Here is a 119,438-nt window from a genome sequence, read left to right as displayed (position 1 = left end):
AGAAAACAATTGTTATGGTCCCAAATTTCTAGTGACTGGGAAGCCAAAGCGATTTCCTCCTGCATACAATTTATTTGTACATGCTCACTCTCACCAAGCATATCACACCATCAGAGAACACGGCTAAGGGCAGGTTACGTCTGTCAGGGTAATCCTCGCTTCTTGCCTTGTTTTGCACGAAGGTAAATAACAGCCAGGAGCAAGATGGGGGACAACGAAATAAGGGCAGAGCAGAGGGAGGGAGATAGCTCACAGTGAGGCAGGCAGCAGCAGTTCTAGCCATCAATAGTTTATTGTTCCAGTCAACACCTGCAGAGATGTTACTGTCCACTTCCTGACCCTAGTAGGGGGGTCCCACCACGCTTGGACATGGCCCAGAGAAGCAGGTCTCCTTATTCCTCCCTAAGATAGTAAGAAAGCCCCTCACCCCACAAGACAGAGCTCCTGCTCACTAACGTAGTGCTGGCGCATGTGCTGTGGGATCCCTGCTCCCATCCTGCATTGGGAAAGGCTGGGATGAACCAGGGCAAGGGTGCAGTGGAGGTTACACGGGCTACAGCGACTAAGCGCATAACTACTGACCTGACCCACCACCCGGGGCTTCGTCTGCACCTCCCAGACAGGAGCCTCCCTAAAGCTTAGCCGGGGCCTGCTGGGAAGGAGGAGCTGGCAAAGAGTGGGGATGGAGCTGCTAAGGACACGACACAGCGGGGAAATAAAGCAGAGAGGAGCGAGGGACAGGAGAGGAAAATGATAAAGTGCCTGAACTAAACAACCGAATGGGACACGAGGACGGAGCAGCACAGGTCCCTGAGGATAGGAGGAAAAAGAAAGGGACATATCACCAGGGCTTGGGGCATTGTGGAATGAAACTAGAGTTGAGGCAGGGAAGCAAGTGGGAAGGACTCTCCTAGCCCTGTTCACATCCACTAACCCAAATGTAAAATTATTTACAAGCTTAAAACCAATCCCAGGTACTGTACCAGGCCCAGGACAGCAGGCAGGCAGGCAGGCAGGCGGAGGGCGGACTGGCTCCATCTGATAGCCAGCTTCCCCACATATTGCTCCTCCCCAGGGCAGTAGGGAAAGGAGGAAACAGTGACATCCCTAGCCAAGAAGCCCTACTGTGCCTGCAACTCCTTCCCCTGGGGTTCATGGCTCTGCCGTGGCCTGAGCCTCTTGGGCTGACTGTACCAGAGACGGGGTATTGGGCCCTAGGGGTGGAGCATCAGCGGGCTCTGGGAATGTCTCTGGCCCCAACCCCAGCTCTGCATTCAGCTGCTCCAGCTCCCCCTGATCCAGCAATTCGAAGTCCTCAGTGGTGAGTGCCTCTTCTTCCTCGGGGGCAGGCAGGGGCTGGGGTGAGTCCTGGGGAAGAGGCGGGAGTACTGAGGGGGAAGGGGCAGGGTCATTTTCAGCAAGGCAAAGTAGGGGTGACAGGGCGCTAGGTGGAGTGATGAGATCACCACTCACTGCCTCTGGGCTCAGTGTCTCCACTGGTCCTCCAGGGGAGAGCATCACTCCATCTGTGGGAGACCCTGCTCCATTGAAGTGCGTGTTCACAAAATGAAGGGGGGATGAGAGCCGAAGCAAGGTTTCCTTGGATGCCACATCTTCTTCCTCCTCCAAGTCCAAGTCTTGCCTTGAGAGGGCCTGAGGGGAGCCCAGCAGGTCTTCGGGAGGGGCCAGGTCTGTCTCCTCTCCCTCCCCCAGCTCCCGACTCAGGGCCTCCTCTGGCTCACTTGGCAGGCTCTGCTGGTCCAAATCTGGGCAGAAAACAAAGGGCCAGGAATGGGCCTGCTGTGCTGAGTAGCTGCAACAGGCCATGGAAGGCTGGGCCAGGCCTTAGGCATTAAGATCTTTCAGGAGTTTGGAGTAGAACTAGAGGATCAGCTCCCCACAGAAAACACTTATGGGGGCAACTGCCAGAGAGCACAGCCAGCATCCCACGACAGGGAACAGGAAGCTTGGAGGGAACAAAGGACTTCCCATACCCTCCGACACATCAGTTAGTTGTGGAGTCGTCGCCCGGGATACAGAGAAGCCACCACTTTCCAAAATAGAAGCCTCTTCATCTGACAGCTCTGAGTCTGTAATGGCCAAAGCCAGTGCTGTTTTCTTCACATCCACCTGCAGGAGAACCAGGATGAATGCCACACAGGCAAGGGGGTAAGAGAGACCATTTTCCAGGAGCATCCCTGCCCCACTACCAACCCCCACCCCCTGGAGAGGTGGCTGCTCTAAAACAGAGCAATTCTCCCCCAGCCCACCTCCCTTGGACCTCACCACTGGGGAGAAGCCAGCCAGTTCTGCCTCGCTCTCACTCTCTGTCTCCGCCAGCGGCTCATCACCTCCGGGTGGTGCATTCTTCCCCTGCCGCTCTAGAGAACCAAGAACAGCTGGGCAGTGACCAAGCAGGAACAATGGTGGGGGACAAACACTGCCAAAGGTATGGAAAGTACCTAAATCCTAGGGCATTTCACAACCTACAAGCCAAGGTCCTCCCCCATTCCCCCCCTTCTGGGTCATGGGATCCCCTTACTCCTCTTGTCGTGTTTGTGATGCAGGGCATCAGCTTCCGCCTTCATGCTGTAGTCGAGCTGCATGAGCAGGGGCTCCAGACGAGTGTACATCCTCTGGATCAGTTCATGATAAACCACCAGGGGCCACAGCAGGATACTCAGCACTGGGGGTTAGAGTGTCCACTCAGAGATCCCTAAGCCTATTTCCCAAGGGCTCATTCAACTGATGCTTGAACAGAAAAGGCTGAAGGAAGACAAAGTCCCTTCCTGAGGTTGTTCCAACTTCTTCCCACATCCACTGCCCTCCCCAGATGACTATTCCACTGTTACTAATACTACAGCATCCCCTGGAGGTCTCTGTAAATGGGTAACTGGGCAGACAGTGTACCATCTGCCCCTGGGTCAGTCCATGGAAAGAAAACAAAGACAGGCCTTTGGAAAGGGGAGAGGTCAGACCCTACTCACAGACAATGTAGGAAATCATAATCCCCGGAACATAGTGTCCCAGCACAGCCAGCACAGCACAGCCAGAGCAGACGCGAGCACAGAACTGCAGAGGAGAGCACAGGATCTAAGAACTGTAGGCTGAGGTATGCGCTCCACTAATCTGGGTAGGAGGCGTATGCTTTCTAGGAATGCGGTGATCCAGTTTAGCCAAGAGGATGCCCAGGACCACCAACTAGGGAGTTTGCAATAAACATTGCCAAACACCTATAGTTCAAATTGGTCTCTCTCGGCAAGAAACAGTGTCAGAACGGCAGAAGCTTATTCCGCCTCCTGTACCAGACTACTAGCTGTAAATCTTGCCTCAAGAAGGCACCAGGCCTTATCCTTCAGTCTCCAGCTGGGGAGTTCGAGTCACTCCTCCCCATCCCCCACCTCTATTTCTCCACAGCGTAGAGAACGGTTGTGTGATGTGGGGGAGGTTACCTGAGCTGGATTCTGCCTCTTGTACTGCAGCAGCTCCTGCAGGTGAATCTGGAAGGTGAGCCAGCTCTCAGCCAGGTATCTGCACAACTCGGGCACACTCAGCAGGTGCGGCCGGGCGCCTGACCCCGCACCCTCACTGGGGAGACATGACACGACCCCTGGAGGCCTCAGACACCAGCTTCCTAGGCACTCAAATACCTCTGAGAATGCCAATGAGCTCTTTAGTCTAAGGAAGTGGACAACCCCACCTCCCAGAGGGGGGCCGTCCAGGTCCTGGGGAACAAAGCCCAGAGCTCCCAACCCTTTGCCCTGAAAGGAGCAGGCACACAAACACCTACGCAAGAACCCGGGACCAAGCTTGTTACCGGTGCATTCACTATGCTGGGGTCTGTGCCTGCAGAAGCTGCAGTACTGCTACGCACTGTGGCGGTGAGACACTGGCACCAAAGCAAGACAGGGATTGGGCATTTGTCTTCAGGGGTGGCCTGCACTCACCTGTCAGAGTGTGGCTCCTCTGGGGATGATGCTTTAGAGAGAGAAAGGAAACAAGTTATTGAGGTGTAGAGCTCTGGGAAACACTCCCCAAGCCAGAAACAGCTGCCCTTCCTCTGCAGCCCCAGAGTGCTTTTTTGAAATGCCATTTGCGGGAAGTATTACATTGTTATCGTCGTTTGTATGTCTGTCTCCTTCTTTAGACTTTACCTTCTTCCACAATGGGAACGACATCTTATTCACGTTTACACCCCAATCAACTCACACACAGCCTGGCACCTAGTTACTCCAACATGTCAATTAAGTGAATATGTGGACAACAAAAAACACAGGAAGAGCTAATGCTCCTTTAGTTCCTATCATATGTGAAGCCCTACCACAGGCACATAAAGTGTATTCACTCCTTTATTCTCCACCTCATGAAATAAGTTTTACAGTCCCTGTTTTATAGTTGAGGAAAACAGGCAAACGCAAATCGGAGATCCAGTGACTTTTCCAAGGTCACATACAGGGTAAATGGGAGAGCAGGCAATGGAACCCAGGCCATCTGGCTGCAGAGTCCGCAGTCTTAACTACTACACACAATAACATTAATCTTGAAAAAGGGGAAATTATATTTCCCATCTGGGGAAGCAGTCGTGCTTTGAGAGGCAGGTGGCCTGCTGTACGCTCCCCTCACCATTCAACCCAGCCAGGTGAGTGAGGCACAAAACAAGTGCTCAACGGGGCTTGCTGAATGAATTAAGTATAACACTCACCTGAGATGTCAGGGAGGAAGCGAGGCTGCCAGAGATCCAACAGAAAATAGGCCAAAAGTGAGATGCTGAGTAGGAAGAAGGGCCGTAGGGAGGAGGAAGACAGCAACCTTAGGGAGAGACAGGCACCTCAGCGGTGAGTGGGTGAGAGAGGCTCCCACATCCATCGCAAAGGCGGAAAAGCGCCCACTGATGGGGGAATGGGAACCTCCAGGCTTAACTCGACACCCGAAGACAGAGGAATGGGGCAACCCAGGCGGACGACGACCTTTAAAAACCAGCTGATGGGTCAGTCCCCCAGGACAAGCATCTTCCCCAGAAAGAGGAATGGTACTCCGGACTCTCCCGCCCCCGCTCTACCGCGCAGCCCGGCCCCGCCCCCCTCCTCCGCGGCCCTTACCAGAAGAGGCCGTTGAGCGCGGCCGCCGTGACCAGGCTGTGCAGCGGCTTCTCCCACACCAGCAGCCGCTGCACTGCCGCCAGCACCGCCTCCCAGCCGCGGAGCCGCAGCCACAGAGCCGTGGCCAGGCGTCCCACCGCCTCGGCCGTGGCAGCCTCCTCCTCCGCCTCGCCGGTGGCCTCACCCATGCCTAGGCTCAGGCCCAGGCCGAGGCTCAGGCCCAGCCCCGAGCCCCCACCTGCGCCGGTGTTACCAGCGCCACCGCCACCGCCACTCGCCATAGCCCCGCCGCAGCCGCCGCCCGAGCCCGCGAGGAGCCAGGGCTGCGCGGCCGCCGCCGGGGGCGCGTCAGGCGGAAGGGGGCGCACGCAGCGGAGAGGGCCGCTGAGGCCGCGGACGGGCGTCACGTGATGGTGGAGCGACGATTCTGTCACGTGACACTTCCTAACCGCCGAGATGGGGCGGCCGGAGCCTGCGCGCAGGTGGTTGCCGGTGACCCTGTTCCTACGCAGATTCGTGTTTTGGCTGCGCCGAGCGGCGTCTGCCACTTTCGGACGGAAGGACGGAAATCTCCGCGTTTACCCACCGCAGCCAATTTTCTTCTCCCTGTGTAGTCAGGGCGGCTAGGGAGGCTGGTCTTGGCCCGGTATTTCTGATGTGATGCGGCCAATAGGGTCAGGGAGTGGGCTTCAGATGCCCAGTATACCCCGAGAGACCTGCTTCTGCCCTGGTAGGGCGGCGACCGTCCCTTTACGCAACCCTCAACGGTACTAGTCCTCCCAGTTCCCTCTCCTCAGCGAATAAACAAACAGCAGCGCGTGACTCGACAGACTCAAAACCAGCTTCAGCTATTCAGGGAAGTAGTTTCCTTCCCATCTTTCTGTAAACTCTCCCGCCTTTACGCATGGAAAACTCCTTCCAATACCTTGCTTAAGCAAGAGATTGGGGTCTGGGGGTGAGTTTAAAAATAAAACCCTGTTTAGGTGCTGTTTACTCTTTGGGGGGCATGTTAACACCATCTCTTGAGGCTTAGAACGTAACAAGCGTTTTGTGTTTCCTTGAGATCATTTAATCTCTGCAATAACCCTACGACATACGTGTTTAATTAGGTCTAAAATTCCAAGCTGTACAATAGGAAGACATACAGCCCAAAGTGCCCTTGCCTTTTGTACACAATTCACTACTGTTAAATTTTTGTGTACTCTTACTGACGCCTTTTACTGTATATTATTCTGCGTGTGCGTATTATCTCCTCTTTAAAAAAACAATTGCAAGCAACTCCCTGTCCCGAGTCTTTGTTTTATTTACATCGGTATGAAAAGGTCGGTCAGCCGGGCTCGTTCATCCTCCGTGCGCCATGGTCCCCTAAGAATTGTTCCGATTTCTCAGACGGGGGCACAATGGTGCTCAGCGATACTAGGAAAAATAGCCCGGCTCCTTCCCGGCGGTCGGGGCCGGCGGCTCGGGCCAGCGGGCGGCAGGAAGTGTCGGGCGCTGACTGGCCAGCAGCGCCCCCGCGGCCTCTAAACGCAGGGCAGACGCGCGGCGCGGCAAAGGCACAGCACGCGCCTCGAAGCCGGGTCTCCTCTCTACTGGGTGAGGTGGGCGCCCTGGCCCTTGAGCTTCACGCCCCGAGTCCGGAGCCCAGATACCGGGACTGGGAGCCCGGAGCCCCGCCCGGAGCGGAACAGGAAGAGGCTCCCGCCTGCCCGGCCCCGCCTGCCTCTTCTGGCCAGTGGCGGGGGGTGCTGCACCGGCGAGGGTGGGGGCCCGCTTGAGGGAGGCCGGCGGGCAGGTGGACAGGCGTTCAGGGGCGGTTCCGCGGCCCCCTTACAATTCGTTCCCTTTCCTTCCACCTTCGCAGGGCGGCGGCTGGCGGCGCGATGGACCTGGCCGGGCTCCTGCTGGACGAAGAAGGCACATTCTCCCTTACCGGCTTCCAGGACTTCACGGTGAGCGTGCGGCCCGCCCCCTCCCCTGCCTCCCCGCTCTTGGAGCCGGGACTCCGGGCGCTCCCGTCGGGGCCCGAGCGGGGCCGCGAGCTCGCCTGATGGCTCGGCCGGGGAACCAGGCGGTAGTCGCTCTAACCGTGCCTACTCGAGGCCCTGGCTGCTTGGGCCCCGGGGGTGAGCCTCGGGGTACAGGACTATGGAGTGGGTGGCCAGCCGGCGCCCTTCTCAGAGAACTTCTCCTCCAGAGCCCTCAGCGAGGAGGATTCCACCCCCTGTGGACAGACTGCTGTTGGCAAACAGTCCGGGGAATGCGGGGCTGGGTGGGGCATGGGCCCCGCTAGCGGTGAGGCAGGCCTTTCGCCCCGCACCCCCCTTCCAGCCGGGAGCCACGATGTCCATCATACCCTTCCCTGCCCTTCGCACTCCACCACCCTCCTGCCCTGTTCAGTTCCTCCCAGGACACCAGAAGCTGAGTGCCCGCATCCGAAGGAGACTCTATTATGGCTGGGACTGGGAAGCTGATTGTAGCCTGGAGGAGCTCTCCAGCCCTGTGGCAGGTTAGACAGTGTTGTGCAAATGGGCTAACGAGAAGCCTGAAAATGGGGTTGTCAGTGGTCACCAAAATGACTCTAGGTGTACCCTGGGAACTGCACTGTCTCTTCATAGCTAGTGCATTTGATTGGTGTAAGCACTAGGTTTGTATTTCACTATTTTTAAAGCCTAGATGAGGAGGAAACATGGCTGTTTTACAAGTCTATATTATTCTTGATTTCTATACCAGAAACTTTAAATTTTCCGAGGATACATGTCATATATTTCCAAAGCAACGCATGTGTACCTTTTCAAATGAATTAGAGTAAAGAACAAATCTAGAAAATTTCAGGTGACAGGGAAATAAGCCTTCTTGCTGGAAGGAGCTGAAATTCAAACCTGGAATGGGCTTTTCGTCTCCGTGTGGGAGAATTCGATGTCTATTTTGTTATTATGGTTCTGCCCCCAAGGCCTCAGATAATACAGTTTTGGGTCTTCTGCTGATAACAGTGGGGACAACCTTGGAGGAGTTGTTTGCTCACTCTGTTTTCCTTCTGCCCCCTGCAGACATTGCTGTGGAACTGCTCCAGAAGGCAGCCCCCAGTCCTATTCGCAGGCTCCAGAAGAAATATGTAGCCCATGTGTCCCGGTGAGTCCGCAATTGAGAGAGACAGAGTGAGAGTGTTTCGGCCCTAGAGAGGGAAACGGTTATCTCTAAGGAGAAGTTGTAAAGATATAAGGATGAGCATCATAAGAGTTACAAGAGCTGAAAGACCCTTGGGTTTAATTACTAATCCTTTTTGCCACCCAGGGAGGCATGCATTTCCCCGTGTGCTATGATGCTAGCTCTGGTGTACATTGAGCGGCTCCGGCATCGAAACCCAGACTACCTACAGCATGTGTCATCATCTGACTTGTTCCTGATCTCCATGGTAAGATGCTCTCTTCCCTTCATCTCTCTGGTGAGCCGGGAGCCTGGTGTGAGCTCTGCTGACACCACCTCTGGTTCCTCTGCAGATGGTGGCCAGTAAGTACCTCTATGATGAAGGGGAGGAGGAGGAAGTCTTCAGTGATGAATGGGGAGCTGCTGGGGGTGTGGCTGTACCCACTCTCAATGCCCTGGAGAGGGGCTTCCTGAGTGCCATGGTGAGTATCTATTCTCTCTCGCTCTGTTTTCCTGGCCCATCTTTATATTCCTTTCACCCTTTGTCTTTTATCTCCCAGCTTTCTGCCGTCTCTTCATTTCTCTTTTTGCTTGTCCTCCCTGTGCCTTCCCTTGTTACTGTCTTCCCTTCTAGCTCTTCTGGAATAAGCACACCCTTTGGAGGTTCCTGGCATGGTGAAGCCAGAAATGGAGCATCCCTCATCACCAATCCTCCAGGCACCACAGGGGACACTCTGAGTCAGAGCTTATCTTACTGGGCTCTGATTATTTGCTTCCAGACTTTGTCTGTCCTTAGGTTCTGGGCTCCCTATGAGTATGGACCATCCTCAAGAATAGTTTTTCCCCTTGCTTTTAATGGAGGCTGCAATATGAAACCAGATATGTGGAGACTAAATAAGTTAATACGTAAAAGCTTTTGGAACAGGACTTCCCTGGTGGTGCAGTGGTTAAGAATCCACCTGCCAATGCAGGGGACATGGGTTTGACCCCTGATCCAGGAAGATCTCACGTGCAGCAGAGCAACTAAGCCCGTGTGCCACACCTACTGAGCCTGTGCTCTAGAGCCCATGAGCCACAACTACTGAGCCCGTGTGCCACAGCTACTGAAGCCCACGTGCCACAACTACTGAAGCCCGCGTGCCCAGAGCTCATGCTCCGCAACAAAGAGAAGCCACCGCAATGAGAAGCCCACACATTGCAACGAAGAGTAGCCCCTGCTCGCCGCAACTAGAGAAAGCCTGCGTGCAGCAACGAAGACCCAATGTAGCCAAAAATAAATAAATAAATAAATAAATTTAAAATAAATAAATAAAAGCTTTTGGAACAGTATCTGGCACACAGTAAGAGCCAAGTGTTACCCGTAGCAGTGGTTGTACTTGCTTCTCTGGGTCTGGTTATTAGTTGACTGTGGCTCACATCCAAGTCTGGTTCGACGCTCTTCTCTTCCTACCCACAGGATTGGCGTCTCTACACTGACCCTCGGGAGATCTTTGAGGTACTGAGCTGGCTGGAGAGCTGGTAGGTTCTAGGAGTTGGGAAGAGGTTGAGGGATTTGGGGGGAGACTTCTGCCATAGGAGCTAAACAGAGATGAGGGTGTGGGTAACGGGGGGAGAGAGAAGACGGGAAAAAGAATCGCCCAAGGTAGTGGTTCCCAAAGCTGTCTGCGGTCCTCTTTGTAATAACCCTTGGGAGGGTGGGAGAAGCTTATTTAAAATACACATCTTGGTTTCATTCTCAGTTTCTGGATCAACGGGTAGTCTAGGAATCTGTACATTTAAGAAGTTCCCTAGTGTTTCCTGGTTGGGTCCCCAGGGGAAAGAGGGTGCCAGTGGGCCAGCTGCAGGAGGGTTGCAGACTCTCTCTGTCTTCTCTCCTCTTTCTGCAGCGTGGCTGAGCAGCAGGGGCGCCGGCGAGGCTGGTACACCTATACAGACCTGTGTGTGCTGCTGGAGCAGCCTGCCTGGCAACTGGCCCTGGGCTCGCTCTGCCAGCGGCTGGCAAAGGTGAGGAGGGGTCAGGAAGGATAGGGAGCTTGAGCCGACTGTGGTGTAGGGTGGGCTGACGTAAAGCAAATACGGAAAGGCTCAGGAGATTAGGTTTGGGAGCAGATGGTGATAGAGAGCTCTCACTTGAGTACAGGTGTCCAGAAATAAGGAGTGGGTGTGTTAAAGACAGTTAGCAGCGGGTTTGGGGGAAGGGGATTTGGGCACTGACCTTTCTTAATCCCTCTCCTGCAGTTGTCCTGCCTGTTAGCTATGGCGTATGTGAGCAGCGTGGCCCTGGCTGTGGCATCGATGGCCGTAATACACCAGTCCTTGGGGCTGTCCTGCAGCCCCCCACCTGGCCCCCCAGACCTTGGACTGGCCTCCAGGTGCCTTTTGGAACCTTGCATACCTGCTTCAGTGCCACGGTGCCTGCCGTCTCCTGCTAACGTCTCCAGCTGCCTGGAAGTCGACGTAGGGCTGCGTGCACTCTGGGGCCGTCTTCTGGCCTCACTGACTCCGCCACCGTTGCCTCCCCCAGCTCCTCCTGCACCTCCCACTCTTGTCCATAACTGCCCCCTTTGCCAAAAGCTCCAGAAAGAGTCCCCAACCTGCCATACCTGCCACCACGCCAACCATACCGTCCCCACTGGGCCCCCCAGCCCCCGGTACCACTCCCATGGCCTGGCTCCCCAGTGGCCTTGGAGCCCGATGCCCCCGCTGCTCCCACAGCCCCAGCAGTGTTCCCTCTTCGGCATCATGGAACTGGCCCGCCTTAAGTCGTTCATTTTTCCAGGCTAGGTAGGGTTCTGAGGAGTGCATTAGGAGGATTTGGGAATCCCTGAGAACCTGGAGGAGCAAAGCTTGATCTGGGTTCTTGGCTGGTCCCCTGTCCTCTTGAGTGATGGAGCTTAAGGGCGTTGTGGGGCAGAAGGACTGAAGGTCACTTGCTCTTCCGTCCCTCAGTGGCTGGCTGCTTGGCCAGGGCAGTGGTGGTGCCGGGAGAAGCTTCAGCTCAGCGACCAGGGGCGTGTCACAGGTGGACGGGGGAGGAGCCTCTGTCCCTCCATTTCCCCTGAGCTTTTATAGACTTTTGCTTTTGAGTTTCCTAGGATGGGGTGAGGGAGGGAGGAAACATTGGCCATGGTCTGTGTGATGTCCCTGATGCAGGAGAGGCAGGGACTGACAGGGCCACCCACGGTGGGAGCTGCTGTGGGCAGGCGGGGTGAGGGGGGAACCCTCTCCACACACGTCCCTGGGACTTTAGTCTAGAAGAGCCAGGGACTGCTGGGACCTGCAACCTGGCCCTTTCGTCTTCCGCCCTTCTCTTCTTAGTCTCCTGCTCCTGGGCTTCCCTCTCTTCTGGTTCCTCTTCCCGGGTGTTCTCTTCATAGGCCTCTCTGGCCACTGCTTTGTATCTGGGTTTTTCACGCTTTTTGTAGAACCAAGATTTCAATAAACAGTTTCAGTCGCGTGGCTTGGACTCATCTTCTGCAGCAGCTCTCGAAGAACTCTCCTCCCCGTATCTACCTTCTCAGCCTCCCTACTCCCTGATCCCATCATCTTGCAACTCATTCTCTCTCGGCCCCATTCCAGAACTTCCCTGTTGTTTGATGATCATGGGCTCCCATATCAAGCTTCTCCCTCATCCCTGCTCCCAGCACCCTGGGGCCCCAAGCACTGCTCGACTTGGATGCAGTGGGGCCCAGAAGGTGACTGTGCCCCTCCTGGGGGTAGTAGCCCTGTCTGTCACAAGTTCTGAGTGAGCACCGTCTTTGTGGATCCCTAAGCACATCTCGTGGAGAGAGGCCAAGCCAAGTATCCAGCGGAGCCCCATGAGCTTGAGGGCAAGCCCAAGGACACCTTATCTCTCTGCTGACATCCTTTCTGGTCTGACACGTGGTCGTCGTCAGTGTTATTAAAGAGAAGAACAAGGCTGGGTTATCACTGGAAGAAGGAAAACCGAGTAGCCCGCTGGACTAAGGTTATCTGGGACCATGGAAGAAGATCCTCAGCAGGGGTGGTGCCGCTACCTAGGGTGCATCTTGGAAATTTATGGGGCTTTTTGTTTGTTTTTTGGCCACACCGTGTGGCATGTGGGGTCTCAGTTCCCCGACTAGAGATGGAGCCCATGACCCCTGCAGCAGAAACATGGAGTCTTAACCATTGGACCACCGGGGAAGTCCCAATGGGACATATATTGATTGACATAAATTTGAAGGGAAGGGACTCGCTGGCATTTAGTCGCCCTGTACAGAACGCTACACGTCCTGAAATGCTCAGGGACCCCGCCACCTCTTATTATGAAGAATTCCTGAGACAACTTTTGAACCACTGGATGTATGTCACGTATGTGAAAAGCCTGTTTATCTCAGCCCTGAATTATGCAGTGTTTTGCGTGTAAATGCAGAATAGATTTTGCACATTTGGAAAAAGACTCAGTTTGCTAGGAATGCACCTCTGTGTAAATTAAAACTATGCTTTGTTCATCACTTTACCAAGAACTTGTTCACTGTTTGGGAACATCAGGTCACTAATGGCAGCAGTGCCTGTGGTACATGTGTCATCAGGAAAGCACCGATATCAGTTGGCATTGCAGCTGTCACATCCATGTTGATTCCACATATGGGGGTGGGCACTGGACTACTTCATTGTCTTCTGGTTTAGTTGGGCCCAAGCTTTCACACACTGAAAGGGTAAATTATTTCTCCTTTATATTACTGTGAGGACATTATACGGAGTTGTGGTCACTGTTGTACGTGATGTAGGGATGTTTCCTTTTGACGTAGTCCAGGGGGCTGGACCCTAATAGGGTTGAGAACTGCAGTGTAATTGTGATGGTTCCAAATGGCAGTGGTGAGGAGGGAATACAATCTAAAATCTCCCCAGCCTATTTTAGAGGCTCCCTCCCCACCACTCCTATCCTGGGACAGGGGCTCTAGATGGAGATTCTTGGGGGGAGGGGTCCAGAACTTGGCTCCCCAGTTAATGGGTGATGGAATTTGTGCAAGAGCTGGGCAAAGGTGAAAGGGCTGTGTCCTGCCCCAAATCCCTCATCCCTTCGCTCTGCTTCATTGACACTCCCGCCCCCTGCTCGCTCCAGGCAGCTAACTTCACACAAACTCTGACCTCTTACTCTCCCTCCTTAACTCCAGGGCAGGCAAGACAAGACGAAAGGCAGGGCAGCGTGAGCCGATCACCCCCCAACGCCGTACAACTCCGATCCGTGAGCTCCCAGGGTACCATGGCTTCCCAGCCGCAGCCGTCTGCTGTCCAAAATCCCCCCTCTCACTCTTGGGCCTCTCTGTGTGGGTCTCCTCCCTGGGGCCTCAGCTGTCTTCTGGCTCTGCAGGTAGGCTCAGAGGTGCAGGAGTTGGTGCTGGCTGAAGCGGGTGTTTGGAGGGAGGAGGTGTGGCATGAGAAACCCTCTGGAAGTAGGTATTTCTGCCTATTTCTGAAGACCGTTCCTCTGCCTGTAGCATATCTTGGTCCTGGCTTCTCTCCTCTGTGCCTCCCACCTGCTCCTGCTTCAAAGTCTCCCTGCAGGAGGACTCTCTTCCTCCCCTGCCCAGCTCCTGGCCTCCAGCCTCTTTTCATGTGGCGTGTCTACAGCCCTGCAAACTTGGATGGGCAGCAGGTGAGGGGAACTCCCTGGAGAGAAGGGGACAGGGTCCCAGCGCGTAGGAGAGGCTCGGGGAGGCTTTCAGCTGCCTCATGTTTCCAGACCTGCCGGGGCTGCTGTTCCTACAGGCTGCCTCTTATCCAGGCTCCATCCTTAGAGTTTCTTATCCCTGGTCTGGTGCTGACCAGTCAGAAGCTACCTCTGACCACCCGGACACCTGGAAACTGTGAGCACAGAGCAAGGGCACAGGGTGACGGTGAGGTTGGGTGCTCACCTGAGCACACAGTTGTAAGTGGGTGCAGGATTGAGATGGGGCAATGATGGGAGGGTTAGGCACCATGGGGTGCTGGAACTGTGTCAGGCACCAGCCAGAACTGTAGAGCAATGGGTCTCCAACCTGTTTACCTCTCTCCTCACCATGTCCCCAACTTCTCCCAGCCTCCCTTGTGCTGCGCTTGTGTGGGGGACCTGGCTGCCATGGCCTGGAGCTCTGGAACGCTTCTCTCCGAGAAGTGAGTACGTGGGGATGCGGAGGAGGAGAGCTAAGAGTGGTGCCCGACTTGGGAGGCTCTTGTTTCCATTTTTCAGGGACTGAGATGCTCTATGGCAAAGAGTTGGGTGGGGGGAACCCCTCCTGGAATTTTTTTTTTTTTCCACACCACGCTGCTTGCGGGATCTCAGTTCCCCAACCAGGGATTGAACCTGGGCCACGGCCGTGAAAGCCCAGAATCCTAACCACTAGGCCACCAGGGAACTCCCTAGAATTAGTTAAGATGTCCAGGCTGAAGTCATCTCAATTGAGCAGAATGTTTTCTCTTTGTCCACTTCTCCTCTCCACCAGGTGTCCGGGGCCGTGGTGGCCTCCGGGCTGCTGCAGGTCATGCTGGGGCTGTTCGGGGGTCCTGGCCACTTGTTCCCCCACTGTGGGCCCCTGGTTCTGGCCCCCAGTCTAGTTGTGGCAGGGCTCTCGGCCCACAGGGAGGTAGCCCTGTTCTGCTCTGCTCACTGGGGCCTGGCATCGCTGTACGTAAGTCCTGAGAGGCGTGGTGCCCGGTGGGGTGTGTGGGCGCGGGGGAGGGCAGAGGTGCTGGCTCCACCAGGTTCAGTTGCCATCTCAAAAGGGACAACACTCTGTGGATCTGGAATCCAGGACTTTTGCTGGATTCATTTGTTCACCTGACTTTCACCTTGTCTCCCACTGACCCCCAAGGTGCCCCCCTTCCCCCTCCATGGGGGGCTTTCTTCTCTGGGACCCCCTTTTACGGTGCTATGCCCCTCCTACCTCCACTGTCCCGCCTCAGGATGCCTGCTTCCTCTTGCTCCTAAAGCTTCTTCCCTCTCTTAGGCTTATCCTGCTCATGGTGGTCTGTTCTCAGCACCTGGGCTCCCGCCTGTTACCGCCTCACCCCTGGAGGGGAGCTTCAACCTCTTCAACCCACACTCACATCCCTGTCTTCAGGCTCCTCTCGGTATGTGGAGGTCTGGGCAGGGGCAGTTGAGGTTAGAAGGGCGGGCACGGAATGCTCACTCGGCCCCCTGCCGTTTGGTTTCTGTCTACCCCTCCAAGGCTAGCTTGGGAAGTTCCGGGGGAGGGGTTCTTTTCCGCCTCAGTCTTGTCCCTTAGGTGCTGATCCCAGTAGCTTGTGTATGGACCATCTCTGCCCTGCTGGGTCTCAGCACCACCCCCCGGGAGCTGTCTGCCGAGGCACCGTGGTTTTGGCTGCCTCACCCAGGTAGGTTTTCTCCTAGTCCTCCATCTTCTTACTCAAATAAAGGTGTCTCTTTCTTTGGACTCTGGGTTAATGAAATTAGCTGTACGGATTCTCAAAACACACAAGGGAGAGAAATTGCCAGTGTGAGGGGCGATGCCAGCTGCTCACCGCAGGTGTCTCTCTTACTGTTTAGAGCCGTCTGTAAGCCCCACCGCTGCGTGTTGATACTCCTTACCCAATTTACACATTTATGTTACTTACTCCCACAGACATGTGAGTTGGTGACCTGTGCACCAAGATTGCTTTTGAGGCATTGTATATGAAATATATTTGCTCGCTCATCAATTTTATAATGGTCTGTTGAGTGCTTATTATGTGCTAGGCACGTGATAGGGGACATGGTGATAAACACGACAGACAAAGTACCTGCACTCATGAAGCTAATCTGTTGGGGAATACAGATACTAATTAAATAGTCACCCAAGTAAATGTAAAATTGCATGTGGTAAATTAAAAAGGGCAGGTACCTTGTGTGATGAAAGTTCATAATGGGAAATCTGACTTTATTGGAGAGTTCAGGAAAGGCACTCTTTTTTTTATTTTTATTTTTTTGGCACTCTTTTTAAAAATGTTTTTATTTTATTTATTTATTTTTTAATTTTTTGGCTGCGCTGTGTGGCTTGTGGGATCTTAGTTCCCCGACCAGGGATTGAACCTGGGCCCTCGCAGTGAGCGCATGGAACCCTAACCACTGGACCACCAGAGAATTCCCAGGAAAGGCATTCTTGAGGAAGTGAGCACCGAGCTGAGATGTGAGAGATGAGTAGGAGCTTATTGGGTAAAGGCAAGAGTGAAGAGCATTCCAGGTGGAGAGAACAGCATATGCAAAGGCCCTCTAGTGGCCAGCAAAACAACAAGTACAAGGGCCTGTAACAAGGCCAGTGAATCTGGAGTGAAAGAAGTGAGGCAGAGTGCGGTGGGAGATGAGGCTAGAGAGAGAGGTAAGGGTCAGACCAAAGAGGACCTTGTAGACCACAGTAAAGGGATGGGTCTTTACCCTGAGTTTGATGGTTTTGTCCCAAGACATTATCTTCAGAGACCATGGGGCCTTTAGGGTTCTTGCGTCATAGGCTGTCAGAGGCAGGGGGATGCTTCAGATGTGAGTCTGGCCCCAAAGCAGCTCTTTCTCCCTCCCCAGCTGAGTGGGACTGGCCCTTGCTGACACCCAGGGCTCTGGCTGCAGGCATCTCTATGGCCTTGGCAGCTTCCACCAGCTCCCTGGGCTGCTACGCCCTGTGCGGCCAGCTGCTGCATTTGCCTTCTCCACCTCCGCATGCCTGTAGCCGAGGGCTGAGCCTGGAGGGTCTGGGCAGTGTGCTGGCTGGGCTGTTGGGGAGCCCCATGGGCACTGCATCCAGCTTCCCCAACGTGGGCACCGTGAGTCTTCTCCAGGTACGTGGACGGGGGTGGGAGGAGGGGAGCCGGAGGTGCAGGAGAGGGAAGCAGACTGATTGCCAGCTGTGCCCAGCCCTCTGCCAGGCACTTCACAGCAGTGATCTCATTTAGAGAGGTACCTAGAAGTGGTAAGGGCTAGGCGTGTGAGGAAGACACTCAATCACTACTGAACTCCTTCTGTGCCTCAGGCACTGTACCAGGCCTGAGGTTCTAGAGAGAAGCAAGTCAGATGAAGTCCCTGCTCTCTTGGGGACTTCAAGAGAGAAGAGAGGTGGACAGTTTAAGAAAACAAAAAAGATAATTTCCAAGAGTGGTAAGTGCTATTTAGAAAACAAAGTGGGGGTGGGATAGTGGTTGAGTAAGGGAAGCCCCTTTAGGTAGAGCGCTGGGGGATGCTTCCTGGGAGAGCGACATTTGAGTTGGGATCCAGACGATGAGAAGGTGTTGGCCAGCTGAAAACCTTGAACGGTCGAGGAGGTGGCTGTGTTTTCCAGTGTATCTTTGTCATCCAGGCTGGATCTCGGCGAGTGGCCCACTTGGTGGGGCTGCTCTGCGTGGTGCTTGGGCTCTCCCCGAGGCTAGTCCAGCTCCTCACCACCATCCCGCTGCCTGTGCTTGGTGAGTGGATGTATCAGCAGGACTGGTGTTGAACCAGTACCCCCCAGCAGGGCCCAACTGGTTGCTGGTGGTCAGCACCCTTTCTTTCTGAATAGCCTCCCTAATATATGGAAGTGTGTGTCAGCTGTCCTATTTTCTCAGCCATATCTTGGCCTCCTGACTGGCCTTCTCTGCTCCTGGGCCTTTTGGTGGTCTTTGCCCATTACAACCTGCCCTGGCCTGCAATACTCTCTGCTGTGCCAGCCCTCTCCCAACATCTTCAATTACTTCTGTATGAGACAGGTGGGGTGCTGGGGGTGACCCAGGCCGTGGTTCTGTCTACTGGATTCTCCAGCTTTCACTTGGCTGACATTGACTCTGGGCGGAATGTCTTCATTGTTGGCTTCTCCATCTTCATGGCCCTGTTGCTGCCAAGATGGTTTCGGGAAGCTCCAGTCCTACTGAACACAGGTGGGAAGAGGGGGCATGGAAAGAGAACTTGCTTTGCAGTGGGAAAGCAAGGGCTCAAGGCTTGAGTTTCTCTGGACTCCAGGCCCCCACACCCAGGGAAGGGCTTTGGTATAATCCATCCATTTGTTTAGCAAATATTTATTGAACACTGTGCTAGCCCCTTGGGATACAAAGGTGACTGTAGATGTGACAGTCTAGTAAAAGAGATGAGATGTGTAGAAACATAACTAGAAAGGTTCATATAAAGAGCTATGGTGCTTGGCGGTGAGAGAGATGGCTTCTGTTGGAGATGATCTGGGTAACTTTTATGGAGAAAGTAACATTGAGCTGGTCTTGAAGGATGGTAAGTTTTAAAAACATATTTGGTGAGAAGGTCATTGCTGGTGGAGGAACCACCATAAACAAAGACATAGAAGTAGGAAGTCATAGGGTATGTCCTGGGAGTGGCAAATAACTTACCTCAGCCTAGCAAATAGCAGTGGTTCTTAACTGAGGATGGTTTTGTCCCACAGAGAACATCTGTCAATGTCTGGAGACATTTTTGGTTGTTATAAGCAGGGGAGAGGTGATTGTTAGTGGCACTTAGTGGGTAGAAGGATGCTGCTAAACATCCTGCAATGTACAGGACAGCCCCCCTCAAACAGAAAAGTATCTAGTCCAAAATGTTAGTAGTACTGAGGTTGAGGAATCCAGGCTAGAGCACAGAAGGTAAGAAATGGGAAATAAGGTTGGGGCTTTTAATACCAAACTTTCAGGAGACAGGGAGCCTGGAACTATTGAAGCATATCTGGAGGGCACATGTATGCTCAGAAGATAGGGTGTTGAGCAGGGACCCTGTGGGAAGGGCCTGGGTGTGGGAAATAGAGAGCAGAGGGACAAAGGAGGGGGGGCATGGAACAATTCAGAAAGATCTGTCCTTAGTCCAAGACTTAGGCTTAGGGTGGAAGTATTAGGCGCCTTGGCTTTGCATAGGATCAGAGTTTCCCCTCCTGCCTGGCCCCAACCCCCTGTAGGCTGGAGCCCCTTGGATGTGTTACTACGCTCACTGCTCACAGAGCCCATCTTCCTGGCGGGACTCTTGGGCTTCCTCCTAGAGAACACCGTTCCTGGTAAGTTGAGTCCAGGCCCCAGCAGACTGGGGAATGGCCAGGAAGTCATCACTCCCTGGGTTGGGCAATGGCCTGAACACCCCCCCCCTTCTCTTTTTTTGAATTAAAAAAAATTATTTTTTAAAATTTATTTTATTTTTGGCTCTGTTGGGTCTTTGTTGCTGTGCGCAGGCTTTCTCTAGTTGCAGAGAGCGCTGGCTTCTTATTGTGGTGGCTTCTCTTGTTGTGGAGCACAGGCTTTAGGGGTGCGGGCTTCAATAGTTGTGGCTCGTGGGCTCTAGAGCACAGGCTCAGTAGTTGCAGCACACAAGCTTAGTTGCTCCATGGTATGTGGGATCTTCCCGGACCAGGGCTTGAACCTGTTTCCCCTGCATTGGCAGGCGGACTTTTAACCACTGTGCCACCAGGGAAGCCCTGACCACCCTCTCTTTTGCAGGCACACAGCTTGAGCGAGGCCTAGCTCAAGGGCTGCCATCTTCTTTCACTGCCCAAGAGGTTCGGATGCCTCAGAAGTCCAGGGAGAAGCCTGCTCAAGAGTATGAGCTTCCTTTCTCCATCCAAAACCTGTGTCCCTGCATTCCCCAGCCCTTCCGTTGCCTCTGCCCACTGCCTGAAGACCCTGGGAATGAAGAAGGAGGGCCCTCTGAGCCAGGAGAGACAGCCGACTTGCTGCCTGGCTTTGGGGAGCAGTGCCCTGGATCTAGCAGAGAAGAACTTAGGTCCCAGTAATTACCAGGACTCCAGCTTCCACCTTGATTACTTTAGCCCTATCTCTCAGCTTGCTGGAGAGCCAGATCCCAGGCTCTACTTTCTCCCAGGGAGAGGATGTATGTGTGTGTCTCACACGGGCCCACCTAAAGGTCTCATTTCCCAACAGGTGTGTTTGCCTTTCCTTCTCTTAACTAGGCCCAACTGTTCCAGAGCAGGGTCACAGTTTAGTGGGCCATGATTGAATGATATTTTGCCTGTGAACTATCTATACTCAAACCCCAGCATTCACTAACTGATATTTATTGTGCCTCCTATGTGCAAGGTCCTGGAAATACAGATATGGATAAGACAGGGTCCCTGCCCACTCAAACACTTATGGTTTAAAAAGACATGTAATTACCAACTAAAATCCAAAGCAGAAAGCAGTCCGCAATAAAGTTCGAAACAATGCTATGGGAGCAAAGAGGAATAATGAATTCTGACTGGGGATAGTAGGAAAAGCTTTACATAGAAGCAGCACTGAGGCTGGCCTTAACAAGAGGATTTTTCGTTGTGGAACAGGGATGGGGAGAATTTTTTAGGCTCAAGTATTCAGCTCGAGCAAAACAGTAAGTTGTACAAGGTGCAAAATGAGTTGAAGGATTTCAAGCTTCTCTGTGGTGATGGAGCATAAATTGGGGGTGCATGGAGGGAGAAATGAGACAGGAGAGGTAAAGATGAGGTCAGACCATGGGACTTATGCCTGGGAGACTCATCTCTTAAACAACTCGAGTGCTGGTGGAGACCCAAAAGAGATACCTAGTTAAGTTCAATCCCCTCGTTTTATTTAAAAACAACAAAAAAAGAGGTTGGACACGTAGGGAAGGGAAATGACTTTGGGTTTATCAACAAATACAAATCCGGGGTCCCCTCTCCTGCACTTCGTCTGGCATTCTTTCTACTCTGCCAGCGCGACCCCGAGGGGCGCCACTACCCCTCCACCTTTCTACCAGGGGGTCCTCCAGCCTCTCTTCTCGCTTTCCCGGCCACGGTGCCCCTCCACCTCCGACGGCTCCAGTTTATCAGCTCCGTGGGCCCAGATGTCCCGCCCACATCAGGCTTGGGCTCCGCCCCAGTGTCCCAAGACCCCGCCTCCCCGTGGTTGGGGGAAATGCCCCTACTCTAGGCCTTTCGGTTTGCGCGGGCGGGCCAGCTTGCCGCGGGGAGAGTGAGAGATCTCAAAGCCGCTCACGGTAGGTGGGGTCGAGCTCTAATCGGGGCCGGGGCCGGGCGGCGAGAGATTGCTCGGACTCTAAGGGCTGGCCCTGGCAGCGCACTTCCTCCCCGAATTTTCCTCCCAGGAGGGACCCGCGCGCGGCCAGAGTTCTGGGACAGGCCTCCGGGGGTAGGCGTGGGCGGGGCCGGGGGGTCGCGCGTGCGCAGCTTGCCTCCCGGCCGCGAGGCGGGGTTTGCGCGGGTACTCCTATGCGGGCAGCTGGGCGTCACCGAGTAGCCAGTTTTCGGCTTTGTTGCCCTTTGAGGGGTCCCGAGCCGCGCCTCATGCAGCCGGTGCTGTAAAAATAGAAACGTGGACGGTGAAGGCCTTTCTAGTGAGGGCGAATGGAAACTGGACGCCAGGCGGGCCTCCTGGTGTGGGGCTGTGGTAAAGGGACCGAGGGGCGGGGCGTGGCCCAGCCCGGACGGTCGCCGGGGTTTTGCTGCCCTCTGCAGGATGGCGGAGGAACTGCGCCGAGGGAGCGGCTCACGGCCAAGGGGCGGGACTGGGACCCGCTTTAGGCCACCCCACTCCTCTGTTGGCCCTCGGCGTTTCCCCTCCCTCATTCAAAATAATAAACGGGTGACTCTGGTTAACGTGAGGGTTAAAGGCATCCTTGAAGGAAACGAGAAAGGTGAGATATACAGGCCTCAAAACAGGACACGCGTGGTGGGAGCAGCTAACCCAGGTCTGTTGCTGAATTTCTCAGACCTTTTTAGGGGGCTTGTTGATCCCAGATCCCACATTTTAAACTCCTCCCCCGCTCGCAAAACAAAACATACTGTGTGAGGGTCCTGAGCTTCCAGGCTTTCCGAAGTGACAGGCTCGGATAGTCAACCCAATTTTGGTGACTCTTAGAGCGCACGCTGGGGAGTGCCTGTAAGGGAGAGAAGGGCTTGGCGACTTGCTGTTTGTGACCGACTTGCTGTTTCTGACCTTGGGCAATGTGGAACTCTGGTCCCGTGAGGACTAGCTTAATCATTCCAAGATCTTCTCTTCCCAGTAGGAACAGCAGGTGGGAATGTGACTGAAATACCATCCTCTGAACACAAGGTTTTAAGGCTGCGGCAGATAAAAATCACAATATATATAGTTCTGTTTCACCTGTCTGTACAAATTATGTTACAAGGCCGGGCTTCAAAAACTAGGTTATGGTTGGAAGAATAATGGCTTAGATTGAGATGAAAATGACTGGAAGAACAGCACCCTGTTAACCACGTTAATGAAATCCAAGGATTTTCATTGTTTTCTTTGTATTCTAAGATCTGCGGCCCCCCCAACTTCACTTTGTGTTTATAAAATGAAATTACATCACTATTTTTTTTTTTGGCTGCGCCGCAGCCGCACGCAGGATCTCTGACCAGGGATTGAACCCGTGCCCCCTGCAGTGGAGACATGGAGTCTTAACCGCCAGGGAGGGGGAGGTCCACCCTTTTTTTTTTTTTTTTTTTTACCCTCAGGAAAAATGATCAAACTGCCTGTAAAGTAGCCATAGTTACTGAACATCTACTAGATTAAGGCTACAAATTTAGTTGCTGAAGTAGAAAGGTTGGTTTCCAGGATGTGCAGCAGGGCATGATATCATTGATGGCAGTGCCTTGGATGTGGATGATGAGTGAAGGGGAGTTAATTCATGGTCTCTACCTCTGTGATGTGCTGTGCCTTGTATTGACTTCTTAGTCATTCAGGGTCTTCTTGAACACAGAGTTATTAGCTCTTTATTTGTGTCTCATTGATCCCTTTGAGAATTTGACCATAGCTGTAGCTGTGGACCTCTTCCCTCCAAATGGGTATATGCAGGTATGCACAAATTTTGCATATAATTCCAGAGGGTTTACATGCATAGACTCTAGATTAAGAATCCCTGTCTTAGAGAATATATATATTTAGGGAAAAAATATATTTAGGGGGCATATAAATGTATATATATATATATATATATATATATATATATAAATATATATATACATATACATACATGTATTCATTTAGGAAATATATATATGTTTAGGGAATACATATATATGTGTATGTATGTATGTATATGTATATATATATATATATATATATACATATACCCACACACACATATTTAAAATTCTGAGAGCTTCCAGAGTTTTTTGTTTTAGATTTTATTTATTTATTTATTTTTATTTATGGCTGGGTTGGGCCTTCGTTGCTGCGCGGGCTTTCTCTAGTTACGGCGAGCAGGGGCTACTCTTCCCTGCAGTGCACGGGCTTCTCATTGTGGTGGCTTCTCTTGTTGCAGAGCACGGGCTCTAGGCTCAAGGGCTTCAGTAGTTGTGGCTCGCGGGCTCTAGAGCTCAGGATCCATAGTTGTGGCACACAACTATGTGGCTTAGTTGCTCCGCAGCATATGGGATCTTCATGGACCAGGGCTCGAACCTGTGTCCCCTGCATTGGCAGGTGGATTCTTAACCACTGCGCCACCAGGGAAGCCCAGAGTTTTGTTTTTAGATAATAATCAAATAATTTGAATTTCCTGCGCATGACACTTATGACTCATGATGTTTTATAAAACAAGAACTATTTCTTCTCTTCTAGAAGTTCTGGGAAAGGATAGCATTGACTTATTTATTAGGAATATGATAAAGATGCAACAAGAATGGTTTAGGTTTCCATATTGTTATATTATTAGAAAGCAGAAATACTAGTACCATTATGCTGAGGCTTAACCACTATAGAAAAAGGTGATATTTTATGTTTTCTAGGAATTTAATATGGGAAAAAAACCCCTCAAAATTCTGAATAGATTTTTAGTGGCAAGAGGTGGTAAGGTTGGTGCTCAGCTGGTTATGTACTGGGAGGGTGAAGGAGAGGGGGTAGAATGTAAATCAATGCCTTCTGTTTTCCTAGGGAGGATTTTCACAAGATGTATTTGATAGAGAACTCTCTGAGTGGTGTCCCCCCAGGCGTACAGCACCCTGGGGGCACTTTGCTAAATTAAGACTCTCCTGCAGATGGAGGAACTGGAGCAAGGCCTGCTGATGCAGCCGTGGGCATGGCTACAGCTTGCTGAGAATTCCCTCTTGACCAAGGCTTATATCACCAAGCAGGGCTATGCCTTGCTGGTTTCAGATCTTCAACAGGTGTGGCATGAACAGGTGGACACTAGTGTGGTCAGCCAGCGAGCCAAGGTAAGTGTGAAGAGAAGTACTGCTGTGGGTGGCAGTGGACATAACTTCTTTCCTAGTGAAGGTCAGGGGGCATTAACATCACCCAGCTTATTGGCCTGTAGGTAGCCAAGGAAGGTCAAATTAGGTTGCTACAATTCCCATTATGTTCTGCACTTCTACCTCTAGCCCTAGGATCTTTCCATATGGGCGTGTGTGTGTGTGTGTGTGTTTCTGTAGTGCATGCAGTGGAAGGCAGAATTGTGAAGTAGGCCAGTTGATCTCTCTTCTTTTTGTTTTCTTCTTTCCTGTTCTGATGTTTTTATTTTCCCTTCCCTTCCTCTTCTGCCCACTGTCTTCATGTTAACCAGAGCATTCCTTTGCTGTTACTTACCAGGGAGTCAGTTTCCTTTTAGCCCTCTCACCCTGTACAACGCTTGCTCTCTTTTTAGGAGCTGAACAAGCGCCTGACTGCTCCTCCTGCAGCTTTTCTTTGTCATTTGGATGATCTGCTTCGCCCATTGTTGAAGGACACTGCTTGCCCTGGCAAAGCTACATTCTCCTGTGATCATGTGGCAGAGGCGCTGATACTCCAGGTGCGGAGTGAGCTCTCTGGTCTCCCATTCTATTGGAATTTCCACTGCATCCTAGCTAGCCCTTCGCTGGTAAGTGCAATTCAAATATGGGGTAAGGAAAAGGATGCCAGCTGCTTCCCCTTCTCAGAGCTTTTCAAATGAAGCTTTAGGTGGTTTATTTATTTATTTATTTTGGTAAACCCCATTTGAAATTCATCTCCAATTAGAAAACTTTCCTTGACTAGAAAGAAGGCAAAAAGTTTTCTTGACTGGTACATTCTTTCCTTACAAAAGGAGCATAGTTTGGGCCTACATGCTTTACCGGGTATCTTTATTCGTTACTTGATTTATTCAGCATTTATTAAGCATCTACTATGGGCTAATTGTTGGGTGTCCAGATCTAAAACAATATAGCCTATTTCTGGAGTTCATAATCTAATGAGAAGGCAGACAGACAGGAAACAGGTTAAATTATGGTATATACTTTGATTGAGGTAAGCCCAGGATGATTGAGGATCTGAAAAACCTTTTTGGTTAGTTTTTTTTTTTTTTTTTTTTTTTTTTTGCTGTACGCAGGCCTCTCACTGTTGTGGCCTCTCCCTTTGCGGAGCACAGACTCCAGACGCGCAGGCTCGGCGGCCATGGCTCACGGGCCCAGCCGCTCTGTGCCATGTGGGATCTTCCCGGACCGGGGCACGAACCCGTGTTCCCTGCAGCAGCAGGCGGATTCTCAACCACCGCGCCACCAGGGAAGCCCTGAAAAACCTTTTTGAAGAGATAGTTTCTGAGCTGAGTTTTGAAGATGAGTAGGAAATAACTGGGAGAGAATAAAGAGATCATTTTAGGCATGAATGCCTTCTGAGAGGTGTGGAGTTGTATAAGTGTGGGGCAAGTGAGGGAACTTCATGACTACAGGGGGCCGTGAGAAATGAGGTAGACAGTGGCCAGATCTTGAAGGATTCTAATGAGTTTGCATTTTACCCCAAAGGCAACAAGGGATTCACTGAAAAACTTTAAGCAGGGGTTTAACACGTTCCAATTTGTAATTTATCAAGATCACTCTGGTAGTAGGGTAGGCTATATATACCAGTGTTGAGTACCTTTCGGAACATTATTTTGTCATTTAATCCTCACAACTGTCCTGTTCTGCAAGATAAGTATTATTGCCATTTTTCAGAGTAGCAAGCTGAGATTGAAGGTAATTTGTCCAAAGTCATCCAGTTTATAAATGAATGAGCTGGAATTTGACTCCCAGGTAGGTCTGATTCAAGAGCCCCTTTTCAGGGACTCAGAAGATAATGTCCTCTGCTCACTTGTAGCTTTCTAGTCCCCAAGAGCTTTTATTAGCAATTAGTTAGTTGAGAGTGAAGAACTAGTTTGCAGGAATTGCTTCTGCTTGTCCTTCTACCCTTTTATATAAACAGAGCTTGTTTTAGCATTAGAGGACAGGGTCTTCTATGGGGGTCCTAAGGTTGTAGGTTTATCAGCAGAGGGATCTGAAGACAAGTGGGCATCATTTCCTGCCTCCCTTCTTTAGTTTCACAGAGGTAGTGTGATGCTTTGGCAACAGTAGGGTGATGGAACGAACAAAGTGCTTTTCAACAAACTGTTCCCTGTTCTCGATCTAGTATTTTTTTAAAAATTAATTAATTAATTAATTTTTTTGCAGTATGGGGGCCTCTCACTGCTGTGGCCTCTCCCGTTGCGGAGCACAGGCTCAGGACGCGCAGGCTCAGCGGCCATGGCTCACGGGCCCAGCCGCTCCGCGGCATGTGGGATCCTCCCGGACCGAGGCACGAGCCGTGTCCCCTGCATCGGCAGACGGACTCTCAACCACTGCGCCACCAGGGAAGCCCCTGATCTAGTATTTTTGACCCAAGCTAGTCTTGAGTGTTTGGAGAACTACTGCTCATTAACCTCTGAACTTTTAAGGCCCATAAACAGTGCTTAGCAAATAATAATCACTCAATTTTGTTGATTTTAATTGAACTTCTTGTGAAAATTTCCACCATGCTTTAGGTAGAATTTATCTATCTTGTTCAAAACCCCTGTAACTTTTTCTAAGTAACACCAGGAGGCACTGTTCCCTCAGTAATGCTTGTTATGGCACCAAAACATTTGGGCAGCCTTGGGGAAGCCCTAGCAATAGCTACTCTCATTTTATATCACACAGCCCTGGAAATTCAGAAGAGTGAGATTGGGGAGGCAGTTCTTGTTGGAAGCTGATGGGCTCTAATAGTTTCTTCTTTCAAAAGAATACAGTAAAGGACACTTGTATAACAGTATTATAATTGAAAGTAATGGGTGAAGAAAACCTAGCTATTCTAGGCAAATTCCTCTAATTGGAGAGCTGAAATTTACAAAGAGGCAACAGGGACTTCCCTGGTGGTGCGGCGGTTAAGAATCCGCCTGCCAATGCAGGGGACACAGGTTCAAGCCCTGGTCCGGGAAGATCCCACATGCCGTGGAACAACTAAGCCCGTGTGCCACAACTGGCCCGTGCTCTAGGGCCCATGAGCCACAACTGCTGAGCCCGTGTGCCACAACTAGTGAAGCCCGCATGCCTAGAGCCCATGCTCCACAACAAGAGAAGCCACCACAATGAGAAGCCCGTGGACTGCAATGAAGAGTAGCCCCTGCTCGCCATGGCTAGAGAAAGCCCGCACACAGCAATGAAGACCCAATGCAGCCAAAAAAATAAATAAATTAAATAAATTATAAATAAATGAAAAGAGGCAACAGTGTTTAGAGTGGAATGAATCTTGGTTGGCCATGGGGAGAACAATTTATTAATAATTATGCCTCAAGGTATATTATTAAAAGAAGAAGAATGCCATCCCAGGGAAATCCCTGTACCTGAGGAAGCTTTATAGGGAAAAAGTTAGAGCCAGTGGACACTGGTGAGGATGTAGGCGGATACTATTTCAGGCTTGTGTGTGTGTCTGTGAGGTCACACAGTCATAATTTTTGTTTGTTACTCATTCTTGTCATAGTTTTTATTTAATTCTTTTTGAATGAGTAACTCATGCAAAAGGCAAACACTTCAAATAGCATTTAAGGGTATGTAGGGAAGAAATAGGTCTTCTTTCTACTCCCTTTCCAGTCCCTCATTTTCCTTCTCTGAAGCCACTACTGCTGTCAGCTTCTTGTGAATTCTCAAGGAAAGCCACATATATATGTGTGTATATGTATGTATATATACATATATATCAGTATATATATATATGTATATATGAGTATACTCATATAGTCAAATACACATCTAGGTATATGTGTTTTCACAAATGGCAGCATTCTGTTCACAGTGTTCAGTACCTTGCTTTTTTCACTTAGTTTTAGCACGTAGAAATCATTCACAGCAATACATTTAGAAGACCTGCCTTAATATTTTTTAATGACAACATAGCATTTTGATGAATGAGTTTATCAACGTGTATTTAATTGCTCTGTTACTAGTAGACACTTAAATTGTTTCCATTCTTTTGTTTTTATATGTAGTGAATATCCTGTATTTACTTTTTCTATGTGTAAATGTGTGAGTAAGTTCCTAGAAGTGGAATAACTGAATCAAGGAGTATTTGCATCTTTGATCCCGCTAACGTAATGTTGTATTGTCTTCCAGAGAGACTGTGCAGCTTAACTCCTCCAAGTCATATTGGAGAGTAGGAGAGTACCTGTTTCCCCACACTCCATACCACCTTCACATTAATCATGTAATACTTTTTATGTCTCTGCAGGATATTATGGAATATACAAAGCTTTCTAACACTGAGCCCATTTCCACTTCTGGCCAACTTCTCTTCGTCACCCCCTCCTCCTTCCCACTGTCTATTCTTCCTAGTAGCTAATGTAATTCTTTTTTGTTGTTGTTTTTCTTATCTTTTTTTTCTAATGTAATTCTTCATATTCCATATTTTGAGATTCAATTTTGTCACCTCTTTGGCCAGATTATGATTCCCAGGAGTCACATCTGAAGGTTTTTTTGGTGGTAGAAGGAGCACCCGCAGACCTGAATTTGTAACTCAGCTCCATCACTTTGACTACTTGTATTACTTTGGATAAGTTACTGAATTTTTATGAGACTCAGTTTCTTCATCTGTAAAATGGCGCTACCAATCCTGACCTTACCACAGAGATGTGAGGATTAAATAAGAGAACATATGTAATATTACTTAACCTTAGCATTATAGTGGGCCTGTGAGAGCAAATAGTCCAACTCCATAGTTTGTCTTTTTAAAAAAAAGAGAAGGGGCTTCCCTGGGGGCTCAGTGGTTAAAAATCTGCCTGCCAATGCAGGGGACATGCGATGGAGCCCTGGTCTGGGAAGATCCCACAGGCTGCAGAGCAGCTAAGCCCGTGCGCCACAACTACCGAGCCTGCGCTCTAGAGCCCGCGAGCCACAACTACTGAAGCCCCCGTGCCTAGAGCCCGTGCTCCACAACAAGAGAAGCCATTGCAATGAGAAGCCCACGCACCGCAACAGAGTAGCCCCTGCTCGCCTCAACTAGAAAAAGCCCACGTGCAGCAACGAAGACCCAATGCAGCCAAAAATAAATAAATAAATTTATTTTAAAAATAAATAAATAAATTTATTTTTAAAATAAATAAATAAAATAAAAATAAAAAAGACAAGGACCATGAGAGCACTTGGGGTTAAGCCATTTTCACATCTAGGTGCTATGAGAGCCAGGGCTAGAATCTTGGTCTCCGAATTCCCAGTCTATTATTCTTTTCATTATATCCAAACATGATACGTTTCATCTTGGGATTGATAACTGCCCTCCTGCTCTTTTGCCTGTGACTTATGAACATTTCTATGGGAAATCTGAAGATGCTGGGGAAAATTATAAATAGCTTTTCCTCTGGAGAAGATTGGCAACTCCTGTTCTATATCCACCACACTTCCTGACTTCCTTAACTGTTGTGATCTCTTTGAGGGCAGAAGCCTCACAGGGTCAGAGCATGTATTCAGCACCCAGTAGGTATTTGTTGAATTGATTTATTGAACTGCATCTTTTCATATGTTGCTGTCAGTAAATGAAGGGGAGGGAGTGTCCCAGCCTCCTAAAGCACTTCAAGATTTTTCTTTGTAGTGTCTGTGGATTTGCTTTGAAATTTGTTGCTTCAGCCACAATGTTTTATTCTAATTAATTGATCTAAGTTAGGGTTCAACTAACTTTGAAATGAGTTATACCCCAATGAGTCAGAGTGGTATAATTCAATCCTATGAAATTATTTGAGAAGTTGAAATATTTAAGGATAAAAAGCTTTTAAAAAATGCTCTATAGGGCTTCCCTGGTGGCGCAGTGGTTGAGAGTCCGCCTGCCGATGCAGGGGATACGGGTTCGTGCCCCGGTCCGGGAAGATCCCACATGCCGCGGAGCAGCTGGGCCCGTGAGCCATGGCCGCTGAGCCTGCGCGTCTGGAGCCTGTGCTCTGCAACGGGAGAGGCCACAACAGTGAGAGGCCCGCGTACCACAAAAATAAATAAATAAATAAAAAATGCTCTATAGACATTGAAGTCCTATCAGTAATTTCAATAATTACCACATTTAATTAGACATGGCATTGATTAAAAACTGTTTCTCATCATGTTTCATGCTGTTATATTTACCACTGCTCAAAGGAATTGCTGTGAAAGTAGCCCCCAGAGGAAGGTTGGTTATTAACTCTAGGAATTTCTGTTGTTTGAATGCTGCCAGCAAATGGATGGTGATGCTGCTTGGTTAGCAGTGGCAATTATTTTCAATTCAACTCACCAAACATTGGCTTGCTTTCATACAAGTATTCACCTATTTTTCCTCCTTATCTCCCTTGAGAAGGACCAAACTTAAAACAATTCCTAGGAAAGAGAGTTGAGTCTAGAGCAGATACATTTTCCAAAAGCAGAGCTTCTGTCACATTCTGAACAGTACCTCCTGGAGGTTTAAGTTTATACTAAGGACTGAGCTGGGAGACAGTTCTAGGTTGGGATGTGCTATGTGACAGAAAGAAGTGACGGGTGTCTATAGCTGCACCTGATTGCCGGCCTTCCACTCTGCACTGTTACCCTGCGTTTCTTGCGTCCTGGTGCTGGTGCAAAAGCTGCTGCCACTAAACCCTAACCTCCCACAACCCTAACACACCCAGTGTCTTCTCCTCTACTCTGTCTTTAGAGAAAAAGAATCATTTCCTGTTAGCTTGAGCCACAATACACCTGAAGTCTTTAGTAATAAGTTTTACTAGAACATTAGTGGAAATGAAAACATACAAGTCTGAAGAGTCCAGACTTCTGATCCTGATCCAGATGAGTCTGGCTTGCACATCTCATGGGCCACTTTAGTACCTTTTCCTCACTTCAAGCCTCTGTGGGATTTCTTGTCTAAAAGCTATCCTTTTTAGGTCTAGGGTACGGGTTGGCATACTATGGCCAACAGGCCAAACCTGGCTTGCTGCTTATTTTTGTAAAGTTATACTGGAACCCAGCCACCCTCATTTATTACATGTTGTCTCTGACTGCTTTCTTGCTACAACAGCAGAGTTGAATATTGTGATAGGGACTATATGGGCCACAGGGCTGAAAATGTTGACTCTCTGGCCCTTACAGAAAAAGTTTGCTGACCTCTGATCTAGGGCGTTTCTTCTCACTGCCTCCTTTAGTTCATCTCCTTGGGGGAAGGGAAAGGAAAGTTCATAATACCCCCCAGCCACAAATTATCGATTTTAGCTAATTTTTTTTTTTTTTTTTTTTGCGGTACGTGGGGCTCTCACTGTTGTGGCCTCTCCCGTTGCAGAGCGCAGGCCCCGGACGCGCAGGATCAGCGGCCATGGCTCACGGGCCCAGCTGCTCCGCGGCATGTGGGATCTTCCCGGACCGGGGCACGAACCCGGGTCCCCTGCATCGGCAGGCGGACTCTCAACTACTGCGCCACCAGGGAAGCCCTTAGCTAATTTTTTTTTTTTTGACGGCTAATGGACACCTTGTACAGGTGAATGGAATGGTTATTCTATGTAGCTATGCATTATCATATGAGAGCATCACTGTAGCTGCACTGCAGTGTAGCCATGCTTACATCCTTCTTCCTTCTGGTTAAGAGCAAGCTGTGTGGAGGGGTGGTTTATTCCTTCCTAGGCTGGTCTCTTGGTGACTGGCTTGTTTCTATTACAACAATGACCTTAGACTTTGCTGCATTTGTGGGAACAGATGGAAACTCTGGCCTCATTCTGGGCTATCATCAGCCCTGAAATGGTTCATAATTGGTTTCTGGGTCTGATTTGACTTTCACAGTTCTCTACTTTCTATTGATATTTGTCTTCTATTACACTCCAGCTAGCATACTCTGTTTTAGTTGCACCTACTTTCTTGGAGGTTACTTGGATCTTCTGCTTTCATCTCTCAGTTTTTGCTGAGAGTTGAGTCCACACTTACCTCTTATCACCTGTATCACATCCTTCTCTTTAAATCACAGCTCTAGGTTATCTATTCATACATGTTCTCCTTTATTCTTCCCATCCTTTTATCTGTGCCACAAAGAAAATCCTTGAACGTCCTTCATATACTTATTTAACTATTATATTTGTGTTTACATTCATGTAAATGGGTTGCTTGACCTTGAACATACAAGTTCCTGTGAAAACATTTGTTTTTCAGTATTTTTTCCTGGTACCTTACACACTGTTAGGGAGTACTTTATGTTTATCTGTTGGCTAATTGGTATCTCTTCCATGGAAGGTCTCCCAACATTTGATTCGTCCTCTGATGGGCATGAGTCTGGCACTGCAGTGCCAGGTGAGGGACCTAACAACATTGCTTCGTATGAAAGATCTAGAGATCCAGGACTACCAGGAGAGCGGGGCTACACTGAGCCGAGGTGAGAGGATATTCTTTGAGGAGTTGGGTCGGGAGTGGTACAGACAGTCGAAGAGCCTTAGCAAAGGGGGAGACTCATTTGCATTAGGGAGGTGCTTTCAAGAGGGTGGGTGCTGGGTGCTGACCAGGACTGGAGACCAGATGACACTTCTTTTGCTTCAAGTACCTGGCTGGGGCCCAAGTATCCAACAGAAGCTGTAACTGAGTCCAGACATGCCCTAGGCAATGGCAGGGAAAGACTCTGGAAAGGGCCAACAGCTCTATAAAATTGCATGAGGGAAAAATGACTTGGGACTTTAGGAAGCTGCATAGCTTCAACTTCAGAATAAAAATTCAACTCACCTGTCTTTGTGGTGAGAAAACCTTCTAGAGCACATGCTGCCACTGAACCTGTCATTTATTGCTAATCAGCCTTTCCTCCTGTTTGTCCTCTTCTCCCACTGGACTAGGTGTCTCTGGGTGTTGCATCTTTATCCTCTTTCCCAAGAAGTCCTGGGCTCTGTTCCCTTTCCCACTCACAGGTAGGAAACTCATTCTAAGCCTCATGTTTCTTTTCTGCCTCCCTTCTTGTTACAGATCGGTTGAAGACAGAGCCATTTGAAGAGAATTCCTTCTTGGAACAATTTATGGTAGAGGTAGAGTACTTGTTATTTCCTTTCTCTTTGTGCAGCTTTGCTTTACTTCCTCTTTCCAGGTGCCTGAGTGGTGACTTGCATTTTGGGTGTTAGGTTTGCTTGCATCGTTGGAGAGCCCTTTCTGTGGAAAAGTTACCTATAGAAAGTCTGATAAAGCTTAAGATGTACCTGGGGAAGATGGGGAGAAGTAGGGGGAAAGATGTAAAAAGCAAAAGTGAGCTGGTTAACATTTGTAAAACATCTCTGCTAAAGTACCTAGGGATTTTGTTTGGAATTCTCTTGGAAACCTTGGTTGACCAGTTGCTGAATTTTTGCTTGCTGAGATCTGATTCCAGGTCTGGATTGTGGAGTGGGGGGCTAGTCATTATTACTTGTCCGGGCCCCTTCAACATCCCACAGTAGAGGAAGGTGAAAAGCACAGGGCTACCATTTGGGGACTGTCTTGTGGGCACAGTAGGCTGTGGAAAATCACAGTGTTTATACAAGGGGACTGGCAAAGGAATGAATGGGGAGTAGATAATTGTGGCCTGTCAGAAGCTCCTGTCTAGGTTTCCCTTCTAAGGATTGAGCTTGGCCAAAAGAAACATCTATTAAATGCCAAGCAGTGGTAATATTAATAATAATGACCTTTGATAATACCAGTCAATATTGATCTTTTTCTCTAACTTTTCTGAGACTTGTTGGTTGTACAGTTAGTACCCTAGTATTATTGCACTATTTTCTAATTATACATGTTACCCAGGTTGGTACTTTATTGTGTAAGTAAATAATGCTGTTATAATATTGTGTTATGTATAGATTATTTATATTTCTGTCTTGTCTTCTAGGCTAATTTGTAAGCTTGTTTTGGACAGGGACTATGACTCCTACTTCTTTTGAACCTGAAATTAGTGCTTTTCACAGGACTAAGCAAAAAGCAGGTGATTTGGAACCTTCTATTCTGCCTTTGTCCGTTGACTGAGCAGTAGCCTCATGACGCTTGAGGTCTTAACAGTGAGAACAAAACATGTGAGTTGAGCACTCAGTCCATCTACTGAAGCAGTTGTAATTCTGGAGGAGAAGGAAAGCATGTGTTGCCAAGTCCTGAAGCAGAATAGGTTTCAGGTCTTCATGGGGAAAGAGAGATCATTAAACCTAAACTTGTGACAGAGAGAGATTTCTTAGGCCATTTTTCTCTCAGATAGGTTTGGGTATTAAGGAGGTTAACATAGGCTGGGATGGTATACTAGTTCCCTACCTCAGCTCCTTAGTCAAACAATGAGAGGCTTATTCTTAGCTCAGCAGGGAGGTCCCTTCCTGATCTAGTGCTTGCATACGTATCCAGCTTGGTTTCTCAACATTTTTCTCAGTGTATTTTATGCTTCAGCCATGCAGAATGGCTTTGAGTTACCAAAAATGCTGTTTTCTCTAGCCTTTGTGTCTTTGCACACATTGTTCCTTTATCTAGAATGCCCAGTGCCCTGGTCTTATCTACCTTGTAAACTTCTATTAATCTTTCAAGTGTCAGCTTCAGCTTCTTTGGGAGACCTTTCCGGACTGTCCTTGTAAAGATAATCCTTCTTTCCTGCTACTATAGTGCCTTGGTTCATGCCTCTATTTTACTAGTTATAAGTTTGTCATGATGCTGTTTGTATGTCTTCAAGACTATGTCTTTTTCCACTGATCTATGGACTCTTTGAGGGCACGGACCACGTTGAATGTGTTTCTATGTTCCCAGCACCAAACATAGTGCTTAGAATTAATAGGTTCTCAATGAGTTTGTGGGTGAATATGTTGATAAACTTACACTGGAGGGATTTTATGAAAATTGTGGCGGTGTGGGCTGTGGATATAGTGTTGCTTGTTAGACCCATATTTGGGATCTTCAGTTATTCTCCTGATTTATTTTGCGGCTTTGGATAAATCACTTCTCTCAGAGCCTCTATTTTCTCATTTGTAGAATTGAAGTCTCATTTCTTTCATGCTATTGGGGTGGAGGAACACTGCAGAACTGAATGAGAAAGCATACGGAATACAGGTGCTAGCCCAGGAAGGGAATTGGTGTTTGGAACCAACTACTTCAAGAACTCTGGTCTTCTAGGTTCTGGGTGGATCACATCCAAACTGCATAGACTTGTAGAATTTTATTATATCTGGAAAGGATCTGGACGATAGATAGTTGTAGCTTTCCATTTCATAGATTAATAAATTGGGCCTCAGAGAGGTTAAGTGACTCGCCTAAGGTCATATGGTCGTAGCTATATGTTTAGGACCATCCACACTTCTTGGCTCATAGTCCAGGATTATCCCTATTTTGTTTTGCTACTTTTACTGGTTGTACACAAATTAGAGGAGAGTCAAGGGCTAGGATAACGTAGAATTCTTGTGACCTCTGGGATCACTGCCCTGTCCTCGGAATCTCCTGCAGAACTGCTAGAACTGAAAGGTTTCCTACCGGGACTGCAGCATTTCTTATGGCCAGTGCATCTTTTCAGTTACTCTGCTTGCCTGGGGTCCTACAAACAGGACACAGAAGGGTCACGGGGTCACCCAAGACTGAGCTGAAAGGATGTGCCATCAAAATAAGCAACATAGGAAGATAAACAAACCAGGGACAGAGAACTCGGGATGAAGGTGCAGGGGGGCCAGGGCTGATGTCAGAGGGCCATGCGGTCAGTGCCTGCGGTCTGTTTTTCCTACTTCTCGTTAGGACTATTGCTAGGCAAGAGGCCATCGAGATAGGGCACAGGAGGCAGTAGGATGGGAGGTTTCTAGGATACAAAGGCCAGGAAGAATATTTAAGGATCGAACAGGGGTTACTTCTCCATATTTAGTCCTTTTGTTTTTCCTCTCCCCTTAGGAGCCTGATTTTCATTTCCAGGGAGCCCAAGGGGGCCAATCGATGGTGGCCTAACTAGAGGGGGATTCGTGGCAGTGCCCATTCAAGTCAGGGCTGGCCCTTTTCTCACAGAAGGCAACATCCCCATGTAGAGCATTTCCTAGGACTAGGGGATGGGAATAGAAGACCAGTCAAGGAATTGGGGGCTATTACTACATGCCAGTATGAACAGTGTTAAAGAGGAAGTTTAGGATGAGTGGGCTGGCATAGCCCACGCTCAGCAGGGTCCACTGGAGGGAGTTCCTTCCCCTGGCTGCATCCATGATTCCCTCTCTTCATCTGGTTGCCATCAGGCTGTATGGCTGCTGGCGTGCTCTTTATTTATTTATCCCAGTGTAATGGGGTGAGGAGGGAGCTGGCCTAAGGCTGGCATTCCGAGGCCATGCCACGAGCCACAGGCGGTTTGCATGGGTGTGTGAGTCACTGGGGCTGCATGCTGCTCAAACCAGACGCGGCTGGGCTCAGGGACAGCAAGCAGCCCAAAATAGAGCCCCGCCCTCTGCAGCTGGCAACCCCTGGCTGGGAATCAGCCCTGTACACCGAAACCTGGGCAGTTGCGTGAAGTTGGCTTTCTCGGGGAGGGAGGCCTTAGCAGAGATAGAGATTTTTGCAGTTATCTCCTTCTCTATCTCCAGAGGAGAATATTCAGCATAGCAGTCACTCCCGTTACTGCTTTCTGAATGCCTTGTAATACTTAAAGAATCTGTTCCGTGTAATATCTTAACCAATTTCTATTATATAGTTATAGTTCTACAACTATAGTTAACATTGATTTGACTCAGCATCCTAAATGTAGCCATGGCCTTTGTGTCCTGTCTAGTTTTAGTTAGTATTTTCATCCCCTGTCTGGTTGCAGCCTGATTCTAGAGCACAGACTTCAAGCTATGAAGATATTCATTGCTGTTCTTATGAAGCTAGAGCTTATATCAAAGACACCTGGGGAAGATGCAGAGTTCTTTAACCTGAAAATTGCTATCCTGTTAAGTTCACAGACAGCTTCTACTTGGTTTCCTTGGCTGGCTCTCCATCCTTTCCCTACCCTCAGATGTTAGTGTTACCCAGGATTGGGTCCTCCATCCTCCCACCCTTCACTCTTTTTCTCTCTGGGTGATCTCATCCAGAACCCAGTTCCAGCTATCACTAATACACTCCTGAGTACCAGTTTTATATCTCCACTATGTTTCAGGCCCATATATCTTTCTGCATATTTGACATTCCCACCTGGATGTCCCAAATGCAATACCCTAAATGTGTCCAAAATTAATCATCTTGGGCTTCCCTGGTGGAGCAGTGGTTGAGAGTCCGCCTGCTGATGCAGGGGACACGGGTTCGTGCCTCGGTCCGGGAGGATCCCATGTGTCGCGGAGCGGCTGGGCCCGTGAGCCATGGCCGCTGAGCCTGCGCGTCTGGAGCCTGTACTCCGCAATGGGAGAGGCCACAACAGTGAGAGGCCCGCGTACCGCAAAAAAAAAAAAAAAAACAAAACAACAACAACAAAAAAACAAACAAAATTAATCATCTACTCCCTGCAAACCCAGTTCTCTTCTATATTCCTTATCTTGGGGAATTGTACCATTATCCATTCAGTTCTCTAAGCTAGAAACTTGGGAGTTATCCCTCTTCTCTTTGTCCTTACTTCCAGAGCCTAACATATTAACCCTTTTTTGAATCTGCTCTTCTTCTCTATTCTAGCTTCCATTGCCTTAGATTAGCCATTCCCCACCCCGTTTCTGATTTGACTATGCCACAGCGTCCTAACTTGTCTACCAGTCAATATTTATTTTCCTCCAGTTGAACCTGCAGTTATGTCAGAGTGATCTCTTTAAAACAGGAACATGATGATGTCACTCTCTTGCTTAAAGTCCTTAAGTGGTTCCCAACAGCCTGCAGGGTAAAGTTCAAACTCCTTGCACGCCACACAAGATGGTTCATGATTTAGTCCTGCTGACCTCTTCAGCCTGACCTTCTGTCACTCCCCAGTAGCACCCCACCCTTTCATCATGTTCAAGTATTGACAGCTTCCTGCACGTACGTCTCGTGATCCATTTGCCTGGTATTTTCTTGTCCTCATGCCAAACTCCTGTTCAATTTTCCCAACTCTGCACTGGTGTGTCATCCCTTTTGTGAGTCTTCCATGACAGTTTTTCCTTTTCTCAGTCTGCTCTCCTTCCTCCAGGGATAAGTACACTACCCTGCTAGCCCCACAGCCCCCTGTACTTATCACTGCTGTAGAATTTGACATCAGGGAGGACGTGGAAATGAAAAGAAGGGTAGGGAGACAGAGGACAATCGGGTTGGCTAATCCTTTCCCATTTAGGTTTTTCCTTTATAATGCTTGTCAGTTCCTTCTCCTCAATATACTTTCTTAACATGGCTTCCGCAGAACAATACTCTCCTGTTTCTCCCCGTCTCATTGGTTGTTCCGTCTCAGAATCTTTTGCTGGTTCTTCTCCCTTACTTCCTAATGTTGGAGTGCCTTAGGACTCAGGCTGTGATGCTCTGATCTTTTTTCACTCCTTTAGTGATCTAATCTAGTCCCATGGCTTTAAACATCATCTTATTGTTGAATCCCAAGTTTAATCTTAATTCTAGACCTTGCCCCTAACTTCAGACTGCCTCCTCAACATTTTTACATGGAAGTCTAATGGCATCTCAAATTCAACATGTCCAGAACTGAACTCCTAATCCTAACCCCCAAATTTGCTTTTCTAAAAACCCCCTCCCATGTTGATGGAAACTTCATCCATTTACTTGCTAGGGCCAAAAACCTTGGAGTCATCCTTGACTTCTGTCCTTTCACATCCTACATCCAGTTTATCAGCCTCTTGGCTCTACCTTCAAAGTACACCTGTAATTTCACCTTTGCTGCTACCACTCTTGTCTGAGCCACCATCATCTCTTACCTGCATTTTTGCATTAATCTCTTCATTAGTATCCCTGTTGCTACTTCTCCTCCCTTCTGGGCCCATTACCAACAAAGTGATCTTATTAAAACACAAATCACATCGTGATACTCTCCCGCTCAAAGCTGGCTTCACATTTCATTTATAGAGTAAAACCCAAAGACCTTATGATGGCCTACAAAATCCTACATGATCTGGATATTATTACCTTTCTGACCTCATCTCCTCCCTCTCCCCCCACTCCCATTCCACTGCAGCCACACTGGCCTCTTGCTGGTTTTCTAATACTCTAAGCATCACCTCCTTTAGGCCTTTACACTGCCTATTCCCTCTGCTTGGAATGCTCTTTCTTCAGATATTTGTATGGCCAAATCCCTCCCTTCTTTTCTGTCTGTATTAGTTATCTATTGCTGTATAACAGATTACTCCAAAACTTAGTGGCTTAAAACAATAAACATTTATTATCTCACATGGTTTTGAAGGTTGGGAACCTAGAAGCGGCTAGCTCGGTGATTCTGGCTCAGAGTTTCCCTTGAAACCGCAAGTCAAGATCTCGGCTGGAAAGGCAGTCATCATAAGGGGCTGGAGAATTCACTTCCAAGCTCTCTCATGTGACTGTTGGCAGGAGGTGCCATTTCATTGCTACATGGCCTCTCCATAAGGCCACTCACATGACACGGCCCTGGCTTCCTCCAGAGCCAATAATCCGAGAGGCTGAGAGACCAAGACCAAGACCAAGATGGGAGCTGCAGTCTCTTTATAACTTAATCTCAGAAGTGACACCCTATCACCATCTTGTTATATTCTCTTCATTAGAAGTTGAGTCACTAAGTCCAGGCCACACTCCAGGAAAGGGTAATTAAGCTCCACCTCTTAAGGGGAAGCATGTCAAGAAATGTGCCGGCATATCTCCATGGACTACAATCATGTCTTTGTTCAGATGTCACCTTCTCAGTAGTTTACCCTAATTATCCTATTTAAGATTGTAAGCCACATCCCTGCCCCTCTGCACCTGGCACTCCCATTTCACTTTACCATGCTCTACTTTTAATTTTTTTGCCATAGCACTTATCTTCCATATTACCATCAAATTTACTTATTTTATTATGCTTATGGTTTATGACCTGTCTTCCCCCTGCCCGAATGTATAAACTCAATGAGGACAAGGATGTGTGTTTTGTGTGCTGGTTTATCCAAGTGCCTAGAGCAGTGCCTCCACACATAGTTGGCACTCAGGAAGTATTTGTTGATGGATGAAGGAATTATATCTTCCCATTCTTCCTTATTTTTACTGTCTGATGAATAGGCCATGAAACCATCACCTGTTGGTAGCCTGAGACTTAGACAGCCCTACTGTAAACAGATGAGTAGCCTAAGGAGAAGATCACTGTCAGATTGCCATTCTACTACCTGCCTTGTTTCTTTGACACTTGGTTTACTGGGAGACAGTCGCAATTTTGGGATGAAGTATAAACCTTGAATCTTTTATTACTGAGAGATCCTAGAACCTCTTTTTTTAGAGCCAGTTAAGAAATGAAATATCTCAAAAACCAAAGGAATGAGAACCTGACAAAATCCTGGAAAGAACATTAGTCATAGAGCCCAAAGTAAGTTATTAAGTTTTTTCCTTCCTCAGTCTTTCCTCTCTCTGGGCTCTACTTCCAAGGCTGGAAGGGCTGCTCCTCTGCCATATATCTGTTTTTCAATACATAGAGGAAGACGTAGCATTCAGAGGATGTGTTTTCAGTTTCCTTCATGGGCATCAGAAAGAAGGATAAGTCTAGATGCATGAGAACATCCTCCGTACGATTGTGTGTGTCAGTTCTCTGATCTCGAGAGACTTGCAGCTAGTTCACCCTTACAGTAGTCAGTATTGTGCATATGTATTATGAGCATAGATGGCAATATGGCCATCAAAGAGCTTGCTGTGCTTAATGAATGGCTACAGGGGCCACAGTAGTGGAGTGATTGGAAAAAGCTTCCTGTAAAAGGCATGACTTGAACTGGACTTTAGTATTTCTTTCAGATTTTGCTAGGGAACTATGTGGAAGGCATTTTAGGTGAGAAACACATGGGCAAAGGATATAAAATAAGAAGAAGAGTGGGTGAGGATTAGTAGAAAATAAAGTTAGCAAGATAATAACTTGAGGCTAGGTTGTGGGGAGGCCTTAAATGCTGGCCTGGAAGATTGGTGCTTTGTTCTGAAGGTAAATGTTTTTTAGCTCTTTTCTGCCTGTAATCCATTTATTTGCCCGTTTCAGTCCAGTTATTAACATCTATCATTACACGCAGTGATTTTCAAACAGCGGCACGTCTCCTAGGAGGGAGATGGGGCGCTTCCTTCTTGCAGTTAATTACTGTTATAGAGAGTGGGAAACCATTGGAAGTTTTGACTGGAGAAGTGACATATGAAAGTGATCTTTTAGGAAGATTAGGCTGTCAGTGCTTTGCCTATGTGATCTGAAGAATAGTGGTGCCATTGACAGACTGGAAAAATCATGGGTGGGGCTCAATTAAATCTAATCTTGGGCATATAAAGGAATGGTTTTCCTTATTTAAAACACAAGTCCACCAGTATTTGAGGTCTGGAATGAAAATCTCCAGGGAGGAAGGGATGGCTGCACATGTTTCTCAACCATATTTCTTCTGAATTTTGCCTTCTCTTTGGGGTTTTCTCGCTGGGATTCCTTTAGTCACCACTGAGCCCTGCTACCAGGGGTCACCACTTCTCTCTTTTTGCCCCAAGAATGTATAAATAGGCTTCTTTCTTTATTTTCCTTTTACAAAGCTCTATAAGGGCTTATACTTTCAAAAGAAAATTTATTAAAAATCTGAGGGGAAAAAAAAGCACCAAAAATCTGTGGGAAAACAAAAAGGAAATCAATATAGAAAATACAAATGGGTTAAAATTACTCATTTCCAAAAGTTGGGCTTCCTGATTCTGAGAATCCCGGTAGTAAAGGGCTTTATCACATTTAAATTCTCATATCCTAAAACACTCAAAACCAGGTATTACAAACTCAGATGACTACAGGGGGTAGGTATATAACAGAAACATGTATCTGGCTGGATAAAAGACAACAGAGTTTGTAGGGGCCTGTGGAAAACTAAATCCTGCATGTCTAGATACATCTAGACCCAGATTGGCTAACACAGTTTAACAGACACTGCCACAGGGGCTGTGCACCTTATTTCATTCAAAGGAAGTTACCAACTCTTCTAAAATGAAAACTATTTTTCTTTTTTTCTGTTTAGCTTCACCAAATCCACTGTTAGTCTCTCATTTGGTTTCAATCTCTGGTCTGAGAAATCCACTTAGTTGAGAATCGAGTAGTGAGGCAGTAATAACTGATACCTTATTTCTGGCAAATACCGAGTCCTTTTAGGTCTAACCTATAAGCTTCACATACCTCTGGAACATTTTGCCACAATTCACACAGTTGAGTCTCCCTCTTCGTCCCCTAGTAGAGGAAGGGTTTCATAAAAGCCCATTCATTCCAATATGACCACTTAACGATGCCTTAGCTTATTAAAAAAAAAGCCTTATATATAATTAGAGTTAATTTAAAAACATAAGATGAAAATCTTTCTCAATACATGTTGCATTTAAATTGATTATAGGACATACAAGTGGGAATGTTCAGGAAAGAGTTAAAAAAATAGGATTGAAGCTTAGGTTGAAAACGGACCTCTAGAAATAGAATGTTCTACAAAGGAGCAGCATTTGAAGGCATGAGAATGGAAGCATCTTTTGCTGGGAACAGCATGGAGAAAAGAACAGAAGTCCAATGATTGAGATTTGGAGAACAATCATAATTGGAAGGTAGTAGAAGCCAGTGAAAGAAACGTGAGATAGGAAGAGAATCTGGATAGAGGAGTAAATTAGCTAAGAAAGGGGAACTAGCAGTTATCAAGTACATACTGCGCGTGTGTTAGATACAGCAGTAGGTGCTTCAGCTAAGTTATAACTTTTAATCCTTACAACAAACCCATGAGGTTGGTGATATTATCCTCATTTTAAAGATAAAGAAGCAGGGGCTCAAGGGCTAGGTAATTTGCTTTGGGTCACCTCAGGTCACAGAATTTGTCTCTATTCATGCTCTTCCCATCACCAGGGAGGGTCATCCACCGTGCCACGTGCTGGATAGAGACTAGACTGACTGCCCGAGGAAAGATCATCAGGCAGTTCGGAATCTTGAGCAATATCAGCAGATTGTAGGCAGCTAAAGAAGAGTCGATTGATAAGGCAATGGAGGCAATAAGTGTAGAACTCTCATTGGGAAGTTTCACAGTGAAAAGGAAATGAGAGCTAGCTGGAGAGCTAGAAGTGGCCCAGCAAAACTTCCCTTTAAAGAAGAGAAGACACATATGTGTTTGAAAACAAAGAAGCCACTGGAGAAGGAGAAACTAATGGTGGTGAAGGGAAAGTGACAGTGTGAAAGCAAGGACCTACGGAGTGGAGCAAAGCGAGGGGATAGGCCTTCCTCTGGGATTTGTGGGTGGCATGAAGGCACAGGCGATATTTTGAAGATAGATGACTTGATTTCTGCCTATTTCCCTCTTTTTTCCCCAGGGGATGTAGCCTTTTCATCCAGGAATTTTGAAGTTCTTTCCAAGGGCATTTAATTCTCCTTACTTAAAAAGAGAATCAGATGGTTCCATGGCGTTTCTGTTATGCTAGAAATAGTGAAACGGACAGAAGTCAAGGTATAAGCTATATTCTTTCCCTCTTCTGAGATCCCACAACGCTTTGTATCTTTCCTGTGTCTCTTATCACTTTGGCCTTGTATATAAGAATTTCTGTACTTATCACCCCTGTTAGGTGATAAATTCCATCAGGACAAAACTGTCTTGCTCATTTTGTTTCCTCTTCTGAACCTACCTCAGTGCCCTGTAGTAGGAGGTACACAGTAATGAGTGCTTGTAGCTCAAAGGTCTTGGCATTGGAGAAGTTTCTCACATTGGTAAATGTCTCTGGTTATAGAAAGGAAGAGAGAAAACAAAAGTATCCAATGACTTACCTTTAAGCTTTGCCTGATCTATTGACTTTATGCAGCCTTATACCTAAGGCGGTCTCTTATGATGGCCTTCGCTTGTGGGTGAAACCTGTTTTGGATAATGAGCCACCGTGAAACATGAGAGGGAGTCTGAGTCCTCTAGGTTGGCAGCTCAGCTGTCCAGTGTTTAGGGAACAAGACAGCAGGATTCGTGGGCATCCTTATTATCTCCCATAAGGGAAATGTCAAAGGGGAAATTGCCCCGGAGTCTCAGGAAGCATTTTTTTCATTCTGTGTGGGAGATCTTTGGTCTATTTGTTTTGTTATTTGGAAATTTAAACTCTGTGTGGACAGTACTTATTAAGCATCAGTGAACTATGAAACATCGTGGAGTCATACTGAGAAGTTAAAACATGGTTTCTGCCCTTGAAAGATGGACTTTTGAAGAGAGAGATTAGACCATGTTTACACATATGCAAAGAATATTCTAAATACATAAAGTATATGTCTGAGAGGAGGAAGAAATAGATTCATTTGGATGGGATCTGGGGTTCATACCAGGCTAGTTTGGGTAAGGTACTTCTGGAAGAGGTGAATCTTGAGCTACAAGTTCAGAGGGATTTTGTACGGTGAATAGCTGGTGAAGGAAAGACACATCTAGGGATTTTATTCATTTATACAATCTGAGAGGCTCTCCCTAAGTGTGGTGGTTTGAGGGAATCCTTCAAAAGCTCTTTGGCATCTGTTACTCTTACCCTGGAAGCCTAAGCAGTTCTGATACTGTACGTTGTCTTCTTCGAATCTTTATTCCAAAGAACTCCTTCCAACTTGGTGTGAGTGAAGCTAGGAATGAAGAGGAGCTTTGAGACAAGGATGATGATACTGCTTGGTGTAAAGAAAGAATAGTCAATGAGCATCTCAGCATTTAGTTTTCTGCAGTACCCGGCAGGGAAGAACAGAGTGAAACTGCTGAATTTAGTGGGTACCTAAGGAGATGCAAGTCTCAAGCAGAATATCCCCCTCAATTTGGGGTCACTTCTGATACTGAGATAAATAAGTATCAATATAAAGTGGATGAGATTAGCTACCTATGGAAGTAATCCACCCAACTGTTTGTAAATATATTGCTTATGAGATGAGGTTATAGTTCTCAAGGGCCTAGGCTAGTACCTTAGGAAGGAAATTATGGCATCTCAGATATCTTGTTCAGAAGATTAGAGCCATAGAATTTTAAGAGCTGGAAGGGACTTTATCAATCTAAAGATATATCAAGCCTCTTTGTTCTACTTATGAGGAAATTAGGGCCTACAAAGGTAAAAGAACTCTTATGTAGAAAAACAGTGGTAGATTTTGGCACCAGGGCCCAGGGCTCTGAACTTCCAGCCCAGTGTTCTTCCATCGTGTCCCATCGCCTTGCCGCATGTTACACAGCTACACCTGGAACTTTCTGTGGGCAGGAGGCAAGACTGAGACCCATCTATGAGCAGTAGGGAGACCCGTAACTATCTCATAACTTCATTTTGAGCTAGGGAAGTGGTCCATGGCTAGAGAACTCTGCCCCAAGTGCCACCTCATTTCTTACCCCATATCCCTTTCTTCCAACTCTTCTTCTTGCACACCTCTTGGCTCTTACAAGCAATTTGAGAAAAAATGTTATATAATTAATTCACGAGGTCTGAGGAGATGTACTAACAGAGGAGCAGAGTTGTATAGAATTTAGGAAAAGAAAAGCCAAGGAGTAACAATTGATTAATTTGTCTAGCACAGTGCCAAAGCAATGCTGGAGTAGAATGAGGACGAATGGCTAGTTTTTTCCTCAGTGTATATGAGCTATCACATAAAGTCATTTGCTGTGTTTGCCTTTTTTCTGTGTTTAGCAAGTAGCACTCTCAGTGTTTATTCAGCGTCCCAGGAAAAATCAGCTGAAGATATATCAGTCACTGGAATTAGTATAGCCCTCACCTTGTAAACTAATGAAATGGTACTTTAATTTCTAAATTGGTCTCTTATGATTTTAGTTAGCATCAGTTAATCCTCTAGAGTCTGATTATCGCCAAACTAACCAATGAAAACCAAGTTAAAGACTCTGGACCTTTGGTGATGCTGACAAAGTAGAGACTCCCCATGAGATGCTGCTTCGGCAGCCACTCAAGGCGTCTCAGTCCATGTATCTATTTCCCTCCCCCAACATTTCTTGAAAACTGTCAATAGTAGGAGCTCATCTGACTCCCTCTTGGAGGATCAAGGTGATTTTAAATGCATCACAGATCAGTCCTTGGAGAGTGGTTGTTGGATGCTGTGCCTTTTGTTCAGTGCAGTAAATGTACACACGGCCCCTTTCATCAAACCTAACATGTATAGTAAGAAATCCTCCCATCAATTTTGGGGCTTTGCCCAGCTGGAGAAGCCCTTTGGTGAAGGGAGGTATGAAGTTCTAACTGGAAGAGGGTATCTCTCTCAGTGCTCTCTTAACTCATAGCTTTCTTTTCTTTGACTTCATCCACTGGTGGAGGAGGGAAATATTGGTGCCCCTTTGACTCTCTTTGTTCCATTTTAGAAAATTTAGTGTCAGAGAACTTCCTGGAGTTTTGTTCCCCTGGTCTAGTGAGCCCTGATATCTCAGAAGTTCGAGCAATTGTTTCTGGCTGTACTGATCTGGTCAGAACCGCCTGGATCAACTAGCAATCAACTGACACACAGACCAATAGCTCCTCTCTCTTGAATCAAATGGCCATTGTACTAACCTCATATCGAGGCTCAGAATGTCAGTTTCCAGCTTGTCCTCATATATAAATATAGGTCTCTCTAGATATAAAAAGTGAGAGAGTCTGTAAGTTGCTTTTTTTTTTTTTTTCTATACCCCCTTTCATGGGGAAGGCTAATGAGATGCATATCATTAAAGACCCGATGTTTTGTGGGACGGAGCCTTTTAAACTGGATGTGCCTGGCTTAGTCATGGCAAATATTTACCAAAAAAAAAAAAAAAAAAAGGGACATACCATATAAAATTAGAGTTCTGAAAATAGTACTGAGAGAGGGAGAAAGAAAAAAAAAAAAAAAAAAAAAAAACCAGGACAGAAAATACAGGCCAGTCTGTTTGGGGAAAAGGGAAAAAGATAAAATGAGAGAAACCTCGCAGTAAAAACAGCATCTTGGTAAACAGACTATAAAAAAAATTGTGACCTGCTTTCTGGCAGCCCTGGCGGCTGTCGAGCGGGTGAAGGTGGCGAAGCTGGCGTCTGTGTGGACACACGGTGCCCGGGGCGCACGGCTCCCCTGGCCGCGCAGGGCGTTAAATTTAGCCACATAATGATGGGCCTGAGGACGGCCTCTTGTTGACCACACCATAATTACTGCTTCGCTTTATGAATTTTATTTTGCTTATTCTGTTTCCTCCTTCTTTGGCATGAAGGAGGCCTGGAGTGGGGGGAGTCCCGCCACCACACCCCTCCTCTTACTGGACAAATGAGTCTTCATAGAAACTTGGACTCTTGAGCCAGCAGGGTAAAGAGTAAGCTCCCTTGATTAATCAGAAAGGGAGGAAGATTTCCTGGTCCCCAAGGCTCTTGATTGATCATAGTAAAGTCATAAATAGGACTTGCCAGCCCTTCTTCTCAGTGCTCTTGGAGAAAATGTTCCGAAGTCTTTGGTCTTAGAAGGTGCTCTCCTGTGCGTCTGAGAGGTTGACACTCTTACTCTGTTTATACCCCAAGAGCTAGACGTGGTATCAGATATTTGGGTCTTGGGTCCTCACTCCCTAGTTAACTACTAGAAATTTAGTTTTGACAACATTCTGCATCATGAAGAGGTGCATTGTTTTATATATGTTAGTATTGGTGATAACTGGGTTCTTGAATCTGATAACCTAATATAATTAAGTGACTATTCAGATAACTTAAAAATACTTGTTCAGAACATTTTGTTGAAAGCTCAAATATTGTTTTTCTTGGGCACTTGTGTAGGTGCTGATTTTCTTGGTTTTAAAGTTAAAATAGCATAGTTTGCTAGAGCATACCATGACCTTTGTCAGAGTGGTGCTCCGAGGCTTAGCTTTACCTACAACTCTAGGGAAGGATGCCCTTGGTCTCAGACCAAAAGTACCATATTGGGGAGAGAAAGGCTGTAGAAAGGGCATCGGAAGAGTCATATGGAATAGGTACTGGGTCATTGGGGGTGAAGTTCTTGAGTGGTGACCTAGGCTGGCAGCTCCCTATGGCCCCACAGTGGCCCTCCAACTGAGGAAGTGGTGGAAAAGGAAAAGCAAACAGGGGTTGTGGTCAGGGTACTGGCTTGTCTCTCACTGGCCAGGACTGTCCTGTTTGTGTGTCAGGAGTGGTTGGGCTCCTCCCGAAGCCAGGCAAGAACGTGTCAAGGAGAGGCTTCTTGCAGCTCTTGTTTTCCAAAAACAAAGGAAACTCCTTGCATTGCTGGAAGTCGCGTGCTTGGATGCTGAGTTTGTTATTGCCTGATAACCTGGCCACCAACTCCTGCCCTCCTCTTCACCCCACACAGCCAGTGGCTTAGTGGGAGCAGCTTCCTGTTCCTCATCCTTGGCAGCAGATTCGCTCTCTTGTACCCAGAAGGGCGGGGGGGGAAGAGGAGAGCTAGCCCTCCTACCCCAAGACCTCTCCTCTTCTCTTCCCATGGAACCTTCTAGAACAGTGCTTTTCAAAGTAATCTGACACATGGTCTTACTGTGCATAACTCATATGCAGCAGGTGCCACATGTGACAAGTCCAATAATACTCAAACCGTTTTATACCCTGTTCATTGAGATGAGTCCTCTGAACATGTGTTTGGATGTCATGGCAATATCAGGTTGTTATAAAAGTTTTCAAATGCTTACACTTGATTTCTGTACTTGCCTTATGTGTGGGCTGATAACAAGGAGTCCATGGACCAGGACCAGTTTGTTGATAACACTTTGAATAGCATTATTCTAGAACCTTAAGACGTAGTGAGTTTGAGCTATTCCCTAGTGGACATAGAGATCGCACCCTAAACCTGTTCAATGGGGGATGAATCGAAAAATAAATTCTTAAGGAAATTTCAGGCAGTAAGAAATAATCTGATCTCAATTGCCAAGTCATGCCAAAGAGCTCTGACATTCAGGTGGAAGGCTGGGCTAGAGGATTAAAGGTTTCTTTCCCAGTGCCAAGTTTCTGCAATTCTAAGGTTAAATGGTGAGGCCAAGAGATAAAGTTAATGACCATGATGATTTTCCCTTAGGGTATTGATTCTAAGCCTTAAACTGTGGCTCTAGGTGACTTAATGAGGTAAAGAAAGAAAAGAAGGGGATGTTTTTCATACAGTTCATTTGCTAGTCTGTCATTATCATCCAGTTATGAGGTCTTTCTTATACAGATCAATCATGTGTTTGGGCAGCATTATCTTAGCTTTCTGTTAGGAGGCCACCAAATTGTTTCTACAGGTTGAAAGATCTAGGATTGAGGAGAAAAGTAAATATTGGAAGAGTTGGTGGAATTCAAGTAAGATAAGAAATGGCCCTTGGGTTAGAAATGTGGACTATTGCCTGGGTTACCTGACAGCCCTCATTGGAGAGTGGGGGGTGATACTCAAGAAAGGACAAGAAACCAGATGGAAGCTCCTGATTAAAGTAAATCTGGTCACGTGTTCCTGCTGAAAACTGATCGGTGGCTCCCTATTGACCTTAGGATAAAGTCCAAACTCCTTAGTAAAACCATTATGGCCCTTTATGATCTGGCATCTACTTACCTCTCCCACTCTTTTGCTAGGCCACACTCACCCCCAAATCTATACTTCCACATCTACACCCCCAAACCCATCCCAGATCTTCACTTCAGTTGCAGTGAACTGCTGTCAGTTCCTAGAGCCCATTATTCTCTTATCTCTAGTCCTGGGCACATGCTCTTCCCTCTGGAAACCTCCTGCCAACCGTCAGCAAAACCTTCTCACCTGGATGACTCCTGTTATTGTTTGGATTTCAGTGAAGATGTCATTTCCTCCAGGGAATTTTCCCTGGCCCTCTGAGTTCAGGTTAGTTGCCCTTCTTTTTTTTTCTTTAAGGCCGCACCGCATGGCTTGTAGGATCTTAGTTCCCCTACCGGGGATCGAACCCGGGCCCCCAGCAGTGGAAGCACAGAATTCTTTTTTTTTTTTTTTTTTGCGGTACGCGGGCCTCTCCTGTTGCGGAACACAGGCTCCGGACGCACAGGCTCAGCGGCCATGGCTCACGGGCCCAGCCGCTCAGCGGCATGTGGGATCTTCCCGGATCAGGGCACGAACCCGTGTCCCCTGCATCGGCAGGCAGACTCTCAACCACTGCGCCACCAGGGAAGCCCTCTAGTTGCCCTTCTTATGTGCTACTTTATTTGTTCTATCATAGGCCCTATCAACACTGCATTGTACTTACTGGTTTTTCTGGCTCCTTCCACTACATGATAAGTTCCCTGAAGAGCAGGGATATTTTCTTTTTTTAAATAAATTTATTTATTTTTTATTTTTATTTTTGGCTGTGTTGGGTGTTTGTTGCTGTACGCGGGCTTCCTCTGGTTGTGGTGAGCGGGGACTACTCTTTGTTGCGGTGTGCAGGCTTCTCATTGCAGTGGCTTCTTTTGTTGCGGAGCATGGGCTCTAGGTGCGAGGGCTTCACTAGTTATGGCACGCAGGCTCAGTAGTTGTGGCACATGAGCTCTAGAGCACAGGCTCAGTAGTTGTGGCACAGAGGCTTAGTTGCTCCGCGGCATGTGGGATCTTCCCGGACCAGGGCTCGAACCCGTGTCCCCTGCATTGGCAGGCGGATTCTTAACCACTGCACCACCAGGGAAGCCCCTGAAAGCAGGGATATTATTGGTCTTGTTTAACTTGTCTTATCCATTGTAAGTACTCAGCAAATTTTGTGGTGCTGTGTATTCTGCAGAGAATTTTTGCCTTTGTTATTTAATTTGATTCTCATAACTATCTGGTGAAATGAGCAGGTTTCATTGAGGAAAATTCAACATAATATATTGATCACCTACTCATATTTTTTAAAAGGCTAAAAAGAAAGAACAAATTTACATAAAAATATTTTTCACTCCACTAGTGCCACTTCAGATTAAGGAGATATGATGGATTGGCTAAGAGAATTAAGTGACCTTGTGTCCCACAAGTAATTGCAGTTGAAGCCAGAACCTCATCCTTTGACTTTCTAGTACAGAGCTTTTTTCCACTATCTCACACTGTCTCAGAGACTCTTGTTCTAATGAAATATATTTCAGAAGGGAGGATACTCAAAGAGTAAAAAGCATTCCTGTAACTCTTCTTAACTCTGCCCATTGAAACACAGGTCTGAAATTATAGAAAAAACGGCCAATACCAAACTGGAATATTATCACACAGAAGGTCAAGGAAAACTGTTAGGACCATGGGACATAGAAATGAGCTGAGACGCAGTTGGAGGGGAATCCTCTATCTTGGAGAAGGATCTGCGAAACACTGACATTTTCAGCTGCCAAAATGTTTCCTTTGGGGCCGCCCTGGGAACAGGATAGCCAAGTGGGATGAGAACAGAACTGGGTGGGATACTTGCTAGCCCTCTTCCAGCTCTAACAATTTCTCAGCCACTGGACAAGTAAGGCAGAGGTAGAACCATTAAGGTTGCCTCTCAGCCCTTTTTATCCTTCAGCTCTTGGGAGCTGGAGGGAATTAGTATCACCTAAATCAGCGGAAACCTAGTCTGTAGGCAGAGCTGGCCACAAGGCTAGGTTCAAAATTATTCCTGCGCCCTGGCCTTTGGGCAGAGAAGAGCGTGGCCCGGGTTCTCTCACCAGCAGGGATCAGTAAATTCTAGCCATATAGGACCCAGACGCTCTTTGTCCAGCAATGTTTTCCCAGTGTCTCCTGGGGAGTGATTCAGGGCCAAGGTGACAGTGGGTTTGGAGCCTAGATGAAAGGATCGCAGGGACCACAAGACAAGATCCCTTGTGTGGTGGCCGGCCTGAAAGAGGGGGGAGTGAGTGTGTGTGGAGGTCAGTGATGCAATCCCCCTGGCTTGCAGCGATGGAAGAGAAGGCTCGCGGTGTGTCTCCTTATAAAGAGGCCCTTACCACATGAAGCAGGGGTGAAGGTGATCCCACTGTGAGTCACCCAGGAAGGGACGCCATGTTCCCAGAGCCCAGAGGAGAAGACTTGTGGATTTCCCACTCTTTCCTTCTATGATTTTATGCGTAATATGGGCTCGTTTAGTCACTCAAGCTGCGCTGCTTCTCTTTCTGTCTTTGAATCCATTCTGTCTCCTCACTCTACACCATCCCTGATGTGTGTAGACTCTAAATCTATCAATTTGCTCTTGATTTTTAATAGTTGTTTTTTTTTTTAATCTGAAGTTTGATATCTGTTGATTTCAAGAAACCCAAACCATTACTAATTGTGTTTGCCTTTGAAAAGATGGTCTGGTGGCTCTTTGCCAAGCATGGGTGTTCTTAGATTGTGTTTGCTTTCCTTCTTATCTTCAACCAAGGCAGGTTCATATCCTGGCCTGGAATCTGAAGAGATTCTAGGGGCCCCCCGGATCCAATTGCCCCTCAGTTGAAAGCGACTCTAGTCTGGCCTTTATTGAGGTCTGGGACTGCAGAGAGCTCTGGGGAGTGTCCCTGTAATCAGCCAGCCACCAACCCCACACTGCCTTGTAATAAAGCAGCTCTATATTTGTTCTGTTTATAGTCTCCTCTGTAATAATGCCACAGCCCTCACTGCTCTCTCTTTGGGGAGATTTTCTGGGTAATAGGAAATTTTAAAATGTTAAAGAGGCTTGTAGACTCAGAAAATGTTTTTATCTAGGATGTGTCTCAAGTTGGGAAGGTGCCCGGGAAATCCAGGCAGCCAGTGAGAGCTCGTGGGGAGGAGTGTGCTGTGGTGAGCGTGTTGTGTGTGAGACGCTGTGGGCGTAGGGACCATGCGTGAGGGAGGGGGTGTGGGCCACGCTGTGGTTGTCATACGTGTGAAGCGCACCGCGCTCTTGGTGGCTGCAAGTGGAGTGTAGGGTCGGCACGGGGAGTGTGAAAGGGGTTGCAGAGGGGAGAGTGCAATGACCGAGAACCCTGTTTTGGCAAATTTCAAAACTGTCAGGTATGTTGGATGGTGAGATGCACAAGGTTAGCCTCAGAATAGAACCTTTTAGAGTTCACATTCCATTCATTCTTTCAACTGCCGTCCCCTGTACTCTGGTCCCCAGCCTTTTCAGGCCTCCACACAGTTCTGCGGACATTCCTTCTTCTTCCTTCCCAGTCCTTTCAATTTCTCATCTCTTGCTTTGTTAACCAGGAAGAAGTCAGAGGCAGACTGTTCTGGAGAGGGAGTGGAGCCACCTTGATTGGGGCTAGTGAGAGCCAGCCAGGTGGCCCAGGCTGACCCTTTGAAGTTGAGCTACGTGATGAATACTGGGGGTGCTGTTGCCAGGGTTCTTGTGAACAATTCTGATTCCTCTCCCCTCCCCACACCACCCCCCCCGGATTCTATAAATACTTTATTATATGGCATTAGTAAAGGTTCAAGTGTTTCTTTTTATTAGAGCTACATAATATGGTAACTGTGTGACAGAACACAGCTCCGTGAGCAGTCCCCACCCTCTTCCTAGGTGTGGCCTCTACCACCTCAGCTGGGGTTAGGCCCACAGGCCTCTCTGTTCTTCTGGAGTGTGTGCGAAGGGGGTGGGGTCAGATGTGCAGACAGAGCTGGGGGTCAAGGCCTTTGGGTAGGATCGGGCAAGAGGAGTAAAGAGGTGTTTTCTAGTTTTAAGCAAAGTCTGTCTTGGTGTGCGAGTACAGCAGGAATCCTATTATTAGCATTAATTCCAATCCTCGCATGGGGCACTTAACCTGCCTTTCCTTTTAATAGTATTGTCATGTGCCATAGAAGTAGGTTTTGAGCTTAGACCCAGGGCCAGTGGTGCCTGGGTTTCTCTGGTCAACTTGATTCATGGTACTTTTCCTTTATTTATGTGTTTTTCATAACAGTCATCATTCTTACTGGTGTCTCCTGGGTTCAGAATCTATAGGTGCTTAAGGAACCTGATCCCTCTTATCTCTTGCTCCTTCAATGTTAGAACATCTTTTCTCTTAAACCCGGGTCATTGGTCTCTGTGTCCGCTTGTTTCACGGAAGGTGTAGGGCTGGAAATTCCACAGCCTGTAGGTCTTTCATTACTGTTAATGTGTGACCTGCTAATTGTGTATTTTGTTGCCTAATTGAGCCTTATTATTTGATTCTGGTTTTTGTCCAGTGAGATCTGACTTTGAACCTTCCCTACCCCTCTACTGTAGCTCTTGATCTAGGTCAGGATACCCCTACCAGTTCTTCTCTGAATTGAGTAGGACTTAGTTTCTGCATCCTTACTTCTGTAGAGCTTGAGAATTGGGGTTTTCTGCCTGGGTAGCAGCTAACAGAGTCCTCTGTGCCAGGGACATGGGCACAATGTTTAGTCCTTTCTTAACTGCCCTTGTGCCCAGCGTTTGCATAGGGGCCAACCCCCAACTAGACTCTGCCATTCTCTCTTTACTCGCCACGGAGTCATATGGGCATATGCTCTTCCCACCTTTTGGGACTAGCCAAGGTTAATATTAGACCTTCTAGCTGGGCTGCTGTTCACGAAAGCCACAGGGTGTTGTTAATATTCATGTGACCGCAGAGGCTCATCAATATTCATGAGGTATCTGCAGCCTTCCATCGGGCCCTTAGCTTGGAGAAAACAGGAATGATTAGAGTTTCTAGAACTTAAAACTAGCCCTATTTCCTGGAGCCTCTTGAGGAGAAGGCAAACCTTAAGAGTAAATGTCTGGGCCAAGAGAAAAAGGAATTTTCATGACAATATCCTGAACTGGTCTGACAACTTAGAGGAGTTGTGCTGGATGGCTGTTGTGTATGCCATCGTCCTTGTCCAGTGTGTATTGAGTACTGCTGGGTTTAGGTTCTTTTATGAGGTACTCTGTGGAGTAGGAAACTAGCATTGGTAAGTACTCAGGGAGTCCTAGGGATACAGTGAGAACCGCCATGATTCCTGCCCCAAGAAGCACGTGGAAGAGAAGGGGAGACAGTTAGGTATACATATATCTATTATCCAAAGTGAGAGTACTGTTCTGGAGACATACACAAAGCGCTGAGTGAAGACAAATGAGGAAGTCGTTCTCTGTGAGGAAATTAGTGAAGGATTTCCAGGGAGCTCTTGAAAGGAAAGAAAAGTAGAATTTCCTGCGATTTCTTTAATAACCCTCAACAAGGTGTAAAGCCCCTCTAAATGCCACCTCCCCCGGGTGCCCTGCTTACCAGCCTTGCCTGCTACACCTTTTGTCAGATGCTTCAGCTATTCCAGTATCTTATTTAATAGAACTTCTTTCCTAGAAAGTATCCTTCTACTTCCTAAGTGGGAAAATTTCCCCTTTATTTTCTGAAAGATTTAACTAGTAAGAGCTCCCAACTGTGATATAGTTTTTGGCATAGTTTGGTTATTTAAAAAGATGAACATAATTCCATATTGCATAATTAAAAGAAGAGTAGGAGAGCCTGAGGCCACCCTTCCATTGTATTTAGCACTAGTTGGCCACTTAGGATTTTGGTGTCATGTTTGAAAGGTGCATGGGGCCTTATTGCCCATAGGAAGATCAGGACAATAATAAAAGGTATGGAAACAGAATTTTTAAAAAAGTATCTGGGCTTTCCTGGTGGCGCAATGGTTAAGAACCTGCCTGCCAACGTAGGGGACACGGGTTCAAGCCCTGGTCCGGGAAGATCCCACATGCCGCAGAGCAGCTATGCCCGTGTACCACAATTACTGAGCCTGCGCTCTAGAGCCTGCGTGCCACAACTACTGAAGCCCGCGCGCTTAGAGCCCATGCTCCGCAACAAGAGAAGCCACTGCAATGAGAAGCCCTCGCGCCGCAACTAGAGAAAGCACACAGCAACAAAGACCCAATGCAGCCAAAGTAAAAATAAATAAATTTATTTTTTTTTAAAAAGAAAAAAATATCCAAGGAAAATGGGATTAATTAATTGAGAGAGTAGATTGAGTGGTAGCTCATTCTTTTAAACATGAAAATTTATCATCTGTAGGATATGCTTTTCTACATTTCGTACACGATATTACAAGGAAGAACTTGAATTATAGCAATAAGGATATAGTTGAGGTGGAGAGAAGAATTTTTTACCTGACTGTAATGTTACCAGGGAAGCTTTGGAAACTACCCCCCTAGAATTCTTTAAGACTGTTTCCCTAACGACAGGTGTCGTCCCTGCTTGGAAACAAATGGAAAGCAATAGGAGAGGGCATGGCTGGCCCTAAGATTCTATGGTTAACTCTCTATTCCCCTCGATTTGCTGGTTTCTAGTACAGCCTAGCAGAAGTTTCTTCCTCTTCTACCAGATGACAATACTTTTTATGGAGCCCCACATATTTCCTATGGTGACACATGGGGAAATACTTGCATATAATTTAAGCTGTCAATCCCAGGCATCCCTCCATACTTTCTACTAAAGACCTACTAAATCCTTCTGAGGTCTGAGGAAACTGACCTTGGAAGCTGGCATGCAGTTCCTAGAGTTAGGTCCAGGAATGGGTTTTAGGAAAAAAACATTTCTTCATAAGGAATATGAGGAAGGAATAATATTAACAGTTCTTTTTCTATACACATTCATTGTCCCACTCTATATCCTTCCTCTTTTTAAAAAAATTTATTTGTTTATTTATTTATGGCTGTGTTGGGTCTTCGTTTCTGTGCAAGGGCTTTCTCTAGTTGTGGCAAGCGGGGGCCACTCTTCATTGTGGTGTGCGGACCTCTCACTGTCGCGGCCTCTGTTGTTGCGGAGCACAGGCTCCAGACGCGCAGGCTCAGTAATTGTGGCTCATGGGCCCAGTTGCTCCGCGGCATGTGGGATCGGGAAGCCCCTATATCCTTCCTCTTGTATTTCTTCATTCTGTCTCTTTACAAAGTCTGTTTACATTTTTTCTTGATCTTTGCTGTTCACCTAGATATTCTTTAAGATGGGTGAGAAATCGCTAGATTACCTTAAAGAATCAGATAAATGATGCTAAAATGGAGGCTTCATGAGAGCTGGGTGCTTGTGTGTCTTATTCACCACTGTACCTCCAGCTTGTGCCTCGTTCATAGTAGGTGCTACAGAAATATTTGTTAAGTGGATGAACAAATGTTTATATTTGTGAGATGAACTGACCGCTCAGTGAGCATATTGCTTATTAGAATGTTTGCCCAGACCATAGTGAGGACCACAGGAATGGTAGAGCAGTGTGAAATATCTAAGTCATTGCTCGTTGGTGACACGGCTTTCATTCTACTGTTTGATGACAAAGGATCATGTCATCTTGGTGCAAAATTAGAATGTCTACTTAAAACCAAGAAAACCAGACAGTGTGATACGGAAATATTTTTAAAATATATGGAATGTATTAACTAGAGAAAGCGCTTGTTGAGTGTTCATAGTTCTCAAATCAGCAAGTCTCTTGGAGAAGGAACCTCACAGACTAATGGCTGTTAAGACTGGAACTCAGAACCCACTAAGAAGGTTCTGGCTAGTTGGGGTTCCTAAGACGTCCGTCAGTCCAAAGGAATAGGAGAAGCGTGGAGCCCTGGACTTGTCCATTGTTTGGATTCTGTTCCTTTGGGGCTTGTGATGAATTAAAGAAGGTGAATTTGAGGTCCATCCAGTTTTAGGATCTCGTGTACTCAGCTGTCAGGAAAAGACAGCAGGTGGCGCCAAAACATTGTCCTACTTCTCACGCTGGCTTGGGGAAGACACGTCGTGGAGAGAGGGAAGGGTTCTCTTGGGGACAGGGAGGGGGGACTGGCTGCCCCGGCTGTTTCTCAGGTAGGAAATCCTTGCGGGCTCAGTATCTGCTCGCTCCCCCTCACCCAGGGACTGTACCTCCAATGTCCTACTTTGACCAGTGGTTTGGTGAGGAGAGGGGGATCCCAGCAAATCCAAGAGTGGAAGAAGGGCCAGCTCACCTTCTGTGCCTGGCAAGAGTGTCTCCTACAGGGCCTGATTCTACCAGATGCCGTGGGTTCTGAGGCTCTCGTCTCATTCTGTGAGCCTTTCTGTGAATTTCTTTCTATCTTTCGACAGATGCCCATCTTGGGATACCTTTCTTATTTCGGGATACTTTCCTCATGGGTAGATCTCTTTTTTTCGACCTGTCCCCACCCCAGTTTCTCTGGGAGGCCGAGAGTGCGGTTAAGGGAGTGGAGAATGGAGAACACTGTCCCCTGGATGAATTTAAACTGGAGGTGCTGGTCAGGAGGGCAGAGGAGGACGGGGAAAGCTGGTTCCTGAGAGGCTCTTTGGTTCTGAGAAGGCAGCAGGACACTGTCCAGACGGTAAGACCCCAAAGCCAGTGTTAGAAGTCACCTCAGGATCTGCCAAAACTCAAAGCCTGGCTCTTTGGCCTCCAGGTGTTGGAGCGGGCACGGCTCCCCAGCCCTGACTGATTCCCACAGCCCAGTCGTTAGCTCTCTTCTACCGTTGTCCCTGACACCCCTGCTTTCCCCACTCCCTTGCAAACCCGCCGGGCTGTCTCCAACCTTCATTCCTTGAGCTTGTTCCTTGGGCCTCCCCACTTCCCCGGGGCGGGTTTAAGGGCTGGGCGGAGCTGTCTGCCTGAATCCCCTGTGGCCCCTTTGGTTCCTGGTTCTATATATATCCCTGTCCTTCTCTGCGCAGGGTTTGATACGGCTTTATGGGCATTTCCATCCGCTTCACAGGCACAGCCATCACAGAGGCGTGTTTCACCCGAGAAACCTCAGCGGAGCCTGGCCTGTGGCACGGACTCAGTCTGGCCCCTGAATCAAGGCTCTCTTCTCTCCCTGCTCTCCCCTGTCCCTCCCCCTCCGTGTCCCCACTACCTACCCCCAAGTGAGTAACACAGCTCTGGGGAGCACTCAGCCTCATTGGCAGAGCGTTTTGGAACTCCAGAGACTCATGGAGAATTCTTTAGTGTCCATTTCTCCACTCGGTTAGCTGGGGAAGGTATGAACCCTGACTTCTGGCTTAGACTCTGCTGTAATAGGGCAGTCAGGCGCTTCTTGAAGAGAATGGAACCCAGTAGGAGGTTCTCTTGAGGCATATGAAGAGAAAGAAGAAGAACCTTTATGAACTGAGACTGGAGGAGCCAACGGGGGCCTAGTGAGGAGGGTCAGGAGCAGAACTGGGTCATATGAGTTCAAAGTGATGAAGTGACAAGGGTACTCAGGACAGTGGGTAGGAAAGAATACTCCCCCTGGGGCTTCCCTTTTGGCTCATTCTCTGGCCAGGAGATGAAACGGTGGAATCTGGTTTAGAAAGGGAAAGTTTTCTTAGAATAAAGGGGAAACCTGTTCAGCAGGCTAAAATTTGCATGAGGAAGCAATAGAACCTCCCCGACCCCGTCTTAGGATGTCTAACATCCCCAATAATCATAATAGCTACCGTTTTGGGGTACCTCTTGAGTGCTAGATCCTCTGGCTATAAATCTTGTTGCTCTTCACCACCTTTTTACGAGTTGGTATTTCCCATGGTATGGAGAGTGAAACTGAGATTCAGAGAATGTAAGTTTCCCAAAGTCACATAGCTAATAAGTGATGAAGCCAGCTTTCAAAGTGAGTCAGCTAAATCCAAAGCCCATGCTCTTTCCACTACGCCATGCTGCCTCCCTAAGGAGACCATAAGAAGGTGATAGAGCTGCTTCTGACTTAGTCTGTGGTCTGAATAACGTTTAGTCTCTTTATGTTATTTAAAATTTCACAGTTCCACATGGTTCTCTAAACCTGACACCTGTGTTTACTCGTGAGTTTCCCTGACATTCTGGCTGATTCTTTGAGCCTGGGAATTCCCAGGGCACCGGGATGCTTGGCTGTGCCCCATGAAGGACTGGCACATCTGGGTGTGCGTCTCTTTGTTATTATCCAGCTGAGCTCAAGCAAGAAGGCAGCTCAGTGTTATTGCCTAGAGGGCTTCATCCGTGGCTTATAGACATCTGTCCATTTGTGACGCTGCTGTCCAGAGTGGCCTGGCTAGGTATTTTCTTTTCCCTGCGATGTTTACTGTTCTTTCGTGGGATTTCAGATTTCCATGATGGTGGAAGGCTTGTAAAATGTAGGCATGGGGAAGGGTTACTGTGGCAAGAGCCTGGGCCAGGCCAGGTCGAGCCAGCAGCACAGACAGCTTTTATAATGGTGTGCAGGGCTAGGAGGTTTGTAAAGGCGACGCAGGCAGATAGGGGGATAAATCATGCAAGCAGTGGGCAGGGTGGTGAGCCGAGGTTAGGAATTAACTTTGTGTTGGATGGAGCCCAGGTTGTGGGATGGGAAGAGAGGCCTCTCCTCTTTTCCTCTCCTCTCAGCTCTGTTCTTTGCCTTTCCTTTCTGTTGGCCCTATTCACTGCAGGCTGTGACATGTTTGCCCTAGCCCTTCCTGTCCCTCCTCCAAGTTGCCTGAACTAAATCAACAAAGGAGAGGGTACCCCAGAGCAAGAGAAGAAAGTACTTCATGCTCCTACCAGTCAAACTGCTTTGTTCTATTGCAAATCTGGAATGGAACTAGCTGACCCCTTCCTTCCTATAGCCATGTGTATATGAGGGCGCCCATCCCTAGTTCCTTTCTGCTTGTTCTCATGCATTATGACTTTTACCTAGAAAATGGACCTGAATCCTTAAGGATCATAAAGAAAGCAGAAAATACTCTTCCAGCTCTTCTCAGGTTCCCCATCTTGATGTCTCAGCCTGCCTGAGCCAGGGTGTAGAGCTTGACTGTAGACAGCCCTCTTTTGAGGGCTGAGGCAAATACAGGTAGCTTCATTCAGGAATTATATTCCATGACGGCCTGTTTTTTTCTCATGAGGTCTCTGTGTCTCGTGTGTGGAAATGAGGAGGGAACTGGGGGCAATGCAGAGTCAGGCCACATGAGTGGTCAGAGTGGACTTTGTAAAAGAAGTCGAGGTTCAATTTTCTCTGAAGACTTGTGCATGTGTATATAGTGGCTGAGAGTTAAGAGGTGGGTGCTTATTGCAGGGATAGTGTTTATAAGCCTCTTCAGGTCAGAGCTACATCTGTTACGATCTTTATTCCTCCATACAGCCTTTCATGGGATGCTTTGCAAATTGCGAGTGATCAATAAATGCTTCTGACTGTGTGCTTTGGCTCTTGATTGGCACGAGCAGTCAGCCCCTAGGCCCTCTTCCTCTGTTGCTCTCTTCCCCTCCAGCATCTCTCACCATAAACTGTCCCTCTAATCATCACAGCTTTCAAGTGGATGGCTCAGCCCAAGCGAAAGTCATTGACTGCATTTCTTCCTCCCCAGATCTGTAATAATAGCACTGCCACTTTTCTTTCTAATTAGGCCCTGATTGAAAACTGGTTGCATTCAGACTTTTCTCCTTCTGTTCTGCTTTTTAGTTCCAGTGGTGGAAAAATATTCAGCTGAGGTTTGGGTTTTTCCTTTCTCCCCAACCCCACCCCACCCCCGCCTTTTTTTCTTCTCCTTTTTCTTCTCCTTTCTTTTTCTTTTTCTTCTTCTTTTTTTAATATGGTGGGATTCTTTTGGAAAAGCTATCCCCAGCTTCTTGGATTCCCCACTCACAAATCCCAGCCTTCTTCTAGAAGACCAGGTCTTTTCAAGCGGTTTGCGTTGAACATGTCGGAGCCCCTAATGCCTGTGACAGTTTCTGTTAATTATAGACGCTCTTTCCCCCTCTCACATTAGTCAAAGGAGTTTTGTGTATTTTAACAGCACTTTCCCTTGGCTTGAATAAGACTCTGTTCAGACATTTCCCAGGGCTGGTGAGTCGGCAGCACTCACTGGTACCCGGTAGCAGTGTTTCCTTATTTACTTCTCTAGGGGCTTCAGAGATTACCAGAGAAGGATGCTTCCTAATGTGCTTGAAATTTAGTTGTTCCTGGGTAACAGACATAGTTCTTAAACAGTCAAAAACGTCTGCAGTGTCTGAGCCTCAGACAGGAAATAGATGTGCACTTGTGTATGGAGATGTTCTCCAGGTCTGTGGGTCCCTTCTTTGTGCTTTTCACTTTGCTCCCAGCCTTATACAGGCCCTGTGTAAGAGTCCCCGTCTTGACCTTACTGTTGGGCTATATCAGAGCATTTCTGGGGACCCTGGCTTCATTTTGTATTTCTTAGGCCTGAATAAGCATTGCTCAAAGGCCTGAATAGGCCTTTGGAGCACTTGCGGAGCTGTCATCTTTGATATTAAAGTGCCCTTCTGTCTTGAAGCCCCCAAGAAAGACATTTTGCTTACTTGGTCAAGCTAAGGCATTCTAAGTGGGAATCTGCCCTGGCACGTGATCTGCTCAGGGGCTGCTCTGAGAGGTCAGTCTCCCAGTTTGGCTAGGAGAGAGCAGGAGATCACTGAAACAGCAGTATTCAACGAGAAATCCTAAGTGGGGCTGCATTTTGCTGCATTCCGTTGAATTTGGGCAGCCTGAATTTAGTCTGAGAGGGGATCACCAGGGTCTCACAGGTGAAGCTGTGGGTAGAGGGTCAAGACACCCCCTCATCAAGCGTCTTTGGACATGTCACTTCTAACTGCTGGATAATAATCTCTTGTCCCATTGTGCCCTTTATTATTTTCTTGGAGATTTACTTAGCTGTGAATTTCTCCTGAGGAATAGTTTAATACTCCAAAAAAGTCCATCCTCACTCTAAGTGCCATTGCTCCCAGGAGAAGCCCTGAACAGAACGTGTCAGTCTGTCACTCTTCAAGATCCTCCTGCCTCAATGCTCTCATCCAAATAAAATCAGTGCTTTAGACAGGGAGGTGTCTAGGCTTGGATAATGGTACTGAAGCTGGAAACAAGTATCTTCAAAAGCAAACTATTCTTAAGGAGAAATTAAGAATAGTTACCTTAATTACGGTAACATCTATTTCCCTTTTTCTAGAAGTAAGGAATACTTGAAAACAATATCAGTTCTGGGTGTAGCTTAATAGGTAAGGAATCTTAGGCTCCTGCAGAGAAGGTCCGCTAGCTCAGCTAGCTTGGCTTCTCCAAAGTTCACAGAAGATGGAACTAAAACTTACAGAGGGGGAGTCCTTTGCCTGTGGGAAAGGTGGGGGTGGTGGGAGTGAGGAGAGAACTCTTTCCTATGAAAGAATAACAAAAGCTCTTAGAGGCCCTGAGTGGCTGGACCTGGGGGCATATCACTTCTCTTTGTCCCTGCAGAAGGATAAAGCCATAGGAAGAGGGTTATGGAAATTCACGATGATTCCATTTTAAAATAAGTTCTTGGATCACAGTTCAGGGAAGCTGGTTCCCCACGAGGAGTGTAATTTCCCCACTCTCTTCCCCTTTTCTTTCCTGTCTGTCTCCCCCTCCCCAATTTGCTTGGAGTCTCTGCCTCAGCACGTGTTTGTTGCACCAAATAAAAAACATCTTCCTGTCCTGTGACCACAGAGACTGCAGCGTTGGAAATTCCTCCTGAATTGCTGACTGGTTGTGCTGTACATTGTTTATGTTTTATGACACACGTTTAACAATATAAACTGTAATATATTAAGGTAAAACATTGAACAAGTGAAGCAGAGTTGGAAGATACTAGTGATGTGTCTGGTTAGTACAGAGGAGGTAAAGGAATTTAATTTCATCACTACCTTTCTCATGTGCCGTAAGTGATAGATGCTTGTCTACCCCATGCTTTTAAGGTGTGGAGTATAATCAGTGTAAACAGTGTACCACATAAAGGCACAGGAGCTTGCTACAAAACTGGTGACTGATTTTAGCAAAATCTTTTCATGTATTGTTCAAAGTTGAAATACTTTCAGAATTGTGATTCTTGGTGGCACAACTGGGGGAGAGGGTGTTATCATGCCCTGTGTAGAGATTGGATCCAGGCCTTTTATGTGTATTATTATTGATGATGAAAGTCATGTGTGTAAAGGAAAGTATAAAAGAGGCTGAAGGCATCAGAGTTGGGAACGGAACTAAGTTGCCCAGCGTTTGTGATGTTTGTTCCTGTAAAACCTTAGGTTGCCAGAGATCAGCTTTCAGGGAAATAATACTGATGAGTCCTTTCTCCTCCTGCTTATCTAGGCCTTTTGCAGCTGTGAGTGTGGCTTTTGGAGACTACTTTAGCAAGCTGGCCTCCCTGTCATCCTGCAGCGAGGGAAGGATTAGGTATATGCCTTTAGGAGGCTTTTAAACAAGTTCAGGGGAAGCTCAGGCTCTCCCATCTGACCCCTCCTGACTTTGCTCTTAGAGAGACTGCTGTTTATTGGCCAGTTTGGAGCATACAGGTGCACAGTTAGCTGGAATAGAATTAATAAAAGTAATGATGATTTATATCTGTGTGGTATTTATAGTTGGCAAAGTGCTTACATTTACATTGTCTTCTGGTTGTGGTCTTTGTGAATTAGGACAATGTTTTTGTATTACTACCCCTATTTTACAGATGAGGAAGCTGGGGTCCCTGAGTTTCCCAAGGTTACATAGCAAGTAAGCAGCAGAGCCAAGACTCAATCCAAGTCAGTTTAGATTGTTCCACTGGGTTAAGTTGGTCACCTGGTCTTCTACCTTATGACTCTTGGTTTGACCAAGGGCCAGGGTTCAAAAGGATAAGCTCCCCAGTGTTTTCTCCATTCAGTTTCAATCTCTGTTCTATTTCTCACTATTTTTAGCAATTTTTTCTTTCTGACACTTCATTTTTCCTCTCTATCCCTACTTCTCTGACCCCCCACTTTCAGAGACTGCCTTATTTGCTTTCCTAGAAATTCCTCTTTTAAGGCTTTTGGGAACTTTGACCTACCAGTAGTAACTACGTTTAAGAGAGTGTTTAAAATGTCTCCTGCCCCTCTCATTCATCCCCCACCCCCAAATCATGGCCTCGCCCCATCCTGCCATCATGCTGGCCAAGCGCGTGGGGCAGCTGTGGTCAGTCCCATTTATAAAACTGGTAAATATGGGACCGGTTTCTGTCCCCTCCAAAGGTCAATATTTGTGCAGAGTTTAATTTTAACTTAACAAGCAGTTGTTTTCTGCAGCTGCCCTGGTGTGTTGTGTTGTGTGTGCTTTCCTTTTCCCTCCTTCCCCCTGACTGTGTGGGTCTGTGTGTGTGTGTATGTATCTGTATCCATGCTGTAGACTTCATCTGGCCTCCAGACCTGCGGCCCACTGGCTCGGCCAGGCTCTGTCTCACAAAGGACATTTGGGCTGAAGAGAGCTAGGTAAAGGGGAGTGGGCCTCGCATGTGGAGATAACAGACTTTTTCTAGGGGTCAGGGGACAGAGAACACTATTTACACTATTACACTTCGGTAATCCTAATGTCATGACCATCACCTCCCTCTGCAGGAGAGACTCTAGAAATGTGAGATTTGAGAGAAATGGTCCCTTCTTTTAAAATCTGCACTATCCCCCTCCTTTGCTTACTAAGGAGTATTAACCCTTATCCAAGAACCCTGGGTTCTAATTTGGTAGCTGCTTCTTGTGTAAGATGAGGGGAATGCGTAAGATAATCTATTAAGGACTCTCCAGCTTTTAATATGCTATGATTTGATGAATAATGGAGCATCGGACTGGGTAGCAAGAGTAAATTCTATTCCAGTTTCTAGCTTTAAAATCATTTAACAAATGATTTTGAGCTGGCCATTCTTCCCTCTGGTCCTTAGTTAAGGGGATATGACCTTTGTTCCTTGGAGGGATTTTGTGCAAATGGATGAGATTTTATTTGAAAGAACTCTGAGCTGTTTAAATAATGAGAAATACTTTAATACTAAGCTCATCTTACCTACTGACCTGTGCCTCCTTTCACCAAGGTATTTACATTTTTTCTGCTTGTGATCACGTTCCTGGCTTTGACAATTTAGTCCAACATGTTATTAGAGCTGCAGGATCTGAAGTGGAGGAAGAACTCTGATGTGAACAGTGGGATGTGGGCTCCAGCCTCAGTGGCTACCCCCTTAGTCTTCCTTGGACATCCTAGCCGTGTGCCCCACTTCAGGCCCTTGGCACTCGCTGGTCCCTCTGCTAAGAATGCTCTTTCCCCACATACCTGCATGGCTGGTTCCTCCTCTTCCTCCAGGCCTTTTCCCTGTGCCTTCTAGTTGAGGACTTCCTGGCCACCCTATCTAAAATTCCTCCCCCCACCCCCACCAGTGCTTTCTGTCCCCTTTCCCTGCTCTGTTTTTCTCCTTAGTAATTATCATTACCCAATGTACCCCAGATTTTACTTTTTACTTTTTTATTATGTTGTTTTCCTCCTCTGAGAAGGCATGGATTCTCAATGAGGGCAGGGATTGCCATCTACCCAGTGCCTCTAGAACAATGCCTGGCACATGTAAGCTCTCAAAATGTATTTGTTGAATACATGGAAGGAAGGAAGGGAGGGAAGGAGAAGTAGGCTCTCTAAACCGATGATTCTTCATAGGGGGTACATAACCCACAGGGGAGGTGATCAGAATGATTTGGAGGTCTTTCTGAGCATTCGTACCCTTACCGAAAAAAATTCCAATACGTGCCCTCGCCAACCCCAGGATGGTTAGGATCATTGCATAATGACCTGTAGTTACTGATGAAAATATTTGTTATGCCTCATGTGTGTTGGGTGGGGAAAAAAAAAAGTCGAGAACCACTGTCCTAGGCAGGCTGACAGGCTTGTCCCCTCCTGGCCTGGGAATTTCAGGCAACCCTCATGGTAGGAGATTTGTTGTTTGTTGTTTTTCTCCTCCTTTCCACCTTTCCCTACCTCCTATATACCCCCAACCCATGCCTCCTTGCCCCTCCAGTTTCCTTTATTCTCAGCCAGACAGCCACCCACCTCCAGCACACAGAGGCTGCCTACATTGTGAGTGGTTGTAGTCAGGACACAGAGAGCCCTTGACGGCAGCAAGCCCTTCTTGTGACATCAGCTCTGTGGCTTTAGGGGGAAGGCTGTGGCTCCAGGTCCCCAAGGGAGGGGGCTGTTTTTCTCTTCTTGATCGTTCATGTTGGTGCCCGTCTGACTTATAAACTTTAATGGCCAGTTTTAAAGGTTACCACCGTGGGGCACCTTTGTTGCCAGTTTTAGTTTTTTAATTTGGAAACTTTTTCCCCCCTTGTGGTCTTGGGAGGAAAGATTTGGGGCCATTTCGGGCTGGGAATTGGTATTTGTGGGTGATGATGAGATAGCACAGCAGCATTCTGGTTCTGGCTCCAATAACCAGAATCTCTGGCATATTACCCAGTGGCCCAGATGAACCCCAAAGTGAGAAGGGGAAGACTGACATTGGGACGTATAGTGTTGGGCAGTATCGGTCAAGGGTATAGAGGGTTGGGAACTTGTTGGGCTGTCTGACAAGGACGGTAACCGTAGTTGAGGCACTGCAGCACCAGGAAAGGAAGGAGACTTCTCACTTTTATTCTAAGCCCTTACCTCTTCTTTTGTTTCAAGTTGTAATCCTTTGCTCTGAATATGAACATCATTGACAATGGTCAGATTTGATTGGGATGGAGGCAAGGCTTCAGATGAGAACTGATGGTTGAGAATGTGGCCCATTTGTGGTTGTCCCAGTGCGGCACAGATACAGGTCTAACACAGAAAGCTTCACTGAGTCTTTTTGCCAAGTCTTTTTGTTATTAATCTTTGTGCCTTTATTTAAAAAAAAAAAAACAAACCGCAAACCCCTTTCTTCCACTCAGGGTGACTTCACAAAGCTTCACATATCAAAAAATGGTCATTGTCCACCTCAGGATCATCTGTATTCCTAGGAGAAAAACTGTATTATGGAATAATACTCAAGTAATAGCATCTTGGAATCAGAAGGGATTTTTAATACGTAGAACTCTAATAAAACTAAAAAGTACTCGGGTACTTGTCTTGTTGTGGCGTAGTAATTCAAATAAATGGGTAGATCATCTAACAAATAGACCCTAAGAATGGACAAGCCTACCAATCCATGGATGCTTAGACACTTACTCAAAGAGATATGCTCTTTATGGACTGTTGGCTGATGTCCTGCCCTCTCTAGTGTTTGAATGGATTAGGCTGAACTCAGGATTCAACTTTGGATGATCTCGAAGAATTCAGGAAGGGATGCCTGCTATAGAAGGAAGAGATACAGCTCAGCTCTCCACGATACGCAGTACGAGGGCAGACCCTTTGGGACAGTTTCGATACCTTCCACAGGACATATAATATAGGGTCCTGGATTCAGATCTCACTCCTGGCTGTTCTTCCTGGGCTGGACAGAGCTGGGTTTGCTTCTCGTTCCCTGTGTTGCAGGGCGGGGGAGGAGTGGGGGTTGGCTCGGGGCTGGGCCACAATTAGTGACCTGGAAGCCGGGCTGGGCACCCAGAGGCTATAAATAGCAGACATGGCGCAGTCGCTGAGTGGACTCGAAGCCCAGCCAGACTAGCCGCGTTTCAAGTGGTCTGGGTGGGATTTTTTTTCTCCGTTAACCATTTGTACATCTGGTTTCCTCTGCATTGGTGGGGGCAAAGGAGGAGGGTGGGGTTGTGAGCAGAACCAGAAGTTCATATGTGGAGTAGCTTCTGGGTTAGTTTTGCCATATGTGTATCTTGGAGCTTTGGGGGCCCTCAGGACTAGTGGGCATCTGGGAGTAAAAATGGTGACTGCTAGAAGATAAGGTCTCAGAGCAGGACATGCTGTGTGGGAAATGCGGAAGTCCTGCAGGGCCCCTGTCACTAACATATGGTGGGTGTTCCTGAGGAGGGAGAGAAGTAGGGTCTCACATGGAGCCACTCATTATCTGGGAATAGACAAGGGCTTCTTAGTTCTCAGTACTCTATGAAACAGGCCCTCTGTCACAGCCAAGCCAATCTGCTCACCTTCCTCCTTAACAGGCGTTGCTAATACTTGCTTCTCTGCATTTGTTCCCGTCATCTGCCCTGGATTTGAAGTCAGAATACTTTGACTTTTCAAATTATTATTGAAATATAGTTGACATACAGTATTATGTTTGTTCCAAGTGTGCTACCTAATGGTTTGACATTTGCACACATTATGAAATGATCACCATGATAAGTCTACTAACCCTCTGTCCCCATATAAAGTTATTACAGTATCACTGACCATATTCCTTATGCTGTATATTACATCCCCATGGCTTATCTATTTTATAGCTGGTGGTTTGTACCTCTTAATCCCATTCAGCTATTTTGTCTCCCTTACCCCTCTCCCCTCAGGAAACCACCCATTTTTCTCTGTGTTTATGAGTTTGTTTTCATTTTGTTTTGTTCGTTTGTTTTGCTTTTTAGATTCTACATATAAGTGAGATCATACAGTATTTATCTTTGTCCAACTTATTTCAATTAGCATAATACCCTCTAGATCCATCCATGTTGTCACAAATGGCAAGATTTTATTTTTTTATGGCTGAATAACATTCCATTATATATATGATATTCCAACACACACACACACCCATCTATATATACATCTTCTTTATCCATTCATCTATCAATGGACACTTAGGTTGCTTGCATAACTTGGCTACTGTAATGAATGCTGCAATGAACAGTGGTGTTACTTTGATTTGAATTCCAGTTCTTCCACTTATTTATTTGTCACTTGGACATATTATTTAAGCTCCCTGGGCTTCTGTTTAATTCATCTGTCAATGAGCAATCTTGATAGACTATCCCATATAAGTTTCCTTCGAGCTTTTATAAACCCATATAATGATTTCAATCAGTCCATTTCTATTTTTCTTCTTCAGGATATATTTTTCTTCTTTCCTTGCATATATCAAATGTTTCTTTGCAATTATTTTCTGGCTATTTTCACATATTTATATTTTGTCTCTTCAAGTAGATTACAAGTTCTTTGAAGCAGGAAACCATATCTTCTCTATCTCTACCACTCACTGCACTTACTACGAACGTTGTAGGCAGCATTAAAGCCCACTAATACTTCTCTGAGAGGCCGGCAGGCTGACTTGGAGGGGATTGGGCATAGGAAGTAACGAATATGTTTTCAACAAACTCCACTTTGAGAGATGACTTTGTTAGAGTAAAATGGAAAGTAACAAATTAGAGCCCAGATGGGAGATGGGAGATTTCATGTGTTTTACTGAACAACGGGATTCCAGGCCTGTTGCTTTGCTGATCTCTTTCTCTTTACCGTTTCTTCTTTCATCTTCTCTTGGAGGTGCTTTTACTTACGGGAGCAGTCTGAAGCAGTGGGTTTTTTGGACACTGCTTTAATAACACTGAGTATGGGACTATATTTTACGTAATGGTAAAAGGACTTTCTGTTCCAAGCATAGGCTCTTTGATATTAGGTTTCAGTTCTTCTAGTTTCAGTAATCCGTCTGTTTGTAGACCTCCTTTAGGCCTGAAGATGAGGATAATAACACTTGCTGATACCTGAAAATGTGTATGACATTGTTTTCTCAGTCCAGGGAGAGCAGCGTCTCTCCTGGTTGGCTTTCCTGTCCCAGGGCTTTGATCTTCCATCCCTTGTTTCATCCTTTCTCCTACTTTTAGCTCTTTGGACCAGGCTAAACAATTCCTCCCCTCTTGGGTGTTTACACTCTCCCAATGTTAGCAGAAGGTTATCGTGTCCAGTCTCAGACGTCATAGGCCATCTGCCTGGCTTAAGCCCCTAATCACTCCTTTTTTATCCTTTCCTCCCTCACCCCAAGTCAGTTATGTGACTCTTCCTGGAGCTCCCCCAAACTTATCTCTACAGTTTCGGTGCCAGAATGCCCGATACTGGGCACATGAACCAGGCAAGAAAGAGACCGTTTCTCTAACTTCAAGGCATGATGCCTCCCAGCCCTGGGATTTGAGGCAAGGAACTTTTTTGTTGTTGGTATTATCTTTCTTTCAGTTCATCCATGTAATAAACACTTCTTGAGCACCTATTATATACTTCCTTCTTATTAGACACCAAGAATATAATTCTGTTTTATTAAGCTTAGCAGACATTTAGGTAATGACTATTTATTTGCAAGGTATTATGTTAGAAGATGGGGGTTCAAGAATAACTGTATCCAGAACTTTGCCCCCAAGGAGTTTATGACCTGGTGGAAGGGCCCCTGATGTGTATATACTGAACTGTAATGCAGTGCAGAATGAAATGAGAGCAAATATGGGTCGAACTAATGTGCTCTGGAAGAAAAGAATAAAGTAGGTTTGATTTTTGGCTCTTTGAAGGAGGTAGGGTTGTGGGCAGCAGGAAGGGATCAGGGGGAAGACTTTGAGAAAGAGAAGAAATTTGAGCTGGACCTTGAAGGATAAGAATTTCCCTAAGTAGAGAATGTGGAAAAGGATATTAGACACAGCAAACAACATTCATTCTTTCTTCCCAGAAGTATTTTTTGAGAGAATGGGAAAGGGGCATATTAAACAGAACAACACTTACTCCTTCTTTAGATATTCGTGAGTGCCAACTGCGTGCTGGTCACTGTGCTGGATGCGGTGATAGAGCAGTGACCAAAACAAAGTCCTTGCTCTCAGAGAACTGACAGTCTGGTGAGTTGTCTAAACGAATGTGACCTTTTTCCTCTGTCCCATTGCTCTTATCACTCATCATGCTTCTTACTGTACTAAGTCCTTTGAACTGCAAAAGATCATGTCTCTTAACCCTCTGGGCATTGTCATCTCCCTATGTGGTGCCATCTCCATCTTTCTAGATTATTTCTTCTTAGCTAGATTTTTGACACGTCAGTAACAGAGACCAGATTCTGCACAAGCCTTAGGCAATAGTGATGATTGATACTTCTGATAAACACCCCATATCATTAGAAGATTATGAGATGTCTTATATTTTACTGTTATTTTTGCTTTACAGTATACTTTTGAATTCTTTGAAAATTGATAATCTGTATATGTAACAAATGGTAAATATTAAACCAGAAAATATGATTAACCAGAATATCCGCTTCTCAATCAAGCATGTGATTGATACTATAATCATATTTACCTTGGCTGAATCGGCTCCATTTCTTTCAGTTGCTGTGCTGATTCTCAAGGCCCATCTTCTGCCCAGCTGATGTATGTTTCTGTTTTACCCATGGTCTCTTCATGGCTTTAGGCCATTTTAATTTGGTCAAGTTAAGCCTTTCTTCCCAAGTCTGCAATTGCCTTTGCCTCAATTCTAAGAGAGGCTGACAGTAGGAATGAATCCAAAATTCCATTCATTTTATATTCACCACATCTGGGTTTCTTTTAGCATCATTTTCCCCCTTGAGAACATTTTCAAGGTTCTCCTAATTTTCTAGGTTTTTTTTTTTTTTTTTGGAGGGGGCGGTGCCTTTTATAAGATTGCTAAGAAGTTTCCAGGACTGACTATCTAGTCTTGAGTCTATTTATGTATCCCCTCTTCTCTACCACCTTCTCTAGATTAGTAAAATAATTGTCTTTTCCTTTCTTCATTTATTCTGTAGGCATCTTATTCTTGAGACCCAAGATGTGGGTGATAGTTTTCCTCTGTTCCCCTTTGTTTCCTAGCGAACCATTTGTTCTCTAAAGAGTAGTCCTGATATATCTTGCATTCCCTTATAAGGGAACCCGTTAGGTAGAGAGAGCAGCAATTAGTTTTCATACCTCCTGATTTCACTACAGCATCTACCCTAGTTCAGCAGTTTCTGGAGATTTCTAGTTAGACTTTTGTGGTTGTTAACACCGTTCTGAGCCACTAGGGGCCACTCTGTTTCCCTTAGCTCTTTTGGCCTAATTGTGGGAGAAATATCCCTTTTCCTTTAGTCAGTCTGTGTCTGGTCCTGGGGCCACCACATTTGGCCCTGCAGGTTGTGTACTGCACAACTCCAGTGAGTTCCATTCACATAAAGTGTGATGCCCTGGAGTCATGCACTGAGCAGCTCTGCCGTTAGTTCAGTCAGGGCAATCTCAGTACTTTTTTTTTTTTTTAAAGCTTAGACAAAACAGAACCCAAAATACCAAAACCAGAACCAAAAAAACAAAAAAAACCCCCACGTTTACTTAGGACTAAATTCTTCCCCACACCATCACTACGTTATTCATATAAATAATGCAAGTTCTACTAAACAAACAAACACCTTACATATGTGTGCTCTGGAGTTAGACAGGCCTGGGTTTGACAGTCTGGGTTGACTGCACCACTTGCTGGCTGTGCAACTTTGCTTGACCAAGTTACTTAACTTGTCTGAGTGGGGGCTCCAGAGTCAAGTGATCTGGTTTCAAAGCATGGTTCTACTCAGTTACTAGCTGTGTGACTTTGAGAAAGATACTTAACCTATCTGGCTTCACTTTCTTTTTCTGTAACATGGTTATATTAATGTACCCTATAGAGATGTAGGAGCTTGATAAGATAATATACTTAGGTACTTTTCACAGTGTCTGGGCACATAATAAACCCTCAAAGGTACTGGTTATGTGTATAATTATTATTCTCATATTTCTTTCCATTTAGCAATCAGTATATTAATAAAGATGGCATCCCTTGGTTCAATGTTTATGTATATAAATGGACTTGAAATTAGTTCTCATTATCATTACACTGAAATATCCTTCCCTACCTAAACAGACAAACAAACAAAACAAAAAGGAGTTCACATTAAAACAAGAATGTGGGGGCTTCCCTGGTGGCGCAGTGGTTGAGAGTCCGCCTGCCGATGCAGGGGACACGGGTTCGTGCCCCGGTCCGGGAAGATCCCACATGCTGTGGAGCGGCTGGGCCCGTGAGCCACGGCCGCTGGGCCTGCGCGTCCGGAGCCTGTGCTTCGCAACGGGAGAGGCCACAGCAGTGAGAGGCCCGCATATCACACACACAAAAAAAAACAAAAACCAAGAATGTGATCTTCTATCAGTTGGCAAAAATTAAGATGGGTTATTATAGTTTTGGCAAGAGTGTGGGGAATTGGGCATTCTTTATATAATTTTAGTGGGAAGGTAAATTGATACATTATTTTTGGAGGGCAATTTTTGGCAGTATCAGCTATATCCTTTAATCCAGCAGGTAGGAATGTAATCTGTAGAATTATTAACATGCAAAGATATACACAAGTATGTTCAAAGTAGCGTTCTTTATAATAGAAAAATTGGAAACAGTTTAAATGCCTACTGTTATGTAAACAAGAAAAATTATGGTTTATCCATTCAACGTAATACAAAGAAACAATTAAAAAGAATGAGGTAGACCTGTCTATACCTTGAAAAGATGGCCATGATATACTATTAAGTGAAAAAAGAAAAATGCATAAAAATATGTGTAAAATGATCCCATTTTAGGGGGAAAATCACCTCTGTGTATGTTTATATAAGAATATAAAAATGTCTGGGAGGATATACACCAAATTGTTCACAGTGATTACCTCTGAGGAATGGACTGGAGGTGAAGAGAGCGAGTCTTTTACTCATATACTTCTGTAGTGTTTAAACTTGTGTTAAGTGTAAACTTAAGGGTAAAGTCAGTATGTTTCTCTGTAATTTTTGTAAAAGGAAGAAAAATAGGGCTTCCCTGGTGGCGCGGTGGTTGAGAGTCTGCCTGCCGATGCAGGGGACATGGGTTCGTGCCCCGGTCCGGGAAGATACCACATGCCGCGGAGCGGCTGGGCCCGTGAGCCATGGCCGCTGAGCCTGCGCGTCCGGAGCCTGTGCTCCGCAACGGGAGAGGCCACAACAGTGAGAGGTCAGCGTACCGCAAAAAAAAAAAAAAAAAAGAAAAAAGGAAGAAAAATAAATGGATGAGTTTACCCAGCACCAATTCCTTATCCTGATAGAGTTCTTTGCCTCTTCTTAGACTGATTGATTGGTTTAGCTTCCGGGGCCCACTGGCACTTGTTCCTTTCCTCAGTCTTGTCTGGCTTGGTGTGTGTGTTGCTGGTGGGATAATTCTCAGTCCCTCTGGGAATTTACAAATTCTAATTCTCTTCCAGAGTGTAAGCATGAGATCAAGTCCTCTGGATTCTTGACCATATTTCATTGCTTCTTTAGAGCTCCTCTGGCCCTCTTGGATCGTCCTAATTTCTAACCTAATGAGGAAGGCACTTTTCTAATGGGCCCCAAGAGTTCTACTTGATCTTTAGGCCTATCTTCACTAACCTTACACAAGCTTCACCCTTCTTGAAAGTTTCCTTAGCTCCTGGACTCTTGAAAGCCCTGTTCTCATCTCTTGAGAGATATGTGTCTGTTTGGTTGACTTCCTAATATTAAAGCTGGTGCTATTCTTTGGAGCCTTAGAAATCTATCCTTTTGTTCTAGACTAGTTCTAGCCATTATAGCATGACTCCTAGTGGCATGTGCTGTATTCCCAGCAGATTGTTACCTTGTGTCCACGTTCCTGCCAGGATAACAGAGGCTTCCTTCTTTTCTGTTCTGAAGATTTGTATCCTCTACACCACCACTCCCCTTAGTGGACCTTCCACTGGATTCCACCTTCCAGTTTGAGGAACACATCTTGCATTTCTCCATTCTGTCCTCTTTTCCCACCCTTCCCCAGTTGCTAAACCCTTCCACTGTGCCTTCTGGAATTAATAGTACATCATCAGCAGAATCTTCTTTAGCTTCAGTCTCTTCTCTGGGCATTTCTTTCTCCTTCCTGCTCGGAAACCTGGCTTTCCCCTGAGGATGTTTCGTTTTTACACCCCTCTTACATGGTAGCTATTTCTTCTCCCGTAGTCCTCTTACCACTGAGTTTGAAGGTGGGATAGGTGTCCTCCGTGCTTCTAATTGCTGCTTTCCGACTGTTCTCCCTCCTCTTCCCTAAAAAGCCTGGCTTTGAATCTCGTGTCATAAGATTATCTCATCCATTATTCTTCATTGTTGTTGTAACGCACTGAGTCTGAGTCATTCCAACTCATTTCTTGGGGACTTTAGCTCCTGACTCACCACCACTTTCTCCAGTCTTCTCTGATTACCTTGACTTCTGCTCTGTCTCATTCACTGATTACTATGGACATGCTCTAGAGCACTGGTTCTCAACAAGGGGAGGTTGTGCCCTCGGAGAACCTTTGGAAATGTCTGGAGACGTTTTTGCTTGTCACCATTTGTGGTGGGGTGCTGCTGGCATCTAGTGTAGTATGTGACATCCGGGGATGCTGCTCAGCATCCTCTAGTGCATAGGATGGCCCCCATGACAAAGAACTGTCTAACCCAAAGGGTCAGTAGTGCCACTGTTTAGAAGCTGCTCTAGGGTCTACTCTGGACTTTGACATCACCAGTTATCTCAACCCCTCCGTAATCTCAATTTTATACATCCTACTTTCCAACCATTTCCTTTTCTTATCATTCCAGCTCTCCTTCTCTACCTCGACTCAACATTCCTTTAATTCCGCAGAGACCTCCATTCCATTGACCTTACCCTCCTTTTCACTGTCTTGACTCCTTTTGGTGTCCTGCTTCCTTTCCTTACCCAGCTTCTATGGTCAATCATTATAATCACTTCCTTGCATGCACTCTTGATTCTGTTGCCCATCTCTTGTGTCATATACAGTTAAACCCAACTTTTCTACCTCTTCCATACCTGCATTTGCAGCCAGATATAGTCAGGAAAAAAAAAAAAGCATGCTGACTAGTTTCCATTTAAATTCTTGACCAAGAACTTCAAGTGCACCCTTAATAATGCCAGGCAGTCATATTATATTTCCCTAATGCATTCACTCTCCCATCATTCTAGATGACTATTTCATACCTTCTTCTCTTTCCTTAAGTCCCTATCACCTTAACCTTGCTTCCTAATTTGCTGGGGGAAAAAGAAGAATCAATAAGAAGTGAATGGTAACAGACTTACCCCCACCACTTCTACTTACTGCTAACATATATACCCTCATATACTGACTTTCTGCTTGTTTGCATAGATAAATTAGCCATCTACCGATCTAAAAGCAGTCCCTCTATTTGTGCAATTAGATTCCATGTTACCTATCAAGGAAATTGCTCCAGTAATTCTCCCCTCTCTAATTTTTTGCTTTCTATAAGTTTATCATATTAGCATACAAATGTGCTCTTATTTTTCCTACCTTAAAAATCCTTCTATTGATACCCTGCTTTGCCCAGTAATTACTACCCTACTTCTTTGCCCCCTTTGCTACAAAACTCCTTTCAAGAGCTGTCTATTTTCATGATGCTCAATTTCTCTCTTGTTCTCTCTTAAAACCATTTCAGTGGGGTTTGACCCTCACTCTACCAAAGCAGTTCTTGAAAAGGTCACTGCTGACTTTCTCACTGCCAAGTCCAATAGTTAGTTCTTGGTTCTCATCTTTTTTGATTTACAAGCAGCCTTTGATACAGCTGGTCACCCAGGCCTTCTTGACACACTATCTTCATTTGTCTTCCAGAGCTGTGCACTTTCTTGGCTTTATTTTCCACTTCTTGGTTACTTCTTCACAAGCTCCTTTGCTGATTCCTTCTCTTCTGCACTCCCTCCAGGACTCAGTCCTGGGTCCTCTTCTGTTCTCTACCCACCTTCACTCTGACTGATTGCATTCAATCTCATGGCTTCAAATACCATCTTTACGCCTGTATCTCCAGCCCAAATATTCCCAAACTCCACGCTTGTGGAGTTTGGTTTCCAGCTGCTTGTTCAACATTTCCATTTGAAAGTCTAATAGACATCTCAAACTCAACATATTCAAATTGAATATTTCCTTTCCATTCTCTGCTTTATTCTCCCACAGATCTTACAAAGGCCACCTCTGTAACTAGATTCAGTGCAAGTGGGAAAGGAAGAAAGCTGATTTGGCCAAGTGTTTGCTTAGCTTTTCTCTCATATCCACTGCCCACCTTCCCTTTCTAGGAAGGGACCAGTACAGCCTTTCACATCTCTTGGTCAGTCTTTTCTTTAGACCCTCCCTTAGGTGCCTTTCTACTCTGGCTAGCGGCCTTTGGGGTGGAGTGGGGGTGGGGGTCCTCTGGGGTGGACATCAGAGGGAATAAATTCCTCTCCCACCCTCTTCCTCTGTTTTGGTGGGTTGGAGGGCCAAAGCTTTGACAGATAATGTTTTATTATCAGCAGGTGTTGCAGATGCCCTGTAACCAGAGCCTAGATTTGGTCCTTCCTTCGTCCCCTCACCTGGAGATGAACCCTGGAGTAGCTGTTCTGTTCCCTAGGGTCAACATGGTGTCAGGGCTGCCTGTTCTTGCCTCCTAAGTGAACCTGAGGATAAGCATTTAGCAAACTCAGTGGGAATCTTAAACCCACAAGATTATGGCTTCCTACAAGGAAGTGGAGAGTGTATCAGTTAGGAAACACTTAATTAGGTAACCAGGGCATTCTCTCCTCCTCAGTGAAACCTAGATCCAAAGGAGTGTGAGATGTACTATACCTAGAAATGATCCAGGCATCTTCGAGTCCCTGTGGTCCCTGGACTACAGCGGGGAGAGTCGACAAGGGACGCAGAAATCCCGGGCTGAGGGACTAGAAAGGCTCAGAAGGCAGCTTTTAGCCTCAAGCCTGATTACATCCATTTAGGAAAATTCCCTCCTAATGAAGACTGCCTTGACCCCTCCGCAGAGTCACACTTCTCTGTTTCTCCAGCCCGCTTCTCCCACCAGCCTCAACTCCCCCATAGTGCGACCACACTCCTGTTCTGAGTCGTGGTCTGGTTGAAGTGTATCTTTTAACCTCCACTTTTCTCCTAATATTCCATCTTTTTATGGCATCTCTTTAACGCCTCATTAGGCCTGCCTAGTTTTCCCTAGGCACTGGATTTTAGAGTCATCATTGGACAACTTGGGGTCACACCCCTCCATCACCACCCCAGCTATGTGTTAGGCAGGTGCCCTGTTGTGAATGAGTATTTTGAGCTGAACTGTGGTAGGTAACTCAGGCCTAGCAATTAACCTGCTAGCGTTTCAACTTCCTAACCTTGAAGCCTGCCAGGTTCTTGATTTTCTGGAAAGTGACTTTGTATCCAGAATTTTTTATTTTCTTAGAACCTCAGATTTCTTGGAATCTGTGTCCTTCTTTAAACTCAGAGTTCAGGGGGGCCAGGCACTGGTACAAGTCTGAAGAGCATGTCCCTCAACAGGTTTGCCATGCTTGGACTTTGGTAGTCACCGCAGTGTTGTGTTAAATATTTTTTACATTTTCATTTGGATGTTTGATTTGATTTGGTTTTCACTGTTTTTAAAAATATTTTTACTTGCTCTTGCCCTCCCTAAACCTAGAGCTCTACAATGATTCAGATGGTACCAGGACCTCTTTCTTGATTTTTCATCCTAATCCATTTCATCCTAATCCATTTCATCCTATGAGCTCACTATCTAAACTGCCTATGTTTGCCTGCCAGGTTTAGCCACATAGGCAGAAGACAGGCAGCTTTTCCTCCTCCTCAGAGGCATTTGATATTGTTAGTATCTGCTACAGTGAGCTCATGGACATCAGCAGCTATGGGCTTTACAGAATTAAGATTATACGTACTCTGAATTCTTAAGGAATTCATAACCCGGTAGGATGTTAATGTACACAAATAAACATAGTATATTATAAACATGTTTCAGTTCGCTCATTTGTTTAAAGGATTATTTCAGTAATTGATTGTAAGGAAGAAAATCCCCTCAATTAGCTTAGATAAAAAGGAAATTTACTGAAAAGGCACAAGGAGATCTGTCCATGTCTAATCTCAGGACACCTAACAATGTCTCACAGGAACTGGAAAGTTAGCATCTTTTTCTGGGATCTCAAGATCACTCATCTCAAGACCCACTGACAGGTTTGTTTCTGCTCCTATAAGCTATTGACTGACATGTGGCTTTGGCTTGCCTTACTGCTAACTCTGACTAGGTCTGCATGGCCTTTCGAAGTAAGCAAGCACTATTATCTAATGCAAGTCTTTACAGCAGGAGTTTTTCACCCTGGGATCCATGGATCCCTTGAGAATTCATGGTTTCATGAATTGGATGCGGGGGGGATTGCATCTTTATTTTCATTAACCTGTAACAAATTTAGCATTTCCTCTATTATAAACGTAAACAAGGTCAGAATGGCTGTCATCAAAAAGTCTACAAACAATAAATGCTGGAGAGGGTGTCAAGTAAGGGGAATCCTCCTACAGTGTTGGTGGGAATGTAAATTGATACAGCCACCATGGAGAACAGTATGGAGGTTCCCTAAAAATTAAAAATAGAGCTACCATATGATCCAGCAATCCCACTCCTGGGCATGTATCCCAAAAAGATGAAAACTGTAATTCAAAAAGATTTAAGCACCCCAGTGTTCATAGCAGCACTATTTACAATAGCCAAAACATGGAAATAACCCAGGTGCCCATAAACAGATGATTGGTTTAAGAAGATGTGGTATATATACATATACAATGGAGTATTACTCAGCTATAAAAAATGAAATATTGCCATTTGCAGCAACATGGATGGACCTAGAGAATATCATACTAGGTGAAGTAAGTCAGACAAAGACAAATATGATATCAATTACATGTAGAATCTAAAAATAATATAAATGAATCTATATACAAAGCAGAAATAGACTCACAGACATAGAAAACAAACTTATAGCTATCAAAGGAGAAAGAGGGTGGGAGGGATAAATTAGGAGTATGGGATTAACAGATACAAACTATTATACATAAAGCAGATAAACAGAAACTAGGGGCAGGACGGGAATAAAGACGCAGATCTGCTAGAGAATGGACTTGAGGACATGGGGAGGGGGAAGTGTAAGCTGGGACAAAGTGAGAGAGTGACATTGACAGATATACACTACCAAATGTAAAACCAATAGCTAGTGGGAAGCAGCCGCATAGCACAGGGAGATCAGCTTGGTGCTTTGTGACCACCTGGGTGGGTGGGATAGGGAGGGTGGGAGCCAGAGAGATGCAAGAGAGAAGAGATATGGGTGTGTGTGTGTGTGTGTGTATAGCTGATTCACTTTGTTGTAAAGCAGAAGGTAACACACCATTGTGGAGCAATTATACTCCAATAAAGATGTTAAAAAAATTTTTTTTTAATTAAAAGAAAAAACCACCAAAAACCAAAAAACAGATAAACAACAAGGATTTACTGTATAGCGCAGGGAACTATATTCAATATCTTAACCTATAATGAAAAATAATCTGAAAATATATATATATAACTGAATCACTTTGCTGTAACCTGAAACTAACACAATATTATAAATCAACTATATTTCAATTAAAAAAATAAACAAATGTAAGCAAAATTCACCATGTCATTAGCAGTGTCTGTGACTTTGTCACCAATAGAAATCACAGATGTTTTCATATCATTTTATAGTTGCTACAGATATCATGAAATATAATTTATGCTCATCACTACTTGAAATTCTGGTGGTTATTTGACCCACTACTAGATCTTATAATTTAATGTGTTAATAAAGAAGTACATATATTATTCTGTTACACATTTTATTTTATTTATTTATTTTAAAAAATATTTATTTATTTGGTTGCGCCGGGTCTTAGTTGCGGCAGGCGGGCTCCTCTTAGTTGCGGCTCGTGGCCTCCTTAGTTGTGGCATGCAAACTGTTAGTTGCAGCATGCATATGGGATCTAGTTCCCTGACCAGGGATTGAACCTGGGCCCCCTGCATTGGGAGCACAGAGTCTTAACCACTGTGCCACCAGGGAAGTCCCCACATTTTAAAAATATTTGAATATGACATTTTAATTAATTTATTTCCTTTGTAATCTTATATATTTTATTTTATGCATTTAAAAAGGGTCCCCAGGCTTCACCAGACTGCAAAGGAGTCCATAGCACACACAAAAAGCTAAGCATCCATGCTGTGACTTTTGGATCACACACCCAATGAAGAGAATCTGGTTGATCTAGATTGAGTTCTCTTGGGTCAGGTGTCCACCCTTGGTCTAATTAGTTGGGGCCAGGGGATCAGAGTCACACTGATTGATTGATTGATCAATCAATCAATGAAGGATTGATTCCGTGTGTGTGTGTGTATGTGTGTGTATGTACACTTTTGTTCATTTAACAAAGAATTTGAGGCAGCTTTTTAAATATTCCTTTCAATTTTATTATCTCCCAATCCTGGAAAACATTGTTCTCTTGGCCTATCCCCAGAGAGTTTGCTGCTGAATATATTTACTAAAGTCTAATGGAGCACCCCTAGACCTCAGGCTGGTTTTAGCAGGAAGCAGCCTTGGGATGGTCAGGATCAATGCTAGAGAATCTCAGACTATGGGAAGCAGCAATCTCAGGGCACTGAATTTGAAAAGTGCTGAGGACTCGAGTTATTCCTCCTCTGCAGGACTTAAAAGGAGCCTTTTGCCTCCCTATCCCCACCTCCCATCCCACCCTCATCCCAGACAGTACATCCCTTGCCCGATACCGACTGTTCTTGCTTTTAGAATGCTGATATGAATAGCTTTATAAGGAAAGAACTTGCTGAAATGTCTCTGAGGTTGTGCTGTTTGCCCTTGCTTAAACTCTGCTGGGCCGTGAGCATGGGAATCTGGGACTGCAAAAGGAAGAACTAAGACGTCCCAAGAGTTCCAGCCCCTTGCTTTTTGGACTCAGCGAGAGATTGGCAGCCAAGGGCTCGTCTCTAACTGGGCTAATGAGAAGAGGTCCTCAGCCAGGATTGGGATATACTTCCATCCCAATGCTCAGCAACAAATATAGAGTATAAGCTCCATGAGGGAAGTGGCCACGTCTGTACCCCCAAACTGAATTCCCAGCACATACTTCAGAACGTGGCACGTAGTAGATACTCAATAAATATTTGCTGAATGAACCTGAACTCTAGGAGCTCATAGTCTACTGGGAGAGAAAGGAAACAAGTAAACATAAATAAATGAAAATTATTATGACTGTTTTGAGGAAAAAGAATAGAGTGCTATAAGAACAAATACTTTAGATGACATGGTAAGGGGACCAGGAGAAGTTCCGTTTGAACTGAGATCTGAGATCTGAAAGATGAGAAGGAACCAGCCACTTGAAGAGTAGGGGGAGGGCTTCCCTGGTGGCGCAGTGGTTGAGAGTCCACCTGCCGATGCAGGGGACACGGGTTCGTGCCCCGGTCCGGGAGGATCCCACATGCTGCGCAGCAGCTGGGCCCGTGAGCCATGGCCACTGAGCCTATGCTTCTGGATCCTGTGCTCCGCAACAGGAGAGGCCACAACAGTGAGAGGCCCGCGTACTGCAAAAAAAAAAAAAAAAAAAAAAAAGATTAAGGGGAGACAGATATACAGGAGATGCCCTTAAGCCCCTGGCCAGCTAGTAGCAATGCTGAGGAGGAAGTTGAAGTCTGCCTGCCTATTTATCTAGGTTCTTGTAGGCTATTTGTAGAAAAAAGAAGTTGTCTACTGTTAATTCATGGTTAGTCTGTTCACCGCTGCCCCCACCCCACACCATTCCTTACGTATCCAGCTCGGTTTTATAATGCCTTAGACCTAGTGTTGCTGACTGACAATCAAAGGCTCCAGTGTGTGCCCAGCCGTAAGAACAATTATCTGTTTATGTGTCTAACTCCCCAACCAGACTGTGAGCTCCTTGAAGGCAGTGAACTCCATCTTATCCTTAGGACACAGCACACTATCTGGCATAGTCAACAGTTTTGATTAATGGCTGAATTACTAATAACAGGTAATATTTATTGAGTGCCTTCTATGTGCCAGACAATGTAGTGAGCACTTTACATGTGTTATCTCATTTAATCCTCAGAATTACTCTAAAGTGCACGTAGTATTCTTATTCCCATTGTATAACTGGAGAAACTAAGGCTTAGAAAGATAAAGTAATGGACTTGGGATCTGAGTGTAAGCAATTCAACTCCAGAGCCCACACTGTTTTGCCAAATTAAAGTGCTTCTGGTTACCTTCAGGTAGCTGAGTTTCTTTGGAACTCCAAGAGAGCAGAATTAATATGTTATGTACATGATCTCATTTAACAATCCTCACAACAACCCTCATTGATAGGAATTATTCTGCTCATTTTATAGAGAGAAAATTGAGGCTCAAAGAGATTAATAGACACTTAGCCAAGATCGTAAAAAGAATATGTAAGTGGCGGGCTTATTTTCAAAGCTAGGCCCATGCGACTCTAGATCCTGTGCTCTGTCCCCATTCTGTGCTAACGCCAGTTACTCAGCCACTAGGCAGGAATCTGCTCCACTGACTGTGTTAAAGTCCTTTGAAAGTTGTCCAGGCCTGTTGGGAGCCTGAGAGTCTATTCCTGACAGAGGGAACAGAGTGGAGGACAGGCAGAGGAGTGTGGGAGAATAGAGACTTTATCTTTCTTAAAAAATCTTTTTGAAAAATTGAGATATAATTCACATACCATAACATTTACCAAAAAAGTATAAAGCAAAAGTATATAATTCCGTGGTTTTACAATATTCATAAAGTTGTGTAACTACAACTACTATATAATTCCAGAACCTCTTCATCACCCCCGAAAAGAAACTCTATATCCACTTGCAGTCATTTTCCATTCCCCACTCCCCCCATTCTTGGAAATCACTAATCTACTTTCTGTCTCTATGTAGATTCACCTCTCTTGAATATTTCATGCAAATGGACTCATACAGTATATGGTCTTTTGTGTCTGGCTTCTTTCACTTAGCATTGTTTTCAAGGTCCATCCATTGAAGCAAGTATCAGTACTTTATTCCTTTTTATGGCAGGATAATAGGCCCTTATAGGGATATACCACGTTGTTTATTCATTCGTCAGTTGATAGACAGTTGGGTCATTTTCCACTTTGGGGTTATTATGAATAAAACTGCTATGAACATTTGTGTGTAAGTTTCTGTATGAACATACGTTTTCAATTCTCTTGGGTATATACCTAGGAGCACAATATAATAACTATATGGATCATATAATAACTTTATATTTAACTTTCGGAGGAACTGCCAAATTGTTTTCCTTCTATTAATAAACTTTTAAAGTCAAAGTATAAGATGCATACAGAAAAATGCCCCTATCATAAGCATACAGCCTGAAAAATTACAAAATGAACATAGCTGTGTAATCAGCACCCAGATCAAGAACTAGAAAATTTCCAGTACCCAGTACCTACCGCCTCCAGAGGGTCACCGTCCTGACTTTTAATATGATAGATTAATTTTGCCTGTTTTGAATTTCATATAAGTAGAATTATATGGTATGTACTCTTTTATGTCTGACTTCTTTCACTCAACAAAATTCATCCATGTTAGTAGTATTTTGTTAATTTTCATTTCTGTATAATATTTTATTGTAAGACTATTCCACAATTTATTTACCCATTTGTGTTGGATGCTTCATAGTTATGCATATGTTTAGATTTTGTAGATACTTCCAAACAGTTTTCCAAAATGACTATATCAATTTATACTCATATAAGCAGTATATGAGAGTTCTTCTGGTTGTACCACATCCTTGTCAACACTTGCATTATCTGCCTTTTCTTTTTAGCCATTATAGTGAATACGTAGTTGTATCCTCCTGTGGCCTTTTAACTCCCCCAGTGACTAATGAGGTTCTGTACATTTTCATGTAATTGTTGATCACTTAGCTATGACTGAGCCTTTTGTCAATTTTCTATTGGGTTATTTGTCTTTTTCTTATTTATTTTTCAGAGTTCTTCAAATATTCTGAAAATGAGTCCTTTGTTGGTTATATGTATTGCAAATATTTTCTCCCATTTTATAGCTTGCTTTTTTGCTCTCTTATTTGCATCTTTTGATGAACAGAAGTTCCTAACTTTGATGTAGTCCAATTTAGCAATCTTTTCCTTGATTATTTATGTCCTGTTAAGAAATCTTTGCCTACCTAAGGTCATGAAGATCAGGCCCTTATCATGAGCGTGTGTGTGTGTGTGTGTGTGTGTGTGTGTGTGTGTGTGTGTGTGTGTGTTATGGGGAGGTGGTGCATTGCCGTATAGAGGAAGATTCCGTGGGGTGGAGAGGACAGGAAGGGTGGGGGCGAGGAGCCCATGAGATCACAGCCGCCGTGGGCTGTGTTCCCAGCTGTCAAGCGTGTAATGGGGAGTGAAAGAGAATCCCTTTGGTGGTAGAGGTCCTACAGATAATACTACCGGGTCCTCTAAATCACCTCTGTGCCCTACAGACCCAGTTGACTGTTCTCTCTTCTCCACTGATACAGGGAAAAAGTGAAATATGTGCTCCTGTGTAGTGCTCATGGCACAGGGCAGGGATCACAAGCTTTCAGAGTCAGATGCCTGCTGTATTGTTGTGATTTTCTTTTTGCTCTTAAACCCGAGGCTCTTTTCTTTTTGGTTTTTGCCTCCTTGTTTCATTTCCACTTGGAGAAAGGATGGTGAGGTGGCTGACTTTGAGAGAGGGGCCAAACTATCCTTCAGACTGGTTGTCCCCGATGGGCTGCTTGGCGCCCCCTCCCTGAGCCAGAGCTGACAGGAGCTGCTTGTTCTTCCTGGAGAAGGAGTGGGAGTAGAAAAAGAAGGAATGAGAGTTGCTACTGCACTTTCTGAGGGGCTCTGAGGATTCCTTCCCCCCAGGAAACCACTTGCATCCCCCCAGCCCCTTTGCTGCTTGTTAGTTAGAAAGCCGTGGTTTGTGCTGGCGCTGGGTGGGGCTTCGGGGACAGTGTAGGCTCTGGCCCTCCGGAGGGGAGGGGGTGCTTACGAGCGAGCAGAGGGTCACCGCTCAGGCTGTACCATTTGCTTGTCACCTTGAGAAGTTCCACCTTGTCTAGCAAAACCTCCTTTCAGAGGCAGCCACCACAAAGGGCTCTTATGAGAGCAGCGGCCCCCGCCCCCACCTCCACTTCCACTCCCTTTACCATTATTTTTCTTTTGGGGCAGTGCTGAGGGGCCTTCCTGCTATGACTTTGAGGGGCTGTACTTATTTTAAAAGGAGATTTAGAGTCTAGAGCCTCCCCATACCAGAGATTCATTTTTCTGATTTTCTAGTCCCTTTGGAGGACAGTCAAGGACTTAAGTAAGGCTCTCCTTCTCTGGAGGGCATTTTGTCTTTTCCCTCTATCAGTCTCTCGGGCTCTTTGGAGGTTTCAGAAGGAAGGTGAGAGAGCTACATTCTAGTACCACTAGGTCTCAGAACAGGGACCAGCCTCCTTCTGGGGATGGGAGGGAGAAATGGGTGTCTCAGTGGGTGATTTTCCGAGGAGATACAGTGAAGTGATTCAAGTGTATGTTCTGGAGTTCAGCTTCCTGGGCCTTCAGCTTCCTGCTGCCCCATTCTGCAACTTTCTAGCTGTGGCCTTAGTCAAGTTTCATAACCTCTCTGAGCCTTTGTTTTCCCCTGGGTAAAATGAGAATGATTTTAGTGCCTACCTGGTAGGCTTACTGTGGAGATTAATTGAGATAATGGATTAAAATGCTTAGCGTGGTACCTAGTACATTGAAAGCATTCCAAAATGTTCATCTTACTAATATTAGTCAAGCCTTCTGTTTGCACCTCTCTTTATAGTCTTTCTTCCCATCTCCCTTCTCTTCTGACTGTGCACTTCAGGGAGCTACCTAGGCCTCAAGCAGAACCAGAAAAATCTGGACTTTATCTCAAACTGTTTTGAACTCTGCACCTATTTTATCTCGGTTGCATTTCCAGCACTGTGAGGGAGAGTGAGGCAGCAAGATTACCCCATTTTGAAGGGCAGACTACAAAGAAAGCGATGTCATGATTTAACTGGATTGCATGCATGCTTGGATAGGTGAGTGTACGCATGCATCCATTCTCCCACCTAGTTTTAAAAGTGGGGCGGGCTGAGGTAGACTATAATTAATTTGCAAGTTCTCAAACACAAGATTAAGTTCAGGTCTGTTTGTGTTTTTTCCCTAGTAGAGCCCAGTGCTGAGTGGGTGGGTGCTCGGGAACCAGAGGCCAACGGGAGAGCATGGTGAGGTCAGCCGCAGGCAGGGCACCATGGTCAGGGTGGGCCTTGTGTGACACAGACCCAACAAAGCCAAACCAGACCAAACACAGGAGCAGGTCAGCTGTCTCGTCGACATCACATACGATCTCAAGGGCAGCGTGGATCTCAAGGGCAGCGTGTCTCGTATCCTCAGCGCGCTGGGTCTCTCCCAAATCACCAAGGTTTGTGATCAGTGAACTGAGGGAATTCAGAGGGGTGTTCTGTGAGGGACAACACAGAGGGACCCCTTGGCCTTAGAACTTGCCTGAAACACGTCATCCAAGTGAGCTGCTGTGGGAAAATTTCAAGAGAGGCGAAGGGAGAGTGAGCTGGTCGTCTTTTGAAAACCTGGACCTCACCACCACATCTCTTTTCTCTGTCCTATTAATGTTTTTTTTTTTTCCCCTCTCAAACTCTGAAGAAGCTGTGAGATTAATCCCATCAAAAACATATGACTGGGCTTCCCTGGTGGCGCAGTGGTTGAGAGTCCGCCTGCCGATGCAGGGGACACGGGTTCGTGCCCCGGTCCGGGAAGATCCCACATGCCACGGAGCAGCTGGGCCCGTGAGCCGTGGCCGCTGAGCCTGCGCGTCCGGAGCCTGTGCTCCGCAACGGGAGAGGCCACAGCAGTGAGAGGCCCGCATACCACACACAAAAACAAAACAAAACAAAACAAAACAAAAAACATATGACTGACTGAATGACATATCTGTAGGTCACGTTTTTTTACTTTCCAAATAGCCTTTACTGAGTGTATATTACTTTACAATGGAAACACCATAGCAGAGCCTCTTGCCCAGGCCTCACTGGGCAGCAGGAAACGGCGGTGAGAAAGGGTTCCTGGTGGAATCATTGTTGGACTTTAGCTAAAGTTTTTCAGGGAGTAAGCTGATTGTGCTTTGTGTGCTTCTGGAATAGGAAGCTTTACTCTCCACTCTTATACCCACCACCTCCCCAAAAAAGAGGGTGAGGAGGAGAATGAAGGTGAAACCTTGGCTTCTTGGGTAGGTCCTGCACATTGGGAGAGTAAAGGAGATATTTGAGAGGCAACAAGAGCATTTGAGGGGAGGTCAGGAGACATAATTTATATGGAGCAGGCAACCTTTACATGTATTACCTCATATAATCCTTCTATCAGTCTCATAAAAGTAGGTATTGGTCTCCTCATTATTCTGATGAGGGGACAGAGGCTAAAAGAAGTTAGTAACATAGCTGCTAACTGGCAAAGCCAGAGTTTAAAGCCAGGACCTTGGTCCTTACTGGAGACTGAGGATTGGGCTCGTGTGGCCATGGTGGACAGTGAACTACCCACAGGTTACTAGCTGGGTTTCTGTGACTGTATCTCCCTCACCTGGGCTTTGAGTAGTCACTGAATTTTTAGATCATATGCTTTGGGACGCAGTGGGGAAAGGTTAACAATTGGGTGAGACCCTGGTTTCTCTAAGTACTAGAGCTCATTAGGGCATTTCTTGAGCCTCCTTTGTCTTGCAAAGGGAGGGGACAGAGATTTCTTGGGTACTTATTCTACTCGCTTGTTTAATCCTCTCATGAACTCTATGATGGAGATATTGTTAGTCTCAGTCCTCCCTCCCCACCCCCCATATCTACCCAACCCTCCATCTCTTTTTTTCTCTTAAAATAGGACATTGATTAAATACAGTAAATTGCCCAAAGTGTCACAGCTAGCAAATAGAAGACCTTAGGTACAAATTCGAGTCTTTGTGACTCTAAAGCCAGAACTTAAAGCTTGTTTCTACTTATCTTTTTTTCTGAGACTTTTTTCCCCCTATTTCCTAGACAGTTTTGTTTTGTCCTCTTTGAGTGAGAAGCCACTTATGGCTTCCTCTTTTTAAACTTTTTGATACTTCTCTTGGGCATTGGGTTCACCTTTCCCACTGAATCTCCCTGTTTTACTACCCAGGTTGAGTCTGTGTTGTCGACCCAGGAGCCATTTCAGGTTATCTCTGATTTTATTTTAGGTTTCTGGATCATCCGTCTGTAAACATCTGCCTTATGCCCTGGAGTAGAGTTATCCTTGATTCCTCTCACATTCTATATCCAATCCATCAATGAATCCTATCGGCCATACCTTCAAATATATCCAGAATCTGATCACTTCTCACCACCTTCACTGTTGCCACCCAGGCCCAAGCTACTATCCTCTCCCACTTGGTTTTTGTAGCAGCCTCCTAACAGATCTGCCCACTTGTCTTTCTACATTCAAAGTGATCTTTTAAAAATGTGTATCAGGGGCTTCCCTGGTGACGCAGTGGTTGAGAATCTGCCTGCCAATGCAGGGGACACGGGTTCTAGCCCTGGTCTGGCAAGATCCCACATGCTGCGGAGCAGCTGGGCCCGTGAGCCACAACTACTGAGCCTGCGCGTCTGGAGCCTGTGCTCCGCAACAAGAAAGGCCGCGACAGTGAGATGCCCGCATACCGTGGTGAAGAGTGGCCCCTGCTCGCCACAACTAGAGAAAGCCCTTGCACAGAAACGAAGACCCAACACAGCCAATAAATAAATAAATAAATAAAATTAAAAAGAAAATACACTTGTTTATTTAAAAAAAAAATAAAATGTGTATCAGATCATTTCACTCTTCTCTCTTTTTTTTCTTTCTTTTTTTTTTACGCTACGCGAGCCTCTCACTGTTGTGGCCTCTCCCGTTGCGGAGCACCGGCTCCGGATGCGCAGGCTCAGCAGCCATGGCTTACAGGCCTAGCCGCTCCGCGGCATATGGGATCTTCCCGGACCGGGGCATGAACCCGTGTCCCCTGCATTGGCAGGCAGACTCACAACCACTGCGCCACCAGGGAAGCCCTCACTCTTCTCTTTATAAACTCCAGTGGCTTCCCATCTTACAGAATGAAAGATCATATGCTACATTATCTCATAATTTCAAATAGACACACAGACACGTATCCACATACCTGCTATGCTCTTCCTCTGATATAGGGTGACCATCTAATTTATTATCCAAATTGGGACACTTATAAGAGAGAAAAGGAGCTCTACTAATAAACGACAACAAGCACAAACTGGGACTGACTCAGGCAAACGGGGAATCTGGTCACTTGATCTAGATAGCCAGTGGATCGTCCTGTTACTTTCCTTTAGGTCTTTTTAAAGTGCCATCTCTCAGTGAGGCCTTCTTTGACCTCTATTTAAAATTGCAACACATTCCTACCCCATCCCATAATCAGCCTGTGCTGATTTATTTTTCTCTGTGGTGCTAACACCATCTGCTAGAGAATATGGTTTAATTAGCTATGTTAGTTGTTGATCTCCTCTCTCTAGAATATAAACTTCAGGAGGGCAGGGAATTTTTATCTCTTTTGTTCAATATAGTGTATACTCAGCACCCACATCATCGCGAACACTGTAGGTAATCAGTAAATATTTGCCGAATGAATGGATGGTGTGTGTGGGGGGTGGAATTCTATTCCGAAGAGTCTTTCTCCTTGGAGTCCTCTTCCCAAACCAGTTTTCTTGTTCCTCCCTATTTATTTTGGTAAACCCTTGGTAATCTGAGACCTTAGAAGGGTTTTCCAGTATGCTCTTACCGCAAAGAGGAGCTAATGATGAAGATTACCATGATTTCCTAACCTGACTTGGGCCCTCTAGGGAGGGAAGTTTGTATCCAGTACAACAGTTTACCACATTGCAAGAGGGAGGAGAGGATTCTTACCCTTGGGAAGTCACGTGTTGGGGGCACTGACCTGGTGGCTATGATATTGTGATGGTCAGTGTCAGGGCCTTGCGGCTGTGCCAGCTTCTGGGGCTGGTGCCAGAACCAAAGACCAACTCAGGACTAGTGCTGGGGGCTCCAGTTTGCTCATTTCTCCCTTCTCTTCTGTCTTTTAAGCCTGTATACTTCACCTGTGGGTCCATACTGAGTAGGGTGAGCAGTATATCAGGGTCCAGCCTTTCCTTACCCAGGATTCTAAAGGTTTCTTTTCTGAAGCAGCCTTAGAGGAAAGGAGGGATGAGATGGGGGTGGGGAGTAGAGGTAGGGTCAGACCTTTTACTTCTAGTTGAAAGTGGCAGTTGGATTGCTCCAACAGATCCTGTTGGGATCATGGGGTAGGAGGGGGTCTTAGAATTTCCAGATCACTGGGAGTGAGTTTTAGACTCAGTGAAGATGGGAATTATGGTTAAAGGAGGGTGGTTTGGGGCCTAGCAACCAACATGGGCCGCCATAGGGACAAGAAGGGAAAATAAAATGCCCTTTATGATTTCTGTAACTTTGGTTTTCCTAATGCTTCTGATGTGGCTGTATAGCAGGGGCCAAAGTCCTAGTGGACTGGAGGTGAGAGAGTAACAGAGCTACTGGAAACAGGAGAGTGATGTAGCTCTTGTGGCTCTTAAAGGGTCACAGTACCAGCAGTAAGTAGTGAAGAGGTTCTAAATGTAGCAGAAAGCCTAGAAAGGGAAACCTTGAGGAAACTTCTGACTCCTCAATGTTGTATCAGTAATAGTTTGATGCCAAGGAAGCCTTGGCAAGTAGTTGTATAGCAGAGAAAGCCACTTTGTGAAACAAAAGGGATTCCCATGGGCATATCCTTAATTCAGAAAACAAAGTCCTTTGCCATCTCGTGGATATGAATTTAGCCTTCCAGTCTCATTTCCCGTGAGATCTGTCCACCTGTCCTGTCTTTTCACACCTTTGTGCTTCAAATAGTTCCACCACATTCAAAGTCTAACCTTGCAAAGGCTTAACTCAATGTCACCACCTCTGAAGTGTTTTGCAGGACTCTCAGTGAGACTTTGTCCCTTCCTTCTTCTCTGGGTTCTTATTACCCTTTGTTTATAACTCTGTTATAGCATAATGCCTGAAACACACACACACACACACACACACACACACACACACACACATATAGGTTCCTCCTTCTATCTGAAAGTAGAGCACTCCTATGAACCATTTCATAAGCTGAAATGGGGTAAAGTGAAGGAGCAATTACCTTTTTTCATAAAAGCGAAAATCGTTTTTGGATTTCTTCCAGTTAGCAAAAACAGGTACTAATGTGGGCTTTTCCTAAAAGCAAAGTGGCATCAAGCAAATTTTCAAAAAGTGGGGGATACCTGCATCTGCCTCTGTCCCACGTGTGACTGTAAACTCTTTGAGACAGGGCCTCTGACTTATTTATCTTTTTTTTTTTTTTTTAATTTTTATTTATTTATTTATTTTTGGCTGCATTGGGTCTTCACTGCTGCGTGAGGACTTTCTCTAGTTGTGGTGAGCTGGGGCTACTCGTCATCGCAGCACGCGGGCTTCTCATTGTGGTGGCTTCTCTTGTTTCAGAGCATGGGCTCTAGGTGCGCAGGCTTCAGTATTTGTGGCTTGCGGGCTCTAGAGCACAGACTCAGTTAGTTGTGGCGCATGGGCTTAGTTGCTCCGCGGCATGTGGGATCTTCCCAGACCAGGGCTCAAACCAGTGTCGCCTGCATTGGCAGGCGGATTCTTAACCACTGCACCACCAGGGAAGCCCTGACTTATTTATCTTTATACTAACTCTGTCCTGTTCTGAGGAGGGAAGGACTGGTGCATCCACTTCCCATCCCCCAGTCCTGTCGTACCTGGCACATGGTAGAATCTCAGTAACCTTTCTGCTGAGTAGAATTGATTCTGGGTTAATCAGATGAACATATTATACAGTAGACTGATCTGGCTCTTCTTCCCCTCCCCATTCTGGGCAGTGACCCGCTTGTGGCTGGTACACCTTGCTCCTGGCTCAGGTGTACTTATAGCAGGGGGCACTGCTATTTGCTTTTCTTAGTCCTGACTCCAGCTTCTCCCTTTGATCTCTGCTGCCTGCCCCAGCTCACCCCTACCATTGTCCTGCACAGGGAACTAATATTTCTCCTTCCCAGGCTCAGGCCTCACCACCTGTCTTCCCTAGCATATTCTGAGAATGATACCCAAGGAATCAGTGATGCTGGGGAACAGCTAGAACAGGATTAAGGGTATGGCCCTTCAGCCCTCCGAGAGTCCCAGGTAGGGCCAGTTGCCTCCTTTATATCTGCTCATGTTTTTCTTGTCCCCTGAGGGAGCTTGTTTCTGAGCTGGATGGGTGCAGCTGATGATCTGTGATGCAATGAATTAAGGGCTGTAATCCTGGGGAAGGCTGTGTTGCCCTTTAGACTAAAATTCTATGCTTCAGAGAAGTAAATAAGGTAGTTGTTATATGCGAGGGCCCTGAAGCCACATGGTCTGGATTCTGATCTTGTTCCACGACTTACTAGCTGTAACTGCCTCAGCAAGATGGGGTCATACTCATGCCTACCATAGTCCTTCATTCTTACCTAGTTATTGAGCATCCCCTGTGGGCCAGGTTGTTGTAGGTGCCAGGGAAATAGCAGTGAATAAGACAGAATGGGTTGATACCTTTAAATACTTAGAGCAGCGTCTAGCGCATAGTAAATATGCAGGAAATGTACCAATATTCTCTTCCTAGTACTTTTCTGAGAATAGACAATCGGGTGGGATGACCTTTGGTAGCAGCTGCAGGACCAGATCTCCCCGAGAAAGGGAAGGATGAAGGAAGGGCTAAGGTACAGGTTCTGGATTTGGACTTAGGTCCAGGACAGCAGTCGCTCCAGTGGCCTTTTATTTCTGGCGCTTCATTTTGAGGCTAAATACATGAACTGGCTAAAGGTCACCCTGGACATTTTATGAGTCTGTTTAGTTCCATAGAAAGGGCAGGAGATGACAACCCTGGACTGCCCAGATCCTGCCTGGCCCGTTTGTACTGACAGCGCAGTGCCTACCAAACCGTGTGTGGGTGTCCCTGAGAGAGGCCACACTTCCTGAGCAGTATGAAGGGAGATCCCAGAGACGTGAGATGTGAGGATGGAGAACAGCCATTTGCCTCTCTGCTGTCAGGGCTCTCTGGCCATAGAGTAGAGGACCTTCTGCTGGAGGAGGTGGCTTGGGCGTTGGAGAGCTGAACTTAGGAAGGAGAGTGAGGTGAGATAGAGGTCCGTGGCCTGTTTCAGTTCATTCCTCAGGGAATGCTGCTGAAGAGGGCTGTTATACTCCTAGTGAGATTACTGCTGGAAGCAACGTCTGCACTCAAGACTCCTGATTGATTGTCTGCGGTTTCCAGTGAAAGTCCAAGACTGATACGATCTTTATGTGAGTAGGGTTGGAGTAGAAATCTGTGTTACATTTCCCGGGGATCAATAAGTTTTTCAGCTACCACCGTGCTCAGGGAAAGAGCTGTATAATCTTGACCATGGTTCAGCAACTACTTCACTGCTTCTCCCACTTTCTCTCTTCCATCCTTCTCCCACAGTGGGTTTTCAGAAATGAATGCCATTATAGCACAGAGAGAGTGCCCTTGACGTGAGATGCGGGCCAATCCAGGATTCTTGGGCTTGTTCCCATGTGAGCTGCTGGCATGGCTTCCCTTGGAGAACCTGCTAACTTGGCTGGGAGCCATGGCGATTTGCATGCATAGGGACAGACGAAGTGGTTCTGGGCCCTTTCCAAGATTCTGAAGTACAGCCAGGTTTAGGTCCACTGGACACCATACTCTTTCATCTCATTTTTATTGCACTTTCTTAAGTCTTCAGCCATTACTTAAGCTCAGTTCAGCCAAGTGTATGAAACCTGAACTAGGCAAAACATTTTGCTGTGGATATAAATCCACAGTTCATTCCATAATGAAGGAAACAGATAAATATAATGTGGTTGTAGCAGTGTTTCTCAATTTTTTTTCATTATCACCTCCCTGAGGAACCTTTTAAGACATTTTTTCCTAATCATCCCCCCTCAGGAAATTTTAATACCATAGATAAACCAAATTTCTGTTTATGTACTATTTGTGTATCTATGCTTTATACTTTAAAAGAGTAAGATTTTTTTCATCCCCCAAGAGCAGATCTTCTCCCCACTTGGGGGAAATATCACCCCCATTGTGAGTTCATGGATTATAGTAAAGCACAGTGGGATTGCATAAGAATATAAAATGGCAGGCAAGCCTCCAAAACTTTGTAAACTTTGTTTCTCCCATCTCCTTTTTTTTTTTTTTTTGGGGGGGGGGGTGGTACGCGGGCCTCTCACTGTTGTGGCCTCTCCCGTTTTGGAGCACAGGCTCCGGACGCACAGGCTCAGTGGCCATGGCTCACGGGCCCAGCCGCTCCGCGGCACGTGGAATCTTCCCGGACCGGGGCACGAACCCGTGTCCCCTGCATCGTCAGGCGGATTCTCAACCACTGCGCCACCAGGGAAGCCCCTCCCATCTCCTTTGACTGAACGTCATAGCTCCATAATTTATTCTTGTCTCTGTCTGTCATTCCCATTTTTCTCTTTTTCCCCTTTCCTGGATTTCATCCTTCTTCTCTCTCCAGTGTAGAAGTTTAGGAGTGAATTTAATTAAAATAGTAATCTGTACAACTCAGGGACAATTTAGGGAAGATGATTTCATAAAACAGTCCTCTAAGAGGTCATCCTTTTGGACAAAAGAACCTACAAACCTATGAGGTATTCATGGGGAAACATAACAGACATAAGTATTGAAGGAAATAAAGATATTTGTTTGGAGTTGCCTTTCAGAGGAGAAGACCTCCCAAGAGGTCTTTATATTGGTCCTAACAGGTTTGGATATGGATGTCCTATATTAGGTCTAAGTTCTGTATATAAGTTCTTTTAGGGTTGATGCCAGTTCTGCCAGTGGGATATCAAGTTTCTTTTCTTTAGCAATACCATGTCACCAATGATAGCATCTCCTCTCCCCTGTAGAAACTACCAGAGGCATGCAGTGTTGGTGATGGGAAACCCTTTGTCACAAATCTACAGAGTCTGTATATGGCAGTCACCAGACAAGAGATCCAAGTGGGACAGAAGCTTCAAGGCACTGGTGAGTAGCTCCAGAGGTACTTGGTCTCCCTGGGGTTAGAGTTAGGGTCTAGGTTTGTGCTGTTCAATGTGGTAGCTCTAGCCAATAGTGACTATTTAAATTTAAATAAATATAAATTAAATAAAATGGAAAATTCATGCCCTCATTTGCACATTTCAGGTGCTCAATAGCCACATGTGTCCAGTGGCTACCAGGTTGGACAGCTGAGATACAGAACATTTCCATCACTGCAGAAAGCTTTATTGGGACTGGTCTACATGCTTAGGAGAATTAGTGAGAGAACCAGGAAAAAAATTAATCTCCCTGCCTGAGACATGGCAGGCAATATGTAGAAGAACAGTGAGCCATTTTGGGTCAGGAAAACTCTTGTCCTATGTGGTTAAAGTGGGCCTGGAGAATCTTCATCATAGAAACAGTGCTTTCCAGAAGTTAGTTGGAAGTGGATTTGTGTCTGTTTACATATTAGTACCAAAGCCTGGCCTTTATCAGAATGCTTGGTAAATGCCAATGCCTTTCTGGTAAGAAGAAGGCAGTTATCGCTATCTTCCCTTGATCTTTCTGATTTCAGGAGATCCCCAGATATCAAGCAGTGCTTCCTCACAAGGAACTGATAGCCAACTTCTGAATCAGCCAGAAGAGCCGGTCTCCTCAGCACCATCCCTCCCAGTGCCTGAAAAAGAGCCCACAGTAAGTCATGAGCAGCTTCCTAGGTAGCATTTCAAGATTTGGGAGAGTCTGCACCTATAGCTCCCAGGCCAGTGGTCCCTGGAATTGTCACCTAGTTGACACTGCCTTAACACACTGGGGGATATTTGTGACCAGGCATCTAAATTGTGGATTTCTGGATGGAGAGTCATGGTCTTTTGCATCTTCCTTTGCTGTCTTCTCTCTGCAGTTCTTCTGAATTATGGACCTTGACTCCTTTTCTGCCTTATAGCACTTGCAGTGATGGTCTATGAGGTTGTTCCCTAGGGGAGAAGTGATGTGCATATCTCCTGCATAGAGTCTTATATCACATTCACTGCCTGACATGGACTTCAGAACTCCTGCGTCAGCCACCCATCTTAACCAGAGCCATGGGAGGAAGGAATTTCTTTTCCTAACTTAAGTGGAACTGTTTAAAACCTCTATTAACTTGGGTTCCTTTCTTTCTAGGTTACTTCAGGCCCTATGCAGAGACCTCAGCTGTTGAAGGTCAAGAGGAAGAAGCTAAGGGGGCTCTTCAGTTAACCTGTCACTGTCTCAACTGCTGAGGATGGACTCGGAGAGTAGTTTCATAGTGTCACCTTGAAAGGAGGTCCTGTGACAGCAGCATCTCTGACACAGTTACACAGTCAGGGACTCCACTGTAAGGGCAAGATAACTGAAGTTCATGTTGACAGGCATGGATACTGTTAACTGAGGGAATCCTGGCTCCAATCCATCGGGCACTGGCCTTCCCTGTCCGAGTGGAAGCCAGTCTCTGGGAATCCCATACCCTCCTTTCTTTTGGTGAAGGTTCTCTAGACCCAAGATCTACCATGGACTTTAGGTATATGGGGCAGGTCTTCAAAAAGGCACAGCATGCTTCGAAAGCCTTGTCTACCTTTCTTAAGAGTCCCTAGCCAGTCCTAGGTGTTCCTCAGAGACCCTCTCCTCTCTTTAGCATGGAATAAAAAGCACTCACACTCTCCTGCTTTTGAGATTGCTTATCTGTGGAACACAGAACCAACTCACTTCACTTTACCGGGTCCCACCCCATTGTTGTCTCTGGATGAAGTCTAGGCCCTCGGTCTAATCCTTCAGGTTCTTCTTATACTTCTCTTCTGTGGCCTGTGCTGAGCCTCCAATTGGGAGCTTTGATCTTGAGACCTCTCTCTATGGTGGGCACAAGATAGCAGAACATATGGTTTCTGTGCTCTTTGGTCCAACCTGATATGGGGTGTTTTCTGTCTATTTCCAAGACATAGACAACAGGTTAATATGGGATTGAAATTACAAAGAGCTCTGAGCCCTAGGGCCAAGGTAGTTTCCTGGAGTGGGAGAAAAAGGAATTTTATTTTCCCATCCTTCACTTCACTTCAAATAACATAGTAACTAGAAGAACTAGAAAAGATAGGATGACAGGGAACAGGAAATATGGCCAGAGGAGTTCTCTGGAACCAAAAGAATTGACGTATAGAATGAATAGTGCTTAGCAGGAAAAAATGTAAAGACTGCATGAGATAGGCAGAGTCTTAGTTAGAAAGTGAACTCTTTGGACAACTCTAGCAGGATTTGAGACTTCCCTGGCTGTCCAGTGGATAGGACTTGGTGCTTTCACTGCTGTGGCCCTGGTCGGGGAGCTAAGATTCCACAAGCTGTGTGGCATGGCCAAAAAAAAAAAAAAAAAAAATTTAGCAGACCAGGATTCGCAGAGTTCCTTGGCCTTCTCTGCTAGGTTTTCCTCTATAGGTAAGACCATCTGAAACTTTACCTTGGAGAGACAGGAAGGAAAGTAGAACTCAGATGTTCACTGGGAGCTGTTAGGTAGAGGCCTTTCCTGGTTTAGTTACTTACGATGGTCAAAGACCTCCTCGTCCACCTGTCCTCTCTGGCTGGGACTGGTGTGTCTGTCCCCATGTCAAGTCTTGGGGGAAAGAGGATGATCCAAGTAATCATAAAATAATAATGATTGTAATAACGATAATAAACATCTACCAGTTAATGTATACCAGGTACTCTAATAAGTGCCTGACATTGAATCCTCACAGCATCATATGAAGAAGATACTGTTAACCCACTAGGAAATGGAGTCTTGAAGGGACTAAGTGACTTATCAGAGGTCACACAGCTAATAAGTAACAGCCAGAATTTGAACCCAGACAACTGAGTTCTGAACTGCATTGTTACATACATGACCGAAAACATTTTCCAGGAAGGATGTAACGTCGTTCTTTCTCCTGTGACACTGCCTCTTTTCAAAGAGAATGTTCTTTCTACTCCCTATTAGCTCTTCAAGGGAGGAGCCTTGGCGGACTCTAGAACTTACCACCAGGCCTTTTTACCTGCTGGCAGAGTCTGAGAGAGCTTCACCAGGGCTCATTCCCAGTTGCTGCTGATAACTTTCTTTACCCTCAGACCCAGTCTGTGCCCTGGTGGTGACTGTCATTGAAGTGAATTGGGAACTATGTAAAAACAATCTATCAGATGACTTACTTTGTTGTTTAGTTTCTCTTGGCATAATTTAGATGGCCAGATTTCAAGGTATGAGACCACATGAAAAATGGAAAGACTTCCGCAGCAAGCTGGGGGAAAATAAGGGTTCTTTACCCTAGATAATCCTCTGCTCTAAGAGCACAGTCTCAAGAGCAGGCATTTTTAATCAGAGGGGGATCAGGGGTTTGTGAATCCCCTAAAATTATAAGTAAAATCTTAAGACCGTAATTTTTCTTTTCATGTTCTCAAAAGAATGTGTAACTTTTTAAAAAGGTTAAGTAAGAGTATGCCTAATGACCTCCCCGCCCACTGCCCCCTTTATCCCCAGAGGTTGCTGCCCCCATGGGGTATTGCCCAAACACACCCTTAGAGAAACATTGCTCCCCAAGGCCCTGCCTCAGTCATTCTTGCTCTGGATCTCTTGCCCCTCAAAGCAAAGGGTGGTGTTTGAAAATCATTCATCCCAGGGCAACTCCAGGGAAATCCCTGCCTTGACAAATTGGCCTAGCCAGGCTGTATTCCAGCCCTGCCCCCTGGCTTGGGCCCCTCCCTGAGGCCCCCAGGCTGGCCCAGCCCCACTCCACATGCACATAAAAGGGTCGAATTCTCGTGGCTGCTCCATAAATTTTATTCCGTAAATATTAGTTTTCCCTGTGTTTAATAAAGCAGTGGCCCACCTCCCCGCCTACCCACCCGCTCCCCGGGGCTGGGGCTGGGGCCAGGGCTGGCTGGTGGGAGAAGGGACTCTTTCAATTGCTTTGGAGTATTTTTAGAAAAAAAAATAATATAAGGTGGTTTACAGCAGCAAGCCAGCAAACCAGGAGCAGGACTAGGGACCTCGAGGAAGTTCCTGCAGGAACTTGACCTAAAAAGTAGAGAAATAGCGCCACCTAGGCTGCAAGGCCTACTTGGCCCTGCTGGTGGTTCACCCCTCCCCCACGGTCAGCCAGGACAGGCCAGCTCTTTGCTGGGAGAGAAATCTTCATCCCTTAGCACTCCAGCTGGGCAGCACCTCCTCTCTTCAGGCCTCACCGAGGGCTTTCTCAGCAGCCCTGAGGGCAGAGCCCGAGCTGGGTCCTGGAAAACCCCAGGAGGGTCATTCTCTGTTCTGTCACCAGTCATCCAATCTCCCAGATCAAAGAGTGTCTCCAAGAGGTAGTAAAATTATTGAAAAGGGAGGAAGTAGCTTCTAGTCTCTGCCCACTGAATCCTGAGGAGCTAGCCCTGGAGTCCCTAGGGTGTAAAGTGGCAAAGAGTGAGATCTGAGCTCCTGTACGCTGGACTTGGAAAGAATTTGTTCCTGTTGGACCAAGATCCTTCCGCGGGTCTGATACAGTTCACCTTCGGTGAGCACTTGGGGGAGGGAGAGATGCTCAAGTCTCCTGAATACTCAGCCTGCTACTTCTTAATTTTATCCCGTGGTCCATTTGAACTCCCTTTTCTTGCGTTCCTGTTCACTTAAACCTCCCATTTTCCAAAGCCCTTCCCTCCTCCTCCCTGGTCTGCTGGGAGATAAGCAGGAGCCCGTGTGTCATCCTCTGTACAGAGATGGTGGGAGTAGGGATGGAAAAGCCCGTGTGCCTTTTCTCCTCGTCCTAGATTTGGTTTCGTTCTTGACATTGTCACCAGGGGCATTTCCTTCTTCCAATTATTCTGTCCTTCATTTCCTCCTGTTTACAAAGCTAAGGGGATTTGCTCCAAAGAGTACCGGGGAAACCTAAAATCCTCTTAATTACCCTTCCTCGCGATGTAGTAAGCTCACTTTATCTGTTCTGCCCACCTCCTCACTATTTGTGCTGTTAATATAATCGGTGTTTATATACAGATTTCCTATGGGCTTTTTGTTTTCATCCTTACATTGGCATATACTCTTTGAGAACAGGGTCAGTTTTTAATGCTAAATCAAACAATATCACTGTGTTGGTATTATACTACTAAAGGGGTGCAACTTTATGTTAACTGCGTTTTCATGCAATCACAATATGCTTTTCTGAGCTCTTCCCAGAAGTATTTTTCTGTCTTCTCATTTTCCCGAAGAAGAAACTGTTCAAAAGGAGTAAGTGACATTCTACAAGAAAGCCACTAAACTCAGAGCTCAAGACCCTTGGTTCCTAGTCCCTGTTGCCAACATGAGTAAATGTACGGACTCACAGAACTGTAGTGGATTCTGCTAGGCACTTAGATACAGAGAGAAATGCCAGAAGAGAATGGAGCCCATGCTCTGGAGAGAGGATTTTCCCTAGCTGCTGTGACCTCCTGGAAGCTGCTACAGGGTATTCTTGTTGAGGGCTTCTTAATGCTCTATTTTTCTGCCATGTTCTCTTGGACAGGGCTTCAGAAGATCCCACCCTGAGGGGAAACATTCAGAGAGGGGAGGGTGTGAGGTAGCTTGTCTGTCTTTGATGGGCGAGGGGCCTTAGGGAATCCATCTCTACTTGAGGATCTAGAAGCCCATCTATCCTCTGTCTTCCATCCCAGACCTATCAAGGAATACTTTCTCCTGAGACTTTGATTTATGGTGGGCTTTGAGCTTCCCCTCAATTCTGGGGTCTCACCTTTCTACCCTGGCGTAGGGGAAGTCATGAGGTAGCACCAAAGCATTCTAGCATAGGCTCAGCCTCTTCAAAGCTGTGAAATCCTACCTGCCCTCAGTTTCTCTGTCCTGGAACCCAACAGATTTTGCTGTGCTTTCCACACTCCTGGACCCCTTGAGTGAGCGCTGACCTCTCAGCACCTAACTCTCATGGGTTCCTGAGAATCTGGGCCAGCCTAGGGGAACCCGGAAGAAGCATTGGAAAACTCCAGGGTGTGGGGAGCACACAGCCATTGACTCACCTGGGAATACTGTGCCAGGTTATTCGTCCCGCCGGAGGCTGAGGGCCAGGAGTTAAAGGAGCGTGCAGTGTCACACTCTTCCTCCCTCCCCTCACTTTGGGGTTAGAATTGGGGAGTAGGGCTTGGGGGGCTGCTGGGAGTCCCTTCTGAAATCTGGGTGTTGTATTTACTTTTTCATATTGGCAGCTGGAAGGGGAAGCCCATCCCAGCTCGGCATTGTTGTCTAACATGGTTAATCAGATCCTATAATCCTGCTGTGGAAATATTGGGCCTCACTCAAAACAATAGAGACCAAGAATATTGTGGTTAAATTTCAACCAGCTGCCTCCCTGGCCTGTTTGCCTAACCCCTACCCCCCTCTCCTGGGCCAGAGTCCTCCTGGCTTTATGGACCCCTGATAGGATCGACAGCCAGTCAGAAATGGGTGACAAGAGAAGGGAGGATGGAGTAGGGGAAGGGTAATCCTCTCGACTGGCACTCCATCCTGTCTTTCCCCTCCCACTCCAGGCCTTGAAGGTTGAGCAGGGGGTGGTGAAACAAGTTGGAGCTGGTGGGGAAGCCCCCGCTGGGTCTGGGTGTGTGTTCAGGGGTCAAGAGCAGTACTGCTGGGAATCCTGGATGGTAAAGAGATCCCTTATTCAAGACAGAAAAAGACTCCTGCCAGATGAGAAGGAAAGACCGCCCGTTTCATTTATTACTACTGCCTGGTGCTTCCAGGGCACAAAGCAATGCCAGTTGGTCGTATGTCACATATGAGGGAATAGGAAGGCACTGGTCGGGGGAAGGGGAGCTGGTAATAAATATTTCTGTTTCATTAGTAACCTGATATATCAGCAATATAAATAATAGTGTGATGATGTATGAAGGTGATACTGATACCCCAACTTGAGTGCTTTTCTGGTAGTGGTAATGTCCATTATGGTAATGTCCATTAATAAGTATGAATTAACTGTGGCAGGGTAATTTATGTAATTAGAATAGCAGGACAGAGGGAATAGGTAAGCTGTACAATGGCATTTTGGAAAAAAAAAAAAAGATGCAGTGTCTGGATTGTGCTAAAGGGGTAAATTAACACGTGCTATGTTCAGGAAAAGGCAGAGGACGTTCCTATTGTAGATCCTAGGGCACCCAGCTTGTGAAGTGGCCAACTTTGAGTTTGTACTTGGCTGTCACACGCCCACTGGGCACAAGTTGCCACCACACTGCTTTTGGAGGTGTCATCAGTCAATGAGGTGATGTACAGCGAGGCCCTAGTTCCAGCGCCGTGGACTATTGAACCGTCAAAGTGTATGCCCTTTTAGGATTTGAAGAATGAAAATAGCAGAGCTGTGCCAAACGAAACTGCAGGTATTTAATCTCTTCATATAGGGCAGGAGTGGAGCAACAACAGAGGACATTTGATGTTTCCCACCTGGGGTGCTGTGTGATGATTCAGGGGCTGGCATGGCTCCTGTGGGTCATTCATCAAAGCCATTTTAAAGCAGGGTCTGCTTGGTTGGAGCTGAGCTTCCCATCAGAAAGACATCTGGGAAATACCTCCTTGGACTAAGAATCTGAGAGATGTGTATGCTTCTGTGTGGGAATCTCAAAAACACCTTAATGGCTGTCATCAAATCAAATTGAAGCAGGTATGAAACTGATATCAAGATGATTTTAAAAAGATGACGGAAAGCATTTCAACAGTTAAACTTGGGTAACTAGTGGGAAGAATTCAGTCTGAAGAAAGATCCCCCATGGAATCTCTAAAGAATGGGCTATATTCCTGGCCAGGAAAGGGGATGTAAGAAACCAAGTTGGTTACGCTATACAGAGATGTGAACTGCAAAATGGGTAAGTCCAACAGGAACATTCCAAATCTCTGCAAAGGAATTCAAAGGAATGGCACGGGTTTGTTGGAAATGTGTTGGGAATGAGATAGAAAAACCCACATTCAATAAGAAACAGGAATACTTAGACGTGTATTAACTCATATATGTGTTGAATGCTTACTAACATTCCCACCAATGGGGCATTATGCTACTTGCTGTCTTATGGCCACAAAGACGTATCTTCTGCTCTCAAGAAGTCTACAATCCAAAGATGATATTTAAAGCATAGATTTTTTCCCCCCAAAGTTTTTCAAGTGTGTGAAGTAGACAGTGAGAGCCATGAGTATGTATCTCTTTTTAAAAAAATTTAAAAGAATCCTATGGATAAATTCCGTTCTGTTACCTGCCTTTACTTAACTGCATTGTGTCTGTATTTACATGTCAATACATAAATCTCTTTAAAGGATAAGTTATCTTCACTCCAAGCTTCATAAAAAGTTTGAAAAACACTCCCGTGATCAGAAAGTAGAGAGTCAAGCTTATTCACTCCATCTCCCCCTTGCTTCATCTCTGATCTCACTGGTCTCCTTGCTATTTCTCTAACATGCAGACACCTGAGGGCCTTTGCTCTTTCCATTTCTCTCTGCCTAGAACGCTCTTCCCTTAGGTATCTGCTTGGTTGAAGCCCTCGCCTCTTTCAGTTCTTAGCTTAAGTCACACCATCTCAATGAGGCCTCACTGACCCCGCTACTTAACAGAGCCACCTGCCTCCTGGCCTCGGACCGCTGCCCACAGGCTGGCTGTACTCTCAACCTTTCACCCTGTTTCATGTTTTGTGTTCACAGTCCTTATTCCCTTCTAACACATTATAATACATATTTGCTTTTTTACTTTTATTTTTTTATTTTTTATTGCGGTATAGTTCATTTACAATGTTGTATTTGTTTCCGGTGTACAGAAAAGTGATTCTTTTTTATATTCTTTTCCATTATAGGTTATTACAAGATATTTAATATAGTTCCTGGTGCTATACAGTAGGACCTTGTTGTTTATCTATTTTATATATAGTAATGTTTTTTATTTTTATATTTATTTTTGTCTCCCCAATGCCTTTCCACTAGAATAAAGTTCCATAAGGGCAGGAATCTTTTTTTTTTTTTTTTCCTCACATCTTGAGCACCTCACCAGTGTCTGGCACTTAGTAGATGCTCAGAAATACTTGTTGAGTGAATGAATATATGAAGAAGGATTCTCTCTCTCTCTCTCTCTCTCTCTCTCACACACACACACACACACACACACACACACACACACACACACACACACACACACCTCCACACCAGCAGTATCTTGAAGTGGTTTTAGAAATTTGTGGATATCAATGGATTGTAATCGTTTTTGTTTGGGGCAACCAGTCATAAGGTGAGAGTGAGGATTAAATACCATTTTGTTAGCTATAACCATAACAGAATGAATTTGTCATTTTACAGAAACTAAGAATACACGTTATTAAAAAGTAAGTTACTGTGCACCTTCTTGCTTTCTTTGGCTATAGATCCTTGGCTATAGATCCGGTATCCTTAGGGTGCTATCTTGACCAAGAGAGATGGGTGAGAGAGTGTGGGTGGACTAGTACAGACCCAGTTACAGAAAGCTGACAGGCATGTCAGGAGCATCTCTTGAGTAGTAAAAGAGCAGAACCCCTTCCCCCTCTACTGCATTCATTCACTGAACTAGTATCTTCCAAGATTCTCTTTAAGCAACTAATTTCTTCCCAAATAGAGACACTGGGATGGAAATAAAGCCCATTAGTTAGTAAACATGTTTTATCCATATACAGAAATATATGTATGTCTTTCTGTCTGCAAGTGTCTTTCTGTCTATAAGAGTTTCACACAGTCTTTAGTCTCTGACTTGAGGGGAAAATACTCTCTTTGTAACTAATTCTGCTACTTTTTCCTACCTTGTCAAAGTCATCAAAGCAAGGTCTTTTAATGCTTGAATCTCTCTGAAGTGCCTTGTAATGAGCTTATTGTTAGGGCAAAGGTAACTTGACATTCCCATTTCTAATCAATAGCCAGCTTTTAAAGCATTGTTAGTTTTGAGTGGCTCTAACTGGATCTCCAAATGTGTTCTGCACTGATCAGAGGCTTGAAAGACTGGCATGCTTCTTTCATTTCAGCATATGGGTGAAATTTGGTGGAGTTGCTAACCTCTTCAAAAAATCAGCAGTAGGAGTCAGAATGATCCCAGCCAGTGGGGAGATGGTTAGTCAAAGAGAGTATGAATTTTAAAAGCCCAAGATGAAGGTAATAAGAGTTTCCTAGATTTAGAGAGAAAATGAGTGACTTGAACAGAGGTCAGCAACCCAGCATGCTTGCGCTAGGAATCACCAAGAAACTGGATTATTATGGAGTCAGGCCTGGATTCCAACTCCAGCTCCTCCAACCTCCTCACTTAGAAGCTCTGAACCTCAGTTCCTCATTCATAAAATGGAGATGGTTGTGTAAACCTCATAAGGTTTTTGTGAAGGTTATATCAGATAATATTAGGGCTTCTCCCCTCTACTAGATCATCCAACTTGGCTCTTCATGATTACGAGTGCCAGCATCTTTGCTTGGGCCACTGTCCCTTCCTGAGTATCCTCTTCATTTCTTTCAGTCATTCCTTTCCCTCCTTCAAAACATCTCTTCCAAGAGGTCTAACCCCAGGCTAATTGTTTCTTAATTCCATATTCTTCTAGCTCAAGTTCATCTTATCTATTAACCTATCTAGTTTAGAATGCATTATTCTGTACTCATTTATGAATGGCATTCATGGCTTTGTAACTGCCTTTTATTTTCATGATTTGAGGTTAAATAGTAAATACCTTGAGGACAACTATGTCTTCTACTTTTCTGTTTGCATTTTCCATCCTTTTGTGCCTATTACACTAGCATGCACAAGGTAGCTGCTTCCCTAATACAAAGAAGTAGGGCCTCTTAATTCCCACCACTGTCTTGGGTGCACATATATGAGCATCCTGATGTATTTCCCGTGGATGAGTAATAAGAATCAGAGAACTGCTACCTCCAGTGAACCGTCCAGAGGATGAAAATGAATTATACATAAGATTTATATTTTACAGCTTGTTTTTTTTTGTGTGTGTGTGTGTGTGGTACGTGGGCCTCTCACTGTTGTGGCCTCTCCCGTTGTGGAGCACAGGCTCCGGACGCACAGGCTCAGCGGCCATGGCTCACGGGCCCAGCCGCTCCGCGGCATGTGGGATCCTCCCGGATCGGGGCACGAACCCGTGTCCCCTGCATCGGCAGGCGGATTCTCAACCACTGCGCCACCAGGGAAGCCCTACAGCTTGTATTTTTAACCCTCTTAACAACCCTACGAGGTAGGTGATATTAATTTTCACTTTATAGATGAGAGAACTAAAATTCAGAAAAGTCAAGTGACTTGCTCAAGGCCACACAGGTAAAAGGTAGCAAAGAGAGTTTTCAGGCACAGGTCTGCCAACTCCAGGCCTTAGTGCTCTTTCTACTGAGCCAGGGCTGCTGTGCACTGAATCAGTGGAGGATATTTGACTAACTGCATTCCTGAAACTTGTCTGGTTGTGGCTTAGCACCTGTGGATTTAGAGCAGGATTGATCTGGTCAAGAAGAAGGATCAGGAGAAAAAAGACTAGTTGATTATAGAAGTGTGGACCTACACTCTGTGTGTGTGTGTGTGTGTGTGTGTGTGTATCGCTATTGGTACAGTGTATTTGTACTATGGTGTTAAATTCAAGACTGACTAAAAATGCCAACATGGTAATCTACTAAACAGATGTTTAAATTATCAGGTTCTAATGGTGTATTTTCCTCCCTCCCTTTCCTTCCAAACTATTTTCCCAACTTTTATCTTGTGAGCAAAAAATCATATTATCCAAAGAAATAGATTTTACTTTGTTTTCTTCAAAATAGAGATGGTTGAGGGGTAGAAGAGATCCTAAGTTGAGAGAAGAAAAGTGATTTTATCAACAGGCCCAGGACTCAGATGTGAGGTGCCCTGATCAGGCTCTGTTGCTGCTGCTCAGACCCCAGGCCATTGGTGCCTCCAGAATGGCACACCTCGGTTCTCCAATTTTACTGCAGGCAAAAGCCTGGCAGTGACCAGAAAAAGAGCCAGGCTTTGTCTGATAGGTCTAATGGATTGCCCCAACTCAGAAGCTACCCTACATCAACTGAACAGCTAAGAACATAGGCAGCTAAGAAATGACCAAGGTCCTTAGGCCCCAAATTGGATTAAAAGTGCTCCAAGGTCATTGCTGTAGAAATTATGATGCTTCCAATCTCTGTCATTCTCTCCCTCCTCCTCCACTGAAGGAGATCGGACTGAAGCCGACCTAAATTTGAGATTCAGATCTTGAATGGCCATTGTATCCTGAGAAAAGATTATAGGTTTGTAGCAAAAAAGCTCTGGGTTCAAGTCTTGATTGTGAGAGCACAGGCAAATTACTTTACTTCTAGAGCTTTAGAGTTGTATACTGGTAAAATGAGAATAATTGCTGTGCACAGAGGGTTATTCTGAAGATTTTTACTAAGTGCTTAAAGCACCTGTCATAGAGAAAGGACTAAATAAATGTTAGCCCCCCATCTGCTTCTCCCAGCACACAAGAAAGATTGAATTTAAAGCAAAACTTCTTTAAAAAGTTATAAAACACCGGGATAGGTGACCATGGGAGACTACGGGATTTTCTTTTTTGGACCTCTGAAAAACAGCCCTTATTTGTCTGGATTGGGAGAAGTACTGACCTGGCTGAGTAGTGTGCCCCAGAAATCTGAGCAGGAGAGAGGGAGGGGGTGGGGAATATTGTAGGGATAGTTCTTGAACCCCGAAAAACATACATTAAAGCACTTTGGAAGCTTTCAAGGAAAAGAAGCAATGTTACAGTAATCTGTGACTTGGAGACACAGAATCTGAATGCAAATATAAGAACGAACATGCGGTGTGGGGCGGAAGTACAGGCAAAGAGAAATAAAGGAAACAAGCCATTTTGTTTCCAAGTGACAGACATCCCTCCACCCTGGTGGAGCCGTCCTAAATTCCCTTCTGTGGGCCTCAGTTTCCTTTTCTGTAATATGAAGTGCTTGGATTAAGCACTCTCTTTTGAGTCCCTTCCAATTCTGAATTTGTGTTCATAAAATCAATCCAGAGAAAATGTGAGTACATCTGTGAAAATCCGCCAGTGTCCAAAACCCAGGCTGTACTGGATGGCTGAGTGCTGCCCAGTGTGGGCCCGGGCTCTGGGGTCAGTTGGTGTCGGGGGCAGGAGGTGAATCCCTCAGCCAGGAGCAAGTTGCTTTTCTTCTCTGAACTGCACAATCTTCAGTTTTTTTGAAAATGAAAATTTCAAAATGGGGATGATAATAGCTCATTTGGAGTTGTAAGTTTAAATTAGATAATGCAAGTAGAAAGCTTAGTATAATAATATCTAATAGCTTCCATATATCAGGCACATAAGCAGTACCTATTGTATTAATATTCTTGCAATGAGAATTTTTAAACCATTTTATTTCTCACCCTTTTATTTCTATCTCGATTGAATTTGTAGAAAATACTGCAAACAAATTACATAATTTATGGTGGTGGTGTTTGTTTTTAACACACTTGTTTTTTCTTGTTTTAACAGAATGAAGCCCAATGGCATTCAGCTCTCCTGAATGTCATATTAAAATACACACACAACCCATGTTTACATCTCTGACTGCCACCACACATTCTCTGCCCTTGTTCATTTGTGAAGTAGAACTAAAAGAGTAATTATTTAGCAGCTCCTGTGTGCTGCGGCTTTGAATCATTTTTTGCATTCTCAGCAAGCCCCAGCCCCTGCGATCTGTGCCGGCCCGTCTTCAACGTGGTCAGTCGGGGTTCTCCCGTATTCTGTTGATGTCACCATTTAGCCTCTCTTCTCTACACCTTGGCCTATTCCTTCGCAACTTCATCTTGCTCCTTTTAACAGTGTTTCCAACTCAACCCCCCACCCCCCGCCCCTTTACTCTTCATGAGGCTGAATGCCCCACTCCCAGCTTCAGACCAGACGGCCGTGGGATGTGCACCGGGTTGATACAGAATTTCAGCTCCAGCAAGCTGAGAGGGCGCGCCTCCTGGGCCAGGGTGGGGCACCAGGTTATGAGCGGCCTCCTGCCTTTTGGGTTTACTTCCCCGCAAGGGACACCGTAGGCGGCTATGCGGTCCGGCCACTGCCCCCCGCCCCTCGCGTCCGGCCGCGCCGTGGGTTGCGGTCTCTGTGGGGGTGGCAGCTCCTGGCGGGGCACCCCGGAGCCGCGGGGAGCCCAGAGGCGAGGCCAAGGCGGGGTGGGGCGCGTCCGGGCGGGGAGGGCAGACTCAGGCAGTGCAGGGGGCGCCAAGGGCAGCAGGCGGGCGGACGCGCGGCGGAGGAGCGAGCGGGACGAGGGCTGGCTAGTGCCGCGGCCGCCCGCCCGAGGGGGAGGAGGCTGTGCTGCCCTTGCCGCAGGTTTGCTGTCGAGCGCACAGGAGGCAGGGACATGGGTAGGGTGCGGTCTGCGCGGGGCCCGAGCCCGGATCTCTTCCATTTCCCCTCTCACTCGGCCTCGGGCTGCGCCGCAGACGGCAGCAGCTCCCTCTCCGCCCCAGCCGCCTGACCGCCGGGCCGGGGTGCTAACCGCGGGGCCCTCCAGCCCGCCGGCCCGGCCAGCCCAGCCCAGACCGGCGGCCCGCAGCCCCGCCGCCCGCCGCCCCCCGCCGTCGCCGCGTTGCCAAAACAAACGGGCCGGCCTATTTATTGGCGGCCGGCGAGCCGGGCAGCTCAGAGTCGAGGCGCCGAGGGGGACAGAGCGCCGCCACCAGCCAGGGCCCCGGGCCCCCGCCCCGCACCTGAGTCCCGCCGGCCCTGCGCCGCGCCGCGCAGCCCATGGCGCCCCCACCTGGAGCCCCCCGGAGCCACCCGGACGCCTGAGCCCCCGCAGCGCTCCCGTCGACTCGCCCACCCATCAGCCCACCAGGCGTCCTCTCCCGCCGGTCTCCCGGGCTCCCCGGCCATGTCTCCCGCCTGGCTCCGGCCCCGACTGCGGTTCTGCCTGCTCCTGCTGCTGCTGCTGGTGCCGGCGGCGCGGGGCTGCGGGCCGGGCCGGGTGGTGGGCAGCCGCCGTCGGCCGCCGCGCAAGCTCGTGCCGCTCGCGTATAAGCAGTTCAGCCCCAACGTGCCCGAGAAGACCCTGGGCGCCAGCGGGCGTTACGAAGGCAAGATCGCGCGCAGCTCGGAGCGCTTCAAGGAGCTCACCCCCAACTACAATCCCGACATCATCTTCAAGGACGAGGAGAACACAGGCGCCGACCGCCTCATGACCCAGGTGAGCGCGAACCGCCCTCACTGGGCGCCGCCGCCGAAGCACCGCCACCTGCCCGGCCCTACCCGCCCCCTGGCACCTTTCCTTGACTGGCTGGCACGCCTCCTGGCACCTGCCCTTCTCGCCGAGATGGGCCGGCCGGGGTCCCGGCGGAGTGTTAGCATTTCCCGAGCCCGCCGGAGGCTGTGAGAAGAGCTCCCCGCTGCCAAGAGCCACAGCCCAGCCGGTTGGCCGTGGCCCCTCTGCCCCGGAGTGCTGGCAGCTCAGGTCAGATGCGGCACCTGGAGGTACCTCTACCCGACGGCCTCCTGCGCCTCCGGGATGCACCAGTCCCTCCCGGCCTAATCTTCCGCGCGGCTGCGCCCCTTTCATTTCGAGGCGATTTGGCACCCCTGAGGCGAAGAAGCTCCGGGCGCGGAGGGCCCCACTGGCCTTTCCTTCCCGTGCGCTCTCGGTCCTCAGCGCTGCCCCCTCCTGGAGCAGCGCCCCGGCGGGGTCTGGGTTTAAGGAACAGCGGGGAATACTAGAGCCAGGAGGTGGAGGTGGGGAAGGGAACTTGAAGGGCAAGCCCACGTGTCTGTCCCGAGAGTTGAGCGGCGCAGCTGCAGTTGAAGGGTGAGGTGCCAGGCCTCCGGTCTCTGAGACCGAACTTGGGGTGGGGGACGGGGGGCTCCCTGGATTCGGTGGCGAGGATGGATTGAAAGAGAGAGCCTGGGATGCCGGGCAGCCCCACAGCAGGGCTAACTATTCTCTGCGTGCTCGGAACAGCACCGGCGCTCAACCCAAGCGCCTCGGGAAGGGGTGGGGGTGGGGGGACGGAGAGCAAACTTTCTTCCCTGCTGCCGGGTTCGCAAGGGAAGAGATCTCCGTCCCCTTCCTTAGTGGTCTCCCGGGGCTTCCACCGCAGGCAGGCGGCCTGCTTTCTAGGTGCTCTGGGAACGGCAGCTAGACCACGGCCCTCAGCATGCGCCCTGGCGCCGGGTCTGGCCGGCGGGTGTCGGGGCGAAGGTTGGCTGGTGGCCGGGCCGGGCCGGGCGCCGAGGAATGCAGATAAGGATCCGGGCCACGGGCTGGGCAATCATTGACAGCGCGTGCCCGGGCTCTGGACCCGAGGAGGGGAGGGGTGGTGGGGGATAGAGGGGCGGGGAGCAGGGGCCGCGGAGCGGACATAGGTGGGTGGCTAGAAGCCTGGCGGCAAGGAACACACGGAGCTCCCTCCCCGGGCAGTGAGCGCCCCCAGCTAGATTGCAGCCTGGGATGCATCCTGGGAGGACCGACAGGGCCTTGGGTTTTAGCCGCTGTTGGCTCCTGGGAGACCGAGTCCAAGGGTCTGTGGGGCCCGGGCTCTGAGGGGCGGGGGTACTTCGAAACATGGGCTGCCTACACTTGGGAGCGCCTGGCACCTCAAAGTGAAGGACTGTGGAAAGGCCCCTCTCCCCCAGGCCCCTCCCCATCAGTCAACTGCGGGGTCCCTTGGGCTCCAGGCACGAAGGGAGCCAGCACAGACGATGATCTCTGCCGTCCTTCGCCCAGGGCGCGGCTCGACTCCCACTTCATGGGAGGCGGAGCATGAAGCCGGCTCCCTGAGATCACACGCTCTGTTTCTCGGGTCCCTTCCCAGACAGGGGCGGCACAGAGGTGCTGAGGGCTCTCGACTCAGGGAGAACGTTGCCTGCGTTTATCAACCCGGAGCGTACCCCTTGCAGCGGGAGACGATCCGCACGGTCCTCGGTCTGGCCAGGCCAGGCGCTGGCCTTTACACCAGCTTCTGGTTCCCGGGCTGCCGCCTCCCCTGAGCGGGTGCGGGCCGGTTTTGGATCATGAGGGTCCCAGCAGGAATGCTCTGTGGCGCCGAGGGATCCAGGCAGGCTTGGGACTCCCCTCCAACACCCCCACACCAGGCTGCTGCGGCGCTTCGCACCTGCCGCGCCTGCTGCGCCCTGGCCGCTTCGGAGGCCTCAGCCCTGGGACTACGGTGACACCTACTGGGCACCTCGAGCCTTGCACGCCTAGCAGGCCGGCTGCCGGCAGTCAGCTCAGCTACCACCTTTATTCTCCAGGCAGCAGGCGGTCCCTGGTCCCTGGTCCCGCGGTGAGACCGAGGGACCCGGCGCTCAAAAGGTGGAGCCCTGTCTGTGGAGGGATCAGTAATCCCAGCAGGAGAGAGAGCTTAGAGAAAAGCCCCCAAGGGTGAGCGGATCGACGCGCCCTCCAGATTGGTGGCGCCACCGCGCGGGCCAGGTCCCTGGGGCAGCTGATGCTAGGAGGGAAGGAGCACTCTAGGACTCCCTGTTCCTAGGAGAGAGGGATAGAGCACCCTCCCCGGTTTCCCGGCTCCGGCGAGTGCAGTGGGAGAGTGAGGGACGAGGCTGCGCCTAACCTGCACGCGGGCCAGCTCCTCCCCCTAACTCGGCTTCCTTTCCTCTCTCAGCGCTGCAAGGACCGCCTGAACTCGCTGGCCATCTCGGTGATGAACCAGTGGCCCGGGGTGAAGCTGCGGGTGACCGAGGGCTGGGATGAAGATGGTCACCACTCGGAGGAGTCGCTGCATTATGAAGGCCGCGCGGTGGACATCACCACGTCGGACCGCGACCGCAATAAGTACGGACTACTGGCGCGCTTGGCAGTGGAGGCCGGCTTCGACTGGGTGTATTACGAGTCCAAGGCGCACGTGCATTGCTCCGTCAAGTCCGGTGAGCCGCTGCCGGGGGGCTGGGCCCGGGGCCGGGGCCGCAGGGCGTGGACAGGTGGCGCTGGGCCCGCCGGGGCCAAGAAGGTGAAGAGGCCCTCCCAGGGATGGAGGCGGGGACCCCGGGGAAGAGGACGTCCGCGGCGCTCCCCGCTGCCGCTCCTGACCACCTGCTCGACCCGTGCCTGATAGTGTCATGGCAGGAGCCTAGGGAGACAGGTCCCTGTCCCAGCGACGCTGGGTGCTGACTTGGCGGTCCACAGTCCAGAGCCTGCGGCAGGAGGTGCAAGACAGAGCAAGCTGGCCAGATGGAGGAAGCCAGGCTGGCAGAGACGGCCTCCCCGCCCAGTGTGGTGCAGAACGCTAGGGGGTGGGGTGGGACCAGGGGCCAGAGTGCGCCCAGACACCAGCGTGCCTGAGCGGGAGCCAGGAGCCCAGAGGTTCAGAACCCACAGCCCAGCTGCAGGTCAGGCCCTTTAAGGCACTGTGTACGCCCCTCTCAGGGGGCGCGGGCGTCCCCAACCTCTCCTCCAAGGCCCAGAAGCTGGACATTTGGGGGCAAAGCCAGCCATGAGGGCAAGAATAAACAGAGTGGACTTAATAAAGTGGATTTTCCCAGATTGGCCGCCTTGTTGATCGGAATTGGCAGGCACTGGGGCCTCGTCCCCTCCCTCAAATCTTGTCAGCGTCCCTGTCACCTGCATTGAACCCAGTCATGGATGCTTCAGATGGTTCCTGTGTGACTGCCAGCGTGGTCCCCCCCTCGCTGCAGGCTCAGCCCTCCATGCCGGCCCCATGCAGCTGTCACACTCACAGACCTGGCACACTGAGACCAGGCAGCCTTGTGCTATGCCCCATCCCACCTGGGCTCACAGTGGTGACCCCACCCTGACCTTTCCCCTCAGCGCTTCCCTGCCAACTGTGTCTGCTTCAAGTCACCTCAACCCTTCACCTGCTAACGTCGGCCAGGTGCCAGCTCCTAGGGTGGCCGCTTGCCTTCATAACTCCTCACCCCCGAACACTATTCTGTGTCCCACCCACTGATGCCACTGTGTCCCGTCCCCGCACAAGGACCCAGCACATGAACTGAAGATGGTGATTTCACCCTTTCCACTGAGCCACACCCTGGCCTGGCCGTTCACTGGGAGCTTCCCCAGGAGTCTGTATTCTTGCCACTGACTGGCCCTCCTCTCCCTTGGAGTATAGACTCCAAGGGCTGGTTCTGGCACAGAACTTGGGGTGTCAGTCTGAGAGGGCAGCTCTGGGGAGCACCTGAGCAACGGGTGAGAAATAATGGGCCACCCAGATGCCAGAGGTGCTAAGCAACTTGCCTTCTCGACGAAGCTGCCGCTTTTGGGTGTCAAGTCAAGGCTGACCACTGTTTGGCTCAGCTGACCTCTGGCCTCTCTGACTACTTCACAGCTTTGTCAGGTTTGGGAGCAGATGGGGGGGGCTTCCCCTGGGCTTCAGGGGGGCCCTTTCCCTCGCACCCACTGGGTCTCGGAGCCTCAGTATGCTCCTCTCATTGGCAAAGCATTAGGCTGGGGAGGAGGGCAGAAGGTCACACTGTGGGCTGGGGTGGATTCAAAGCTGCATGGAAAGTGGGGGGCAGGGGACAGGATATGGCGATGGGGGGCAGCCTGGGAGCAAGAGGAACTCTTGGCTGGACTGGGGAGGGATGCTGTGACTGGGAAGCCAAGCTCCCCAGCAGTAATGCCTTCATGTCCCTTCTTCCCACAGAGCACTCGGCTGCGGCCAAGACAGGCGGCTGCTTCCCTGCTGGAGCCCAGGTGCGCCTGGAGAGTGGGGCACGTGTGGCCTTGTCAGCCGTGAGGCCAGGAGACCGAGTGCTGGCCATGGGGGAGGATGGGAACCCCACCTTCAGCGACGTACTCATTTTCCTCGATCGCGAACCGGACAGGCTGAGGGCCTTCCAGGTCATCGAGACCCAGGACCCCCCGCGCCGGCTGGCACTCACACCCGCCCACCTGCTCTTCACGGCCAACAATCACACAGAGCCAGCCACCCACTTCCGGGCCACGTTTGCCAGCCAAGTGCAGCCCGGCCAGTACGTGCTGGTGGCGGGGGTCCCAGGCCTGCAGCCTGCCCGAGTGGCAGCCGTCTCCACACATGTGGCCCTTGGGGCCTACGCCCCATTAACGAGGCATGGGACACTGGTGGTGGAGGATGTGGTCGCCTCTTGCTTCGCGGCCGTGGCTGACCACCATCTGGCTCAGTTGGCCTTCTGGCCCCTGCGACTGTTTCACAGCTTGGCGTGGGGCAGCTGGACCCCAGGGGAGGGTGTGCACTGGTACCCCCAGCTGCTCTACCGCCTGGGACGTCTCTTGCTGGAAGAGGGCAGCTTCCATTCGCTGGGCATGGCTGGGGCAGGGAGCTGAAAGGATCCCTCTACTAGTAGCCCTCCCAGAACTGCCCAAATGGGTCCAAAGGCCTACCTGCCAGGAGGGCGCTGGCCCTGGAAGGGACCTGAGCAGGGACACTGGTTTCTGCCATCTCCTCCACCACAGGTGTACATCACTGAGACTTGGGCGATGCCAGCGTCCTCCACCCCCATCATGGTGTAGTGACAAAGCTGCAAGCTGAGCTGACAGTGGGGGGTGGCCTCTCTTTCTATCCTAGAGACCAGTGGGTCCCAACCCAGCCAGCTCTCACTACGATTTTTCATACTTGCCTCCCCCAGTGGGGAGGGCTCATTCCATCCAACTTAGGCCCCTCTTAAGTGGGCTTGCACCTCAGTTGATGCTGCTAGATTCCCTGGGAGCCAGCAGGGAGCCGGCTGGACTCAATGCTGCCCAGAACTCAGAAGGCTGTAGGGTGGGGCAGCCAGCCTGGCCATCCTGAGGCTTGACCTTCCTCTCTGGCCACGCTCCTTGGGACACGTCCAGAGACCGTCGCTATCAGTGTACAGACTTCTGTGTTCCGGCCAATGTGATCGTAGTGTCCAGGACTGGGTGGGGGGCTGGATGTCCTTCCCACCCCTGCCCAGGCTCTGCATTCCCACTTCTGCTGAACCATGACCCCCACCCCTCCTCCGGTCAGTCTCCCCCACCTTATTTATTGGCACCGAGGGGGAAGCCCATGGGAAAATTTTGGGGATGTTTTGGTCTTTTCTTCCTTTTGTAATAAAAATTATTTAAGTTGTTAGAGCCCTAGTGTCCAGGATGCCGAGTAGGGTCGATAACACAGATAGCCCAGAGCCATGGGTGGGGCTGTCCGGGGCTGTGCTCACCTTCCTCCAAGGACAAAACCTCCAGAGCTCCCACCCCCTCTGTGGGCCCTTTCTCACCCAGTAGGTCTGCAAAGTCTCAACAGAGAGCTGTGCTCTGTGCCAGGCCAGGCCTTTCCATGCTGACTCCAAAGTTTGCCCTAAACAGACCAGAGAAAGAACTGATGTAACTAGTCCATGGTCATTTCACTCATCTAGAACCATCTCCTTGTGCCTGATTTCAGGTGCTTTCCCTGCTTATTCTGGTCTTTCTCAGGGCCTGGGTTTCTGATTTTTCACAGTGGATCATGAACCGTGGTATGAAAATATTCTGTAGAATTCACCCCTGCCTTGTGGCCCATCCTGACTTCTTGGGTAAGTCAGGGGTCCCTAACCTAGCAGTTCTCAAACCTCAGAATCATCTGGGAAGCTTGTTTAAACATGATTCCTGGTCCCACTTCCAGGATTCTGCTTTAATAGATCCAGATTGAGGCCCAGGAACTTATTTTTACAAATACCCCGAACACGGCAGATAGTCCATGGACCACACTTTGAGAAACATTGCTTAGTCTAAAGGATGCCAGTGTATTGCCAAGACAGGATGACCCCCTTCTTCCTTTTCTCTTGGTTTCTGTATCCCATGGCAGGTTTTTCTGTACTCATTATAGACCATCTGAGACTCCCAGGTCCTTTGATACAGTTGTTAAATTTTCAGGAATATTGTGAGCCAGTTGAAATAAGCCATAGTGGGCGTATTTACACCATAGAAATTGGCATATGCTACAAATTAGAGCTGCCCTGACCATGGAGGGCCAGTAGTTAAAGGACACCCCTGCCCAGGTTCTATCCTCTGACAGAGACTTCTGTGTTGGAAGGGGGGAGGCATGACTGCCCAGACTCTTATCTTACCATCCCCCCTCCATGAAGGAAAACTCCAGAGAAAACTTCATTGCCGTGGAGACTGTGTCATCTGGGAGGCATAGGCCCCCACAGACTAGAATGACAACTGCTATCATTTAATGAAGACTAACCATTGCCAGGCATTGTTCTACGTGCTTTACATGTAGCACCCACTTCATTTTCATAGCAACCCTATGCGGTATATACTGTAATCTTACCATTTTCCAGGTGAGAACACAGAAGTATGGGGAGGTTAAGTAACTTGCCCAAGGTTATGCAGCAAGTGACAGAAGCAGGATTTGAACTCATGCATCTTGCTCGCAGGTCCACTGTTCTTACCACAAGGCTTTTCCCTTGGTGAACTTGGGTCCTTTCCAGAAGGCACTCTTAGCATTTCAGGACCGGAAATCTGTTTTGTCAGACCACCTGGAGTGTACTACTCATCACCTTGTGGCAGACTCTCATGGACCAGGTTCGTGGGGACCAGAACATCTATGAACTCATTTGCAGTGAGAAACAAAAGGTCAAGGTCGGGAGGTTCTTGTTCATTCATTTGCACATTCTTTCTTTTATAGAAATTTTTTATCGTCGTGGGAGAGGGTGGTGCAGGGGAGAGAGATCAAGACTCTCCCCTATGGGGGAGCCTACCTGCCTCTCCTACAGGGCCTGGGTATACTTTGTCCTGCAGAAACAGAGCCATTTGGTGTCCATAGACCTTTCTGTTCTGTAAGAGTCTCCTCAGGAAAC

General features: G+C 47.2%; 5 protein-coding genes across 12 annotated transcripts; 4 read left to right on the top strand and 1 right to left on the bottom strand.

The window, feature by feature from the left end:
* Nucleotides 1-273: 273 nt before the first annotated feature.
* Nucleotides 274-5,840, bottom strand: RETREG2 (reticulophagy regulator family member 2). 2 transcript variants are annotated; one of them, XM_059052761.2, is made up of 9 exons: nt 5,100-5,840; nt 4,703-4,809; nt 3,948-3,978; nt 3,453-3,588; nt 2,988-3,072; nt 2,543-2,686; nt 2,287-2,381; nt 1,995-2,130; nt 274-1,766 (listed from the first exon to the last, which is right to left on the bottom strand). In XM_059052761.2, the coding sequence occupies exons 1-9, from the start codon at nt 5,378-5,380 to the stop codon at nt 1,153-1,155; spliced, it is 1,629 nt and encodes a 542-aa protein (XP_058908744.1). In that variant the 5' UTR covers nt 5,381-5,840; the 3' UTR covers nt 274-1,152. The 2 variants fall into 2 exon arrangements, with proteins under 2 accessions (XP_058908744.1, XP_066882991.1); XM_067026890.1 differs by having other exon boundaries at nt 3,453-3,500; nt 5,100-5,803.
* On the top strand, nt 5,553-11,702 carry CNPPD1 (cyclin Pas1/PHO80 domain containing 1). Of its 5 annotated transcripts, none has more exons than XM_059052762.2 (9): nt 5,553-6,054; nt 6,964-7,051; nt 7,500-7,608; nt 8,150-8,231; nt 8,394-8,514; nt 8,600-8,728; nt 9,703-9,764; nt 10,133-10,250; nt 10,485-11,702. In XM_059052762.2, the coding sequence occupies exons 2-9, from the start codon at nt 6,983-6,985 to the stop codon at nt 11,028-11,030; spliced, it is 1,236 nt and encodes a 411-aa protein (XP_058908745.1). In that variant the 5' UTR covers nt 5,553-6,054; nt 6,964-6,982; the 3' UTR covers nt 11,031-11,702. The 5 variants fall into 5 exon arrangements, with proteins under 5 accessions (XP_058908745.1, XP_058908746.1, XP_066882993.1 ...); XM_059052763.2 differs by having other exon boundaries at nt 5,554-6,700; XM_067026893.1 differs by lacking the exon at nt 5,553-6,054 and adding an exon at nt 6,630-6,695.
* Nucleotides 11,703-11,784: 82 nt separating this feature from the next.
* On the top strand, nt 11,785-20,342 carry SLC23A3 (solute carrier family 23 member 3). Its single transcript, XM_059052891.2, has 13 exons — nt 11,785-12,578; nt 13,385-13,581; nt 13,709-13,866; nt 13,980-14,101; nt 14,290-14,363; nt 14,693-14,874; nt 15,197-15,320; nt 15,476-15,584; nt 16,762-17,015; nt 17,531-17,636; nt 17,919-18,086; nt 19,100-19,195; nt 19,632-20,342. The coding sequence occupies exons 1-13, from the start codon at nt 12,572-12,574 to the stop codon at nt 19,922-19,924; spliced, it is 1,890 nt and encodes a 629-aa protein (XP_058908874.2). The 5' UTR covers nt 11,785-12,571; the 3' UTR covers nt 19,925-20,342.
* Nucleotides 20,343-21,010: 668 nt separating this feature from the next.
* Nucleotides 21,011-98,365, top strand: NHEJ1 (non-homologous end joining factor 1). Of its 3 annotated transcripts, none has more exons than XM_059053223.2 (8): nt 21,011-21,138; nt 24,039-24,319; nt 24,748-24,960; nt 32,582-32,720; nt 33,296-33,354; nt 96,578-96,695; nt 97,264-97,382; nt 97,851-98,365. In XM_059053223.2, exons 2-8 carry the CDS (start codon nt 24,143-24,145, stop codon nt 97,923-97,925), a joined length of 900 nt encoding a protein of 299 aa, XP_058909206.1. In that variant the 5' UTR covers nt 21,011-21,138; nt 24,039-24,142; the 3' UTR covers nt 97,926-98,365. The 3 variants fall into 3 exon arrangements, with proteins under 3 accessions (XP_058909206.1, XP_058909205.1, XP_066882990.1); XM_059053222.2 differs by having other exon boundaries at nt 21,015-21,138; nt 24,143-24,319; XM_067026889.1 differs by having other exon boundaries at nt 21,028-21,138; nt 24,143-24,319; nt 24,748-24,891.
* Nucleotides 98,366-111,567: 13,202 nt separating this feature from the next.
* Nucleotides 111,568-116,964, top strand: IHH (Indian hedgehog signaling molecule). The gene is made up of 3 exons (XM_059052233.2): nt 111,568-111,879; nt 114,308-114,569; nt 116,306-116,964. The coding sequence occupies exons 1-3, from the start codon at nt 111,568-111,570 to the stop codon at nt 116,962-116,964; spliced, it is 1,233 nt and encodes a 410-aa protein (XP_058908216.1).
* Nucleotides 116,965-119,438: the final 2,474 nt, after the last annotated feature.

Source organism: Kogia breviceps, chromosome 2, assembly GCF_026419965.1.
Source record: "Kogia breviceps isolate mKogBre1 chromosome 2, mKogBre1 haplotype 1, whole genome shotgun sequence".
Classification (NCBI taxonomy): Eukaryota; Metazoa; Chordata; class Mammalia; order Artiodactyla; family Physeteridae; genus Kogia; species Kogia breviceps.
Note: the sequence above shows the minus strand (reverse complement) of the source record. Positions and strands in the feature narration are given on the sequence as shown.

Bases quoted from the DNA above. Each gene is read 5' to 3' on its own strand.
- NHEJ1 (XM_059053223.2), top strand. From the start codon at position 24,143: ATGGAGGAACTGGAGCAAGGCCTGCTGATGCAGCCGTGGGCATGGCTA. The intron at 96,696-97,263 runs GTGAGTAGCTCC...TTCTGATTTCAG, and splicing joins ACAGAAGCTTCAAGGCACTG to GAGATCCCCAGATATCAAGC. The intron at 97,383-97,850 runs GTAAGTCATGAG...CTTTCTTTCTAG, and splicing joins TGCCTGAAAAAGAGCCCACA to GTTACTTCAGGCCCTATGCA.
- CNPPD1 (XM_067026892.1), top strand. From the start codon at position 6,500: ATGGTGCTCAGCGATACTAGGAAAAATAGCCCGGCTCCTTCCCGGCGG. The intron at 7,052-8,149 runs GTGAGCGTGCGG...TGCCCCCTGCAG, and splicing joins CCGGCTTCCAGGACTTCACG to ACATTGCTGTGGAACTGCTC. The intron at 10,251-10,484 runs GTGAGGAGGGGT...CCTCTCCTGCAG, and splicing joins TCTGCCAGCGGCTGGCAAAG to TTGTCCTGCCTGTTAGCTAT.
- SLC23A3 (XM_059052891.2), top strand. The intron at 14,875-15,196 runs GTACGTAAGTCC...TCCCTCTCTTAG, and splicing joins CACTGGGGCCTGGCATCGCT to GCTTATCCTGCTCATGGTGG. The intron at 15,321-15,475 runs GTATGTGGAGGT...CTTGTCCCTTAG, and splicing joins CTGTCTTCAGGCTCCTCTCG to GTGCTGATCCCAGTAGCTTG.
- RETREG2 (XM_059052761.2), bottom strand. From the start codon at position 5,380: ATGGCGAGTGGCGGTGGCGGTGGCGCTGGTAACACCGGCGCAGGTGGG. The intron at 4,810-5,099 runs GTAAGGGCCGCG...TCTCTCCCTAAG, and splicing joins GCGCTCAACGGCCTCTTCTG to GTTGCTGTCTTCCTCCTCCC. The intron at 3,589-3,947 runs GTGAGTGCAGGC...ATGTCTCCCCAG, and splicing joins GAGGAGCCACACTCTGACAG to TGAGGGTGCGGGGTCAGGCG.
- IHH (XM_059052233.2), top strand. From the start codon at position 111,568: ATGTCTCCCGCCTGGCTCCGGCCCCGACTGCGGTTCTGCCTGCTCCTG. The intron at 111,880-114,307 runs GTGAGCGCGAAC...TTCCTCTCTCAG, and splicing joins CCGACCGCCTCATGACCCAG to CGCTGCAAGGACCGCCTGAA. The intron at 114,570-116,305 runs GTGAGCCGCTGC...TTCTTCCCACAG, and splicing joins GCATTGCTCCGTCAAGTCCG to AGCACTCGGCTGCGGCCAAG.